We start from the raw sequence: 144,179 nt of genomic DNA on the forward strand, positions 1-144,179 counted from the left end.
ATCTATTTCTCTAGGACTTAGAGCCTTCTATTTCTTGTGTGTGATCATTTTTTCAAAACCCCTTACCTATCTTTACCCGGTCTTCACGTTGTTGGGCTCTCTTCCATAACCCTAGTTCGGGACAGAGCCTCACAACTGGGTCACTCATTTGGGTTAACGCCCCCCTACCACGTACTAAGGGCCACAGTCCGAGGTATATCGGTAGGCGCTCAAGGATGTTGGAAAACGTTACCTTAGAACCGTAGTTAAAATTCTATGTCACGTACTTCGAGTCTCAACTCGAGTATATCAGCATAACTGGATTGGACAAAGATGATCTGAACCTAGACTTAGGGTTAGGGTCCTACAGCTATTTTTCAAAATGATGCATCTAGAGTCAGCCTTTTAGGGGGTGTTGTATGTGCATAAATGTTTGTACAGGATGTGACTATTTGTATTAGCGTTATTCCTCTCATATTTTCCCCAAAATATTTTTCCAAATATCCATATTCTTATCTTTTTCTTTTATTTTCTCAAACCCTGGATGATTTTCTCAAACATCTAATTTCTTTCAAAACTTTAGGTGATTTTCCATTCTCCCGTTCTACTGGATCTCGAATTTCCAGCCTTATTTCGATCCTGCCTGCAAATTTTTGAAATTTCAAATTTTGCTTATATCTTCAAAAACTTTTCCATATCTTCCAGTATATCTTCCAAATTTTATCCAAAATTTTTGTTTGTCATCTCTTTCCAAGATTGCCAATCTGATCTCATCATTTTTTCTCTCAAGATTGTTGCCTTCAAAATTCTTTCTCTATCATGCTAAATATCCCATGTTGTTCTATAGAGGGCATTGGCATGGTTGTGTGATCCAGACGAGATCAAAGACCGCACTACTTCGGCACATTAGTTATAGACAGTGAGTAAAAAATGGATTTCATAAAGTCTGTCAAAGAGAGAGCTCAGACCAGCAAGGATGAGATCGATCCCGCTATATATCGGTTGTTCAAAAAAATGATGATCGAGATATTATCCGAGCAAGCTGAAGCCAATTTCAGAAAAATTCCTGTTAAAGAAGAGGCATCTATCACCATCCCTATGAGCATCATTGCAACCACAGCAGCGCAAAAAGTTTTAAACCCAGCAACAACAAAAATAGAGGCAATCGAAGCAGCAATTTAGAAGAGTCTAAGGGTCGGAAGGGAAAGTATTCCAAAATCCAGGATAGACCTTTTCAATCCAACCCTCAGCAAAAGGAAAAAAATCAAGAAAAACCAAAGCGCAAAAACTGGAGCAAGGATCGAGATTTCACTCCTATAGACGCACCACTCGACAAAGTCCTTGAATACATGTTGATCAAGGGATTAGTCAGGCTCCCAAAAGCCACGGATCCTCCCACCATCATGGGAAGATTCTTGAACCAGTTTTGCAAATTCCATCGGGCAGTAGGGCATGACATTGATCATTGTTTTGTCTTCAAAAATATTGTGCAAGACTGCATTGATAAGAACCTTTTTGTTGAAGACAGAGAAGAAGAACATCCAGTAGCCCTAACCAAGCAAGTTCAGTCCAGTTCCCAGAAAGAAGTCAAAGAAGTCAATACTCAACAGAAATCAAGCAATTTGAAGAAGATAAAAATTGATGGTTGGAGTTATGATCACGAGTTTACTCCTTTAGGTCAGCCAATCGAAGAAATTCTTGGATATCTGCTCACGAAGAATATGATTGAACTTCCAAGGATTGTGGATCCTCCCGTCACCATGGGAAAATGGAAAGATTGTTTCTGCAAATTTCATCGGCAATGGGGCACGATACTGAATGTTGCTTCGTTCTCAAAAATATTATATAGGACTACATCGATAAAGAGCTTTTGGTGCCAGAAGAAAGAGAGGGACAAGTTGCAGTCCTGACCAAGCATTTTCCAGATCACTCAGAAGAATGGCAATGCCAATGCCATTACCCTCTCATTTCTGTCTTTTTTACTTTTTGTCAGGACGATATAGTCCTAGTCGTTTTTCCTTTTTAAAGTTGTCATCTCTTTTAAGGCATCAATAAAATCATCAACTTTTTCTCATTTCGGGGTGTCACTTTCTTTTCATGATTTCTCCAAATTCCCATGTAATATATCTCTTGTAAACACTTTTTTTTCTCTTAAAAACTTTTGTTTACCTTTCTTCTTTCGCAAAACTCTTTTTATACTTTCCCGAATCCACAAGGATGCTTATTACTAACTATGATTTTCCTCTTTGGTCGTTATGTTTCTTCTCAAAAGAGCCTTCTTTAAATTTTATTCACTCTTCCCCATTACACTATGGCATCTTTTGAAAATTTGTTTTCAAACATTCTGTATGCAGGCAGGATCAAATAAAAACTCTCATCTTTCATCTATACTTCATTTGCATTTCAATTGCATTTGCATTTGTATTTCATTTGCATTTGCATTTCATTTGCATTAATTATGCACCCAATTCATTTCTCATTTAGGATAAGGGATAAATCCTAAGACTATGAATGATTTCTCATCTTATTCCCTATCTTCAGTTTACAATCTCTATTGATTTTTTCTCAAAATTCTTCAGATATAATCCTCTTTCCAAAATCCAGTCCCCGCAATGGTGATTTGCAAAATTTTGATCCTCTAATCGGAATCTCCTTTGAAGATCTGAATTCCGATTCAGACTTCTTTTTCTTTCAAACCCAACTCTCAGGTTGGTCCATTTTTCTTTTAGAAATTCGAGTTCTGCCTCGGATTTCTTCCTTTTCAAAATCCAACTCTCAAGTTGGTTTATTTATTTTTTCCTTTGAAGATCCGAGTTCCGACTCGGGTTTTCCTTTAAATTATTTTTCCTTTGAAGATCCGAGTTCCGACTCGGGTTTTCCTTTAAATTATTTTTCCTTTGAAGATCCGAGTTCTGACTCGGGTTCTCCTTTAAATTATTTTTCTTTTGAAGATCCGAGTTCCGACTCGGGTTTTCCTTTAAATTATTTTTCCTTTGAAGATCCGAGTTCCGACTCGGGTTCTCCTTTAAATTATTTTTCCTTTGAAGATCCGAGTTCCAACTCGGGTTCTCCTTTAAATTATTTTTCCTTTGAAGATCCGAGTTCCGACTCGGGTTTTCCTTTAAATTATTTTTCCTTTGAAAAACCGACTTCCGACTCGGGTTTTTTGCCAAGTTATTTTCCTTTGAAGATCCGAGTTCCGACTCGGGTTTTCCTTTAAATCATTTTTCCTTGGAAGATCCGAGTTCCGACTCGGGTTTTCCTTTAAATCATTTTTCTTTCGAAGATCCGAGTTCCGACTCGGGTTTTCCTTTAAATTATTTTTCCTTTGAAGATCCGAGTTCCGACTCAGGTTTTTCTCGAATTATTTTTTCTTTGAAGATCCGAGTTCTGACTCGGGTTTTCCTTTAAATTATTTTCCTTTGAAGATCCGAGTTCTGACTCGGGTTTTTCCTCAAATTATTTTCCCTTTAAAGATCCGAGTTCCGACTCGGGTTTTCCTTTTAATTATTTTTCTTTGAAGATCCAAGTTCTGACTCGGGTTTTTCCTCAAATTATTTTCCCTTTAAAGATCCGAGTTTTGACTTGGGTTTTTCTTTAAATCATTTTTTCTTTGAAGATCCAAGTTCCGACTCGGGTTTTCCTTTAAATTATTTTTCTTTTGAAGATCCGAGTTCCGATTCGGGTTTTCATTTAAATTATTTTTTCTTTGAAGATCTGAATTCCGACTCGGGTTTTTCTTCAAATCATTTTTTCTTTGTTGATCCAAGTTCCGACTTGTGATCTTTTTACCTTATTTAAGCTCTGATTCGAGCTCATCATTTTCTTTTGTTGATCCGAGTTCCCACTCGTGATCTCTTTACCTTATTCGAGCTCTGATTCGAGCTCTTCATTTTCCTTTGTTGATCCGAGTTTCGACTCATAATCTTTTTACCTTATTCGAGCTCTTATTCGATCTCTTCATTTTCCTTTGTTGATCCGAGTTCTGACTCGTGATCTTTTTACCTTATTCGAGCTCTTCATTTTCCTTTGTTGATCCGAGTTTCGACTCATGATCTCTTTACCTTATTCGAGCTCTGATTCGATCTCTTCATTCTCCTTTGTTGATCCGAGTTCCGACTCGTGATCTCTTTACCTTATTCGAGCTCTTCATTTTCCTTTGTTGATCCGAGTTTCGACTCGTGATCTCTTTACCTTATTCGAGCTCTGACTCGAGCTCTTCATTTTCCTTTGTTGTTCTGAGTTCCAACTCGTGAACCTTTTACTTTATTCGATTCTCTAACCCGAGCTCTTTATTCTCCTTTGTTGATCCAAATCACTTCAATTTTCAGGATCAGTCAATTTCTCAAATTTGACCTTTTGTCCACCCATTTCCAATTTAAATCTTCGGATCATTCAATTCTTTAATTTCGACCCTCGGGTCATTCCATTCTTCAATTTCGACCTTCGGGTCACCTAATTTCCACTTTTCAATTCCAATTACCAAATCTCCAATTTTGATCTTTGGGTCGCCCAATTTCCAACTCTCAATTTCCAATTTCCAATTTTGACCTCCAGGTCACACAATTTCGACCTCCGGGTCACACAAGTTCGACCTTTGGGTCAACCAATTCTCAATTTTGACTGTTAGGTCATCCAATTTCAAACCTTCGGGTTACCAATTCTATCTCAATCATTTTCGACCTGCGGGTCACCTTTGCCAATCATAGTCGTATTCATTCTGCCTATTGGCCCAATACCCAATTTCAATCATTTTCTCTTGCGAGAGACCCTTTTTATAGGGAGAGTTCGAGGGAGATCGTTCTTTTCGCATGCTATCAAATTCGTTCACTTACCCCTTTTCAGAGAGAGTTTGAAGGGACTCGTGTCTTTGTGAACTGTTTGCAAAACAATTTCCAATTTCACACAAGGAACCCTTTTTATAGGGAGAGACTCAACGGAGACTTGCTTTCCTTGTGGCCACCCTAATTTTCATACTAGGCCATTTCATCATGGAGGACCCTTTTTTCAGGGAGAGTGTGATGGACTCATTCCTTCATGACCCAATTTACTGACCTCACTACTATCGGCCCCCTTTCCATAAGAGAAGCCTAATGTTAGGGAGCTTTGACGAAAGCTCAATTTCTCTTCGAAAGTTTGTTTTGCAAACACCTCCTCTTCAGGGAAGAGTGGAGTATTTCCTATTTCTCATTCAGGTAAGGGCTAAGCCTGAGTCTCTCTTTTTGGGGAAAAAGAGAGGAGAATTTTCATCATGATGCGTTGAGCCGGACCTCAAATGCTCTCTTTCACCAAGAATTTCAAGAACATGTCAATTTGTCAATCAAATTATTGATTTCAGAATCTTTATTGCATAAATCTTTACCTCAATTTACCTTTAGCATTACTTCCAAAAGGGTGAAGCTTTTGCGAAAGAGATTCAAAATTCAAATTCTTTCTATTGACCAACCAAAAGGATGAAGGATAAATCCTCGATATGGCTAGAAAAGATGATTCAATGTTACTGCAAAGCCACAAATGATTGATATTGATCGCAGTTATGGCACATCTCTAAAGATTATTCTTGTAAAGATGAGGCAGTGGAAATATCCTGAGCGCTATAAAAAGAGAGAATTCACCCAAGCTCTGTCTCCCCCAAATCACATAAGCTGCAATTAAATATCTGCAAAAGGGATCTCTAAATTGTCGTCAAGATGAAGGTGAATTAAGCGAGTAGACCCCCGGGGCCAAAGAAGATTTGAAACATCTCCAAGATGAAGAAGTTTGTGACGGATCCTTCCAGAGAAAGTCCAAAGCACTGTCGAGATGAAGGCAGATCCGATGAACCTCCCGACAATCCCTAAAAGATATTTAATTTCCGCTATAATCCAAAGATCTTCAGCCAATGAGCCAATATCATCAACATGACCCCTGAGGCAAAGAAGGATCGAAACATCTCCAAGTTGAAGGAGTTTGTAACGTACCCTTCCAAAAGAGAGAAAGAGAGGGAAAAGAAAGAGAGAAAAAGTCAAGACATCTCTATAATGAAGGAGGATGTAACCGAAACCCAAGAGAGCCAAAAGAGTGTAAAAAGATTATCATGAGAGAAGCATCCCAGGATATCAAACTGCCAAATCTATCAAGAATCTTCTTTAATTTTGTGAAATTCTATTATCAATTGCTTTCATAATATTAAATTCTCGCTTTCCTGTTCATATCAAGGAAATTGATAGCTTCCTTGAAGAAGGTCAATTGCAAGCAATTGGGATTCCAAATCTTGATTCTATGAAGTCAATCTCGTTTGGAGGTAATACTTCAGGTAGAAAAGAAAGAATATCTTTGCAACAATATGCATCGTTTTCAAATACTTTGAATCAACAACAGAATCCTCAACATTTTGACAATATTTCCTAGCTATCCCGACATGAAGTGAGAGCTTGATGTCCATTCTTGATACATCTTGACACCAATTTTTCAATCCCTCTTTAATGACTTGATTACAGAAGTTTTCAAGATTCCTTCCCTTCTTTTTATAATCTGAGCGCCTGGGCTCTCAGATTCGCACACTTCCCTGTGTCCCCACTGTCCCACCATAAACAGTCCCATTTCGGTTCGAGGTCGAACCACCAATCATTTTCTCGCAAAAGGCAATTTCAAAAGCTATTTAATCTCAGCAATGAGACACCCAAAATCAACCCATTTTTAAGCTTTAGGGACCCCATTTTCCTTCCTTTTGTAAAATCCTTGTCGGATTTATTGTGCAAAATCTGAAGGTTCCATCATGGTCTCTTCCTTCGAGGATTCCATTCATTTTTCGCCCGATCAGGATAAGGGTATAAACCTGATCCTCCTTTGATGAGGTATTTCATTTTCTGCCCGATCAGGATAAGGGTATAAACCTGAGCCTCCTTTGATAAGGTATTTCATTTTCCGCCCGATCAGGATAAGGGTATAAACCTGAGCCTCCTTTGATGAGGTATTTCATTTTCCGCCCGATCAGGATAAGGGTATAAACCTGAGCCTCATTTGATGAGGTATTTCATTTTCCATCCAATCAGGACAAGGGTATAAACCTGAGTCTCATTTGATGAGGTATTCCATTTTTCGCCCGATCAGGTTAAGGGTACAAACTTGAGCCTCATTTTGATGAGGTATTTCATTCTCTGATCAGGTTAAGAATCAAACCTGAGCCTTTTTCCCATGTGGTGCATTTTTTGCCCCATCCAGGTTAAGAGCAAAAACCTGAACTTCACCGCCACAGAGCAAATCTTTCCTTTTCGTTCTCCATTTCATATCTACCACCTTCACCAGGCTAATACCTCAATACCCAGTCAGATCCTTCTAATTGGGGCATATTTTTTAGCCTAAATTTGATGTGTTTTCTTTGCCACTAAGCTCGGCCAGAAGTCGGCTTAATAGCAAAGAGGGGCATTTGTAAACACCCCAAATTTTGACTCACCTTCTTGACATCTCCACCAATCATCACATTTTGGTTCTCTGAGATCACCGGAGGGCAAAATGGTTATTTTCTGATATTGGACCTCGCAGAAAGTCCAAAATTCATTCTCAATTCTCAAAATCTCTCTATTTAGACTCAGAAATATCTTCAAACTGCAAATTTTCAAAATCCTACTCTTAACAAGAAGCTAGAATTTCCAATTCCTGATTCAGAGTGGCATTTCATGAGACATGTCTTTGCATATCATCGCATGAGCATCTCATATCACTGCACAGCATGTCATTTTGAGATCCAGAACTCCTGATTTCCAAAATTATCAATCCAGATGCGAGTTTTAAATGTTTCAAAATTGATTTCAAACCCCTGGGTTTTTTAAAATAGTCAGTTTCCCTCGTCTTAACCCACTACGAATTACAAAAGTTTTCTCAAGAAAACAATCTGGACAGTTTTGATATTGATTTTCAAATTTCGTCAGTTGGAAAGAAGGGGACACAATTTTAAATTTAGAAAATTTTATTTCAAACTTTTGCAAAAGACTCTGAATTTCTTTACAAAATCTCTGCATTTTCTTAAACATTTTGCCCTAAAGGGCTATTTTTTTATTTTCAAAATTAGCCTAGCATAAAAATCCCAAAAAAGAATTTATGTTGCTTTTATTTTCAAATAAATGACGTGGGACCCACCTTGAAGTGGTGTCACACTCAAATTCTAAAGTACTTCTCTTATTTTCAAAACAGTGCCCACCCGGAGGTGGCACCAATTTATGAAACCCTTTCTTTAATTTTCAATTCTATTTATTTTAATAAAATAATCAGTGGGCCCACACATAGGTGGCGCCTCACTAAAATTCCCTGCAAAGAAAATCAAACAAAAAGAATTTTTTTCTTTTAAAAAGAATTTTCTTAAACCGGCTGAGGTGGCACCAGCTTAAAAAAAAATTTGTTTTACTCATTTTCTTTCTTTTTACTTTTTCAACCCCAAACGGAGCCACCGTGAAACCCTCATTCTACCTAAGCTTTGAACTCAAAAATTTCTCCTTCAGAAAAGAATGTTGTCCTCCTCTCAAAGATTGGCGAGTTTCAAAATTTTGTTGAAGATTTTTGAAATCCAGTTTAGAAAATTTCAAAAGGCTCGATTTTTTGTAAAAGCTCCTGATAATCTTTAAAAAGGGAAGGACGATGGGGAAGAAGGGGATCCCGATTTGGAATATCTGGCTTCTCCCATCTCTAAAACCCCTCTTTCCTCTTCCCTAATCTATCTTTCTTCCTCTCTACATTATGATTTTTATCCCTTTGTCTTTTCATTGCCTTTCAAAGAAACAAATTTCCAACGGCTGGCATTCAGGAGCTTCAATCTGCACGATCAGCCTTCAGCGGAACACTCAAAAGGAAGGGATCTTCTCAACCTATGCTGAACCAAGGTACAGACTCTTTACTTTCGCTTTTAGGTGAAATATGCATTATGTTCACACCATACATATCGCAGATCCATTTCATTTAAAGATGTGGTTTGCATGTCTGTTCATTTCCACATATTAATAACCGATAACACCTCGCAATGGTATTGTCGATTCGTGTAAATAATCATATTTTGATCAAATTGTTGTTTTCCCTAAGATTTCATCAGTTCTATTTCAGCATCATAAACATTGGGGAGTAAGTTTTCATATGCAAATTCATGGTTTTTCATGTTCATGTCCAGGTTATCTCATATTGTGTATCATTGATTGCATTCTTGTTTAAGAAAATCACTTTTACAAAAAAAAAGGGGGGGGTCTTGTTTTATGTCAATGTTTCTATCTTCTGCAAAATGCAGTGAATAAAATTTTTTGTATCATTGGTGATAGCCTATCCATTTTCGTATGTCTGTCTTCATTTCCTTAGGTGTTCTGCATAATGTCAATTCCACTTTTTCTGTATATTATGGGTCTCCATATGTTCATATGCATTTGACAATAGTATCTGCATATCATGGGTTAAACGATGGTCCAGTAGGACTCATCGTACAGTAAAGGGTGTCATTAACAAAGACACTACATTTAATTTTATCATCCATTCCCACTCTATTAACATTCCATCTCTTGTTGCATCCTTTTTTTTATTTGTATGATCTCGTATATTTTCTGTGTTTTCAAGTTCTATGTTATGTGCTAATGTGGTTTATACTTCATGTTTAATGAGTAGTCAGACGTAAGAGATCTCAGTGATCTGCTTTGGACATCCGTGATTATTCCTATCTTTAATACCAATTTGAAATATTGGATGTTATCCTGAAACTTCAAATGTCAATGAATCATTATGAAGGACTGGGAGAACACCATTACGCTCAGCTGATTCCAGCACCTTACAGTATCATGTCTTACATTTCTACATTCTGAACTTTATACCATTAAGCTAGTTTATGTGATTATCTTGATTCGTTTTGTGTCTAAGTTCATGTAGTAATCATATCCATATAGAGCATATTGATAACCTCTCTGTAATCCTCCATTTTGTTTTATAATGAAGTGTGATGCTAGACATTCAATGTTCTGTTGTTATAGCCAAATTGTTGCTTTCAACTTTTTTTTTTAGTGAGTATACAGTGATCATTAGAGAGAAAATTAGTATCCCCTCATCAATTGTGAATCCATCAGGTAGGTTTTTGGTAGGTTGTTGATGATGAGACCATTGAAACCATTTGAGGGCAGTGGCAGCGTTATGTTTTTAATCTATTAAGTTGTTGTAAACATTAGCTAGAAACAGATTATGGATTTATTGTGGCGATTCAGGGTGTGTTCAAAGTTGTATGACGAGTTGGGTTTTCAAAACTCATTGGTGTTAAGGGTGGTTTACTTTGCGTTATTAGGTGATGGCACAGTTGATCCGCTTGATATTGTTTTTCTTAGAGTTTATTAGTGCTGAAAGTAGTTGATCTTGAACCGGTAGGTGATGGTACATCTGATAATCCTGCAAAATCTATGCCTAGTCATGAAATTCCTCCTCTCTTTTGTAACACATATTCCATCGTAGGCTAAACTCCTGTGTGTTTTCTGAATAACTCATTCCAGTTGTTGAATCAAGGATGCTCATCTAGTGCCTGGCCGGATACAGGGTGTTTTATGATATTTTCTGCTTCAATATCTTTTGATCCGCAAATTTACATAGCATAATCTCCTTAGCAAGCTTTGTTATTTAGGATGATATCATATTTGCAGCTGATAAAACCCTGCGGCTGATGGTGATAATCATTGTCTGTGTGAAAAATGTCGAATGGTAAAATGATACAGTCACACTGTTGCCACATCTAATCAGTAACATCGATTTTTGGTATTCAGATTTCATTGTTGCTGATTTCTACTGTATGTAAATTATTAGCTAGTTTGCATGTAAATCCTTTTCAGCATCAGTTTGTTATATCTTATCACAGGTATCGATTTTATCCATTATAGGTAATCCCCACATACCATTGTGACCCCATAACAGCCACAACTTTGCTTCTGTACGATTGTACATTGGTAGTCTACCTTAAGGTTTCCCATCGTCCCTTTGTATTCACAATACTGACAATTAACCTCAGCCTCTCCTTTCCTTTGTATATCTTGCATGTAGCTTACCTGCCCAAGGCTGTCAGTGTTTAAATGTCTGCCATTTAGAATCCAATTGAAATGGTATTAGATGTGAGGTTCTAACTAGCTGACATAGAGTTCATTTTTTGTTCGCTCAATTTATTATGACTGGTAACTGTAAATGAGTCAAGTAGTTCATGTCCGAGCATCATTCATTATCATCCATATGATTCCTCAGATTCATCTAGGTTATCTTTGTATATAAGTCGGGTTGTAATCATGTATATACTAACTGTAGCAATACATGCATTCAAGCCACCTATGCATTCTCCATTTCAATAAAGTATGCATATACTTAGATAAATTCATATATAACCTATTAGGCATTCCCTCATAAAGCTTAGGCTTCCATATCTAGTTAATTTTATACCCATTTTCCTTTTTTTTATTATCTATTAGTTTTGTATATGCATATCCACACGCATCTTCTCCTTAAACATAGATAGGGCACTTCCTTATTGAATATCTATATTGCCTTAGATAAATGTATACACATTTAAATAGTCATATTCTCATGCATTTAGAGATAATGCAAATTTTCATTTAATTCAAGTATTACGTCTAGGCATTTCTATAAGCATCCCAATTGTACCTATGACATTATGTTTTCATTAAAGGGTACATTTCCATTGTAGTTCATGTATAGCCATTTGTGCATTGTCATCAACATGAGATTTTCCACCTCTGTTTTGTATGTCGTATTGCTCGTATTAATTCATTTTGCAGGAAAATCTGAAAGATGTGGCTTCTCTTGACATTATCATTTATTTATTTTATTTTATTTTGTCAACAATGTAACAATCAAAATGTAAATTTGGAATAATATTTACTTTTATTGCATAGATTAGGATGCATATCATATAGTTTGAATTCCTGTAATATCCTGATTATGTGATTCATGCATTATATTTCCAAAATCACTATGAATGTACACGAATGGCACGTGCACCAACTCTTAGGGAGTTGATGAACTTGGTAGAGTCCATATTTACGGCCCTAGTTGGAATATGGACGAGACCGAGATTCAACATCTTTCTATTAGTCACATTGAGCCTACACCCTTAGGCTATCTTCCAAAATTTCACTGCATGTCTTCAATGATTACAAAATATTTTAGAATTAGCTAAGTAAATTACAAGCATATTTACGGCCATAGTCAGAATATGTGGTGATATTACTTTAGTTTAATTTTAAAATTGCATATTTTTCTGAAAAGATGTTTTCTCAAAAGGACATTCATCCATTCAAGTCATTTGCATCATGAAATCACCTGCATTTCTCAAACATTTTCTCAAGAAAATTTCCTTCCATGGAAATCGATTCCTCAAGAAACTCTGAAAATTTTCAAAGTTGGATTTCCCAAATCAAGTTCCCCATGATTTTCCCTAGAAAATGTTCTTTTCTTAAGATTCATTTTCAAAAGGAGTTTTTCAAGAATCAATATCGATTTTCAAATATTTCAAAGCTAAGATTCTCAGAACTTCAATTTCCTGAATTTTGATTTTCCTTCTCTAAAGAGTTTTTCTATAAATTTTCAATCCTTTTCCAAAGAAAGTTTTCAAAGTTGGAATTTTCCCTGACAAGCATTTTTCCTTCAAATGTTTGCCCTTTTCTCAAGAATTATTTCTACTTTCCCAGGATTCTCATCCCTCCATGATTTTCCCAAATCTTTAAAAACTTTCTTGAGATTTCAAATCTTTTCATCAGAGTTTCTTGAGAGATTGATTTTCATCTTTTGCCTGAAAAAGACTTTTCCAACTCCCAAATGTTGTCCAAGCATACATCATGTTTTCCAACTTGCATTTTACAAAATTACATAGCACATGCCTGAATTCTCTGTGTATTTAGGATAGAACACTATTTTGACAATTTAGCTAAGTCAAGCACACATTTGGTCCTTAGTTCGATTACCCCTGTTAAAGGCAGCAGGAACGGTCGAATCTCGTACTGACAGGTCGAGCCCCATCCCATGGATTTTCCCGCTATTTTTAAAAACGGAGGTGAGTATTTCAAAACAATTTTCAAAACTCTGGTCAAGTTTGACTCGCGGAAATGTTTTCCTCTCTCTCTCGCAGAGAATGGAAGAAATTTTTGTGACGATAACAATTTGTCCTTCAAAAATTAGTCAATTTGTAGAGTCCTAGTTGATTCAGGACTCTACTTCAGAGTTTCGATTGAATTAGGACCCTAATCCTGACTGAATTTTCTAACTTATTTTTACTGGTTTTGAGAAAATCTTTTTCGTTTGGCTTTTAAAAACCTAAATGTCAGAGTTTTAGTTGGTTTAGGACTCTAGTCTAGAGTTTCAGTTTATTTAGGACTTTATTTTTAAAACCACTGATTTTTATGTGGTAATTTTAACTCTATTTTAAAACCCTTTTTAGTCTTTATTTCAACCTTTTCAAAACCCTAATGTGAGGCCCACTTAGTTGATGCTACATCTGGAGGAGTCTTGATCAAGTCAGAACTCTGATTGATTAAAAACTTTCAATTTCAAAACCAATTCCATTCCTTTTTTGAAAACCTATATTTTCAAGTTTTAAAATCGTTTCTAAAAAATCAAGTGGGGCCCACTCTGGATGGTGCCACATTTAAAAGAGTTAGAGTTAGATTAAGGTTAGTCAGTGTTCTAATTAGGTTAGGAGTTTATAAGAGTCAAAAACTTGATGTTAAAACCCCATTTTCACTTTAGATTTTAACTTAGGTTTTTAAAGTTTTAAAAATTAGGGTGGCGCTACATTTGGAAGTTTCCCTAAACCTCTAGAGTTTCAATTAGGTCAATTAGGTTTAGTAGTTAGAGTCTCACTTAGGCTAGAAGTTCACTAAAAATTGCCCCTCTTTAGTTGGTTTTAGATAGAATTTTGAAAAGTGAAAATTTTCATTAATTAGCCCTAATTTCTCAGTTTTCAAGAGGCTATAAAAGGGGACCCCAAAGGGGGTTGACCCCCATGCTCTCTCTCTCCTATTATTTTCTTGTTTCTTCTCTCTCCTCCAACAGCCTTCCTTCCTCCATTGTAGCAGCAGCCCAAGGTAAGGTCTTCTACTTTATTATTTTATTAATTTCATTAATTTTATATTGCTTTATTTCATTGATTTCACCATTATCGCCCCTTGATTATGAGATTCAAGCCAAGCTTTCATTCAAGAACCGTGAAATCGATTCAACAAAGCGATATAATGTTGTGTAAGGGCATTTTTTATTATTTCAAACTGTTGAAATCGTTTGAACTATCATTTTTTATGTTTAAGCCAAATAAAAGATGAGATTCGCCTGTTCAATGGGTCGAATCTCCCTTTTCAAAGGCTAAATTGAATTTCAACTATGTTTTCCCTAATTTTTTTATTTTATTTCATTATATTAATGCTTATTTTATTTATTAAAATATCAAATCCAAATTTATGATGTTATTTGTAAGTTTTTTTTTTACTTTTCATGCTTAGATTAAGGTTTTTCATGTGTTATCGATAAATATGTGATTCTCGATCCTCGGCACGCGGGAACCATGTTATTTTATGTTCAAGTTTCTGTCCAAAAAAATATATGATTTTTTTAGGGTTAAATTGTGAACATGTCAGTAATTTCTTATAAAAAAATTGGATTATTTTGGGTTATGTAACCCTGTCAAAAAATAGAAAACCGAACCCTGCTTTTTGAACTGTGAAAATGCTATGTGGATTCAAGAATAACTTTCTGAGGCAATATCTCCCTCGTCGAAGATCCGATCGATGATCCGTAAGTTGCAGTATCATAGTTCTTTGTCTAGTATTTCCTGTAAATTTTTTAGATTTTTACATCTCTGTTTGCTATTTTTCCTCTGACAGAAATCGGAATCAGTTTCACAGAGCCTGTTATGCATTGTCTAAACCCTAGATTGACTTGTGTCAGTTGTATCTCCCTCACTGGAGATCCAATCGATGATTTGTAAATAAGAAAATCTTCCTCTGTGTATCTACTATCATTTGTTAAAATTTTATAGTTTTTTAATATTGATTTCTATATTTCCCTACTCCCAAAATTGGATGTGTTTATTTCAACTCATTATTTATTTGTTGGAATCAAGTGTACATTGCTGGAGCGATATCTCCCTAACCGAAGATGATTTCTCTGATCTGTAGAAAGGAAAATTTTTGTTTTTCTATTTAGTATCTCTTTGTAAAATTTTATGATTTTTCATGGTGATTTGATACCATATTCGGGTCTGACACTGTGATAGGTACGTTCCCACAGGCAAAATCGCATATTTTAAAGTTTTATTCAATTTTCATATTAAAATAATGTCAAAAATATATTTTTTTGAATGAAGTTTAATTTTAGGATTATCAGAACTATCCGTATTGATTTTTACAGATTTTGGCATTAATTTGGTATACTATTTGATTAAATCATGAAAACATTGGCAAAAATCACTATTTTTATGATATTTCAAATTTTTTTATAAAACATTTCATGCTTTTAATGTTAGATCATGTTTATAATCATGCTAGGGTGATTCACACCCAATTTGGTATTTATTTGAATCTATTTGATCATTAAATCCAAAGTTTTACAAAAATCTTTTCTGAAAACCCTGATTTTAAGGCCATAGTCTTATTTTCAAGAGTATTTTTGTCATTTTTCTCTAAATTCTGAATTTCAAAGTTGTTTATCTTTATTATTTTTTCAATTTTATATCATATTTTATTATGTTTATCTCAAGAAAATATGGAAAGGGGCTTATATTCAGATAAATCTAGTAATTTTCAGATATTATTGGATAAGTCCAGAAAAGCTGACATATTTTCACTAACAAGTTTTCTAGTTTTACAGGGATATTTAACACTGCATTTCTTTTTATTTTCCTTTATTTAAATTCAATTAGTGATGTAAATTAATTATAAATTTGGAATAAGAGTTTACTTTTTCTGCTTATAATAGGATTGCATTGCATATAGTATATTCTTTTATAATATGATTCGTGTAATGGATGATGATTCATGCATATTTCAAAATCACCATGGTCTACACAAATGGCAAGTGCACTAGCTTCTAAAGAGTTGATAAAGTCGGTGGGTTTCCTATTTGTGGTCATAGTCAGAATACGAACAAAACTCAGATTTATCATCTTTTTCTAAGCCACAAACAGCATACACTCTTTGGCTATCTTCAAAAACCATTGCATATTTCAATCTTTTTCAAATACTTTTCTCCTTTTAAAATCAAATGGATTAGATTCAATCAATATCTATGGCCATAGTCAGGGGTATGAGGCGAATCTATTTCATCTAAATTATATAAGGCACAAAATCATTTCATCAATGATTTTTCCTAAAATTCTTCAGAAAATATTTTCTCAAATTGCATTCATGCATCATCTAGGTTAGATTGCACCATGAAAAGTTTTCACAGGGCTACACTACCATCCTTTTGATCAATTCAAGAGTTTAAAACTCAGAAAAAATGATTTTCTCAAAAATCTCTAAAGTTTCTTCAGAATTTGATATCCTTTTGTTCATAAATCGATTTTCCTTTTCTTTATTTTCTAAATGCAATTCACGATTTTCAAAGTATCTCCTTCTTCCAAATATTTTCCAATTATTCAAAGCAAACCTCATGTTTTTCAATCTGCATTTTCAAAAATTCATAGAACACGCCTGATTCTTTGTGCATTTAGGAAATAGAACATCAATTTAGATAGTTGAGCAAAGCAAAGCATAAGATTGATCCTTGGTTTGATTACCTCTGGTTATGGTGCCAGGAACGGTTGAACCTTGTACCGACAAGCGAGTCCCATTCTTCAAAATTTTCTCGCATTTTAAAACTGAGGTGAGTTATTTTTAAAATCTTTTTCAAAAGGTCAATTTGACTTGCAAAAGTAAAATTTTGCAATGATAACAGCATCTCTCTTGAGGGCTTGGCATCCTCGTCCATGATAATCTGATGCATGCAAAAGGACGGTTCTATCTCCTTCAGATCCACCATAGACCATTCAATCGCCTCTTTATGCTCATGTAAAATCTGTAGAAGTTGACACTCTTGGGTGCCAGTCAGGTCTACTGAAATGATGACGGGGAGCGTCCAATCCTTGCCTAAGAAAGCATACTTGAGCGAAGCCGGCAAGGTCTTTAACTTAAGTTTGGGCAGACTCTTGATGGAAGGTCTGTCAGGCTTCTCTACCAAATCAGGGAGTGGTTCGAACTACCAGGTTGACTGCTTTTCTCTTATCAATCGATCAAGCAGATCATAGCTCTCTCTCACGAGTGATGCATCCTCCTCCTTCTGAGGTGGATCACTCAATGTCCAAATCAACACTTTTTTTAACAGGTCCTTAAAAAAATCAACCTGGAAAGAAGCATCTGCTTCTGTAGGGCCCATTGTTGCATTAAAGATGTTCAACCTCATCTTCCTATTACCAAACGCCACATCTATTACACCTGTGCGGCAATTGATGCATGTGTTGGCAGTAGCCAGGAAGGGGCAACCTAAAATAATGGGTGTCTGCCTCATGTCATCCACTCCCTCCATATCCAAAATAATGAAGTCAATAGGGAAGTAGAAGTCATCTACCTTGACCAGAATATCCTCAAGAATCCCTTGCGGGACTTTGATGGATCGGTCTTTCAGCTGCAGGGTCATCGGTGTTGACTTCATCTCCTTTACCCTTAATGCATCATAAAAGAAACCCGACAAGATGTTTACACTTGCCCCAAGGTCGAGCAAAGCACATTCGACTGTGATGTCTCCTATGACGCAAGAGATAATAGGAGCTCCTGGGTCCTTGAGCTTGGGCGGAGTTTGGTGTTGTAGCACTGCACTCACCTACTCATTAAGATATCTCTTCTTCGACATATTGGACCGCAACTTCTTCTTAGACGTATAAAGCTCTTTCAGGAACTTTGTGTATGCAGGGACTTACTGTATGGCATCAAGCATGGGGGGTTTATCTGAACGTGCTTGAAAATCTCAAGCATCTCCTATATCTTCATCCCTTGCTTGTCGAACGATTTTGTCTTCTCTAATGCCTCAAAAAAGGGGGCTTTGGGTATATAGGATCTGGAAGGCTCAGATGGGGGAGCCCTCTCGCTTTGCTGGGGTGGCTCAGTAGGGACCGACTGCTCAACACTAGATCTCTCACTTTCTTCAACAGCCTCCCTCACTCTATATTGCTTTCCGCTCCTAAGGGTTATAACTGCTTGAGTCTGCTCTTGACGGGCATCTGTCATATGTGAGCCATGCATCGGCTCCTTACTCCTAGGGTTAACCACCGACTGATTAGGCAGTATCCCCTCGCTTCGCCTACTTAGCACCTCAACGAGTTGTCCTATTTATGTCTCTAATTTGGCAATGGACTGTGTATGGGAGATCAGGTTCGCCTTGATATCTGAGAAATTTTGCAGCCACTTGTCCTCAAAAGACTGGCTAGAAGCAGGCTCCTGGAATGGAGGCTGACTAAAGGAGGGTTAGGCTGAAGGGTAGCTAGATCTTTGAAAACCAAGCACATAACCACCTTGCCAGGGTTGGTTCTGGGAAAGGATAAGGGGTTGTTGTTATAAAATCCTCCATGAGAAATTTAAATGGTTTCGCCAACCCGGGTTAAAGGTACTGGAATAAGGATTGGGCATGGGTTTAGTGAAACCTTTCGCCATTTGAGCTTTCTTTGAACAAACTCAGGGTACTGTAGTGTCGTGGGGCAGTAAAAGACATGGTGTGTTGGGCTAGCACACAATGCGCACACCTGCATGGCTGGTGAGGGATTCGATAACAGTTGATCCAATTTCTGGGTCAGCAGGTTGACCTTGTTATAAAACTCAAGGTGTATCCTTATCTCAAAAATCTCAGCCTTCTTCGTTCCATCATAAGTAGGTGCAGCCCTCTCAGAACGTGAGGCCAAAGCATGGTGCATCGAATTCTCACTAAGGGTCTCAAACAGTGCCCACGCTTTGTCCTTACTCTTCAATATGAAAGTGCTCCTACAAGCTACATTAACTATTTGACGATTTTTTTCAGTCAGCCCATCGTAAAAGTACTACACCAGTTGCCAACGGGACACCTGGCGATGAGAACACTTTCAGAGAATATCTTTTATCTTCTCCCACGTCTCATGAAATTGTTCTCCCTTAATCTAAGAAAAACTGGTGATAACTTTTCAAAATTGATTCATCTTACCAATTATCTAGCAGAGGAATTTAAATTACTTTATCAAAGAAAAGTAATATCTGAATATCTACGCAAATCGATAATAGCTTCTTAAAGTAAAATCAGGTAATCTAGGTAAAGCTATTCAAAGAAGTGACAAGGCAATAAACCATCTAATTGGCATGGAACCCATCTAATAGAATGAACAAGTTCAGGCATATGGATTAATAAATGACAAAGCAAATTGTTCTTGAAACATAAGGACTCGTAAAATTGTTTGATCAAGTTTATAAACGATAAAATTCAAACTCACAAAAGTGCCAACTACTGGTAACACATGAAGCTATATGGCAGTTGAACCAGAAAGCACACAGCAAGGATGCTAGAGGAGACTTTTATGGTAGTCATTTAATCCTGAAGGCTTGGAACAATATACGATCGATATTCTTCAATTTAGGAAGCTCAAATACATGAGCCCACCTAATATAGCTTCAAAATGCATTAAATTCTATTGCGTGGATGAAGTTTGAAGAAAATCAAAAGCATTGTGAGAGAATGGGACAGGCTTTACCCTTTTATTCTCACTTTTCTTTCTTCATAATCAAGCTGGGAGTTTAAGGACCCCTACTGTCAATAGAGAACGAAGATTTACATTTACATGACACAAGAGTTACTAAATGTCTATGGTCCTCAAATGTGCATTAAAACTCTCTCTGTGTTCGTTCTTAAGTAGTAATATGAACATTGTCTAAAGCCTTCAGCCAATGCTTGACTTTGTCCTTGAAGAAAAATGGGAACAAGGTCCACCTCAATGCATCATCTCTAAAATTGTTGATCTCCACTGTAGAGCAGATCTCGAGAAACTCATCAAAAATTTGGTATAAGTTTTATGAAATAATATTTTAAAAGGTATTTTTGATAAAAAAAAAGTTTTGTTAAAGTCAGACACAAAATAGTAAAAACCGGCTCGCATGAGTGGTGGAGTCTGGGTCGATCTTAGAGAACGGGAGAAACACTTTGTATTCCACAGAAAACTAATCTACTCTTTATTGCCTTGAAAAATAAAAGAAATAATTAACTAATTAACTAATTAACTAAGAGGGCGGCCCTCTGCGGTGGGCTTAAACAAATAATAATTAGTTAAGTGGCCTTATTACAAACCCAAAATAAATAAATGAATAAATCTTAGGCTAAAAATAAAAGAAAAGGGTCTTCAATTCTTGAGCTTCTAGTCTGTTTTGATGCCTATGCTTTATTTGATATTTCTTTGCTTATTGTTGAGGGCTCCCTGAGGGGTTTGAAGGGCCTTTTAAGGGGACCTTTTGAGGACTTCAGAGGGCTCTTCAGGGGTACTTTTGAGGACTCACCGCACGATCAACCGCTTTTCTGCAAAACAAAAACAAAACCTGAGCAAAACAACGAAAGAAAACAATAACAAAATCTAATAATTCAATCAAGAAAAATCAAGAAACTATAACAAACTAACTATCATGTAAAGAATAAATTAACATGTAACAACCCAAATCACTAAATGGCAAAATAGCAAAACTAACTAACTAACTACTATGGGACAAAAGGAATTATCAAACTAATCAATTAAGAGACAAGCAATAACTAACTAATAATCAAGAGGCTCATCCTAACCATGTAACAAGAATTAAACTAATTAATCTACAGCTGACATGCTAACTAACTACAATAAAGCAAATATGTTGTACGGAAATAACTATTCTAACTAATAACAATTCAGCTGGGCTTAAATAACAAAACTGTATAAACTATCTACTTGATTTAATCAATGAATAACAAAAATTGATAAAGAATTTGGTTGCTACTTATTTAACTAATCTATGCGAGACAAAAGAAATCAAAATATGGGCTAAGTATCATGAATCAAACAAGCTAAATTTAACTCTAACTAATTAAATAAAAATTAGAATATTACAAATTAACTAAATTAAAATATTAATTCTAAGTAATCGATGAAATAAAAACAATAAATTCGACTATTCTCTACTTAACAACTCTAACAAAATTTAATCTACCCTAAATCTAATGACTGTAAAAAATAAAACTCACGGAAAACTAACATGCACTAATTAATTTCCTAAGCAAAAAAAAAAATAGAACGAAATCTACACTACGATATAAAAAATGCATAAAACCCCTAACCGATTATTTTAGATCTTTCTAATTAATCAAATTTAATCTAAATAATGAATATAAACACCTAATCAAAATTAATTTGAACTAATTAACAATTAAAATAAGCCATTTAACATCAATAAACAAAAAGGAAAATTAGATCTAATGATTTTCTATTAAAAAGAACTAAAAAAAAGAACTATAAAACCCTAATCGGCTAACCTATGTTAATTAGAATTATGCAAAAACTGAATATTAAAACTGATTTTTACTTAATCTAAACTCGATCTAAACCTAGATCTAACTTGATCTGAATTAAAACTCACTAAAACATAAAAATACTTTATGCTAAATCTGTCGATTTTAATAAAATACTAATAATCTATACAAAAATCAAGAAAATTGACCAAACTAAATTGAGCTATTTTTTATATTTTTAGATATTAAAAAATAAAACTAATCTAATCTATATGCACTAAATATGCAATGATCAAATAAACTATATGCAATGATACGGTGTATGAACTACGAAGAGACGGGAGAGAAGAAATGTACCTTCCGATCTATTTCCGATGGAGGGTTGAGAAGAAGAAAGTGGTCTTACCTTTGAGCTGTACTTACCTCCGTCGAGAGAGGGTAAGAAGAATCGATGCCAGAGAAACGTTAGAAGCAAGACGAAACTGAGAGAGAAAGGAAGAGATCGAGGAAGAACCGATTGGGAACGAGGAGGAAGAGAAGAGAAGAGAGTGAAGAGGATTGTGATTTCTCAAGAGGCAAAAATGTTCCATATGGATGAAAAGATACTATTTATACTAAAAATTAGATTAGAAAACATATTTTCTAAAAGGCCCAATTAATTTTGGAATTTTCAAAATAGTGCCTCTAGAAAATGTGTTTTCAAGAAAAATACACTTTTAAACAAATTAAAACTAATCAATACACTCCTAATCTAGTTAGACTACACATTAGAAAATTCTTAAGTAACTAAAACTCTAAAAAATGTAGGAAAGAGCTTAAAATATGCGATTTTGCCTTTATTTTTTAATTTAAAGCAGTTTCTCAAAAACACTTATAAGAATGAATTTTTAATATAATTTTTCACTAGATCATGTATAAAATAGTATGAATAAAATGAAAAATATATGCATGATCAATGATAGTAGGGGTCCTCATTACTAAGGTCGTAAAAGGAAGGTAACATCTAGATAATACTGGCCTTGATCTTGAACTGGTTTGTTCCTACAATGGGTCTAGCGATGCAGGAGGTGGGAGTATATTCATTGAGAATGAAATACTAATGGAGGGGACAGGTCAACTGTTGATCCTCTGCCATGGGACCGGATTGACAAGCTCTTCTAACGATAGACTCGGGGTCCTCTACTGGCTTAATAAGCTCAAGGACAAGTGAGTGTCACCCTTGCATACACCTGAGGGTAGAGTGGTGTAGCAACCATCCTAAAGAAGAGCTTTTTATCTACCTAACATGCACACATGATCAAACCATAACAAACTATGACACAGGCAAAATAAAATAAATAAATAAAGCAGAAAACAGTAAACATGCACCACACACTTGCACCCAAGCAGATATTTTGCAGAAAACAAACTATGTGTACGGTACCAATCGTGCACAGTCACCTACTAAGGGGGTAATCTACTAGGTGGGCCGTGTAGAAAAAGTAAATTGGTCTCTAGGGCTTTCAAGCAACGTGGTTTCATAAATCTTAATTATAAAAATAAACTAGCAATCCTAATTAATGAGCAGGAAAATAAACTAACAATCCTAAACAAATAAAAGAAAGGAAACTAACAGTCCTAAATGAAACGAGAACACACGAGAGGCAATAAAGTGAATGCTTATTTTTCTATCATCGTTCCTCGACAATGATGCCAAAAATTTGGTGTAAGTTTTTAAAGAAATATTTTTGATAAAAATTATTTATGAAAGCCAGACACCAAATAATAAAAACCAGATCATACTAGTGGTGAAGTCTAGGTCGAACTCAAGGAACGAAGTGAAAATCTTCGCATTCCACATAAATGCAAGCCTTATTGCTGAAAAAATAAATAAATAAATAAAAGTAACTAACTATTACAATGAGTTACCCTCTTGCAGAAGGCTCAAAAATAATAAATGGCCTTATTACAAACCCAAATTAAAAATGAGTAAACCTAAATCTAAAAGAAAAGAAAAATGGTCTTCAGTTGCTTGAGCTTTAGTCCCTTTGATCTTCACTGCTTCCCTTTTGACCAGCAAGCTTGTAAAAGCTACTAATATTTTATTCTGGGGGGCTTGAAGGGCCTTTTCAAGAAAAAAATTGGGAACCTCAGAGGGCTCTTCAAGGGCACTTTTGAGGGCCTATTGCACACGCAATCGCTTCCTTGCAAAACAAAACAACAAAACACAAAAGCAACCAAAGAAAACTATGCCAAAATTTAAGGTTAGTTTTATAAAAAATCAAGAAAACAAGATTCTAACAACCTAATCTAACAAACTATAACAAACTTTATAACAAATAACTAACTAAGTAACAAACTAAATAACAACTTGTGTAACAACCTAACTAACTTGAAACAATAAAGAAGCTAACTAATCTTGAACAACTAAAACAAACTAACTAAATTAAAACAAGAAAAGCGTAAATCTAAACCAACCAAATTTTAACAATCTAATAACTTGGAATAATCAAATAACTACGTAACAAGCTAATTATAAAACAAAGAAAACATGAAAAACACTAATTTAACTAAGCATAAAATAAACTAACACAAATTAATAATTCTAAGTTTTAAAAAATATGAACTAAAAGAAACTAACTAATTGAGTAACGTAATTGAATCTAACTAAGTTGCAAATCAGACTTGCCAGAATTTAGAACTAACTAATTAAAATTAATTAAAAAAATGATAACTATCTATTCTTAAATCAACTAAATTAAAACTAGTTAACTAAAAAAATGATAATGGAAATAAACAATTATTCCTAATCTAAATACTAAAATTAAATTTCTAAAATTAAATCTAATTGAGATTTAACTAATGAAAAGCGAGAATTCAATTCTACTCGATTCAGTGAATGAAAAAAATCTAATTAAACAACTATCTTATTCTATCGATTTCAAGAAAATAAATTAATTGAATAGAAACTAATTAAAAATGAGCAAAACGTTGACTAATATGATGAAATAACAAGAAGACATGTTTTAAGTAATATATACACTAAACTACTAATAAGAATAAACAAACGAAATAAAATCTATACTATGATATTTAAAAGAATTAAAAACAGGACACGACACTGTAAACACTCCAAAAAAATTTGGTCCATTCCGGACACCTCCTTTTACATATGTCAAACCCCTTGCATGGCAATGTAGAGTCTCACCCCTAGGTTTACCCCAGTGTAGAGGTCAGTCTACCCCCCATTTAAGCAATAAAATTATCATTTTACCCATAAGTCACCCTTAAACCCTTTTGTCAATCAAACTTAGCCAAACTCATCTTAAGTTCAGAGAAGTTAGAATATCAGTCATTTCTAGCTTCACTGAGCTCACGATGAGTTGTGTCAGTTCACTCAGCCTAAATCCAGTCCATTTCAGGCGAAATAAGCTTATTTTTTAGCTCAAAGTTTAGCCAAATTGTCCTTGAGTCAGTTAAACCCAGTAGATCATATCCCCATGAGTCTAATCTGAGTTCATCAGGAGTTTAAATGATTTGGTTCCAGTTCTAAGTCACTTCCCACATTCTTGGACCTTCATTTTAGCTCATTTCAACTCATTTTAGCTCGTTTGAGCTCAATTCAGTCCAAATTGAGCTAACCCCAATCAGTTGAGCTAGTGTTCTAGCTCTGAATTTAGTTCATCTTAGTATAACTGACTTCTAATTAAGTTCATTTCAATCATATCCAGTTCAAACCAGTCCAGTACCATGTTTTGCTACCCCTGCAGGGCAAAAACAAATAATAATAATAATAATAATAATAATAATAATAATAATAATTTCTTCAGAACATTATTTATATCAATTTTTAAATTGGGACAAGTCCCAATTAGTTCTTGAATCGATTCCTTTATCTGATATTTTATTAATATTCGAGATCCAATTCACATTTCAATTTGGATATTGGATCCGATGTCCATTTTTCATCCCGAACTTGGATTCTTTAACCAATTCACTCTATTATCCATATCTAGAGTCTAATTCACTTTTTGGACCTGGAATATCTCATTGGATATCCAGAATCCAATCAATCATTCCAGATCCATTTCCATCTGGATCCACCTTCTGATCCATTCAGAAGGATAACTGAATCAATTTCTGAATTGAAACTCAGATTCATCTGATATCTACGATCCAAGTCCATTTTTGGGCTTGATCCAATATCAAAATCTCAAGATCTAAATCCAAATTTCATTATAAGCTTGAATTTTTCACTTTAATTCATTTTATAAATCCATATTTAAGATTTGATTATCATTTCAAACTAATTTCTTTCATTTTTATCTTTAATCGAGATTCAAGTCCACTTTATTCAAAATTTTGGATATAGATCCAAATTCAAAAACCAAATTTTATTCAATTTTCAAAATCAATCCTTGAATTTCAAATCCAAATTCAGCATTTTTGTAAAACCTTTTGAAAATTAGTCTGGATATAATTCATAGCTCGATTTGGATTTTAAAGAAAAAAAAAATTGAAAGAGATCATAGATCCAATAAAGATCTATTAAATTCAAAAATCAAAATTCTCTTCTTTATTTCTGTCATTTTCACTTTCTCTTTTAAATCATCTCCTTTGTTTAGTTTCAAAATCAAAAGGAAAAAAATATATTTTCTAAAGGGGGCGCCACTTGGCATTTCTCAAGTTTTAAATAAAGTCCATTTTAAAAATCCCCTTTTAGCTCAAAAATCATTGATTTTAAAGCCCACTTTTAAAATCCCCTTTGTTTTTAAAAGCCATGTGTTACCATGTTTTCAAAATTCAAACAGTGCCCCATTTGAAAATTAAAAAAAATACCCACATAGGGGGGGGGAGGGGGGGCTCTTTGTGAGCTCTAAGAATGCCATGTGGCAAGAGCCTTCTAGAGGCCTTGCCACATCAGCCCTTAGCCTAACCAACTCATTTTTTCAATGCCCAAAATACCCCCAATTTCAATTATAAATAGACCCCTTAAGGGGGTCCATTGGGACATCTTAAAAAAATCTCCTCTCCTTGGAATTGATGTCATCCTTGGAGCTTCTCCTCCTCCTTTTCCTTTTCAGCTAAGGTATACTTCTTCTCTTCTTCTAATTTCATTTCTTCTTTGTTTTAATTGATTTATATTTTGTAATTTCCATTTCTATCAAAAGCCATCAAGAAGATGGAATTTGATCTTCTATAGATCAAATTCCTCTTCAATTGGCAATATCAAATAAATCCATGCCTTGTTTCTTTAAATTTTTACTTTGTTAATTTTGTATTTGATGATATTTTATTGTTTTTTTCTTCTAAAATTCAACAATATATCATTTATGTTTCATTTTTTACTTTATGCTTTGATAGATTACATGTATTCACTCTCTTTCTTATTTTACATGCATTTTGATTCTGACCTCATTTTAGCATCATAATTTTAGATGTTTTTTCTAGCATTTTCAATCTGAATTTTTTATGGGTGATTCATGACTATATCTACATGAATTTTTGAATTTTACATAATTTTTGGGGATCTTTGAGCCCACTTTAAAAATCAAGATTCAGACTCTGTCATTCTACACCATCCAGATTTTAGCAGAATCAGGACTGACTTACCGGAGTGATTTCTCCCTAACCGAAGATGATCTCTCTAATCCGTAAAAAGTGGTGTCTCTAGGATTGAATTTAGTTTATTCATGGCAATGTTTAGCAATTTCTATGGTCATTTCATACCTGATTTTGATCGAAAACCATAACCTTATCACTCTATATCATTTTAATTGCCCAGATTTTAGTCCATTTTGTCAGACTTATATCTCCTTAATGGAAGATTATTTTCTAGATCTGTAAAAAAGGTTTTCTTCATCTGCATGCCTAGTTTATCCCAAAAAAAAATCAGTAATTTCTATGGTTGATTTTAATTTTATTTGTATTTAAAACCAAAATCCTATCTGTCTGTAACCTCAGGCGTTGCTCAGACCCAGGATCAACTTGTTGCAGTCATATCTCCCCAATGGGAGATCATTTTCTAAATCTGTAAAAAAAAAAATTACTTGGAATGTTTAGTTTATGCATGTCAATTTTCATTGTCATTTCATATTCATTTAGATCAAAAATCAAAATCCTATCATTTTGTGTTGTCAGGTCTGGCTCAAACTTTGAGCCATCTTGCATGAATCAGATCTCCCTAATGGGAGATCAATTTTAAGATCTGTAAAAAGGGTTTTTATCATTTGCATGTCTAATTTAACTCTGCAAATTTTTAGTAATTTTTATTAATATTTCATATTTGATTCAGATCAAAAATTAGAACTTTGTAACTTTGCATCATTAAGCATTGCTTAGAATGCTTAAATCTTATCTCATCTTGTTTAGATTATCTCTCCTTAATTAGAGATCATTTTCAAGATCTGTAAAAAGGGTTTTCTTTCATTATGTGCCTACTTTATCTCTATCAACTTTTATAAATTTTTATGTTCATGTACTATTTCAATTTTGTTAAAAACCGAAACTGGTTATAGAACATCAAGTTCTGTAATAGGTTTATTCCCTGAGATAGAACAGTGAATTTATGAAGTCACCATTTCCAAATAAAAATTGATTTTCCATTTCTATAAATTGGAGTTGTTTTCTAATTATGTTGAGCAACTTATCCAATAAATTTGGGAGAAATTGAATCAGTTTAGCCTCTAAAACACATAAATTATAGAAACCTATATGCTAAAATTCAATCTCTTATTTCTAAAACTAATTCTTCAATGTTTTAATCATATCTCAAGATTCAGAAATGATTTTGATGATCCATAAAAAGGAAATATTTTTATGATGTGTTTTGAATCCATGAATTTGTTTTGAGCTTGATTTGAGTTGTTTTAGACTTTTATTCACCCAAAATACTCTGACAGGTTCTCTTATAAATCTTGATTCTATAAATTCCTATTTTAATTAGATAAAAAACATAATTCAGGCTTTTTTCCTATTTTTTTCTTGAATTTTTTAATTCTAGAGTGTTCCTAAGGTTGTTAGGTGTCTCCATGTCAATTTTCATAAATTTCTATGGTCATTTGACCCTTTATTCATTACATTTTTCAAAATCAATTTTATAAAAAGCATATTTCTATTAAAATAAAGTTAAATTAAGCATTTTAGCATTTTAAAATTTAAATTTCAAATATAATTAATATATTCCATAAATTAAAAATGCTTTGCATCAACTTAGAATGTCTTATCTTCATTTTAATTAGTTTTGGGGTTTATTTGCTTTTTATTTCAATTATTTTCAATGTCTCTTTTATAAAATCTTCAATTTCAAAGATAAATTCACTTTAAATTCAAATTTTAAAGTGAATTTATATACTTCAAGTCTCAAATTCAAAAATTGAAACTCCAAAACACATTTTCAAATGCTTTTGTAAAGTCAAGCATCATGTGTATTTATTTTATTTAATTGTTCTTCATTTTGGGGAATAAAAGGCTAATTTTGGATATTTTTCTTCAATTTTCTAATATTGAAAGAAAATCCATAAAAGCCTACATTTATTTCTAACTAGTTTTCTAATTTTATAAAAAAAAATTGAGTTTTTTTATTTTATTAATTATTATATTAATTTAAGGGTTGTAATTGAACAATTAATGAGAATTTTACTTTATGCTTAGTTTAGGAATGAATGAGTATATTGTTTAATTTTAATTTTCATGATTAATTTATTTTATTTTTTAATTTTTATTTTAATTATACTATGGTGAAACATGAATGGCACGTGCACCACTTCAATAGAGGATAATAAAACTAAGTAAAATTCACATTTGTGGTCGTAGTCAGAATACGAATAATACTTAGAATTACTATTTTTTATTAAAGAAAATTTCACCTACACTCTTAGGTTATTTTTAAAAATCATCAATTTTCAAAACCAATTTCCTTATTTTCATCCTTTATTAGAATTCAAATAAAAGTTAATTTAAAGTATATTTGTGGCAATAGTCACGGATATATGAAAATTTAACTTTGTTTTAATTTTGTAAAGACACAAAAACTCTCTCTTTCAAAATAAAATTTTAAATCCAAGGAATTTGCAATAAAATTCCTTCAAAACTTTTTATTAAATAATGCATTCATCACTTAGGATAGAATTGCATCATTTTATTATTTTCTATTTTTAAAATATTATCAATCCCAAAGAATTTTCTAAGTGATTTTCAAAATCCATTTCAATCCATTTTCAAAACTAATTTTCAAAGTAAACTTAAAGTTATTTTTTAAAATCAATTTCAATTTCAAAGTTATTTTTTTCAAAATCATCTTCAAATTCAAAATCATTTTGCAAATTCAAAATGTTTTCAAAATCATTTTCAAATTCAAAGCATTTTCAAAATATTTTCCAAGTTATTTCAATATAATTTCAAGTTAATTCTAACTCAAATTCAAAATATTTTTAATAATTATTTCATTCAATTTTCATACAATTTTCAAATTCGTTTCCAATTATTTTCAATCATTTTTCCAAGTTACTTTCAATTCATTTTTATTTTTAAAGTAATTTCAATTTCAAATCCAATTTCAATTTCCAAGCAATTTCAACTTCAAATTCAGTTTCAGTTTCAAAATAATTTCAATTTCAAAATCATTTTCAGTCAATCTCAAGATATTTTCAAATAATTTTCCAAAGTATATTTTCAAATCAATTTCGAAATCACTTGGAAGTTCAATTTTGAATTATTTTCAAAGCATTTTCAAATCAAAACAATTTTTCAAAGCATGCACCATATTTTCAAAATTAAACCTTTTTCAAAGATCATGGCACAAGCATGATTCTCTGTGTATTTTAGGATTTAGAATAATTTTTTAGGCAAATTTGAGCGAAGTAAAGGCATAAATTCGATCTTTGGTTCAATTACCTCTGGTAAAGGCGCCAGAAAGGGTTGAACCTCGTACCGACGAGCGAGCCTCGTCTCCCAAATTTTCTCACATATTTCAAAAACGGAGGCAAGTTATTTCAAAAGCTTTTTCAAAAGATCAAGTGGACTTGCAAAACGTAAAAAAATTTGCAACGATCACAAACACCCTAATTGGCTACTTTAAACTAGTCTATTTTAATTAAATCTAATCAAGAACTGAATATCAAAAACTATTTTAAACTAAACCTAAGTTAAATCTATCCTAAACTGAAATGAACATATCGTGATTAATGGAAAGAATCTAACTACATGCACCAATTCAATTAAAACAAGAAGCTTAGGCACGAAAATCAAGAAAATTGGTTAAAACTAAATTAATTTGTTTTATTTTTATTTTGTTTCAGTTGATAAAAACAAAACTCATCTAAACTATATGCAACAATCAGATTATACTCAATGCAATGGTGAAGTATTATTCATGTATGCTAAGAAATAAACAAAAGTATATATCAAAATGCAAACCATAGAGAGACAGGGGAGAAGAAGCAAACATTGCAGTTTACCTCTATGGAGGGATTGAGAAGAAGAAACAGACTCTCTTCAGGTTCACGTACCTTCGACAATGGAAATAAGAAGTCGACAATAGCAGAGGTTAGAAGTAAGATGAAACAAATGAGGAAAAGAAGAAACAAGGGAGGAACCGGACAAGATCAAAATGGAGGAATAAGCGAAGAGAGGGAGGAAGACAGAGGTTGCATGAAATCCAAGGGGAAAGATACCCCCTTCTGTTGAAACAATACTATTTATACTACAAATTAGGTCAAAATGTGTTTTCTAAAAAAATCAATTAATTTTCAAAATTTCTAAAAGCACCCTCCTCTAAAAACGTATTTTATAAAAAAGACACTTCTAAATAAAATAGAAAATATTAGTTAGAATTCTTAAACTAATTAAGCTACAAACTAAAAAGTCTAAACTAATCAAAATACTACAAAAATGCAGGGAAAGATTTAAGTATGTGATTTTATCTTTATTTCGAATTTCATAACAGTTTCTCAAAAATATTAATAAGAATGAGTTTTTAATGCATTTTTTTGATGGATCATGAATAGAAATATATGTATAAAATGCAGAATTTATGCATGATCAAGCAAAATGTTTAAATCATGGCCCTGAGGAGGCTTTCGCAATATATGCTAAGTCGTGAAGACTTGAGTGTTGTTATTGCGAACTGTGACCCTATATGGTTTGTGTATTTTTCTGAGTTTATACTTGAGTTGATGTGAATATTTTCTTACCATACCAGCAATGGTTCTGACCTCGTTTAATGGAGAATATAGGTATTAAACCTGTTATGCGATATGCAGAGCAAGGCGACATCGAGTTTTAGGGTTTATCCACACAGTGTTGTACCGCTTCTTTTATAAAACCAATTTTATGAAATATTGTTTTTCTAAGGAGTGATGTTTGTAATAAACAACTCATTTTTATAAATGAAACACCTTGGTGGTCAATGAATGCTTGGTCGCATACATGTGACTTGCCCGATGTTTTTTAAAACTTATGACTCATTATCGTTCATATCCGCTACTAAAAACCCTTTTCTAAGTTTCAGTACAAAGAAAAAAATAAAGAGAAATCCATGAATTTTTTACTTAGTATTGTTTTGAAAATCCGGGGCATTACAAAGGTGCTCATTATGTTGGTCCAAAGGCATCATAGCACTGGTGGGTGGGTTATGGAACATGTTAAACCCTTAATTAAAGAGACCTAATAACTCATCAATTCACCTAATCTACCTTGAAAATGAAAGTTGGTACAACCTCGAGTGACCACGATATATACAGAAGTTAGTGGTGTATATGTTTCTTATTATTTATGAGAGCAAGGGCGTCTTATTGGTCCTCTATTCTCGGGAGGTAGGGGATCTGGACTACCAATGTGTCCTAGGTGGGTAGATCTCACGCCTACTGCAGTAGTTAGCAGATGTATCTCAGAAATTATGCCTCTGCGGGGTTTCTTCCCATTTAAGAACCGCCTACTTTGGTTGTCGTGAATAGTTAGGCTTATAAAAAATCTAAAAGACATAGCATAATAAACACTCATAGTGTTCTCTTCTGTGTCAGTTGTGTCCACGTGTACCCATGGGCATAGTAACAAGAGAAACAAAAACCCTACTTAACAAAATTGTGATGAACATATGCCCTAATTATTCAAATACTTAAGTATGGGCATGAGTATATTTTAATTAGCATTATGCAATTGCTTATATGTGAAATGTGGCAGCATGTCTATCATATGAGCTAGATTTATAAAACATGATATTGTGATATGAAGCATAATTTTAGATGATGGTAAGTTTATATGATACAAAGCATAACTCATGTGATTTAATGCAAGATTATATATGTTTGCACGTGTATGCATCATGTTCATTTAATATAATTATGTGTTGATGTATGTTTTAATTCTTTGTTGCTCTTCTACCATACTCGATGAGTCTAACAACTTTGTAAACGTGGAGTAACTACAATAGCGGGATACGAGGATGAGATGTCGTTGAACCAAGCCCTTAACTGGGGCACATTAGTTTAGTTTTAGATTTTGGATTTTTAAAACATTTAACATTTGATAGATGTAAAAACTTACTTGATTTTCTTAATGTTGAATGGTTTGACATATGAAATGTTTCATACATTAGTATTATGTTTCGAACTCAGGTTCTTCATGTTGGAATCAGAGTCCGAGTTATGATATGGATCCAAGTCCGAAGGATTAAGATTCATTCTCATGTGTGTTATATTATCTATGACTTGTCTAAGATTTGCAACCCATTTTCGAAAAAAAAAAGATCTTTTGCTAAGATAGTTTTTTATGTGAACTAGGTTTTATGAGGCTCCTCTTGGTTAGAAGGTGTTGAAAGTGCAGTAGGATCGAGGCAATGAGCACTAGAGGGGGGGTGAATAGTGCTTTTAAAAAAAATTGTCTGCAGAATATTTAAGGATTTTGCAATTTGAAAAGCAAGCACACAAAGAACACAAGATATATCCTGGTTCGGTCTTTCCCGACCTACATCCAGTCCCCAAGCAAAACCAGCTTGAGATTTCCACTATCAACCTTGTGTAACTACAAGATCATACAGACCAAATCCGGTCCCACTTCCAGTAACACACCTACTGAAAGCAAACAACTCCTTTAAACCAAGGAGTCATTCCTTTTACAGAAAAATGAAATAAGTAATAACTTACAATACAACCTATGAGCCCTTCTTTTGAATGCAAATGAGATGCAATTGGATTTTGAGGTTGTTGAAATACTCTACTCACAAATTCACTATCTCTCAAAGGAATTTGAGTGAAAAACTGAAATGAAAAATATCACGTGAGTGAGAAAATGAATGAGTGAAAAGCAAAGAGTAATTGATTCAAATTGATTGAATTGAAGTACTTTTGAGTATAAAATGCACTCATATTTATAGTTGAAAGTTTCCATATGTTGAGGGTATGAAAGGGTGTCAAAACAGTCCATTTTGAACGATCAAAATGTTTGAAAAATGAAAAGACACACCTTTTTAAATTTTCAGGAAAAACGGCAAAATTAGTCGACTGGAACAGTAGTTAGTCGACTAATAGTTAGTTATTAGTAGACTGACAGTTATCGTCGGTCGACTGATCTGTTAATCGAGCCGTTTGAAAATTTAAACTTTTGAAACTTAATCGACTAGAGAAAAAATTAGTCGACTGATAATATCATCAGTAGACTGAAAAACCTTTCAGTCGACTGCTGCTAAAATCTTCTGAAAAACATACATTCTGTTCGGTCGACTGCTGCTAAATTTCCAGAAAACATATGTTTTGTTCAGTCGACTGATAAAGTCATTAGTCGATTGCTGCTAAATTTTCCAGAAAACAGACATTATGTCCAGTTGACTGCTAAAACCTTCGGTCAACTAATTTGACAAAAATGACTATTTTAGAAAACATGGCCCGAAAGGATTAATCGACTGGTGAGTCTATTAGTCGACTAATAAACACGAAAATTTAATAAAAGAGTTTTCTAAAAAGATCTTCAAGAAGGGTTCTTTTAGAAAAGTTTTTTTAAAGACTTTTCAGGTAAAATGCAACCTAAATATGCACTTTAAGTAAGGCTTTTACAAGAATCTAAGACTTTTAATGAATTTAACATTTGCACACTAATCTTCAAAGATTCTTCATCGAATTCTTCAATGTCTTCATTGACTTAGCTGAAATGCAGTTGATTTCACTTGCTCATCATCAAAACCTTGTACTTAAAGTATCATGTACGGCTTCATTGTCGTAAAAGGTGCACTTGCACCAAAGATGACTCCCTGGAACTTAGTTCAGTAGAATAATGTTTTATGAATTTATCTTTGGTGTCTTTTCTCGAATTCCATTTTAAGAGGCTATTAAATGATGGTATTTGCACGGGCTGACTTCTTTCGGTTAAGGCAATGCCTTAGATGAAACCTCACCTTCCATGACGCATTTAAAAAAAAGTTATCTAAACATTTGGCTTAAAATTTTGGGGCCTTCCAGAAATTTTCTTGCTGAACTTATAAATCAGGTTTGTCCATTAAAGTTCATTTGGCTTTTGCACTCGGAAGAGAATTTAGAATACAGAATGTGACAGCTTTCAAAGAGAAATTGAATTCACTCGGTTCTGATTTCTAAGTGAAAAAATATGACTTCGGAAAGGGTAACCTATTATGCAATTTTCTATTATTTTTCTATTGTTAACCCATATGGGTATAGGTTTTTCAGCCATACCCAAACCTGGACCTGAATCAAAATGCGTACGGTCTGAGTTTCAAACCCAGGTTAGTAGCAGGTCTATCGAACCTGTTAACTTACCCGTACCCAAACCTGGACCTGATTATAGCCCACCAAGTACATACCTGGACCTGTTAACTTATATGCTTCTACAATTTTAGCTTGTTGAAAAAAAAAATGGATCTGCATTTTTAAACCGTACCAAGACTGGAACCCAAATTTGGATTAGATTGGATCAGTTTTGGGTCTTTCGATTTAAAATCAGGTCTGATAGCACCCAACCAAGAACCGACCCAGTTACACCCTTATTTGCAGGTCACCTATTGTGCACCTCTCCCGAGCAGCTGGAGTGCTGAACATTCAGTGAGAGAAGTGAATAAAACCCCAAGTTTTAGGGGAACGGAACTCAAATGGTACGAAAAGGGAAGTAAAAAAGCTGCTTGGTTATACATGGAAAAAAAAACGGTAAATTATGAGGAACCCTCGTGGATTTTTACATTTCTCAACTACCTGCTCGACAAAATCTATATTCGCATCGAGTCATTCCGTTCTGAAAAATAAAAAGAAGAATAAAAAAAAGTGAAAAGGGGATTTTTACCCCCAGTCAATATTCACCATGCCTAGTTTTTAGCCTATTTTTCTGGCAACCGCCTAGTTCTTGATTGAGGGCTGGCCCCTAGCGTTACTATGTTGAACACAGCCAAAAAAAAAAAAATTGTTTACTACTTTTATATCTTTTTTCTAAAAGCTAATCCTAACACATTCTAGAACCCAAAAGGCAACATGGTTCAATGTGGCATTGACCGTATGCAAGGAATGTGAGATGTGGTATGTTGTAGTTTGGCTATATATATATAATGTGATGCATACGATGAACTTTGCAATGACCACATTTACCAACCGAGCTCCTTGCGGTTGGTAGGAGCTGTCAGTGCACATTTTATTGTGGTGGAAGGTTGCAGGTTCAAAACCCAGTGATACGTTAAATAATAACTGCTGGGTCTGCCAAACCCCAGTTTGCCTTTAAAAAAGAAAAAAACTTTGCAATGACCACACGTCGTTTCTTCTCTAATGCGAGGACTATGAAACTTCGCGAGTATGGCTGAGTTCCTTTTAATGCCAAGAGGGGTAGATGAAAAAGGACCTCCCATTGTTTTATTTTAAGATTATCCTTGTATCTAACCTTTTCCAATCCAAGCCACCCACTTTTCGAAATGGTCTTGCAGAACAAACCCTCCACAATTTCTTCAACGCTCCCACTTTCTCTAAAATGACAACCATCTCAAACCTCACTCCACACATCTCTGAAGAGATCCTGCCCTATTCAACATCCGCAAAAAGTTGATGATATTGAATCGGCACGGTTCATCTGTCCTCTTCGCCGGGTGGAAACCACTAATAGGCACGCGTGTGGTCCAGATTCAGCATCACCCGAGTTGCGGTGATATGGAATATGACCAGCCCTTCTCGTAGCCCATCGACATCGGGACTCACATAACTTAATTACTAAAGCAAGCATGGGTGCGATCCGTTATTGCACCTCATCTCCCAGGCACACACAAGAGAGACCAACTTATTTGTAGATAAACAGGAATGGCCAGGGCCTCCGCCAGCTTTTCAAGTGCATCCAACCTTTCCCTTCGCCATCTTTTTCTCAGGTTCTCTCTCTCACAAAAAAAGAGGCTGCAACGTCGCAACCGGGCTCGCCTTCCACCACCCCTAACAGCCCTGGGGCTCCCCTTCCTCCTCCCACGCCGAGACTCATTCGTCACATCCCCAACTCATTTTTCTCGCCCTCCTTTATATTTGTAAATTGGAGGAGATCATGAACAACAAGGGCGGTGGCAATGGCAGCCAAGCATGTGCCTCATGCAAGTACCAACGTAGGAAGTGCAATGCTGACTGCCCTCTTGCCCCTTACTTTCCACCCGACCAGCAGAAGCAATTTCTCAATGCCCACCGACTCTTTGGCGTCAGCAACATCCTCAAGATCCTCAAGAATCTCGATCCCACCCAGCGCCCTGAGGCCATGAAGACCATCATTTTTCAGGCCAACATGAGAAACAAGGACCCTGTGAGGGGCTGCCTGGGTGTCATAGATGATCTCAAGAAACAGATCGATTGGATCAAAGCCGAGCTCGACATAACTCTCTGCCATGTCCACAGCATCAAGCAGCAGCTGCAGATCCACAATGGCACCATGACTGACATCGGCATAGGTGGCCCCAGTGGCTCATTCAATATGCAGCAGTTTCATGGGATTCCTTTGTCTCAGCCGCAGCCGCAGCAGCAGCACATCATGGATGCTGCTGCTGCTGTTAGCCATGTCAACCCTTCCATGACAGGGATGGACATTGGATACGGGCCCGGTGTGAATATGGGCTTCTCCGGGAGCTCACCATGGGTGCAACAGCCTCAGATGCACGTTGGCGAGTCATCCAGTTCGAAGCCGACAGGTTTGGCCCATGGTGCTGGCATTCAAGAGTACTGTGACGAATTCAAGCCGTTCGTTGACATGTTTGTTGATCGTCAGTCATTTGTCAATCCAAAAGTGTCATTGGAGTGCAGGTACAAACTTTGATATTTTCTAATCTTTCCAGATTTTTTCATTAATTTCATGGTTTTTGGGTGCAATTGAGCATATATTTTATTGATGATATGGTGGTGCAAAGGACTTTCTTGGAAATGATCAAAGCCTTTGTAGTGGATGAAGAACAATAGTTTAGATTGCAAAAGGAAAAATATTGGATTGTCTTGATTGAACTAAGATCCAAAATGATGGAGAAATGATTGTTACGATTAAGAGGAGAAAATGGAAGCATCGATATATTAATGATTAAAGAACAATAATAATTTTTAAATTGAGTTTACGTTTTCTGCTGAAACAAATCGTGGCTAGAATGAGAGGTGAGCAATCTCTGACTATGGTCTGATTCTATTCAAGATTGGTAAGTCGAAAGTGAACAAGAATCCTATTAGGTTTTTTATGCTAAAATTTTGAGATGCATTGAATCTGTGAAACTTTTACGTGGATTATATTTATGTGAGGGCTATACATAATGCCGTCTCCTACTTCGTACATTTGCTGTAGGATATAAAGATTTATTTATTGTGTTATTCACTAGGCTGTTTTTGCATGATTAATATGTGTAAACCTAGCTTTTTTAATAACTCTTGGAAGGACACTTGTCAAATTAATAACTAATTAGTTTGTTCTTCCTTGGCCTACAATAATGAATAGTTCTTTCTCACTCATTTGATTCCAATGCTAATTAAAGTTTTAAATTTGGATTATGCATTGGATCAAGCACGACCAAGTTGAATCATGGTCATATTGTTTCTGTTTAGGCTCCATTCCTTCCTTCCAGCTATATTTAACTTAAGTTGTAAGTTTAATCACTAGCTTCCTTTATCTTTCATGCTAGTGTGGCTATGCCTTGAATATTTGTTATGGTTGTCCCAAATGTATAACTCTATTTAACCGCTATCTTTTTCGTTTGATACTGTGAATTGGATGGATGAAGTTCCCTTCGAGTTCATTAGTTCCTAACAATAAGGATAGAGTATTTCTAGTTACAGGATTGCATGTTGAAAACATTGGATGCTTCAACAGTTGCATCTATAAGCAATCAATCCAAGTTTGTTAAACCTTTGAAACATACAATCCCAATCATTTTATAGATTTCTTGGAAATGGGTTTACAATTTTCTTAAACATGAATTTTGAATGACGTTTAGTCTTTAAGATTCTCTTAACAATGAATTCATCTTCTTCTAATCTAAAGCCCTCTGTAGGAAGGTGGAAGATATGGCCTCATATTATAAATGCTCTCATATACAACTGGTGGTTTTTTACATAATCAAGTATCATCCATCTTTTCAAGTATTAAATTTGTTTATGCATATTGGCAATTTTGTTTCTTGGTATTTGAGTTTCATGATGTTGTATATGATCATTATCTTTGCGTGCAACTTTATCGAAAGGAAGTAGAGGTTGGAGAAGAGTTCCTTTTCTGGTAGTGCTAATATGTTACAGAAGTTTAACCTCAGATTACACCAGTTTAGGCTTTCCTTTCTCATGTTTTCAACCTGTGGACTTATGGTGTATCTAAATCAAATAAGGGTAAACAGACTAGAACTTCACTACTCTGGAATGAAACATATATAATTAAAAAAACAACTTGATTTTCTAATATACCAATTGATGGCACTTTTACCAGAATTTTCTGATGCATTTTATTCGGTTGTTTTCATTTGTCATGCAGTTGAATCGATCTCATTTATAAGATTGTCTTTTATGACAACATAGGATCATAAACTCCTGTTTTACTTTCACCGTGAGCATGTTTGTTTTTTTATTCAATAATATAACTAATGCAAAGTGCATAACCTAATATAGGTCAATGAAATAGCCTACTATACAGTAGTAGATAGTTATCTTCTTTCCTGTCCTTTTTCATTAACATATGGACATAGTTTGTTAGATGTTATGCCTTGGAAATCCAATAAAATAATATTTTTAATGCATTTAATTTTATTATATTTGGGGATTGTTTTGTTTATGGGTATTAATATATCTTGGCCATGAGATGACAAATATGAAATGGGATATCATGAGGATCCACAGGTTACATTGTAGGGTAATTAGATGTTTGAATCCGGGTCAACATGGAAGAACTAGTTTTTAAGTCTGTTGTACCTGAAATAGTCACAATTATGGTTGAGGATGGGCAATTCATTTGGAAGGATGCCATAGTGTATGATGTTCATATTAGATATGAAATGACTATTTCTCAATGACAGTCATTGAAGTGGGAAATTCACATCAATGGGTGCTTAAATGTACTTTGCGCATGAGAAATTATCTTAAAATCATTTACCAACAGTAAATATTTTTCTCATATACAAAACAGGTTCATAATAACCTTTACCTAAGGCGCTCATTTATTACTAAATATATTATCTAATTATTTTGATTATACCCAAATAAGTTGTAATAAATTTATTGAAGATATATATTGGATAATTAGTAAAATACTTATGAAATGATGAGTATTCAACAAGGGTTCCAAAACCATTTTTTGAGAATATCTAACAATGAGGAAAAGTGCAATTCAGATTAAAAGAAAAACCCAAGCTTGATAATTTAATAAATAAAAATTTTAGGTGTTTTATTAAAATTATATTTTAAAAAATTTTAGCAGATTTTTATGAAAAAGTTTCATAATATCCAATTATTATTTTGGATCTTCAATGGTTAATTACATAGGCTATATAGGTTTGACAGTAATTTTTTATTCTAGGCCTATATAGGATATTGAATTTTGGAAGGATGTTTTTGAAAATATTTTTCTAGAAAAAGAGAACTTATTGATATTATTTCTTTTTTAGGGTTTCAACCGTAATATGTATATCTCACATCATTTACGGTTTTAGTGAATGGTAAAAGTTAAAATTCATTAATTCATTTAACCTAAACTAGATTAGTCTAAGAGAGAACATGTAGTTAACGGACCTCTCCCTAAAATCTAGCTACATATAATAGAAGCCCTATTAATAGGGGTGGTTGAGGGAAGAGGGGTACTTCTTTAGATGATTATATAGTTCTTTAGTATCATTAAGAGGCTAAGATTGCGAGGTATAGCCACATGAAGCTTTAGAAGAAGTCAAAGAAAGCTATTGTTGGGAAAAATCTCTATTTAAGGTACATCTCTATTACTTTTTCTGGATACTATGATAACCCACTTTATAGTTATTATTATTTTATTTGGGTTTTATATTTTAAACCTATATTTCTATCAGTTTGCATGCACGATACGTTGTTTTATAATGAGAAATTAAATGATGCAATTAGGTAAACACAACTCAGTACATAGCTAAACTAACATGTCACTTACAGACTTTAGCATCGCATGACAACCTTTCTATCTACTTGTTTTCATTTTATAGAATCCTTTTACAAATTTTTAATGTTTGAATATATTAAGTTGTTGAATTACATCGAAAAAAAAAGTTTATACAATAAAGATATGTATTGTTCTGAGCATCTTTTTTTAATTCTTTTCATTCATTTTGACTGTAAATTTGTTTTGTTTTTCTTGCAGTGGCGACTCATCATTCAAAGAGGATCAACAAGATCATGAATTAAAACAAGCAGCTCAACTATTTTCTCTCAGAAATAGTATAGAAAGGGATTCACAACACATGTAAGCAGTAAAGATTACTTGGTGTTAACGCCTTTAGTACTACCAACATCGTGTTGATGAATCTGAAGGTACACCCAAGAGAACTCAACAGCCGAGTTTAACCATTCAAGCCTTCATTTTGGGAGTATACGGTAGAGGATTTTTTACTCAATCCCGGAAATTTTTTTTTCTTTTATTCTTTTGAAAATCTCATACAGATCCATCATTGTAAGAATATGTGCAGTCAGGCGGGTGCTTGTGAGATGCGCGCTCTGCAAAATTGAAGGCGTGTGACTGATTTTTTCTTTATGTGAGTCCCATTCACTTCTTTTGTTATAACTTTTTATGAATAGAAAACGTTGGAAATGAAGATGCAAGGATTTAAGTTGTCTTACATTCAATGTTACAAGATGGGACATCTAATACTAGAGATACTAGCATTTTGGTGACACGTACATGCATGTTTTCTCCTTAAAAACTTTTTTTTGTTGGATATTCATTTTTCTCTGAAAAATACATCTTTTTCTACCAAGATTAACATTTTTTACATGTTTGAATGCGAGATGAACGGGTAAGGACAGTGGGACAAATGGCTATGGAATGATTTTAACAATACACAAGAACATAGATGCCAACATGGGCAGACCTTTTCCTAAATGTTCACTCTTGCGTGAGTACTTGATCCACCCAGTTATCCAAAATGTCAGGATAGGTGGTGAAATCTCATAAGAGACGCAATCTCCAAAAAATCACAATTTCCTAGATAAGCATGACCATCTAAACACTCCCGTGGTTCTAGACCTTTATTGCCAAAAGAAACTATTGTTATTTAAGCGGTTTGACTCGATAAAATTACTCCATATTTGACTAAATTAGGGATTTTAAGGGGTGCCATTTTTTTCATTTCAGAAAAGTTATATCCTGCCAGAGGGAAGTGAAACAAGTAGGGGTGGAAGGGGAGGGGGAACAAGTAGGCCAGAGGAATTAGTTGACTCATCAAGCTCATGACTTGAAGATTGCAGGTAGAATCCTAATACTGCCATGGAAACTTTGCTTCCTTTTCATTATATATATATATATATATATATAGAGAGAGAGAGAGAGAGAGACAGAGACGCATTTAAATATCACCACCTTTTATTGTATTAACGGAACGTGAATTATTGTGGGCTTCCAACACCCGCACAAACTATCACACTGCAGCATACTACGAACGAGTATTGCAAAATGGAACTAAACTCATTCCTCAGTCATTCTAACAAAGTGCAGCAACCTGAGTTGTGATGTTAAAGCTACCCGCTTACTACTTGTAGAGAGATAAGTCAATGTTTCTGGACAAGCACCAGCGATAGCTCAAACCTCAAAAGTCATGTCGGAGTTGACAAGACAAAAGCCAAGACATGATTAACAGACTTTGCCACAGCCTGCAAATCAAAGGCAAAGGTATTCCAACTCTCTACTACAACCACTGACAGGAAGAAACAATGAAGCAACACAGCTTAAAATACCGCGCCTGTGTGCTCTAGATCTCCATAGAGAACCCATGGGCATAGAAAAAAAGGAATCATTTTCCTGGGGCAGATCCATAATAAAACCTTCCATGGTGTTCAAGTTTCAGTTGATATAGTTATCAAGCCGCACGTGTTCAGTAAATTTGAAGACGTCTCTCTCTCTCTCTCTCTCTCTCTCTCTCTCTCTCTCTCTCTCTCTCTCTCTCTCTCTCTCTCTCTCTCTCTCCAATTACGTCTATAGTTGCTCTTCATCCGGATTTTATTTAGCCAAACAGATGTTTGGAGCTCCCTCATGCCATACTGAAGAACACCTCTCGCACGGATCATACATAAAATCAAATATGAAAAGCTTAGCTCTAATTATATCTGAATCTGGCAATGACTATAGCCTCCATGTCCGAAGTCAAACACGAGGGTAAGTCTGAAAGGCACGCCATGTATGGTCCATGTCCAAACAGGAATGAGGCCAGGTTAAGCAGGTCTAAGACATCTGAACCAAATCCAGGTAAGAGTGAGGATCAGGTCAGATGCGCACCATGGGTCCCCTAGATGCCGTTCATCTTAAGATGAACAGAATCCAGATCACAATGGGTGGATTGATCATCTTTTGGATGGGCCCCACCCTTTTCCTGATTCCCCCCATGCCCTAGATGGAGGGCATCCGATGGCTTTAAAATGGACAGCTCAAAGAGCGCCATCCCCACCTGTTTCGGGGATGTTCAATTTCATGATGAACGGCATCCAAGGAAACTCTCCTGACCTGATACTCTCTCCAGGTAAGTGCAAGTCTGATCGTGGCATGTCCATGTACGATTTAGTAAAGACTACATCTGAACTAAATCGAAGCCGTTCGCATCCCCACCCTTAATTGATTTTGTTTTTCCACTACTCAAAGCTTTCCAATGCCTTCCATATCTCCCCTCCATACCCCACCTTGGCACCAAAATCTCTCCAAACTTGTGCATAAAACCCGCATGGGTGCCTTCATGCCAAACACAGATTTACCATTCTTCTTATTCTCCCAATCTAAACATGCAAGCATGGCAGTCAATGCGTACACCTACTCGTCATAATTCAAGTATAATCAACAAGAAAACAGTTGAAAATTAAAAAAAGAGCAACAATATGTGCACGTTTAGCACTAATTTCAGCATATGGGTTTGCACAACAAAGGCATGTACTAAAGATTCATATACACGGAAAGGAAAAGCGCCATCTTCTATAAGGAAAAGCAATTTAGTAGGTCAACTTGGATTTCGCAGGACAATGATCACAGAGTCGCCACGCAGGAACATCTTACTGATAAACCTATCCTTGTTCACAGGGTGAGCCTTCTTTTTTCCTTTGCCAGTCTTTGGAATCTGCAAAACTGAAGCACATAAGAGAAAGGGAAAAGGAGAACAGCGTGGAAAGTGAAATGAATCCCCACTGGTTTGGTCATGCAAACCTCTGTCCACATCTCCCTAACATTCTCAAGAACCATATTGCAGTGTCTGTCAAATGCACGAACACGTCCAAGAAGCTTCTTGTTGTTCCGACAGTTGATGAGTACCTAACAGCAGTCATGTCAGATACGATTTTTCATTTCCCTAAAATTAGGTGGCTAACTAGCATTTTTTTGAATAAAAGATCTTTATTCAAAATGTTATTCTATCCAACCAACAAAACATACATTTACCAGAACAGATGAACAAAAACTATGAATAGTACAATGTGCAACTCACCTGGGTGTTGTTCTTAACGCTCATCATCAACACAGAGAGAGGACCAGTGTTAAATTCCTCTTCTTTTTTGGCCTGGTACAGCAAAGATTATGAGAGAGAGAGAACAGAATAAATAAAACAACTTTTCAGAGCAACCCTTGAATAATACAGTTATCACGATATGTGTGCCTTGGATAGTTGAATGTTTACAGAACAAGGACCAAGTTCTAATTTAGCCATTGTAAACTTACTGACAGATTATTGTCTAAATGGATGTTTTATTAATTGCCACAATCAGTTGTAATGTAATACCTCGTAATTTTTCCTATATTTTTAAGTTCAAAAATATATTTTTTAATTAAATAATTATATTTAAGATGTCAAAAATTAAAAATAATAAATATGGGGTCTGGACCTGGTTTAGGGCCCATTGAAGACGATATCTATATATGATATGTAACACTTGCGAATTTTATTAATTTTTAACTTTTAAATTCAGGTGAAATTCAGGAGTTAAATGGATCTAAGACCATAGTTAGATCCTTTATGAAACGTAGATCTCGTAGGAGATCTGATTTGACGATTTTGAATATGCGTTGGTCTAAAAAAATGCATTTTTCTAATTAGATCGGCCTCTATTTTGAGTCTTTTTCTATTTGGATCGGAATTGACCCGGTCTATATACATTTGGGTTGATGCCAATATGGATATGGACCTAGTCCATGATCCATATTGACTAGTGCCATGTATAGGCTGAAATCCAAATGGATATAAATTTGGATCATGGGTTCAACTCGGACCCATAATCCATCCATATCTTTTTAAAACAAAATGAATTTAAAACTTTAAGAAACATATATATATATATATATATATATATATATATAGATATAGATATATATTAAGGGGTTATGATAGTTGGTAGAACTCTACCCCAACCAAATCCATCTAGAAGGGGGCATCACCCCCTACCAGGGAGTCTTTCTAGTTATAAGAAGAGAGGTTAAACCTCTCTCAAAAACATCAAGCTGAAAAAAATTTAGAGAGAGAAGAATATCTTCTACGTTTCCTCCTTCCTCTACGCAATCCGAAGAGCAAAGTACGGGCTTCTCTCTCTATTCCAATGAGTAGAGAGATTTGCGTGGACCGAATCAAGAGAAATCAAATATGTATATGTTCATACAGATTTATCAATTTTATCTAATCTGGAACTATATAGATTGAGTTGATTTTTCTTTTCAGCATATATATATATATATGCTGTTAGCTCTAAACTGACGATTTTTTTCAGTTAGCATAAACACAATTTTCTTTAAGTGTGTGTGTTATTGAATCGAGTTTGAGTTGGAGGTATTATGACTTGTTAACGGATGCTTATAAATCTAACTTTTATTCACCGTTAAAATCGATGTTGATTGAATCTGTGTAGTTGTTCTAAAGTTAGTTTTAGTTTAAGAAAAGGAAAACCTGATATTTGCTGTTGTAATTTTTATAGTTAACGTCCCAGCAAAAATTATGATATTTCTTGGATATGTTAAATCTGATGCCTAGGTTCAGAAATTTTGTTTCTTGTTTCTTTTCATGCCCAGAATTTCTGTGGATTCAAAAGTTAACTGTTATGCCGATAATGGATGCCTTTTCAGATCAGTTCCAATCCTTGTTTCACAGCAAGGTGGGTCGATCAGCATGTATATACATATATCTATCTAACAAGATATATATATATAGAGAGAGAGAGAGAGTAGCATTAACTTGGTCAAGGTATTGCAGAACTCCCGTTAACTTGGTGAAGGTATTGAAGAGGGTTGTCATGCATAATATTCGCATTTTATTCATCTTTATTTATGCATGATCCATGATAAAATTGCATTAAAAACTCATCTTTATCATTGTTTTCGAGAATCCGCTTCGAAATTGAATTTTCGAGAAACATCGCATTTTTCGATTCAGCACTGCGTTTTTCAATGTTTTTATTAGTGTAGAATTTATGTAATTCGTAGTTTGATTAGATTAAAAGTATTTTACTAATTTTTTATTAGTTTAGGAAAAAAGCCTTTTGAAAGACATGTTTTTGAGGAAGACCTGTTTTGAAATTTTTGAAAATATTTCAAACTTCCATAGAAAATGTGTTTTAACCTAATTTTTGTCTATAAATAACTTTGTTCCAGCCATGGAGGTTGTTTTTCCATAGAGATATGTGCCCCCTCTCTCTTCTCTCTTCTCTCTTCTCTCTTCTCTCTTCTCTCTACCTCTTCTTATTCTTCTTTCTCCATTTTCTCTTCTCAAGCTGGTTCTCTTCCCCGCTCTTCTTTCTTCTTTTTCTTCATCTTCCTTTCTTCTAAACCTCGTTGTCACCGGTGCTTCTTACCCCATCATCGGAGAGATTGGAGCTACGTATGATTGCAACGGAAAAGTCACTCTTTTCTCAATCCCTTCATCGAAAAAAAAGTGATTGAACGTGTGGTGAGCCCCTTTTCGTGCCCCTGAAGTGTCTTCTGAGGTCCCTTCAGGCCCTCAGAAGTGCCCTCAGAGACCAAAAAGTGTTCAACCTAGTTACCAAAAGGGGACACAGAGGAAAGGATAAAGGGAAGCAAATCAAGTCTCAAGACTACATAAGCCTCAAGCACTCAAGACCTTTTTCCTTTATTTTAGATTAGGATTTTATTTTTGTTATTTATTCATTTAATTGGGTTGTAATAAGTCGCTTAATTATTGTTTAAAGTCCTCAGCAGAAGGCTACACTCTTCCCTTATTTACTTAATTAAATTAACTTTTTTTTTTGCAATAAAGAGTAGTTTAGATTGTGTGCTTGAATACAAAGTATTTTTTGTTCCCTGGGATCGACCCGGACTCCACCACTCGTGCGAGCCAGTTTTTATTATATGGTGTCTAACTTTCACATTGTTTTTACATAAAAATATTGTTTTAAAAATGTTTTACAAAACTCACACCAAATTTTTGGCGTCATTGTCGGGGAACGGTGAGTAATACGAGTATTCACTTTATTGTCATTTGTTGTTCACGTTTTGTAGGGTGCTAGTTTGCTTTCTGTTTATTGTTTAGGTTGTTTAGTTTAATTCCTGCTTCATATTTAGGATTGTTTAGCTTCATTTCCGTATTTAGGTTTAGAATTACGTGATTGCATACTCTAGATACCAATTTACTTTTCTTGCACGGCCCAACTATTAGGATACCCTTAGAGGTGACTGTGCACGATTGGTATTGTGCTCATAGTTTGTTTTTCGCAAAATATTTGTTGAGTGCAAGTGTATGGTGTTTGTCAATTTACTGTTTTTTAGTATTATTTTTTATTTTACCTACTTTGTGGTTTGATGTGGTTTGGCCGCTTTACACGTTAGGTAAGTAGAAAACCAGTGTCTTAGGACCGTTGTTGCACCGGTCTAGCCACAAGTGCATGCAAGGGCGATGCTTGCTTAACCCTGAACTAATTGAGTTGTTGAGGATCCCGAGTCTCTTATTAGGAGAGCTCATCAATCCGGCCCCATGGCCCAAGATCAACAGTTGACTCGTCCTCTTTGGGAGTACTTCACTCCCAATGAATATACTCTCGCCTCTTACATCGCGAGACTCGTGGTAGGAGCGTCTCAGTTTGAGATAAAAGCCTGCATAATCCAAATGCTTTCATCTTTTTATAGCCTAAGCAACGAAGACCCCTACTGTCATCTCGATGAGTTCCTCAAGATCTGCTCCACTGTGCAGATCAACAATTTTAGGGATGACGCATTGAGGTTGACGTTGTTTTCGTTCTTCCTCAAGGACAAAGCCAAGCATTGGCTGAAGGCCCTCAATACTATTCAGATTACCACTTGGGAACGCATAAAGTGTTTGCTTCTTAAGAAGTATTTCTTAATTGGTAAGACGAACCAGTTTCGTAAAGCCATTAACAGTTTCTTTCAGATTGAGGGTGAACAGTTTCATGAGACCTGGGAGAGGATGAAAGATCTTCTCCGCAAGTACCCCCACCACCAGGTGCCTCGTTGGCAACTGGTGTGGTACTTTTATGATGGCTTGACCGAGAAGGACAAGCAAATGTTTGATTATTCGTGTGGAGCATGTTCATACTCATGAGCAAGAACGAGGCATGGGTCATATTCGATACATTGAGCGAAAATGTCATTTGTCCTAACGTATTGATAGGACCACACATGTTCCTAGTGGGGTCCTAAAAAGAAAGAGATTTATGAATTCGGGTCCGAACATAATCTGCAAATCAAAGTGGACCAATTGACCAGGAAAGTTGATCAATTACTGGCTCACCCCACTTCGATAAATCAAGAAAAGTGTGTGAGTTATGCGCTAACCCTGCACACATTGTTTCTGAGTGTCTGACAGCACCACTCTATCCTGAATTCGTTCAGGAGCAAGTGAATGCTACGCAAGGTTTCGCGAGACCGGTGCATGATCGGGCTAGTGAAATCATCATAACTTTGCATGAAGAAATCCACAAGAACCACCCCACATGTCTCACCAGACACAGCACAGACAAGGTAACTTCTCACAAGGTTACCCGCATCCCACATTTCCACAGGCCCACCACTCGCTTAGCTTGCTTTCTCCTCAGGAGCCCACATCGAGCCCATCTTTTCAGGAGAAGTTGTTAGAGGTCTTCTCTAACATCAAGGCCAATCTCAGCTCTCATATGCAGTCGATAGCGAAGCTACAGACCCAGATGAGACAGTTGGTTGAAGACTTGAGCAGGCGCAGCGAGGGAAGCCTCTCGAGTTAGTTTGTCGTCAACCTGAAGGGTAAGGAACCCATGTCTTACAGCATGCACCTCACAGTGTCCCACAAAGAGCAGGCAAATTCTGTTATGACCATTCGGCATGGGAAGGCATTTCACCCTATACAGGAGTCGACTCGCGAGCCCACTGCCACACTTATTGACCAGTCGATCTCTTCCATCAGGCCCGAGGAAAGCAAGCAAGGCCCACAGCATGTCCCCTCTCCTTCGTATATCCCTAGAGCCCCTTTTCCTCAGGCCCTGACCAAACCGATTGATTTCGGCAAACTGGAGACGTGCATGCACGAAATGCTTGACATGTTCAAGCAGGTTCACATAAACATCCCTCTGCTTGACGACATCCAGCAAGTGCTTGTTTATGCAATGTTCCTCAAAGAACTTTGCTCGCAGAAGAGAAAATCTAGGTCGTTGCCCAAGATGATCTTCTTGACTGAGCAGGTGAGTTCCGTGTTTCGGCACCAAGCCCCACCCAAGCTCAAGGATCCTGGGGCACTGATTATCTCGGAATATGACTATCGAGCATGCATTGCTCGATCTTGGGGCAAGCGTGAACATATTGTCGAGTTCCCTTTATGACACTTTTGGGATTGGAGATTTAAAGCCCATGACTACTGTCTTGCAGTTGGTTGACAGGTCTACAAAGCATTCGCAAGGAATCTTAGAAGATGTGTTAGTTAAGGTCGAGGACTTCTATTTTCCTGACGATTTTTTTGTTCTGGACATGGAAGGCACTGATGTCACTCACCAGATCCCCATTATTCTGGACAGACCATTCTTGGCCATTGCCCATGCTCGTATTGATTGTCGTACTAAGGAGATGGAGGTTTCTTTCGACAACAAGCGGTTACGATTATAAATCTTTGATGTTGTCATGAGAGTGACAGGACATGACGATTGTTTACAAGTGACAGATGCCACAGGGAAGCAATCCGATCCACAGTTGGATGTGTCATGCTAGTCGTTTTGTTTATGACTCACCATCAATTGAGACTAGTCTCCACGTGGAGACTAAGCTCCTTCATCCCAAGTTCGAGAGTCATCGTAGGATAGATAAGGGTAGAGTTGGAGGAAACATAGTGTGTAGTGTCACAGATGACACTATTTTCCTTAGAACCCCTGATTGAGGATGACTTCACTTCCATTGATCTCATGGACAATGAAGGGAAACCAGAGATCTGTCTAGCTGAGGACGTAAAACTTAGCGTTTTATGAGAAGTCGCCCATATTTGTAATGTACCATTAGTAGTTTTCGCAGTTTTTCTGTTTTTAAGTAGTTTTCTTCTGTCATGAGCATGAATGATAGATTATGTATGCATTGCATTTGGTATATTTTTATGGGTTGCATGACAGGTGGAACCTATGCAGAGCCACTCATATGTCGTATTCAGGTAAGGTTCCACAGAGTGGATCAGGTGACTTCGACCACTTTCCTCCTATATTTTCTTGTTTCTCATATGCATTCCCTAAGTTTCATATAAGCATGGAGGAGTGCCACTGAGGGCAGTGTCATTCAAGCATGGGGGAGGGTGTAGTTTGCACACCTAGATTTTTTTGTCTTCGTACTTGCACTTTTGATGACAACTCATAAAAATTGGGCTTTTAAGGAATGACTTTGATATTATAAGAATGCTTTACAAAATCTAATGCTTTTAGAAATTTTCAAGTCTCACGAAAAAAAATTAACACTGATCTACAAAAACATGGTTGTTTATGTGGATTTTAAACAAATGGCGAAAGATGCATGTTAAAGTTTGTTTTGAATCATAAGTATGAATATGCACAGTTTTATTTTTGAAAAACTAAACAAATGAACAACATTGCATTCATGAGCTCAAAAAATGAAAAGAGCATACGTTTAGTTATTTGATGTCTTTGTATTCCCCAGTAGTTGGGCTCAGACACAAGTTGAAATGTTTGAATCCCATGTTGAAAAGGATAACGAAGGAAATCACTTTTGTGTCTAAGTTAATATTTGTGGCATATTTTGTTCAAGCATGTAGAGCCTAAGAGGTGTTTACACCTGGTACCCTAAAGTCATCTTTGCTTGGGAGCCACCGGCCCGAAAGCCCGTTACATGGACTTTATAGAGAGCCTAATAAATGTTGACATTGCACATGACAGAGAAGTAGACTATACGTAAACTATGAAAATGGAAGGTCCAGTGACTTGAGCAATTAAGTCTGGGGGATACTTTGTATCTAGTACCCTAAGGTCGTCTGGCCTGGGAGTCACTGACCTAAAGCTCGTTACACGAGTCACGAAAAGTAAAAATTTGATATAGTGCTCAACAAAAGAAATAAAGAAAAAGGGTGAAAATTGAAAATCAAAGAAAAAAAGTGTAAAATAAAAAAAAATCACTGCTTAGAAGCAAATTTTGAGAAAACTTGTGCAAAAAACATAAGTGAGGATAAGTAAATAATGACATGTATATATTTGATTTTCTGAGAATAAAGCATAAATGATTATGATATTTAGAAAAGTGAATGAAAAGGTTTTATTCTGTGGTGATGTAAAAGACTTTAATTATGTTTTGACAATGTAATGGCATGAAATACTTGTGAAAACAAACTCTTCAATTGCCTAATGGTTTTGAAGTTGAATTTTTATACATACATGACATAGATGTTTATGGGTAGCATCACTGCAAACCCTCACGAGACCTTACTCGTCCACTGGGGTAGCCCAGGGGTTGAAAGGGCATGTTGCATACGCTAAATGCAACCGTGATTCCTACAAAAGTGAGTTAAGTTTTGGTTTTAGTTAGTTGTTATTTTTGCTTCAGTTTTCTCGAGGACTAGCAAACGATAAACATGGGGGTATTTTATCATGCATAATATTCACATTTTATTCAACTTTATTTACGCATGATCCATGATAAAATTGCATTAAAAACCCATCTTTATCATTATTTTCGAGAATCCGCTTCGAAATTGAATTTTCGGAAAAAATCGCATTTTTCGATTCAGTCGTGCATTTTTTGATGTTTTTATTAGTTTAGAATTTTTCTAATTCATAGTTTAATTAGATTAGAAGTATTTTACTAATTGTTAATTAGTTTAGGAAAAACCCCTTTTGAAAAACATGTTTAAGAGGAATACCTGTTTTGAAAATTTTGAAAATATTTCAGACTTCCATAGAAAATGTGTTTTAACCTAATTTTTGTCTATAAATAGCTTTGTTCCAGCCATGGAGGTTGTTTTTCCCTCTTGAGATATGCGCCCCCCCCCCCCCTCCCCCTCACTTCTCACTACCTCTTCTTCTTATTTCTTCATTTTCTCTTCTCAAGTTGGTTCTCTTCCTTGCTCTTCTTTCTTCTTTTTCTTCATCTTTCTTTCTTCTAAACCTCGTCGTCGTCGATTCTTCTTACCCCCATCATCAAAGAGATTGGAGCTACGCATGATTGAAACGAAAAATCCATTCTTTTTATCAACCCCTCCATCGAAAGGAAGTGATCGAACGTACGGTGAGTCCCTTTTCGTGCCCCTGAAGTGCCCTATGAGGTCCCTTCTGGCCTTCAAAAGTGCCTTCAGAGACCAAAAAGTGTTCAACCTAGTTACCCAAAAAGAACACAGAGGAAAGCATAAAGGGAAGCAAATCAAGTCTCAAGACTACAAAAGCCTAAAGCACTCTAGACCTTTTTCCTTTATTTTTAGATTAGAATTTTATTTCTGCTATTTATTCATTTAATTGGGTTGTAATAAGGTCGCTTAATTATTGTTTAAAGTCTTCAGCAGAGGGCTACACTCTTCCCTTATTTACTTAATTAAATGAATTTTCTTTTTTGGCAATAAAGAGTAGTTTAGATTGTGTGCTTGAATACGAAGTATCTTCCGTTCCCTGGGATCGATCCGGACTCCACTACTCGTGCGAGCCGGTTTTTATTATTTGGTGTCTAACTTTCACACAAAACTCACACCAGTTGCAGTGATGCATTTATTCTGATTCACAGGGCTTTCTTGGGTGATCAGCAGCAAACCTTTATAGGTGTTTGTTGTTGCAAAAGAGTAGACGTAAGCCATTACAAATCAATAGGGAAGTTAATCTAGATGGGCACACATAATGCATGGAATCAACCTGCTCCTAAAGCTTCCTATTTTCCAACTTTCACATCTCTATTTTCAATAACCTTATTAATAACCATATCATAAAGCTTAGATGCCTTCTTATGCTAACTACACCTAATAAGAATTATTTTTTTAAAATCTCTTCTTTTTCTCCTCAAGGATTTCAAGTGCTTTAGACAAATGTTATAGCCACTCCATAGTTACTGAGGAGTTGTATATGGAAATGAATTTGTAACACTTTGTTCAACTGATATATATATATATATATATATATATATATATATATATATATATTCACAAGACAGAAATATATATACCAGTCAGCCTGTATGTATACTGATCTGGGTATATATATTTTCATACATTATGCAGCACATATATATATATATATAGACTGAGATACAAATATATACATATATTCACAAGAAGTCAAAAATATATATACCAGTTACCATGTATGTATGCTGATCTGGATATATATATTTCCATATAGTATGCAGTACATATGTATATATATTGGCTGAGATATATATATACATTCATAACAAGTCATATATATATGTATGTGTGTATTCAACAGTCAAGTACCTATGTATTTAATAGGGTATGCACATGTATGCATTCAGCCGCAATCCGTGTCTTCTGAAATTTTCTAATTCTGAATTTCCATAACTTAATGTCTGATTCTTCTTCAAATGATTTAGTCATGCATATCATGTTTAACTTCCTGTTTTAATTTTAGCATGCATAAATTCAATTAAGTGAATTATTATGTTGCAAAGCTGATTTCAGTACTTTTGTCTGTCATGCCTTTAGAAATGACTATAGTAAACGTGGCATTGCATACATGATGATTTGTTGGCTTCCTTAAATATGAGTATTGTTTTGCATAATAAATTAGAAATTAAATTTGAAAGGGGTTTTTGAAAAACAGAAATTTTTAATTATGTTAGCCCTAAAATTTGAATTATTTTGGAAACATGAAATCGGGTTGGTCACGGATATTTTATCAAATCTGAACCTAATGAGTGCCGAAACTCATCAATCCCAAAATGTTTGGATTCTAGACCAACATGATAGATCTAATTGTGCTCTATAAAGTTTGTATTCACTCACAGGTCATGAATATGTTTTGATATCATGTCATGTGAACTGTGAACATCAAATTGTTCTCGAATATGGATGATGATTATTGTTAACGTGAGATGTCTAATGCTATTTAATTCACGTAGTGGTTACGTGTGAACCACCGATAGGCCTTTCGAGGCTAGGAGCATGTGTTGCTCGTGATATTGTAAACTTTGAATGCATTGCAAAATAATTTTGTTTGAAATTGTTTCTGAATTAATTACAATGTTGAATTGATAGGGCAAAGGCTCGAATTTTCTATTGCATGTTGATTTACATAATTGTTCTTGTATAAAAAAACTTTTAATTAATTAATATGGTAAATGAGATCAAACTGCATAATAATTTTCTTTCATATTGTCCCTCTGAAAGGGTGAGAACCTTGGATGGCAGTCACATGAGACCGTGAGGATGCTAAACATCGTGTGCTTTTGTTGTCCCTAAGAACCCGATGTGTGGTTCATGTTTTCGACCACGGTTGTAAGAAACTTTCAATCACTTTGCCTGGGAGTGGTGTTGTTGACTCAAGTGTAGTTATTGATATACCAAGAAAGTGACATCAATTGATGATGATTTTCTTGATGTCCTAGCACTAAGTGATGATTTATAATATTCCGATTGATGGTGATGATTCCTGATATCGGTTGGGGAACAAGTATGGAACCCAGTAATTAAAATACAAACAGTGTGTTAAGCTACGATTGAGAATTGCCTTGAACCTTGTAAATTTTGCTCGTTTGGAGTATCTGTGGGTTAGTAAGAAAGTGAAAATTAAATTTGTGTGCATTAGGTAGGGACATGCATACAAAAGCAATTCTGATAAATTAACTTAAAAAGTTATTGTTGCATGTTGCATTGATTTATGCATACCTAAATGTTTAGCATTAATTTCATGTTATCCCTAAATGTTTGGTTTAGCATGAAATTGTGATTTGCTTGCTTAAACCGCTTAGATGGTAAGTTGTTCTAGTAATATGTTACTTGTGATTCCTCTTAAGTTTATGCTTGATTGGAAATTTAGAGGATCTCGTAATATGACTTCGGTTCTTACTCATTTTCAAAAAAATATTTTTCAGGCAATGCAGCTCCGTGATGATAGGATTGGAGGACTCGAAGTTTATGGTCTAGTGGCTCGGGTTCTAACGTGCATGGGATTGGATAGAGTTGATTTTGGAATTTATTTAAAACTTATTGACATTATTTGATTTAGTAAATAAAATTTCAGTTCATGGTTTAAGTTGATTCTGACTGAAATTATTGATGGTTCGTGAATATTAAAATTGTAATGTACCTCTGGTCCTTGGGAGGTTTTCCACAATTGTTTAAAAAAAATCTGCATTTTTTGAAGGTCAGTTTTAGGTCATTAAAGAGTTTGTATTAGAGCCTATGGATAAGATCGAAGCTAATCAAAACCACCAACACATAGATCATAAACTCGTACTCCAGAAGCAGTCTCTATATCACTAGTAAGGGCAAACTAGTGAAATTTTTTTCCTTACTGTCTTGAAATTATGAAAATTTTTATTTCTAACTGCATGGATAGTTATATTTAAATAAATGTGATGATTTAAATTGTGTACTTGATATGATGGTATTGTTGTAACAGGATCACTCCTAAAGGAGTAAGCATGATCTAGGGGTATAAATTTACTTTCTGGTTGAATTTTCTTTATAGATGTATACTCGTGATCATTCTAGCATTCACGCGAACTGCAGGAGCAGAGGGATTTTCTGATAAAATGCCCTCAACAGTCTGGTTTAGACTGTTACGACACATGTTGAGGCGCAGACTGCCCAACCTCCAATGTGTGTACACCCAGTATCAATTGTAACCATGAACATCAGTGCAATAACTTACAAGAAATTTCTGAAATTGTATTTGTCAACTTTCTCTAGGAAGGTCAACCCTGAAGCCACTGAGAGCTAGGTCGAGGAGATCAAAAGTGTCTTCCGTGTCCTGTCGGTACCGAAGGACAAACTAACTAATTTTGGCACGTACCGTCTGAAGGGTGATGTCAAGAAATGGTAGGATACAGTATGGAGGATAAAGTACGCCACTAAGGAGACCATTCCCTGTGAGATCTTTTGAGAGGAGTTTTTGGAGGCCTATTTCCCTCATTCGCCAGGAAAACGATGCAGCAATAGTTTCTCGAGCCATCGCATCTGCACCACAATATTTAGGAGCCTAGAGTGATATTGCCCCAACATGTTTGCGGACTATAAGAAGAAGGCAACGAAGTATGTGAGAGGGCTCAAGGACGAGCTACGTGTTCGGTGATGACTAGTCGTCCTACGACGTTTAACGACACCATTGAATCGGCTTTCATCCTGAATGAGGAGTGGGAGTGATTCAAGGGAGGGCAGTCGAAGAAGGGTGGTAACGACAATGGTAGAGCTCGAAAGAACCCACCAGATGGTGGCCAGACGCAGAGGGCACAAAGCAAGAAACAGAAGACCCAGCAGGGGAACCACCAGAACCGTCCTCAACAAAGACAGCAGTAGGGGAAGACACAGCCAAAATGCAAGAGATATAACAAAAATCATCCTTTTCATTCTTGTCTTCTCTTCAAGGGGCTCCGCTACCAGTGCAAGCAGCCCGATCATATCGCCCAGTACTACTCGAACAAGTCAAGGAGCCCATTCAGTCAGCAACAAAAGTCATAACAAGAACAAGCGCAGAGGACCTTATCTGTCAGCTCTGGTTGTTTCAGGCGACTAGACCAGTGGGTGAGGCAAGGATTGTGTTCGCAATGAAGATCACTAAGTACTGCAAACAGGGTTGTGAAGTGTTCTTGGCCAGTATGTTCGCTGCCAAAAGACACCTTTGGAGCAGTTGGACGTGGTCCATGACTTTCCCGATGTCTTTTCAAAAGACTTACCAGGTTTACCACCTCACCAAGAGACCGAGTTTTCGATTAAGTTAGTGTCAGGTACAACATCGGTGTCTTGAGCACCATATCGTATGGCAACTGTTGAACTCATTGAGTTGAAGAAGCAGCTACAGAAGCTTCTTGACAAGGGATTTATCAGGCCGAGTGTGTCACCTTAGGGTCCGCCAGTATTATTTGTCAAGAAGAAAGATAGATCTATGAGACTTTGCATTGATTACCGCATGTTGAATTAGGTCACTCTGAATAATAAGTATTCTTTACCCAGGATTGACGACCTGTTTGATCAGTTGCGCACGACAGATGTATTTTCGAAGATTGATCTTTGTTCGAGATATCATCAGTTGTGAATCAAGGCAGAAGACATTCTGAAGACAGCTTTCAGGTCCAGATACAGGCATTATGAGTTTTTAGTGATGTTTTTTGGACTCACAAATGACTCAACAACATTCATGGATTTGATGAATCAAGTCTTCTGGTTATAGTTGGATACATTGTTATTAAAAACGCGCCTCAAGGCGCAAAAAATGTGCCTCGCTTGCTTTATGCGTTGAGGCGCATGTACAAAACGCAACAGCCCCGAGGCGTGCGCCTCATATGCCTTGAGGCACACGCCTCAAGGCAAGGCGCGCCTCAAGCCGAGGCATACACGCCTTGAATTTTTTTTAGTCAAATGAGTGTCAAAGCCCTCATTTGATCAAAAATTAGGATTTTTTTACGCAGTTTTAACTAAGCTGCTAGTAAAAAGGGCATTTACTACCCTGTTCAAGCTCGTTGACCGTAAGTACGTCCGACAAAGCCAACACGGCCAGGTCTGATCCAAGGGGGGGTTTCTATGTGTAAATATAAAAAAATCAAACATAAGCCTAAAAAAAATCTTTCGAGGGGCGCTGCCCCCCTGGACCACCACGCAGCAGGACCCACACCGAAGGGAGCCCCCGAACCCCCCTTACTGCAAGAGAAAAAACTCTGAATCAGGCTCCACAACTCATCAGTTGGACCTATGTTAAAATGAGTGGCTTCAAACCTAAATCTGACTAAGTAATGTAGGTATCAAATCAAGATTCCGGTTTAACTGGATTTTTATAAGAAAAACTAAATCCAGATCCTATAAAAATTACATAAACTAGACCCAATCCATACCTAGCAAAATAATATTTTAAATTATTTTACATTGAAAATTTGAGAATTTTAATCGAAACTCCAGTCAGACCTGATTTAATATAAAATTTTATAAACCATACCCAACCCATATAATAATCGGACCTTTTGTTAATGCTAAAATGCATTTTCTAATTATGACATGATATTGTTAATGCTAATATACATTTCGTTGTTAATGTTAATTTTTTATTTAATGAATTCTCATGTTTTATTTCTTAGATACTTCAATAGATCAAGTTGTTGCATTAATGTTATTTTTACATGTTAATCTCATATTTTTTCAGTATTTATTTGAGATTTTTTATTTTTTGTTGATTGTTGCTTCATCAATAAAGAAATTTTTTTTATTTATAATTTTAGATATTTTTTATAGTTTTTTTAAGTTTTAAAAAACTTTGACGCTTACGCTTTACGCCTCGCCTCAAATTTTGGTGGGGCGCCTCGCTACGCCTTGACGCTTTTCACAACACTGGCTGGATCAGCTTGTCATTGTTTTCATTGATGACATCCTGATATATTCAAAGAGTGTGGAAGAGCACAGAGGATCATCTTCCAAACATTCAGGGAACATAAGCTTTATGCTATGTTCTCTAAGTATAAGTTCTGGCTCGCTAGGGTGATAATCCTTAGACATGTTATATATCAAAGGGGTATTGAGGTAAATCCAGCAAAGGTGAAGGCAGTGTTGTCTTGGGAACAGCCAAAGATGGTTACAGAGATCAGAAGCTTCTTGGGGTTAGCAGGGTATTATCGCTGATTCATGCAGGACTTCTCTCGTATACCCGATGACGAAGCTACTACAGAAAGGGGTGAAGTTTTGTTTGTCACCTCGTTGCGAGGAGAGCTTCCATGAGCTGAAGAAGAGGTTGACCTCAGCTCGAGTCTTGACCTTACCTTCAGGATTAGGAGGATTCGTGGTGTATAGTGATGCCTCGAGAACCGGCCTGTGTTGTGTCTTGATGCAGCAAGAGAAGGTTATCGCCTTTGTTTCTCTATAACTGAAGGTGCACGAGAAGAACTACCTTACGCACGACTTGGAGTTCGCAGTCGTCGTCTTTGCATTGAAGATTTGGTACCACTATCTTATATAGGGAGCAATTTGAGGTTCTCTCTAACCACAAGAGTCTCAAGTATATCTTCAGGCAGAAGGACTTGAACTTAAAGCAGCGAAATGGTTAGAGTTCCTTAAAAACTATGACTTTACTAGCACCTACCACCCAAGTAAAGTGAATGTAAGTCACAGATGCGCTGAGTAGGAAGACATAGGTTTCGAAGGCCAACTTGATTGGTCGGAGATGGGACTTGCTTAAAGAGTTTTTCAAATGGCAGTCGTTTGAAGACAAAACCGAACGCATCCATTCTGCACGGATGAGAGCACAATCTGACATCATCAATCACATAAAGGAGCCTCAGTTAGCTGATCCGGACTTCGAGAAGTTGTGCGAGAGTGCCCAAAAGCCAAATGCACAGTTTCATCGTGAGAAAGCAGTGTTGTGAAAAGCGTTGAGGCGCAGCGAGGCGCTCCACCAAAATCTGAGGCGAGGCGCAAAGCGTAAGCCTAAAAAACTATAAAAATGATCTAAAATTATAAATAAATAAGAAATGTTTTATTGATGAAGCGCCAACCAACACGAAATAAAAAATCTCAAATAAATACGAAAAAATATGAGATTAACATGTAAAAGTAACATTAATGCAACAACTTGATCTATATAAGTATCTAATTGCATAAATATGAGCATTCATTCAATAAAAAACTAACATTAACAACAAAATGCATATTAGCACTAACAACATCATGTCATAATTAAAAAATGCATGTTAACATTAACAACCAAATGTTAATGTATTTGTCTAGAATTCTTCAAAATGAAAGTGTTAACATTCACAATTACAACTGAAAGTCCCAAAAAACATATAAATGACCAATAGCTCTATGATATGAATTAGGGCCTAGGCTCTTGTTGTGTCTCGTCATCATCAATATTTAAGTCTTCAATATCATCATCTGAAGAATCCATATAAATAGGTTCTTCATCTTCATTCTCTGACTCTTCATCATCTACACTTTCTTCGTCCACGTCTTCAATTACTTCTTTTGCTTTTCTTTTTCCTTCAATAAAAAATCATGTATTAAATATTGATGTTATGTAATTAAAAAAATACATTTATATTCATAGCTAGGTAAAAGGAATATAACTTTACCTCGATCTCTTGAAGACATGTCTTGCCTAGAACCACTTTGTGAAACATGAGGTGAAGTGACTTTTTCAATAGGCACATGCTCAATGGCATTTATGTCGAAGTTCGGATCCAACCATGAATCATCCAACCAATTGGGATCACTTGGCAACACAGGATCTTCCTTCTCCACAATCCACTCATCGTCTGAGTCTATATGATCTAGACATATAGGGTCTTTGGTAGCCCTCCTCTTCATATTTCTCTCTATTAATTTCATATTGTACATTACAAAAACCAATGCATTCATCTTCTCTTGTTCAAGTCTATTCCTTCGTTTTGTATGCACCTATAATTTCAAATCATTGATAATCAAGTATAAGATAATTAAACATATAAAAATATATTTCAAAAATAAAATACAAAGTCACAAACCAATAAGAAAGTACTCCAATTCCTCTCACAGCCCGATGCACTGCATGTCAAACTTAAAATTCGAATTGCAAAATTCATCAACTCAGGATTTCCGTGCCCAAATGAACTCCACAAATCAGCTGCATTCAAATAAAATAATAAAAAATTGATAAAAACATTAAGAATGTCATAATTAACAAAAACATAAAAAAATATTAACAAATAACAACATTATTGCAAACTTACCAGGACTTTTTAATTTTCTTGCTGTAACAGCTGCCTCTCTGCCAAACAAGCCCTTTGCCTTTTTAAATGCATTGATTTGTGTTGTAATTTTCAACCGAATATTTGCATCAGAAATTAATTTTTCAACACAATCATAAAAGCCACCCATAACTTCTCCATCAGGGTTGAAGTTGTCAGCATAATGAAAATGTGGATTTAAATAATAGGCAGTTGCATGCAAAGGCTTATGAAGTTGCAAGTCTCATCGTCTATCAATGATATCCCAAATAGGTTTATATTTTCTTTGGACATTGTCAAGGTTTAAAGCAATTTCCTCCTTCGCTCTATCCATTGCCTCATACAAAAATCCCATAGCAGGTTCGTCTGCATCAACGAGTCACAACACTTTCACGAGAGGTAGTGTAGCTTTAATTGCATGTGATATGGCAGCCCAAAACTTATGATCATTAAGAACAATATAAGAAATGTTCTTAACATCAGATTTCTTATAATAATTAGATGTTCTAAAATTTGAAGATAAGAACATCTACTTTAACTCTTTCTTATAACATCCAATACTATAAAGTGTAAGATATGTTGTGGCAAAACGAGTGACGGTTGGACGCAGAAGTTCTTTCTTCTTTGTGAATTTTCTCATTAAATTTAATACCCATGCATGACTATAAATGTATCTTGCAATTTTTTTTGCCTTTTCCACTGTATCTTTAAAAATTGATATCTTTCCAATATCTTCTAACATAAGATCCAAGCAGTGGGCTGCACATGGTGTCCAAAAACATGTTTTTCCTGCTGTTAACATATTTTCAGCTGCCACATAATTTGGTGCATTATCTGTAATGAATTGCACCACATTACTTTCACCAACTTCTTTAACAACTTCTTCAAACAACTTACACAAATTTGCACCAGTTTTTTTCATGTCGTTGATGTCAACGGACTTCAAAAATATTGTCCCAGATGAGTTGTTCACAAGAAAATTAATTAAGTTTTTTCCTTTCCCATTTGTCCAACCATCTGCCATAATACTGCAACCAACCTTTGGCCACTCTTTTTTGAACTCTTTCAAAATTTCATGAGTACAATCTACCTCGTCCTTCAAAATCCACATTCTGATCTCATGATAAGAAGGTGGTTTGAACCCTCGCCCATAATTTGCAATAGCTTCTACCATTGCACCAAAATATGGACTGTTGCAAAGAGTAAATGATAAGGCATTTGCATAAAAAAATCTACCAATGGCACGACATACATTTTTTCTTTCATCCCTTTTGAAAGCAGTGTTTATTGTGGTTTGTCGTGCTTCTTTGTTCACAAAAAGGTCCATAGGACCAGCTGCACTTGTTTTTGCATCACTACCTGATCCACTAGCTTTTTTATTCACATTATCACCGGTTGATGATCCAAAATAAACACTTCTACTGATATCCAACTTGTTTTGTTCTAACTCTTCTTTCTTTAACCTCTGATCCTTTAGATGATTCTGAAAAAATCTTTTCACGTCAGGTGGAACCGCTTCGCACGTGCTTACACCATGCTTTGTGCCAGCTAAGTGATGTTTTAGCCTATAGATGCCTCATGTAGTTTGTTTATGACAGTAATTGCAAATTACATGTCCTACGAGTTTGAGATATTTAGTAGGATTTGGAGCTTTAACTCCATGATCTCATTCTACATCTTTTGCCATTGTACAATTGCAAAAATACATAACACAAAATATATATTAACATCATGCATTCTGCTGACCACATTACATGAAAACAAATGCAAAATAGACAATCTTGGTGTATAAGCTATGTCACATGGGTGCGGGCGCGGGTGCGGGTGCGGGTGCGGGGATTCGGCACTTCCAAAAAACCCGGGTGCGGGGGTGCGGCAGGGGCAAAAATGTAATAAGTAATATATATATATATATATATATATATATATATATATATATATATATATATATATATAAAGGGGGTTGGGGAATAGGTGGGGTTTTTTTTTAAAAAGGGGGTTGCGGAATAGGCGGGGTTTTTTTTTTAAACTTTGCAGCTGTCAGGCAGCTGCTGTCAGCAGCTGACAGGCAGCTGCTGACAGCAGCTGACAGACAGCTGCTGCAGCTGTGCTGACAGCACAGCTGACAGCTGCTGTCAGCACAACTGACAGCTGCTGTCAGCACAACTGACAGCTGCTGTCAGCAGCTGTGCGTGAAAACTGAAAAACTTACTTTATGCTAGGCAGCTGACAGACTAGCATAAAGTTTTTTAAAAAAAAATTCGAAGCCCATTTGGGCAATTTTTTTTTTTTTTAAATGGACATTAATGATCCTGGGTGCGGTCAACGCACCCAGGATCGAGTTGACCGCACCCGGTGCGGCACCCGCACCCGCGTCGAGTCGCGTCGACGCGGGTGCGGCACCCTCCTAGCCGAATCCCTGTGACATAGTGTATAAGCTATATACGAATCCTAGAAAAAAACATAATTGACAAGAAAAAAATAATAAATATAATTAGGTCAGTTTTTTAATTGGGTCTCAAAGTTCATTTAATAATGCACACACACACATAGTAGAGATAGAGTGGAGGTGGTTTGGATCCCAAATTTCTTCTCAAAAACAAAAAGAAAACACCAACCAACTCCAAGGCACTCCAAACAAATTTTGCATCGATTGAAATGAATACCATCACAAAAAAGCACCAACAAAAGACAAAAAATATCCTTAAAAACACAAATAAAACACCAACGAAATTTGTCTTCCTTTTTTTCGAAGAAAGAAGAGCATGTTAAACCAACAAAATAACCATCCCTAGAATTCAACAAAAAGGTATATCAAGAACTTCTCCGGAGATCAACCCAAGAAATTGTGAAAATGCCGAAAAAAAACATATATTGAATATGCTAAACAGAGCTCTATTACCTCCAATAATCATACGTACAAATGAAGTTGAAGATGATACAAATCAATCCAACAGAGCTAATAGAACTGCAGATATACAAGAGCGACATCAGTTCCTCATGGTCGGATTGATTGTTTCTTTAGCAGGAGACATAGGCAAGGTATGTTGATATTGTGTTTTTTATATTTTAAATTATGATTTTTGAATATTTTAATTTTTTAACGTATTCATTATAGGAAATGAAGGGAGCAGAAGAAATGGTCATGGAGGACAAGACACACGTGATGATGCAGAAAGTTCGCGATCTATTGTTGACTTGAAGAGAAAGAGAAAGATGATAGATTAATGAACTTTTGAATTATTAATTATTTTTTTGATGATGTAGTTGGAGTAATCCAACTTAAAAACTTTTATGTTACTTTTTTGTCATGGTCTTGTAATATTTTGTTGGTTTGATATGTACTTTTATTTTGAATCTTGCATGATAAAGTGAAGTAGTGGATTATGTTAATTTTAATTTTAGAGTTTAGAACTTTGTAGCTTATAATTTACAGTTTAGAAATTTATAGATTAAAATTTTAACCATATCTCTATGTAATCTTTGAGTTTATTGATTTCTCATTTTCTATGTTGCAGAATTTACAACAATCACAACATCAAATAACAAGTCATTTGATTCTTTCGTTGAAAAAAGTACATTTTTTTATCAAATTTAATTATTTTCTTAATGCATTATTTAGTGCTTGCATGCATTTGTTAAATGGTTGCAACAAGAATGCGAATTATGATCTTCTTTTGACGTATGATTTTTTAAATGTTTGACAGTTGCAATATGATGCATTTGTTAGATAATTACAACTTATATTATTTATTTTCTTAGATACATGTTTTATTTTGTTAATGATGACATAAATCTTATTTTTGATAAAAATAAAAATATATAATATCATAATTATATTTCTGATTCTCTTTCGATTCTTATTCGCTTCCCTTTCGCTTCTCACTCGAATCCTATGTCGCTTTCTTCTTCAGTTCCTATGTCGCTTCCTAGGTCGCTTCTGAGATGCTTCCGAGACGCTTCCTGATTCACTCCTAAGTCGTCCCGCACTTCCCGCTTCCTAGAATTTTAGAAGTGCCTCGCTTCCCGCTTCCGCTTCCCGTATCGCTTCCCGCTCTTGCTTCCTCGACTGGCAACTCTGGTAAGGTGCAATACAAGAATTTCTAAAATTATGGGAGTGGGTGAGTGTGAAACACCACACAAGAATGGATGTAAACAGCGCTTTATGTGCCCTACTGTCTCCCTCTCTCTCTTAATTGCCGATAAAATCGGCTCTCTCTCTCTCTCTTCTCTAAAATATCTCCATAAATCACTCCTCTCCTATCTCATTGGCCACAAAGAAAAAGAAAAAAACTTGTGCATGGGTTGGGCGACCTCGTGCATAACATAGTAAACAAAATGTGTTCAAAAGGCATACATATTTCTATGTTTATTCATGTTATTTGTGATAAAAAATAGTATAATCTAGGCCCATCCATATATGATTAAAATCACCCACATAACAGATAACAGGTCGGATCTCAAACTCCCAAACTGGTCTGCCTGTATTCACATATATTCATGAAGCAGGTTACATATGTATTCATGAAGTACCAGTACACTTCTGGAATTACCCATGTTACATGCTTTGATTTGAGTGTGCACCTTCCACATTTTCTACTGCAATTTATCGTTACTTGTGCACAACAGCTTAGCAACTGGGCATTCTTTGACTTGGAATCAGAACAGAAAGCTAAGAGATCTTGATGAAAGGCAGGTCAAAGGCTTCTCATTCTCTCTATACAAGTGAAGCTACTGGAGGGCATGGCAATGAGCACTCAAAGCGGAAATGCACCCTCGACAAGTTATGGTGAAAGTATTTCTTCTAGAGACCTCTCTTGTCCACCAATTTATGAAGGGGAAAAAAGGAAATTAAATAGTTCCATATCTAATATGAAAAGAAATTCGGTTAAGAGTATGGATATCCTAGATGATGGCAATAGATTCAACTGATCGCAGGAAACATATACCCAGCTGCAAGCAAACAGGTTTTCTGGGTGTTTTGTGGAAATTTTGACCATGTAGATGTGTTCATGGATCACATTTTTCAATTAAAAAAAGAAGTGATTTTTTATGCGTTTAATTATTATGAAAATTTTAGGCTGTTGATTTTCAAACCTTATAAAAACTTACCTACCCAAGAGTCTATTCATATAAAATCAAGCATGTATAACACATTAGTATGGTGAGATTTGATAAAAATATGAAAAAATAAACAAAACCTTGAAAAGCCCCGTAGATGCCGGTAGGCATGGATCACAGTAGGCTGCTACACCCTACTATATATATATATATATATATATATATATATATATATATATAAAAAAACTGTGGACAGTTCTGATTTTCAATGTTCTAAGCTGCATTTGATAAATCAGAATCCACAGATGTATTCAGCATGATCCACTGGATAGAAACTAACTCTTGGATTATGCTTTTTCAACAAAAAAGTATGATCTTATGATTCTTAAAACTTATAAAGGTTTTGAGCTATGTCAAATGGGTGCGAGTGCGGGTGCGGGGTGCGGCACTTTCAAAAACCTTGGGTGCGGGGGTGCCGTAGGGCAAAAATGTAAAATATATAATTTTGAAGTTTTAACCGTTAACATTGTCATAATATCATTCATCATGCATGCAATATATCAACCTAAATATCAATCAAATAAGTAAATCAATTACATAAATCAACCTAAATAACAATCAAATAAGTAAAGCAGAAAAGAACTAAATTACATACCAAAAGTATATCCTAAAATGTATGACGGTGAAGTAATGGATCTTAATAATTTTCTTCTTCATCATTAAATGCATCATTAGAAGGAATATTGGGCTCAACTAAATCCATGTTTGTCATGTTGAAATCATGCTCTCCCTCGAAGTCACAGTCTTCTGGGTTTACATCCCAAAATTTGGGTGTTCCTTGTCTGCGTTACAAACCCAATTTGAAAATGTTAAATACAATACAAGTATATTTAAATGAAAAACTAAGAAATAATCAAATAACTAAGAGAGCAAATTAGTACCTGTATTCATCATTGGTTCGCGAAAGTAATCGAAGATTTGAATGAACATATACTAAATTCTTTGCACGCTTGCTGGTGAGTTTGTTTCTCTTCATGTTGTGGATTTGAGAATGTGCTCCAATTTCTTTCCCAACAAGATGAACTAGCAGGCTGCGATAGCAATCTTAATGCAAGACGTTAGAGAAGAGGTGTTTCTGATCCAAATGTTGATCACCATGTGATAGGATCTATATTATCCTCCTCTCTCGCGAATAATGTCGGTCAATATAATCACGAAGATGAAAATTTTCCAAACTCTTGTGTGACTTGATGTAGAAGATATGCTTCTGAAAAAATTCTTGTCATACACATATTTTTATGTCTTGATAGCTCTGGGTCTAAATTTGGAGGGACACGACCAATACCACCTGCCCGCCACTTATTTGCATAATATTTTGGATCAAGAGAATGTGTCACGCAATGCAAAGAAGTGTTGCTCTTATCACATCTTCTGACCAAAATTGAATGAATATGGTTAAAAAATTCTGAATCATCCAATGCAAGATTTTTTTATTCATGCTTGAAAACTATAGCTTTTATTTTTTCAATCATATTATCCTACATTTCATAAACTTTGTGAAGCATGGGCTCATCCTTATCAACTCCTCTTAACATTTCCCAAATAGTTTGCGTAAATTGAAGAAAGTATACCACTAGAAATTTCTTGAGCCTTGATATCATCATCAGCACGACAGAATGTCCAATTTTCATCAGTCACCATGTTAACCAAAGCATTCTTCACCTTTTTAATCTTTTTCATCATCACAATGATGGACGCAAAACGTGTTTCAGCGACCTTCAACAATTTCATGTCAGAATGCCTATTAAATATAGCATTAGCACGATGGTGGTTAACAACACAATTCCTAATGCTTTTGACATTTCTTTCTAAATCTTCAATCTATCAACATAAAGCATATATTTGTGAATTTTCTTCTTCTTTGAGGTTGCATATGCTCTTTAGGGCCAGATTTAAGTTGTGTGCTTCACAGGGAGACCAAAAAATATGAGGGTACTCACTCTCCAAACTCAACACTGCACTTTTACAAACTGGTGCGTTGTCTGTAATGATTTGTATCACTTTCTGATCACCCACTTCTTTTATAACTTCTATAAACAACTCTTTCAAATACTTATTTATATTCTCCAGATGCATCAACTACTTTCAAGAATATTGGGCCACTAAGCGAACAAGCAATGAAATTGATCAGTGGACGCCTTTGAATATTTGTCCATCGATCAGAAACTATAGAAACTCTATTTTGCTCCTATGAATATTTTTTAATCTCCAGCAACCTCTCCACATTTACCCTCTCTTATGCAAGAAGTGTGGTTCGTATTTTTTCTGAGCTTGGAGGCACATAGCCACTCAAATTAAAATTTGCCAAAGATGTTACTAAATCCTTCCAATAAAGATTTCTAGCCGCATTAATTGAGAGTGAACTAGAATAAAAATACCTCCCTACTTTTCTATCCATATTCTCCCTTCCATATGTATTGAATGATGCTTGTATCGTTCCTCTACCTTCTACATTGACTTTTTTTTTTCAGCATCTTCTTGGTGGCTTTCAAATGGCACATTAATTGCACAAGAATCACTAATTGTCTTTCTCTTCTCATATTCTTCTTGTATTGTCTTCGCATTGCCTCATCAACTTTTTTGCATCCTGAAATGTCATGGCCGGGTATCTTCAACAAATATGCTTTCACTCTGGTGTAAGACCCAATAAAATCTCTTTCACAGAGCTTGGATCGAAATCTCTTGTTTCCACCACTTCCTTCTCAAGTTTTTGCAGGCTTATCTACATGTACCCATAGTGGGCTTACATCATCACTCCCACTACAACTATCAAGCAGAACTCACATATGGGGATGAAGATGACGTAAGTCATTTCCCTTTATCCGTCATTTTTGTCCTGAAATCAGAGGGAGCAGGGAGGGGGCTTGGCCCCTCCCCTGCCGGCCCAACAAGAGAGCGAGAGGGAGCGGGGGGCTCGGCCCCTCCCCTGCCGACCCAACAAGAGAGCGAGAGGGAGCAGGGGGGGTCAGCCCCTCCCCTGCCGACCTAACAAGAGCGCAGGGGGAGCAGGGAGGGGGGCTCGGCCCCTCCCCTGCCGATCCAACAAGAGAGCGAGAGAGAGCACGTGGGGCTCGGCCCCTCCCCTACCGACCCAACAAGAGAGCGAGGGGGGGCAGGGAGGGGGGCTCGGCCCCTCCCCTGCCGATCCAACAAGAGAGCGAGAGAGAGCACGTGGGGCTCGGCCCCTCCCCTGCCGACCCAACAAGAGAGCGAGGGGGAGCAGGGAGGGGGGCTCGACCCCTCCCCTGCCGACCCAACAAGAGAGCGAGAGGGTACCTGCGATGAGGGAGAGGAGGAGGTGGCGTCGGGCTCCCCTACGAAACGTCGAGAGGAGAGAAGGCGAGCGAGAGAGCGGAGCTACGCGGGAGAGGAGGAGAGGAGAGGATTAGGGCAAAAAAAAATTGCCCCAATTCTCTTTCGCAGCCCCTTTTGATCGGCCTCAGGAAAAAAAATTAACATTAAAAAATTGGACAAAAACGACCTTGGGTGCGTTGACCGCACCCAGGGTCGTGTTGACAGCACCAGCTGCCGCACACGCATCGCGTCGACGCAGGTGCAACACCTGCTTTGCCAAGTCTATGTGACTTAGGTTTTGAGCCATTCATTTTTGAATCCTTATAAAAACTTGCTCACATGTCATAATCTGATTGATTCAAAAGCCAATTCCCAGTAAACAAACCATGTAGATCACACTTGTAAGGTCAGATACTAAAAACTGTATTAAAAAATTGAAAATTTGACTGTCCACACCCTCCTACCTTTAAGAGGAACTAATACCAATCAATCAATCAATAAATATATATATATATATGCAGAGAGAGAGAGAGAGAGATTTCCTGTAAGTTTTAACAATGCACATAATTTAGACCCTCTTTGCATGTGTTTTTACTTATTGTTAAAAATACACTATAAATAAGAATTTTGTCTTTATATATAATTAGCCTAGGATAAATAAGAAAGAGGGATTGGGGACATGGTGGAGAAGGGGAGCTGGTGATGCTAGCAGTAGTGAGGACACTGAAGAGGGATGGTGTGGTAGTGATGGTGGTGATGGTGGTGATGAAGGCGATGATGGTGGTAAATAGTAGTGGGTAACGGGCCAGCCTGACCTGCTAATGGACTGGTCCAGCCCATCAATGATGGGCCAAGCCAAAGGCCTGATTCGGGCTATCAACAAAAGTGACTATATTTCTCTTACTATGCAAAAGCATGCCTAGCCTGTGTATAGAGAGAGAAGGGGGATGGTCCTACCCTTTTTCCCATTAGGTCCTGTTAGGACCCTCTAAAAATGATACTTTCATGTACTTTTTGCTTTATCTGAACTGTTAGATGTGTTTATCATTGCTTATTTACTAAGAAACAAGCTTTCTTTCAAATTGATTTAAGTTTAAAATATATATATTTTATCATGAAATTTTAGCATAATATCAACCATTGATTTTTGTACCTCTTTAAAATACACATCTTAGCATAAGTCTTAATCAAATACACGTTCTCTATTGAGTAAACAATGATAAACACATCTAACAGTACAGATCAAGCAAAAAATACTCGAACATACGATTTTTGGAAGGTCCTAACAAGACCTAATGAAAAAAGGGGTATGACCATTCCTCGTCTCATATGTATATATATATAGAAAGGGGGGCCATCCAACCAAAGGAAGGTTCAAAATCCACAACCGATGTCGATCAGATGGCTTTCCTTCTCCAATGTTTAAGTTTTCCATAAGTAGGACCTTATATATTTGTTATTTATAATTTATTTAGCAAGAAATATGCTTTAAGAGAAGACTTTATGACATCTAGACATGTTTCACAATGCATCTAAAACTTTACAATACAAAGTATTGTGGGCCATTGTTTTTTAGTGCTTTCAAAAATGCATCTAAATATTGAAAATTCTTAATCTAAAACATATTGCTTACTAAATAAATGATAAAATCTAATATGTAAAGTTTGATCAATGAAATCTTGATCTTTTCTTCCATGGTTTTCTTCTTGTTCTTTGCCATAACGCCCATTCCAGGAGGAGTTGGAAGAGGAATTCCCAATTCTTACACGGATTTGACTGATCGGACCTGATCAGTGAGATGATGAACCTTTGAGTGAAGAAAAAAAGCCTCGCACATAGCTTGTTTTAGCTTGGCAGAGAAGGAACGTCGTCGATCATCATCGGTTGTAGATTTTGGACCTTCCTTTGGTTGGACGATATTTATTTATTTATTTATTTATTTATTGGTTCCTCCATCTTACATTTTTATTTTTTAGTTCTCTTTTTTCAGAATCTGACATGACAAACTTGATCTATATAGCACGAATAGGCTTTTGGATTATCCAAGTATGACATGCGAGCAGGTTTTCACAAGGCTTCAAAAATCAAGGTCTCATAATTTTTATAAATTTAAAGACTCAAAAAATCATATTTTCCATACAAAAAACATGATTCAACAGTTGATTCCTAGCAAATGGATCATGTTGAACACATCTGTGGGTGAAATTTACTAAACATGGCTTAAAACATCAAAAATCAGCAATGCCCACACCATCAAGACAGTTAGGAGGAACCAAGTATCCTATATATGTATATGTATTTTTTTTTCTAGAGAAAAAAGCAAAGAGAAGGGGTCTCTCTCTCTCTCTCTCTCTCTCTCTCTCTCTCTCTCTCTCTCTCTCTCTCTCTCTCTCTCTCTCAACCATCCGAAGAGAAGAAGAAAAAGAAACAGCTGGAATGCCTAAGCAAGCTTAGCACTTTTGACTACACAGACTTTCCCAACAAACTAGTGATGGAAATCGGCAAAAGTCACTATTTATAAAACAACTATAAAACTAATATTGGTAGTCTCCAACTACCTCAAGCAACTCATGATGACTAATAAAATCCTAATATGTCATCCACCTGTCTTTTTTGTGAGATCAAGAAAAAAAAGATTTGCATTTGAGAACTAGCAAGAAACGAGTAGATAACAATTATGCACAAAACCAGGCTTTGCAAATATAATCAGAACAATGCTAATACATAGCAAGGTTGAACAAACAAACTAGAGATACTGAAGCACTTAGGGAACTTACAGTCGCATCATCATCCATGGCTACACTGCAATAACTAAAAAGGAAAAAAATTAATTAGACTCCTCCAACTACTTGAAGAATACAGTGCATTCTGGTAACCATAAAAGTACATCCACATAAGTGAAATGAAACAGATATATTAACTACAATCATATCAAATGCCATGTGCTAACAATCCAAGCTATTATAAATCTAGAAATGCAGCAAGAGTTCAATACCAAGTGAAAATTCTATACCCAACCAATTGTCTATACTAACATTTGCAACCGACCTAAGCGTACATCTAAACTGGAAGAACACTCCATTCATCCTTATAGACTGATTCACATAAGCACCAAAATATAAAATGGAATGTGGTGGTCAATTGTCAAAAAGCCACTTGTTAATTCTGATGCATTGCAATACTGCACCGTTAACCATTGGAGCTATCGAAATTACAACAATTTCCCAATACTAAGATACGAGTTTGTAATATTAAAATGCCAGACTGTTAACAATTGGGGCTGCATAATATTGAACAAGTGCCTAATGTTAACCATAGTCACCTATATCATTCAAGACAATTTCTCGCTGAGGGTTTTCCTCAGAGTTTTTTTTCATGTGGTTTTTGTCTGAAATTTTTTGAGTTTTATAAAAATGAATAAATATACAAATAATAAATATAAGAAAATAATAGGTTTTCTTACATTTTTCTTGCAAAAATGTAAAAACACAAGTTTGAAAAGTTTTTAAAATACAAAAAATTAAGCTTAAAATCATAGTCAAAGATATCGCCGATATTTTGAAAATATTGCAATATTAAAGCTGTAAAATGGAAAACGATATTTAAGGTAAAATATCGCAATATTTACAAAATATCGGCAATTTATATATATCAGTATATTATCACAATAATATCGTTGTCACAACCCAGCAGCAGATACTTTTTTAAAACTGTTCGTGTAGGGGTATTTGGGGACTTTTGAAAAAAAAAGGAATACATATGTTGTTATTGATTTTTTAAAAGGTTACTTTTGGTATAAAATTTATAACTTTTTCCTTTATGGTTTAACTTTAAGTCTTTCAAGTAAAGGGGGTCTTTTGACCTAGAACCCCGATAATCCACAATCAGGGCTGCAACAAGGAAAGAAAGAAGGAAGAGAAAGGGAAGGAAGAAAAGAAGAAAGGAAGAGGGAGGAAGGAAAAGAAGAAAGGAAAGGGAGGTTGTCCGTGGCAGACCTGCGAGAGGGGAAGAAAGAAGTAAGAAAAGAAAGAAGAAAAAAAAGGGGAAGGGAAAGAAGAAAAGATAGAGGAAGGGAATATCCTGCATATTTAGGTTGCTTATGTCATATTATGGCTCCTTTGTTTTACAACTATTTTTTTCAATCTTTTTGTTTTATTTTTTATTTTTCGAGAATTTTTTGAGATTTATTGAAAAACCTATAATATCCCGATATTATACCTCAATGAGATATAGCCGATATTGATATTTGTGACTATGCTTAATGTAGAAGAGAAAAAGAGGTAAAGAGAGAAGTCTAAAATCATGTATTAGGTCTAATCTCTACTTGTTTAAATAGAGATCAGCCATAAGAAAGAAATTACATATGGGTCCCTCATTATTTAGAGAATACCAAAAACAGACTTAAGTAAAACTTTAAGAGCTCGACTTATTCAGAGGTCGACTTTTTTTAACACCCCCTAGTGCTGGAGCATAAATATCAATCATGCTCAGCTTGCCGCAACATTTTGAGAAACTGAACCTCGCAAGAGGCTTTGTAAAAATATCTGCAACTTGATCCTCAAGGATTACATGCTTGGTAGATATATGTCCAGCTTGAACCATATCTCTTATGTAATGGCAGTCAACTTCAATATGTTTTATCCTCTCATGAAATACTGGATTATTTGCTATATATGTAGCCGCCTTGTTATCACACATCATCACCATAGGAGATGAAACCTTCACTTGAAGATCAGTCAACATAGTTCGAATCCACATCAATTCAGCTGCAGTTTGGGCCATAGCCCTATAATCAGATTCGGCACTCGACCTAGCGACCACGGTTTGCTTCTTGCTTCTCCAAGAAATTAAGTTTCCTCCAACAAATACATAGAATCATGTGGTAGATTTTCTATCCTCTACAGCCCCAACATAATCAGCATCAGACTAAGCAACTACCTCTAGAGTACCCCCCTTTTTGAATAATAATCCTTTTCCAGAGGGAAGATTTTAAATACCTGAGTATCATCATTGTGGCATTCCAGTGTATCTTTGTCGGTTTGTCCATGAATTGGCTAACCTTGCTTAGAGCCACAGCAATATCAGGTCTAGTCAATGTCATATACAGTAACTTCCCTACCAACGAGCGATAACTCCTGCTATCGAAGGATTTTGACCCCTCATCCAATAAATGAACTTTGTGATCCATGGGAATATTTGTTGGTTTAGCTCTCAACATTTTTGTCTCTTTTAATAGATCAAGCACATACTTTCGTTGAGACAAAACCACTCCCTCACTGCTCCTGACCACTTCTATGCCAGGAAAGTATCTAAGTGGACCAAGGTCTTTGGTAACAAAATGTTTTTGAATATGAGCCTTTGTAGCTGCAATTTCTTTCATGTTATCTCATGTAAGGATGATGTCATCCACATATACTACCATAACGACTAGGCCTGAGTTAGTTTTCTTAATAAATAATGAGTGGTCTGACGCTGACTTATCAAAACCAAACTTTGACATCACATCAAACAACTTTTGAAACCATGCACGAGGACTTTGCTTCAGCCCATATATCGTCTTTCTTAATCTGCACACCTTCTGACACTCCCCCTCAACCTCGAACGCAGGAGGTTGTTGCATGTATACTGTCTCAGACAGATCCCTATATAGGAAGACATTTTTCACATCTAGTTGACACAAACTCAATCCATGATGAACAGCTACCGAGAGAACAAGACGGATGGGCCCATCCGCGCGACAGGAGAAAATGTCTCAAAGAAATCAACACCATATGTCTGAGTATAACCTTTTGCTACTAACTTGTCCTTATATCTTTCAATTGAACCATCTGAATTGTACTTAATGGTATATACCCATTTGCATCCAACGATGTCCACATCCACTAAGGGATCAACAAGGTCCCATGTCTGTTGAGATAGTAAAGCGTCCATTTCATCTTGCATAGCCTACTTCCACCTGCTATCGAGAACGGCCGTTTGATAACTCTGAGAAATAGTTTCAGCAGATAAAGCTGAGATAAATGCTTTCATCTGATTACCAATTCTAGCGTCTGACACAAACTGAGACATAGGATATAAGGTACATTGTTGTGTCCCCTTTCGTAGAACTATTGGCATGTTATCATCAATGTGAATGTCATTGCTATCAGGAACACTTACCTCAGGAAAAGAAGAGGATGGAGGCTCTGGAGGAGGTGGAGTTTTATGCGCATACACCAATGGAGGATTGTAAAACTGTGAGGTAGGTGGAGATGAAGATGGAGTTGGATTCGGTAATGGGGACACCGATTCCAAAAGAAAAGGAGGAACAGGAAGAGGAAAGGAGTCATCTTGATCGGTTTGCAACTGAGCATCAGTACTGGAATAATATGGAATAGTCTCCAAGAAAGATACATCCGCACATACTCCCGACGAGAAATCGAATCATAACATCGATACCCCTTTTGATTCTTTGGATAGCCTATAAACATACACTTAGTAGCTTGAGTGGCTAATTTATCACGGTCAGGTCCAAGTCTATGCACAAAACAAACGCACCCAAATACCTTGGGCGAAAGAGAGAAGAGAGGTCCATTAGGATACAGGATTTGCAAAGGAATTTGGTCTTCCACGGATGATGAAGGCATGCGGTTGATCAAATAACAAGTTGTGATAAGCACATCACCCCAATATGAAGCAGGAACATTGGATTAAATCATAAGGGTGCGGGCTACATCAAGGAGATGTTTGTGTTTTCGCTCAGCCACCCCCATTTTCTTGGGAAGTATAGGCACAAGTGGTTTGGGGTTGAATGCCATGGTCTTAATAAAATTGCAATAGAGCTTTGGTTTTAAACTCAAGAGCATTATCAGTGCGAATAATCTTGACAACAGATTCAAACTGAGTTTTTATTTCAATAACTAATGATTTAAGGATACTAAGAACTTCGGATCTTTCTTTTATTAAGAATACCCAAGACAACTTAGAAAAATCATCGACAATAACAAAGTAATAACGACGGTAGGAATCTTACTGGGACCTCATACATCCGCATGAAGAAGTTCAAAGACCTTATGACTGAACTGACTCTGACCAAAAGGAAACAAACTTCGATGATGCTTGCCCAACTGACATGCTTCACATTGGAACGATGTAGTAGACAAAATTTGAGGAATGACACGACGAAGCTTCGACAATGAAGGATGTCCGAGACGACGATGCCACTAAACCGGACTCGAGGAAGAATCGAGTGCAGCATAAATGTTTCCCACAGGATGATGTAGATAGTAGACTTCATTTTCTTCGTAGCCTCCACCAATCTTCTTCCCCGTCAGCAAATCCTGAAAATGACAGCACACAGGATCAATTATCACTCTACAATTTAGCTCTTTTGTAAGGCAACTCACCGATAATAAACTTTGAGGAAATGAAGGAGCATGAAGAACATTTTTCAACTGCAAGAGGATATAGAGATATTTCCCTGACCAAGAACCAGGGAGGAACTCCCATCAGCTAATGAGACTTCCCGATGTGCAGTAATAACCTTTAGATCTGAAAAAATTTGAGAGTTTCCACATAGATGCATGGTTTTAAAACCCGTGACTCGGAACTCGATTCGTTCTTTATGGACTCGTGACTCGGCGGGTCAACTCGGTGACTCGGACCGGATTTTGTTAACTTTTGATTTTAAAAGAAAAACAATATATAAATTATCATTTAAACATATAAAAGTTTGTAGAATGACTTAATTACTAGTGTAATTGATTAATAAGTAAAATAGCATCAAGTAAAACTATATCTAACTTATAATTACTCATCTAATAGCAAGAAATCGAACAACCAAGAAAAACAATAATTCAATATTTCAATAGAAATAAGCCCTAAAGTAAAGTTAAGTTACAAAGTTCATAAATATAAAGTTAATGATCATAACACAATGACAAAATCAAATTTCAAACATCCAAAATTCATTCACTTTTACAAAATGTGATATCTCAATTCTCAAGTCAAGAGTCAATGACTCAAATCTCAAATAGAGGCGAAGTGCTATTATTTGGAACTTCATTTGAATCAATTCTTGAGTTAATTGGAGTACTAGTGGTTGCATTTTCCCTTGCATCTTCATCTTCAACTCCATCACCACCTTCATCATCAATAAGATTAGCTTCTTCAATGTTTTCAACTTCCATCTCCAAGTCTCTTAAGAAATCCTTCATTCAATACAATATGACACACTTGAGTTAACATGCAATAGAGAAAGACAAAAAACTAAATTAAAAAAAAATTAATCAAGTTAAAATATCAAACAAACTTTTACCTCATCTCCATCTAAAACTCCTTCTTGCATGACCCATTCATCCATTGGTGTTTGCAAATATATATTGTCCAAAGAAATTGGGTCAAGACGTGTTTTCTTTAATTGCTTTTCTTTCAGACGTAAATTATAATGGACAAACACTAAGTCATTAAGTTTCTTTTGAGCTAATCTATTTCTTCTCTTAGTGTGAATTTGATCAAAGGTACTCCAATTTCGTTCACATCCAGATGAAGAACATGTTTGACTAAGTATACGAATAGCAATTTTTTGAAAATCGGGGGCACATATTCCATGCATTTTCCACCACATTGCTGCATAAAGCCAAAACACACAAAAATGAAAAGTTGATTAAAGAAATATTCTTTTGCACAACACAACAATAATGTTAAAGATAAATCACCTGGCTTATGCTCATCTCTAGTCATAACAGCTATATAAGTACCAAAATCTGCACTTGCGTCTTCAAATAACTCAAGTTGCTTGCGTGCTCTTACTCTAGCTGAAATATTTGGCTCCAACTTCTCAATACATTTAATTAAACCACGCCTTACTTCAGGATGCTTTGTGAATTACATGAAATAGTGCAAATAGTCAAATACATTAAATTGATAATTGATAAAAGAAAGTTCATATTCAAAATTTAAAATAATTAATAAAAAGATATAAACAAATACATACCTTAGAAAATTGTGGACTATAGTGGTATTTGGGATTGAGATAGTATGTTGCTGCATGAAGAGGGTGATGAAGTTGATTTTCCCAACGATTGTCAATTATTTTCCAATAAGGTTTATATTTTTTCTCCTCGTTGTCATGAATTTATTTTATAGCCTCTTTGGCTCTATCCATAGCTTCATAAAGATAACCCATTGTAGGATTTTCTTCTCCATCAACCATTCTCAAAACTTTGACCAGAGGTTCTATAGTTTTAACAGTTGATTCTACGACTCTCCAAAAATTACTATTCAATATAATATCATCCATCTCTTTTCCCTCAGCAAATGATGAATATTTAGAATTGTTTCATTCATCTGCTGCCATCATTTTTCTAAGACCACTTCGATGTTCGAGCAAAGATTGAAGCATGATAAAATTAGTGGCAAATCTTGTAGTAACTGGTCTTAGAATTTCTTTCTTATTAGAAAATTGAGTCCTCATTACGTTCAAAACAAAAGTATGATTGTAGATGAACTTCGTGATCCTTTTTCCTTTTTCAACACATCCAGCTATGCTTTTTATCTTAGACAAATCTTCAAGCATGAGATCTATGCAATGAGCTGCACAAGGAGTCCAAAATATGGTTTTCCTCCTATCCTCCAACATCTTTCCAGCTGCTTGATAGTTGGCTGCATTATCTGTGATTACCTGCCATTTTTTAATTTCAAAACATTATTAACATACTAGACAAATTATAAATAGCAATGTTCAATAGAAAATTACAAAAGAACAAAATGATATACCTGAACAGCATTCTCTGCACCTACTGTTTCCACCACTTCATCAAATAATTTTAATAATTTTTCTCGATTCTTCACGATACTTGTTGCATCAACTGATTTCAAGAAGTAAATACCCCTTGGACAATGAACCAAAAAATTTATCAATGTCCTTTGTGTTGCATCTTTCCAACCATCAGCCATAATAGAACAACCCATTTCAGCCCAAGACTCCTTATATTCTTTGAAATAATCATCAATTTTTTTAATTTCTTCTTGTAATAATCTTCCAGAAATCTCAGATGAAGAAGGCGGCTTCAATCTCATTCCTACTGAGGAACAAACTTCAATCATCTTTGTAAAATAAGGAGAATTGGCTGCGTTGAAAGGAATGGCTGAATGATAAAAAAATCTCGCAATAGCTGAACATAACCTATCTCTAGCTTTTCTATCCAAAGCTGCTTTTATTCCAAGTTGTTTCATTGATGGAGACCCTGCCTTCACTTGAACAAAAGCATCAAGATTATGCTTTTGGGCATCATTCATCAATTTTTTCCCTTTTATATATCTTTTCTCAGTAGACTCATCACTTTCATATCACAAGTCCATATCATTATCATTTACTTCAACAAAGGAATCAATCTCATTTACAATATTTCTCTTATATAATTTGTGTTCCTTAAATGACTCCAAATCCTTACGAATTTTTTTTCTTACAGATTCTTCGACTTTGTCGCATGGTTCCACCTCTCCTTTAATACCAGCAAGATGATACTTAAGTCTATTAATGCCACCACTCATTTGTTTTGTACACCAAGTACATTGTACCCTCTTCTTTTTCTTATCAAATGGTAAACCAAAATCCCACACAGGGTCCTTTCCTTTGGTGAATGTTGTTGGAGTCCTTGAAGATCCTTCTTCTGACATTTCTTTGATGATTTGATAAATCTAAACTGTTAAATTTGAAAAGTTAAAAACAATGATACGGTTAGTAGATTATGTACAAAGTTATGATTCCATCATTCCACACAGGGTCCTTGACTCCTTGTCATGCCATGTTTCCCCTAACACGTTGCAAAAATCATGTACTTTTAAGATAGACAAGAAGAACTGCTAGAAGAACAAAGGGTTACACATAGGACATTTAGATGATATTCCGGCGAGATCAGAGAAAAAAACAAAACAGTAAATTATGGAGGAAGAATACAGGAAATTCAAGAAATTAACACATAGGAAATTAAAAAGAATCTAAAAACAGTAAAATCAGTAAAAACAAAACAAAGAATTAACAAAACAGAAATTGAAATGTATTGAAAAACAGACAATGCATGTAATGAAAGACAGGAAGTTCAGTAAAATAAAAAAAATGATACTTAGCAAAACGAAGAGCAAAACTCAGTAAAATAACAAAACAAAAAAATAAACTTAGTAAAATGAAAACTAACAGAAATTCTGGAAAACAAACTGCAAATAAAAAAAACAAAAATATGAAATTACCGAAACTAAAACAACAAATGCAATGAGATTGAGACTAATGATACACAGAAATGAACATACGACAAATAATGAACTGAAATAAAAAAAAAACCACCAAATTTGAAATGCAGGTAAAAAAATTTGCAGATATGAGAAACTGCTCTAATACAGGATGAACAAATGATTCAACAATGAGATTAAACAGAAAGCAATTAATGCAGGGAAAATGCGGATAAAAATGAAAATACAAAGCAATAGAAATGACATGCGAAAATGAAAACTTAGAGGAATGTTGTGCAACTCACCGTATAATGCATGGTACTGAGGCGTACGCCTCAGGTACAGAGGCGTACGCCTCAGGTACTGTCTCATAACATAAGACTCAACGCCTCGCTTCGCCTCAGTGTGCATACAACATACATACCTTCGCAAATCTCTCCGAAAAAACTCGCCGGAAAATCTGCACTCGTCGGAATATCGCGCGGCACACTGTTTTTGCTGGAGAAGATTCGTCGGATTTGCAACGACGCCTTACTGTTCACACTTCATTGTCGATGTGTTTGCTTCGTTCCCAAAAAAATAACGATACATACCTTCACAAATCTCGTCGGAAAATCGTGCCGAAAAATCTCGCCGGAATATCGCGCAGCGACACACTGTTTTGGCTGGAGAAGATGCGTCGGATTAGCAACGACGCCTTAATGTATTTAATCGATGTGCTTGCTTCGTTCCCAAAAAAAATAACGATACATACCTTCACAAATCTCGTCGGAAAATCGTGCCGAAAAAACGCACGGCGTCGCTGTTACTGTTCACGCCAGAAAATCCTTGTCGGCGTCGTTGTTCATGCCAAAGCTATCGTCGGATGGCTGGAAACTGAAGAGTCGAAGACCTTCTCGGCTTCTCCTCTCTTCAGTCGAGACTGTGCTTGAAAACTGAAGAGTCGAAAACCCTAAAGTCCTTTAAGTTTTTTCGTTAAAAGGTAAAGTTTTTTTAATTTCAAATTTGACATTTTCACTAAACCAGCGGGTCTTCAGTGACTCGTGACTCGGTCCGAGTCGCCCGAGTCAGAGCGATCCTTCCAGCGAGTTTTGTCAAGGCAAAGGTGGCAGAACTCGCCCGAGTACGCCATGACTCGTGACTCTGCCGAGTCAGCCCGAGTCATCCCGAGTCCGGCCCAAGTCAAGCCCGAGTCTTGGCAATCCGAGTATGCCTAGCCGGGTTGACTCGCTGGAGGGCCGAGCCGAGCCGAGTCAACGAGTTAACTCGGCGAGTTTTTAAACGTTGCATAGATGTCTAGATGCAACAGAGTCAATAATCCACTTACTATCATGGGTAGAGTAGGCCACACCAGCAACAGGAGAAGAGGAACTTGAAGGACGATGAGAAACCAGCTCTTCATATTCTGCACAGTTAAGAGTGATAGATTCACTAGGAGAATTGGTTTCATGCTCCACCTCTAGTTTTGTAGCATTAGCTTTTGGAACATTTGGCTTCAATGGAGAAAAAACTGGTCGTCCATGTTTAACCCAGCAGCGGTCTTCTAAATGTCGAGATTTTCACAATAGGTACATTGGAGTTTGCCTCTACCTCCCATACCTCTTCCACGGCCTCTGCCTCTAACATGCATAGTATTTCCTCGTCCATAACTAGGTGGTACAACTAAAGCAGATGACTGAGATGCAGGTTGAGATTGTGGAAGAGAGATGGCAAGTCTACTCAATCGATTGTATGCATCAACGAGAGTAGGAACATCTAACCCGGTCAACATTTGAACTTTTGCAACTGAAAACTCTGATGATAGATCTGTGAGGAACCGAGCAACCATAGTCTATTCTTGATGATCCTTCTGTTTGGAGCAACACAAAGGCCTATGAGCATTCAGTCTTTCCAAGGCTGCCTTAACAGAGGCATAGTACTGGGCCAATGATTGATCACCTTGTTGTAAATTATATATTTTCTGTTCAACTTGCAGAATACGACTCATATTGGTCTCTTGAGAGTACGTATCTCGAAGAGTGTCCCACATTTGTTTAGCCGTATTGTAATAAATTAAGCCATCTGCAATATGAGATTCAATGTTATTCATGATCCATGACATAACAATGTCATTATCTTCATCCCAAGTATTATATTTTCCTGTTTTATCATCAGGTTCAGATTCCAATAGAATATGTTTTCTACGATGTTCCGACACGGACATCATAAAGATTCTGGACCACCTTGGATAGTTAGTTTTATTTAATTTCAGAGAAGAACCATAGGAGAAGGGATTGGCAAAGGCTTTATATTCCCCAATAGCTTCATTCTTATAATCAGATTTTTGAGCATCACCCATAATGAATAACACGAACTAAGAAGCCACAACCACTGACTCTGTTGCAGTAGATATCCACGTGCACACACAAAAAAAACTGTCACAGCTCGTAAACGAACAGCTACACCATGAACCGATCCACTATACAGATCGGCCTTCACCACAACACCCAAATCTGTGATCAGATCTGAATCAAACAGGACATAAGGTAGAAAACCATATGTCGATCCAAAACAAAACGATGATATACGCTCCACAACCACCTGAACATACGATCAGATCCAAAGAAATATGCAGATCTACGACTATAAAAGTTCCTGGGTTATTTTTTTACATAACTCTGCCTGTTTATAACTGTTTAGTTATATACTGTCGGTCCCAAGCCCGGATAAAGGAGGAGGGTTGTGGTAGGCCTCTCAGCATAAAAACTTAGTCATACCTATGAATATGAACCAATATGAGAATTTTGTTGGGGCATTCTCTACTGAGCGACGTGTTGTACTCTATAGGCCCAGAGGCAATGATAAATGGGCAAGGGTTGTTAGGTCGTCGCCCGGAAGCGACGCGTCACACCGGCGCCAGGGTGTGGTGTCAAATAGGCAAGGGTTTCCTCACTTTGTTGGACGGGTGGGGGTAAAGAAGTTAGTTCAAGACCATAAAATTAGGTTAGCAACTTGGAACATAGGGTCTTTAACTGGTAAGTTGGTAGAGTTAGTAGATGTTATGTGTAGGAGAAAGATTGATATTTTATGTCTACAAGAGACCAAATGGGTAGGTGAGAAAGCAAAAGTGATAGAACCTTGGGGATATAAGATTTGGTATACAGGAATAAATAGGAATAGGAATGGAGTAGGGATTGTTATGAGTCATGAGTTTATAGATAATGTAGTTGAGGTCCGTAGGAAGGGTGATAGGATTTTACTTATTAAATTAGTATTAGGTACGGATATTATTAATATTATTAGTGTTTATGCACCTCAAGTAGGTTTAGATGATTCAATTAAGCGTCAATTTGGGAAAGATTTAGATGGAGTAGTACAAGGGATATCTTATGGAGAAAGGATTTTCATCGGCGGTGACCTTAATGGGCATATAGGCATTAGTAGGGATGGATTTGAGAGTATCTATGAAGGTTATGGTATAGAAGAAAGAAACGAAAGTGGAGAAAGGATTTTAGATTTTGATTTGTCCTATGATATGATCTTAGCAAACACTTGGTTTAGGAAGAGGGAGTCTCACCTAATAACATTTAAAAGTGGGGTTAATACGAGTCAGATAGATTTTTTTCTACTTAGAAAGAGAGATGGGGGTTGTTGCATCGATTGTAAGGTTATACCGGGAGAAAGTGTAGCTACACAACATAGAGTCTTAATTTTAGATCTTAGAATTAGACAATGTCGCAAAAGGGATAGACAGGATAGATCCTAGAATTAAGTGGTGGGCACTGAAAGGAGCTAAACAAGGAATGTTTGTAGAGCAGGTAGTTAAGGAAGTTGATTGGTGTGTCGAAGAGGATTCAAAATCAACGTGGAATAAGATAGCGGGTGGCATGAGAAAGGTACCTAAGGAGGTATTGAGTGAGTCTAAAGGCGGTGCACCGCTAGGTAAGGATACATCGTGGTGGAATGAGGATGTCAAATTAGCTATTAAGGTTAAAAGAGAGTGTTATAGAAATCTAAGTAAGAGTCGTGATAATGAGAATTTGGAGAAGTATATGATAGCAAAGAAGGAAGCTAAAAAAGTAGTTCGGACCGCGAGGGATAAGGTATATAAGGAGGTTTATGACAAGTTGGATACCAATGAGGGTGAGAAGGATATTTATAGGCTTGCAAAGATGAGAGATAGGAAATCGAGGGATCTGGGTATGGTTAGATGTATCAAAGGTGAAATGCAAAGGGCTTTAGTCAAAAATGAGGAAATTAAGGAGAGATAGAAAGATTATTTTGATATGCTCAGGATCGTAGAGACTTCTTCATTCCTTTTCATGAGATGAATCGTGACTTCATGCGCAAGATTCAAAAGAAAGAAATTGCAGAGGCTTTGAAGAAAATGAAATGAAGAAGGGCAGTTGGCCCAGATGGTATACCTATCGAGGCTTGGAAATGCTTAGGAGAGAAAGGTTTAGAATGGTTGACAAATCTTTTTAACAAGATTTGACGGACAAATAAGATGCCTAATTAGTGCAAGAAGAATACTTTGGTGCCTCTATATAAGAATAAGGGTGATATCAGTGTTGTGAAAAGCGTTGAGGCGTAGCGAGGCGCACCACCAAAATCTGAGGCGAGGCGTAAGCCTCAAGGCGCAAAGCGTAAGCCTCAAAAAAAAAATTTTAACTTAAAAAAATTATAAAAATTATCTAAAATTATAAATAAATAAGAAATGCTTTATTGAAGAAGCACCAACCAACACGAAATAAAAAATCTCAAATAAATACGGAAAAAATATGAGATTAGCATGTAAAAGTAACATTAATGTAACTAATGCAAATGTATTTAATTCTAATATCTTTCATGTAGAAAAGTGTCACTGACGGGCCTGAAGTAAGGTCATTCAAAATGTGGCCACTGAACCACCAACTCAATAAGGGTGTACTCACAAACGAAAGAGTTTGAGATGGGAGTTTGTAAAAATTTTGAAACATAGCACATGAGAACACCAATTTTTTTGACTTTTTAATCAATACACAAGAATAATTTTGTGATATTTTACTGCATCTTTTATACATTTCTATTGAAATAATTCAAAATATATATTAAAAGCTACTTTTTGTATTCTTACGCAGAGAAACCGTCCCCAAACTTTTGCTCCCCAACATTTCCTATGAAAAAAAAGATTAGTGCAGCTTTACCATCCAACTATCTCATTCACCCCACTGTTAGGGATTGTAAGCGAACAGAGCAGCTCACTGCTCGGCTCAGTTGGCTCGCACAAAGCTCATTCAGACTTGAGCTCAGTGAGATGAGCAATAAGCAAAAAGCAGTTCGTGCAATATAAGTGAAACGAGCACGATTAGGTTTATTATATGCCAACAAACATAAGAGTAAATGAACTGGTTATGCAGATATGATAAAAACAATGAGGTCACTGGTTCATTTTTTGTTGTGGCTTCTTGTAAAAAAAAACCTATTTCTGCTTAACGAGCCAACTCAGTTTTGGCTAACTCGAGCTTGTGCAAGCTCATGTTCAGCTAGGCTGTAATCGAACCGAGCCCGAACAAGGCTTTCAGTTTGGTTCGTTTACCCACTGCTCTTCTCTATAAACATTGGTACAGCCAACTTCCCAACCTTGGGCTCAAGGTCTACGAAGGGGGTCGAGCCTGCCGGAATAAGTCGCACGACAGGGGTCGTGCCCCTGCCTGCTACAAAGATTCAAGAGAGGGAGGCAGACACGAAGGAAAAATAATGAAGGGGGTCGGGTTACCTGGGGTATGGCTGCTTCCGGCATCGCAACTGATTTCAGTGTCGCAGCAGCTTCCGGCGTCGCAGTTGCTTCCGGCGAGAAGGAGGAGGCCGATAAGGGAGAGACGCTAGAGAGGGACTGTGAGAGACTGTGAGAGAGAAGGAGAGGGGCTGTGAGAAAGAGAGAGAGGGAGAGGGGCTGCAAGAGAGGGAGAGATTGTGAGAGACGAGAAAGAGAGGGGCTACGAGACATTAGGGCCCCCGACCCTCGTTAGGGTCGGGGGCAAGAATTTAATTATGGTCAAATGAGGGCTTTGACCCTCATTTGACCATAATCACGAGGCGTGCGCGCCTCACCGTGAGGCGCGCCTCGCCTCGAGGCGTACGCCTCAAGACCTATGAGGCGTACGCCTCTATGCATTTACGCTTCAAGCATGCGCCTCAAGGCACAAAGGCCCTCGCCTTGAGGCGAGGCGCGCTTTTTGCGCCTTGAGGCGCGCTTTTTGCGCCTTGAGGCACGCTTTTTGCGCCTTGAGGCGCGCTTTTTGCGCCTTGAGGCGCGTTTTTAATAACACTGGGTGATATACAAGATTGCACAAACTATCGTGGTATAAAACTCATGAGTCATACTATGAAACTTTGGGAGAGGGTGATTGAGTCTAGGTTGAGGAAGGTTGTCATGATATCGGAGAATCAATTTGGTTTTATGCTTGGAAGATCAACTATGGAAGTTATTCATCTTCTTAGACAACTCATCGAGAGAAATAGAGAGAGGAACAAAGATTTGCATATGGTTTTTATTGATTTGGAGAAGGCATACGATAGAGTACCTAGGGACGTTCTCTGGTGGACAATAATGAAGAAAGGTGTTTCTCTCAAGTACATTAGTATAATTAAAGATATGTATGAAGGAGTAGTAACCAATGTTCGCACTTGTGGAGGGGTGACAACCAATTTTCCTATAACGGTTGGGTTACATCAAGGATCTGCTTTAAGCCCTCCTATTTGCTATAGTGATGGATGAGCTTACGAGCTCAATTCAAGAAAATGTGCCGTGGTGTATGCTGTTTGTTGATGATATTGTTTTGATTGATGAGTCTAGAGCTGGGGTTAATGCTAAGTTAGAATTATGGAGACAAACATTGGAAGCAAGAGGTTTTAAGTTGAGTAAGAGTAAGATATAATACATGGAATGTCGGTTTAGTAAGCAACGAAGTAGTGATGGGAGTGTAGTGAAGCTTGGTGAGCAAGAAATACCGGTGGATGATTGTTTCAAATATTTGGGATCTATCATTCAAAAGTATCGAGAAATTGATGGAGATGTAAATCATAGGATAAAGGTTGGGTGGATGAAATGGAAGAGTGCAACTGGAGTGTTGTGCGATCGTAGAATGCCATTGCGGTTGAAGGGAAAGTTTTATAGGACGACTATTAGGCCCGCATTACTATATGGTACGGAATGTTGGGCTGCCAAGAGACATCATATTCAAAAAATGAGTGTAGTTGAGATGCGTATGCTGAGATGGATGTGTGGAAATACAATAAAAGATAAGATTTGGAACGAGGAGATACGTAAAAAGGTAGGTGTTGCACCCATTGAAAATAAGATGAGAGAGAATCGTTTACGGTGGTTTGGACATATTCGGCGAAGGCCTAATGATGCTCCAATTAGAAGGATGGAGAAATGGGAAAATATATTAGTTAAAAGAGGTCGGGGTAGGCCTAGGAAGATATGGATGGAGGTGATAGGAAAGGATATAAATGCTTTGAACCTCACCGAGGACATGGCATTGGATAGAAATGATTGGAGGAGAAGGATTCATGTGGAAGACCCAGAATGATTTTCTTTTTTGGTTCATATCGCCGACCCCAATTGTTTTGGGATGAAGGCGTAGTTGTTGTTGTTGTTGTTGTTGTTGTTGTTGTTGTTCAACAGCCATAACATAAAAGAAGATCCAAAACAAACGACGATATAAGCTTCACAGCCAGCTGAACATACGATCAGATCCAAAGAAATAAGCAGATCTATGACTATAAAAGTTAATGTTTTTTTTCAACGGCCAGAACATAAAAATTAATGGTGATATAAGAATTTTAATCTTCACAGCAACCTGAACATACGATCAAATCCAAAAGAATATGCAGGTCCACGACGTACGACCAGATTTTTCTTCACGACAAAAAAAAATTACCCACGACAAGTCTGGTCGTCACCCACACCCACGACAAAAAAAAAACTGGTCACCACCCACTTTACTACACCATTACTGCACCGTACCTGTACCGAAACCCATACTTCCACCTCGACTTTTAGATCTGTTATCAAATCTATACCACTCGATTCCAAAAAAAAAATTGAACACACCTTAGGTTTGATCCCCTTCACGCAATCTGGTACCCTTCACGCAAGCTTTGGCGCAGACCCTGAAGTCACACCCCTTCACGCGATCTGGTTCCCTTCACGCACAATTTGGCGCAGACCCCAAAGTCACGCCCCCCAAGGTCGATGGCTTTGATACCATGTAGAAGAGAAAAAGAGGTAAAGGGAGGTCTAAAATCATGTATTAGGTCTAATCTCTACTTGTTTAAATAGAGATCAGCCATAAGAAAGAAATTACATATGGGTCCCTCATTATTTAGAGAATACCAAAAACAGACTTAAGTAAAACTTTAAGAGCTCGACTTATTTAGAGGTTGACTTATTTTAACACTTAAAATACATAAAATAAGATTTTTTTTAAAACATCACAAAAATATTATAATAATATTGCAATATTATTATGATATCTTGAATTATAGCGATATTTTGAAAATATCATGATATTTTGCCGATATTACCTTCTTACCTATGTCACAAAGATTCATGGACACGAGGACACGTGACGCGAGTTCGACTCGCAAGTTTGAAAATTTTTCAGAAAATAGGACACCAAAACATGGATTTTTTTAATTTTTAATGAATGAAAAAACTATTTTTTGATAATTTAATAGGCAAAAATGCATGTTCTATGGAAAATATCAAAAAGTATTAAAATTTATGAAAATAATGTCGTACATGTGAGTGTCATCTGCTTGTCCGCTCATGTCATCAGAGGGACATACCCCCAAATTGGTGTGTCTCTATAAGATAGCAGCTCACCTTAATTTATTGATAATAAAGTCATATTTTCCAAATATTGGCAATATCAGTGACTATGATATTAATCAATATAGTAGGGATGGTTTATTAGAAATTTAAGTTTCACTTGCTTGGATTTGATAGGTAAAACAAGTTAATGCTACAATCCTTTGCACCATTGAATAAGCCTAATTGCATACTAGCAATTTCATAAATTACACCACTATGGATAGCATCCAAATAATGAAGCCTGAATTTTGTTATGTATCTACTATTCACAAGTTATGTAACATGGACACTTCTAAGAGGGGCAACGTACAAGTGTCACACCTGCACTAATGCAAATGTGACACTTGGACAAGGCTCCTTTTCTGTCAAGTGAAGTCAACCACACTAATGTCCATTTATGTCTTATAGTGGATTTGGTTTACCTTAACCAACTCTAATATCTATATTATATATATATATATATATCACATCTGCACCCACAGTTTTTGAAATTGTCGTGTTGCACCCTACGCACATGCACCTGTATCCACACCTGCACCTATGTGACATAGGTTAGAGAAGTGTTATTCATTATTTAATAATCATGTGGATCATTAAACTTTATCAAGTACTTAAGCTACACATTTAGGCTATGCTTGAGAGACAATGTTGGAGAGGAGATAATAGCGATGATGGGAGTGGAGAAGAAAATGAGAGATGAGGCTTAAGTTATCAACTACATCCTTGTGGCCCATCTCCGCCTTCTCCACTCTCAACACCATCCTAATCTCCCAAAATAGTGTTCCTAAACACCAACAAGGGTAGGTGGTATTAATTAAACCTCATTAAATTCCATCTCCATCTCCCAAATAGAGATGGTTGTGGACCAGGGCGGGTGCAGGGACAAGCTCTCCACTCCAGACCCGTCCCAAAATTTTGCCCTCCAATGGCGGGGGAAACTTTGGACCTCCACCCCCGCTCCACATGTAAAGTCTCTGTCCCCGCCCTAGAAGTCCATCACTCAATATATTCCTAAACACTGAAAAGCCATTCATGTGAGCGAGCCCCCAGGTAGGCACTTGCATTCTTGTCTTCACAACTACTATTGGTTAGGAACTTAAGATTAGAAAACGAATATATATAAGGGTTTTAAATGTCATTTTATAAGATATTAAGGGTATATTAGTAATTTTAATAAGGAGGATCGGGGCGGGGTGGGAGAAAAAGTAAGTCCACTCCCGCCTCTATCCCCGTACGGCTTTTGATTTTCACCTCCATCCTCGTTCCACGCCACACACACCCGCCCTCATTCCACTGCCATCCCTAAAATAGAGCCTTAGTTTGTTGAACGAATCAATACCTATTTTACCTGGACATTCCTAGAGGTCCAGCTCAATGCCTAATTGTGTCTAACAATGACATTCTTCACACATATTTTCAAATTTCAATTTCAACGTGAGATTGACAATGTTGGACACATGTCAAGTGTTAGTTGCTTAATATGTGTGATGAATGGAAAGTTCAAAAACCAGCAAGTATTTGACACTTTATATACGACCAATGTTGTGAAAAGCGTTGAGACATAGCACCAAAAACTGAGGCAAGGCTTAAGCCTCAAGGCATAAAGCGTAAGCATAAAAAAAAATTAAAAACTCAAAAAAACTTTAAAAAATACCTAAAAATACAAATAAATAAAAGAAATACGATAAAAATAAATGCCAAAATTTTAACACTTGAAAACCTCTAATTTAAAGCCCTAAAATCTATTTATCTTCACCAAATACTATATCAAAAGGGTCAGCCAACACATTTTTGCATGTATACATGCAGTAGAATGCCAAAAAATTAACACACAAAAGAATGACAGAATATTAACAAACACACAAAAGCCCTTAATTTAAAGACCAAAAATCCATTTATCTTGACCAAATACTACATCAAAAGGATCGAAATACACATTTTTGCATGCACACACATAATATAATGTTAAAAAATTAACACACACACACAAAAGCCCCTAATTTGAAGCCTTAAAATCCATTTATCTTCACTAAACACTACATCAAAAGGGTCGGGCAACACATTTTTGCATGTATATATGCAATAGAATGCCAAAAAATTAACATACACACAAAAGAATACCAAAATATTAACAAACACACAAAAGCCCCTAATTTTCACCAAACACTGCATCAAAAGGATTGGTACATACATTTTTGCATGCACACAAGTAATAGAATGCTAAAAAATTAGCAAACACACAAAAGCTCCTAATTTGAAGAACTAGAATCCATTTATCTTCACTAAACACTACATCAAAAGGGTCGGCCAACACATATTTGCATGCATATATGCATCTACTTAAAATAAAGCAAAAGAATGCAAAAATGCCAAAAATGAAACCCTCAAAATCCACACATTTTGCCTATACCTTAACTCAAAGGGTTGGTTAACAGAAAAGAAAGAGGAAGACGGAATGTGATAGAAAGAGACAAAGCAACATCGAGAGAGAGACAAGAGACCGTCGTAGCCATCGTCTTCTTCTTTTCGGCAGAGAGAGACAAAGAAAGAGGCAAGAGAGACGAGAGGCGGAGAAAGAGAGAGAGGCGAGAGGCAAGAGAGAAGAGGGAGAGGTGAGTGGCAATAGAGAAGGAGAGGCAAGAGAGAAACGACCCTAATTAGGGTCTGGCAGCCCCAAATTTTTTGTCAAATGGGGGCTTCAATCCCCATTTGATTAAGGCGCGTGTCTCACGCTGAGGAGTGCCTCGCCCTGAGGCGCCTGAGGGCTTTTACGCTTTTTATTTGCATCTCAAGACACAAAGGGCGCCTTGAAGCACGTTTTTAACATCAATGTATAGATCCTTCTATTTTCTCAAGTTGACTATATAGGTGATAAGTGATGGACTCTAGCACCAAATAGCCTTTTGAATTTTATTTTTCAAATAAGCCTAACAATTTTCAATCTAAAATTCAAGGATTTTAAAATGTTTACATATTTCTCTTTTTTATCATGGAATGATCTCTCTCTCTCTCTCTCTCTCTCTCTCTCTCTCTCTCTCTCTCTCTCTCTCTCTCTCTCTCTCTCTCTCTCTCTCCTTTTTGCCATTAGAAGAAGGTTTTGTTATGGATCTACCCGAATCTCGTTCTTTTTGTTTGGATCGATCGGATCCACTTCCTCGTGTTTGGATCCTTGTGTATCTGGGTTGAGTATTTAGTTGTGTTTTAGACTTTTTTGGTTTGGTTTGGTTGTGTGAGATCAAATTCATCTTGGACTGCAGGATCACTGACGACCACCCCACTAGATCCCTTTCTTCATCTCTCCACTACCCACGCCCTCTCTTCACCATGGCAGATCTCGGCTGACATGCAGAAGTCGCTCTCTCTCTCTCTGCACACATCCGACCCTTGGAGGATGGGGATCAGACGTCGGAGGACACCACCACCACCTTGGCGTGCACCGACAAAGCCCAACCTTGTCGGGCCACACCCGGCTTTTCCACCATAGCCCACATATCCATTTGAACATTGTCGGAGATCCTGCACCCCCACTCATCTCACGCCTCTTCTATGCACGTCAGAGATGGATCAAACGAGTCCAGGAGCCACCAATTCTTGGATTTCTTTGTTTTGAATTATAAGGGTCATTTAGTTGCATATATAAATATATTTTTTGTAATTTCAGATGTGTCATCATTGTTGGCACGTGACCCGAGGAGTTAGAGAATATGGGTATATCAGAGTGCCCTTGGCAAAAAGAATTCACGTGAACTCCAGGTAAGTTTCGCGCATGTCAGTGCGGTCAGCGGTTGTGCATGTTGAAATGAAATACAAGTGCCAAAAAACAATGTTGCAAAGTGGCTACAAGAAGACACAATCACATAAGCACAATGTCTCTAATGGACAAGATACAATATGCCACAAAGGGCAAACATCAAACACACACAAGAGAGAAGAGAGAACTTGAAATAATAATGAATCTACTATTTAAATTATTGAAAAAGCATTAAGGAGAATAGGGGAAAAGTCTCTTTTATATACACTACAAGAGGAGCTCCCCAACGGTCACATTTGTGACTGTTGGTGAGAGTCCCAACGACTCTTATGGGAATCCCCTTTTACCCCTTTAATTAACAAAAATAAAAAGAGAAAAATATAAAATATAAAAATACAAAAATGTGCCTAATAGGCATGTCTATTTACAAATAGATTAAAAGCCCAAATTGCCCTTAGTGGGCATTACAAAAGATATACATATAAATCTATATGAAATATATATATATGATATCCATATATTTTAACACCCTCCCTCAAACTGATGGTGAGATCACCGAGAGTTTTCTTAAGAAAAAGTAAAAATAGGGTGATAGCAAGGCTTTGGTAAAAAAAATTATGAGCGGAGACTCTGAAGTGACATATGGTAGTTGAATGGTGCCCCGTAAAAATTCATCTCGAACATAATGTCAGTCCATCTCGATGTGCTTTGTCCATTCATGGAAGGTATGATTGTTAATAATGTAGATGCCCCTCTTATCGTCGCAACACAACTTCGAATAAATAGATATAATGACTCGCATATCTTTGAGCAGACTTCTCAACCAAACAAGTTCAATTGCAATTGTGGCCATCGCCCTATAGGCACCTTCCGTGAAAGATAAAGACACCTTTTGTTATTTCTTACATCTCCAAGAGATTAATGATTCTCTAAGAAAAAACGCAATAACCTGTGGTAGAAATATGATTATTGGGGTTACCACCCCAATCAAAGTCAACATAAGCAATTAAATTAAAAGATGAAAAAGAAGATAAAAATAGTCATTTTTGTTATAGATTCTATCAAATATCTGATAATTCGCACAACAGTAGCCATATGAATAGTGGTAGGAGCATTTTGGAATTGACTTGCACTGTGAACAACATGAGCAATATTTGGCTTGATAATAGACAAATATGTTAATGGTCCAATCAATTGACTATAAGGAGTGAGATCTTCTAAAAAGTTTCATCATCGGCTCTCATTTTGAAGTTCATTACTTCTGGGGTCTCAACTTTATTTTCGTCATTTAAGCCAGACTTAACAATAGTATTTGATGCAAGCTTCATTTAAGACAAAATATATCCCCGAGGAGAATATGCAACTTCAATCCCTAAAAAATACCATAGAAATCCATGGTCAGACATATCAAAATTGCTTTTAAGAACATTTTTAATAAGCTTAATGACCCTTCTTATCATTCTCTTTGACGATCATGTCAGCAACATATCACCTGCATTCTTAACAAAAAGAGTAGTATCAATATAACAAAAAATAAAATCATTATCAAGAACAACTTTACTAAAGTGATCATACAAAGCTTTTGGAGCCTTTTTAAGACCATAAAGAGCTTTATTGAGTTTAAGAATTTTTTCTTTCTGACCCGACAGAGGATTCATGTAGACTTCTTCACAAAGGTTCCCATTTAAAAAAAAAAAATTGACATCTAATTGATAGGTAGGTCATTGTTTAATAGATGCTAAGGCTATTAAAGTTCTTACACTAGTCATCTTAACAGCAGGAGTAAAGGTTTCAGCATAATCAATTTCATATTATTGTGTATACTCTTTAGCAACTAACCTAGCTTTATATCTTTCTAACGACCCATCACTCTTAGTTTTGACTTTATAAACCCATCTACATCAAATAGCCTTTTTTCCTAAAGGGAGACCTACAATTTTTTGAGTGTTAGCTTTGTTGAGCATTTCTAATTCAGGTCTCATAACATTAATCCAATGTGGATGTTGCTTGACTTCTTTAAAGTTGGAAGGCTCATGATAGGAATGGATCACGAGCCTTCCAACTTTAGACAAGTTTTATAATTTGGGAAAAAATCATATAACGCAAATTTTTGAGGTCTACTACTCCTAAAAAATCGCCTAGGTAAGGATTCTTCTACTTGGTCTTCTAAAAAAATGTTTTGTGAATATATGTCAAAAGCATTTTGATGTTCATTTCCCTCTCGCTGAGCATACACATGGATATCCTTGGGATTCTCATAGTGAGAATCATCATTTTGATTAAGCAAATAATCATTTTGATGAGAATTGTCGTCACAAACATTATCATAAATAAAATAATTAAAATCTTTAGACTCATTTCTAGGTAATAAGTCAAAGAGAAAAGAGTAATCAACCTCTTCCTTGGGTTTTTGATATTCAAATCCATTTTGTTCTTCAAGAAAAGTCGCATTTCTTGAAATATAAAGTTTGCTCTTTTTTATATCATAACACCTATATCCCTTTTGATTTTCACCATAGCCAATAAAAGTGCATTCAAGAGCTTTTGGTGAAAGATTATCTTGTTCTTGAAAAATATTAAAGCATTTACAACAAAAAATTCTTGATCTTTTAAAATCCAGAGATATTTTGAACAATTTTTCAAAGGGCAAAACATTTTTTAAAAATGAGGATGGCATCCTATTTATAAGATAAATTGCAGAAAGAGCGGTTTCGGCCCAAAAGTTCTTTGGAACATTTTAAAAATAAGAAGAGTTTTTGTTGTTTCAATAAGATGCCTATGTTTTCTTTCAGCAAAGTCATTTTGTTGAGGAGTTTTATGATAAGATCTTTGATCAATAATGTCATTTTGTTTAAGGTAGTTTTGAAATTCATTTGACATGTATTCACCTCTGGAATCGGATCTAAAAATGGCTACATTGTTTTGAAATTGATTTTGAATAAGGATATGAAATTCTTTAAAAATAAAAAAATGATCGATTTGTTTTTAATAAAGTAAACCCAAGTGTAACTAGTGAAATCATCAATAAATACAACATAACATGAATATCCTCATTTAGATATAACGGGTGTTGGTCCTCACATATCTAAATACACTAATTTAAATGGTCTCTTGGAAATAAAGTTGCTACGTGGATAATGAAGAGAATACATTTATTGCATGTAAATTCTTTTTCATTACAAAATTTTTCCAAAAAAAGAAAAAGAAACTTAGAGACACTAGGATGACCAAGCCTTTTGTACCAAGTAACAATATCTTTAGATTACAAAATGATTTCGATGGCAAAGACAAAAAAAATCATGTAATATAGGTCTCCACTTATATGACCTTGCCCAATCCGCTTGACAGACCGGAGATCCTGCACATAGCAATTGGTTGGTGAAAAAAAGACACTACATCCAAAATCGATTATTTGAGAAAAGGAGAAAAAATTTAAGTTAAGTTTTAGAATAATCCTAATTTTGAAACATAAATTGTTTTGCCTTTGCTTAAAAAAATTTCAAGGTTTTTCATCTCTTTAACATTTAATGATGTTTCATCGACCGTAGAAACAAATGATTTAAAAGAGTTAAGACTTGGTTTGGATAAAAGAGATGCATTTGGAGTCATATGAAAAGAGACACCCGAATCAAAGATCCAAGACGACATACCGAGAGTTGATGAGACTACGGCAACAGAGGTGGAAGGTGTGGAAGAGTTGGTTCTCATGAATTGTTGGAGAGTTTCCGTAAGTTGAGCAATGAAGTCCTTTATGTCTCCATCTCTTATTGATTCTTCACTTGAATTACTTGGACTATCTCCAATGGAAGCCACTTCTTTTTAAACTTAGAACGTTCATTAAAATGGTGACAAATAATTTTTCTTCCTCCACCATTGTTATTTTTTCAAAAGTAAGGAGGTTTATATATCCTCATGTTATTTTCTGGTTTAGATACTACATGGACCTCATCAAAGTCTTTTTTAAGAGCCACGCGAGTTTCTTGGCAAACTTGATAGCAGATACGAATCACATGATGGGGGCCATCGATACACGATTGGTTACAGCTGATGAGCGAGTAGAGGGGTTGAATGTCAAGATTGACAAGAGGCATCAGCAGTTCCTGCGAGGGATGGACCAGTTGCAGAGGGCACCACACCAAGACAAAACTACACTAGAGATGACAGGGTATAAATCAGGACCAATTGGTCATACCAGATTTGTCCCCCGAGGTTGGCTTTCCAAAAAAATTTGGGGAACAACCCGATGAGCTGGTTGTTTAGTGCAAAACAATACTTCCGAGTGGCCTAAACACCAGAAGAAGACAGAGTACAGGTGGCCTACATTCACATCGAAGAGGAAGCAATATGTTGGTACCAATGGTTTGAGAGGACGTACAGGACACCAAACCAAAGGATATTCTCGAGGGCATTGATGGTGCGCTTTGGATTGTCCACCTTCATGAACCATGACCCTCTCGAAGTTGACACAGACAGAGATAGTAGTACAACGGAGTTTGAGAGACTCAGTTCGTTGGTGATGGACTGGCCGAAAACCACACTTATAGGTACTTTTATAGCCGGCTTGAAATGGGAGATTTAGACCGAGGTGCAGGCAGGACAACCGGTTAGCCTCCAGCAAGTACTCGAGTTGGCCTGTTTGGCAAAGGAGAAGATGTAGAGGACAGCGAGCAGATGGTCACGACCAACACCAAAGATAGGAGGCAGCCGAACATAGGAAAGCAGTATAGGATAGATAGGCCACACAGGTCTGTAGGACTCTCAAGTACAACTGAGTCAGTGAAGGCTCCCGCAAAGCCCAAGTAGAAGAAGCGATGGGAGACTTGTACTTTCTCCTGCAAGCAGATGGCCGAGGGGCGAAAGAAGGACCTCTACTATAATTCCGATCAGGTGTGGTGCCAGGGGCACAAGTGTAAGCTATTTTATTTGTATGTGTGTGGCTCGGACAATGAGGATGAGGAGGAAGAGGATGCAGAGGCCGAGCCAAAAATAGAGGATCACGCTAACGGGATTGCAGAGATTTGGGAGTAAGGGTGCCCGAGACTATGCGGGTACAGGGTGATTGGGAAGTTGGGCATATTTGGGATTATAGATACAAGGTCGATACACAACTTTATTTATGCAAAAATGGCATGTAAGGCAAAGTGTGTTACTGTTATGTAGACACCTTACAACATGGTAGTGGTTGACAAAAGCAAGCTGAGGTGCGATGCTCGCTGCCCGAAGGCCCCGTTACAAATATAGGACCACCACTTTGCAGTCAACTTGTTTATGCTGCCCATAAAGGGGCATATGTGGTTTTGGGAATGCAGTGGCTACAGTCATTAGGCAACATAGAGTGGAATTTCATGGACATGGAGATGGAGTTCCAATACACGAGGGAGAGGATCACTCTAGCCGCAGCACTTTATGCCAAGACTAAGACATGCCAGATGACCCGAGTACTCAAGAAAGGAGATGTGTAGTTTATATTTGATGGTGGCCATGTAATGAAATGGTGGTCTTCAACAAATGCACAAATAACTCACAAACAAGTGTCTATTGGAGACACTACAAGCATGACCCTTGAAAGGGTATAAAAGGAAGAACACTTGAAAAATAAATAATACTTTATTCATGAACAAAATGCTTAAGAAGCATGGATGGTGCACATTGAAGGGGTTCACCCCTTATATATACAAAAAAGTGGAAGAGAGAGGAGAGCTCATTTTGAGCTCTCCAAAAGAGACGTTGGATTCCAACGTCTCTTAATATAGCTTAATATAGCTGTTGGACTACAGTCCAACAGCATTTATTATTATAGCTGTTGGACTATAGTCCAACAGCATTTGTTATAGCTGTTGGACTACAGTCCAAGAGCTATTTGCACAGTCAAGTTCACAGGAACTTGACTGGATCAAATATCTAGTTTCTATTGAACTAGATGCTAAAAAAGAAAATAAAGAAAAATAGAAAAAGAAAATAATAAAAGAAAATATAATAATATTAAATAATATATATATATTATAGTTTACATTTTAACACTCCCCCTCAAACTTACGGTACAATGAGCGAAAGTTTGTCTAAGAGGAACTGAAATCTGGGAGCAGCGAGAGGCTTGGTGAAGATGTCTGCTAATTGATATTCTGATGTAACATATGGCAGATCAATGGTTTCATGTAAGTATTCCTCTCTGACATAGTGACAGTCCATCTCAATGTGTTTAGTGCGCTCATGGAATGTCCGGTTGCTTGCAATGTAGATCGCACTTTTGTTGTCACAGCACATCTTTGAAGCTTGCGTTGCTTTAGCTCCCATATCCGCTAGCAATCGTCTGAGCCAAACAACCTCCATAGTGGTGGTTGCCATGGCTCTATATTCAGCTTCGGTGGAGGAAAGAGAGACTTTCTGCTGCTTCTTGCACCTCCACGAAATTAAGGTTTCACCTAGGAACACACAAAAACCAGTAGTTGAGTGACTATTATTGGGATCACCTCTCAGTCAGCATCAGTATATGCAATTAAATTTAATGAAGATGAAGCAGACAAGAAGAGTCCTCGTGAAAGAGAGGATTTTAAGTATCTAATAATACGCAAAATCGCTCCCATGTGCACGGAGGTGGGAGCATGCTGAAACTGACTGACTGTATGAACCGCATGAGTTATATCTGGCCTAGTAATGGAAAGATAAGAAAGAGCTCCAACAAGCTGTCTATAAGGAGTAGGATCATCAATAAATTCTCCATCATCAATTTTCATTTTAACATTGACAACTTCTAGAGTGTCTACTTTCTTATCATCTGTAATTCCAGACCTGGAAACGATATCAAGAGCAAATTTAGATTGAGATATCAAATACCCCCGAAGGGAATAAGCAACTTCAATGCCTAAAAAATATTTTAATAAACCTAAGTCAGTCATTTCAAAGTGAGTTTTAAGAAGAGATTTGATATTTGCAACTCCCTGTTTGTCGCCTCTGGTGATGATCATATCGTCCACATAGAGAAGAAGAAGAATGATGCCTGCATCAGATTTCTTAACAAACAAAGCAGTGTCAGTTAAACAAGGTTGAAAACCAATATCAAGCATAACATGACTAAATCGGTCATACCAGGCTTTTGGAGCCTGTTTAAGACCATAAAGAGCTTTTTCTAGACGAAGAGCTTTACCCTTAGGGATACTAATACCAGGTGGGGCTTCCATGTATACTTCTTCAACGAGATTCCCATTCAGGAAAGCATTTTTGACATCTAATTGAAAGATAGGTCATGTTCTAATGGAGGCCAAGGCTATTAAAGTTCTAACAGTGGTCATACGGGCCACAGGAGCAAATGTTTCTTCATAATCGATGCCATACTCTTGGGCATATCATTTTGCTACTAAACGGGCCTTATATCTTTCCAGGGTCCCATCACTTTTGGTTTTGACTTTGTATACCCACCTACAACCTATAGGTTTCTTACCCGAAAGAATATCTTGTATCGTCCAAGTATTGGCCTTTTCTAGTGCATCCAATTCTATTTTCATGGCTTATATCCATTCTATATGATTTTTTGCTTGAGAATAGGATGATGGTTCAACATATGATTGTATTAATGTAATGGCAGCCCTATACGTGGGTGAAAAAGATTCATAAGACACAAATTTTTCTGGAGGTTTAGAGATTCTAGACGTTCTTCTAGGTGAGACTTCAGAGTATTTTTGTAATGCACATGGAAGATTTTGCTCTCTACGTCTTGAATATTGTAGACTAACATCCCTATGGATTTGCTCTTCATTATCATCATTTTCAACAACAATAGGACTTTGATCATTGTCAAGGTCACATCCAACATCACATTCATTGGATTTTGAAGTTGGATCAATTAAAAACGAGTATTCAGTGGCATCCTTAGATTTTTCAAATTCAAAGAAGCTTTCTTTTTCCAAAAAAGATATATTTCTTGACACATATGATTTGTCATTTTGAAAATCGAAACACCTGTAGCCTTTTTTATTATCAGCATATCCTAAAAAGGCACATGGGATTGCACGAGGAGAGAGTTTGTCATTTCTGTTGGTGAAAACAAAACATTGGCATCCAAAGACTCTTAATCTAGAATAATCTGGAGTTAAATTAACAAGCTTTTCTATTGGAGTTGTATTCTTTAATGAGGAAGATGGCATCCTATTAATGAGGTAGGTGGTAGTTAGGACCGCTTCAGCCCAAAAACTTTTTGGAACTTGATTTGCAATTAGCAATGTCCTAGTAGTTTTCACAATGTGCCGATGTTTGCGTTCGGCTAGGTCATTCTGTTGTGGAATGTGTGGACATGATCTTTGATGTGTAATACCATGTAAATTGAAATAGTCTTTGAATTCGTTGGACATAAATTCTCCCCCTGAATCAGTGCGAAAAACAGAAATATCATTTTGAAACTTATTTTTAACCATTTTATGAAATATTTGGAAGTTAGCAAAGACATCAGATTTATGTTTAAGAAAATCAATCCAAGTATGTCTAGAAAAGTCATCAACAAAAATGACATAATATGTATAACCACCTTTGGAAATAACTGGTGCGGGGCCCCAAACATCTGAATGTATTAACTCAAGTGGTCGTGAGGAAACAAAAGTTCTACTAAGAAATGGTAACCTTTTCATTTTGCCAAGAATGCAGTCTTTACAAGAAAAATTTTCAGAATTACAAAATTTTTCCAAACTTGGAAAATATTGAATTTTAGACATATGAGGATGACCAAGCCTTTTGTGCCATAAATCCAATTCTAATTTCTGAATATTATAACAAAATGCATTCTTGGGTAATTCCAAAAAGTCCATGTAATAAAGTCTTCCTTCTCTATGGCCTTCCCCAATCAGCTTCACTGACTGGCGATCCTGTACCCAACAACCATGAGAAGAGAAGGAGATATTACATCCATAATCAGATATTTGCGAGACAGATAAGAGATTTAAATTAAGTTTAGAGATATATCTAACTTCTGGGATAAAAAATCTTTTGGATTTTTGAAGATTTTCAAAACATCCCATTCCTTTTACTTCAAGAGATGTGCCATCGGCTGTAAAAACCTTTGACACACTTGAGTTATTTTTAAGACATTCGGATAGACTATTAACATTTGGGGTCATATGAAAAGAAGCACCAGAATCTAAAAGCCAAGGAAAGTTACCTGGACAGGAGAAAGATGCAACTGCCGCTCCAGTTGAGGCTTCGGTTGAGGAGGATACCCCTTTGAGAAGAGGTTGAAGGATTTTCATCAGTTGAGCCATAGACACAGGTGCATCTTGATCTTTTGACTCATATTCAACAGATGCAACTCTTTTTTCTTCTCTTCTTTTTAACTTGACATTGAGGCCTATAGTGCCTCGGTTCATGACAATGATGACAAATAACTTTTCTTTTATCAAAGTCATCGTTTTGCCTTACAAAATGAGGCGGCTTGTAAGTACGAGTATGATTCTCCGGTCTAGATACAGCTAAAACGGAGTCATCATCAACTTTTGGAGTACTTTTTCTAAGTCTATTTTCCTCCATAGTGATCTCTTCTATAGTATCAACAATAGAAGGAATTTTTCCACGATGTAAAAGGGTCGATTTGGTGGATTCAAACTCCGGTCTTAGACCATTCACAAATTGATAGAAATGTTCCATATCGAGTTGCTTTTGGCGAAGCTCGATGTCTTCGGCACAATGTCATTTGGGCTCAAGAAGAGCCAATTCTTCCCAAAGTTCGGACAACTCATTATAATATTCTCGAATAGTTTTATCTTTTTTAGTCATTGTCCGAACTTTATCTTGTAAATTGCATACATGTGCAATATCTTTAAGGGAATACATGTTTTTGAGGTATTCCCAAGCCTTATCAGCATGCTCAAACTTAGCTAGACTAGAGCATTTTTTAATGTCTATGCTATTGATGAGCCATGACATAATTTTTGCATGCCCTATCCTCCATTCTTTCCATTTCTTTTCATAAGTGGCTAACGCTTTACTCTTCTCTTCTTCCGTTAGAGGAACCTCTTTATCATCCTCTTTCTTGGTAAGAGATAGTTTAGGTTCTAAATCGGAACCATCCACCATACCCCATAAACCTTTTCCCCAAATGTGGTGCTTCATAATCGAAGCCCACATTACATAGTTAGTATCATTTAGCTTCATAGGAATGATGGTGATCTTATCATTGTCATCCATCTTTTACAAGGGTAAGAGAGGAATAAATAGGAGGAGAGAGAGAGAAAAATAAAAAGAAAAGAAAAAGAGTAGACAAAGGAATAAGAGAGGATACAAAACCAAAATTTTTTGTAGCACAAGTTCGCCTTTCTTCAAACAAATCTTCTTGAGCCAAGAACAAGGTGATGAAACACCTTTTGTAAATGTGGCACAGAAATCGAGGCGGAAGCACTTCAAGATCTAAGGATTTCGTAGCTCTGATACCATGTAATGAAATGGTGGTCTTCAACAAATGCACAAATAACTCACAAACAAGTGTCTATTGGAGACACTACAAGCATGACCCTTGAAAGGGTATAAAAGGAAGAACACTTGAAAAATAAATAATACTTTATTCATGAACAAAATGCTTAAGAAGCATGGATGGTTTACATTGAAGGGGTTCACCCCTATATATACAAAAAAGTGGAAGAGAGAGGAGAGCTCATTTTGAGTTCTCCAAAAGAAACGTTAGATTCCAACGTCTCTTAATATAGTTGTTGGACTACAGTCCAACAGCATTTATTATTATAGTTGTTGGACAGCATTTATTATAGCTGTTGGACTACAGTCCAACAGCTATTTGCACAGTCTGGATCAAATATCTAGTTTCTATTAAACTAGATGCTAAAAAAGAAAATAAAGAAAAATAGAAAAAGAAAATAATAAAAGAAAATATAATAATATTAAATAATATATATATATATATATTACAGTTTACATTTTAACAGGCCAACGATACGACAATAGAGGGTTGTGTAACATGGACTCTTCTAACAAGGCACCGCACCCGCGTCGCACCAGCACCCAAGCGGGTGCGACACTTGGAGACAAATTCCTTTGTGTTAGGTGAAGTCAACCACACTGAGGTCCATTTCTATCCAAAAGTAGATTCAGTTAACCCTAAATCAAGTCCATTTTTATCTATATTATATATATATAAATACATAAATGCATACACATACACGTAATGTTAACTTAAAACAATTAAAAATTATATATATATACCCTCCCCGCACCCCCGCACCCAAGTTTTTTTAAAGTGTCGTATCATCGCATCCGCACCTATACCCGCACCTATGTGACATAGATAGAGGGTCAGACAAAGATGCACCCACAGTTGGATCATCAACCAAAATGCATCCTTACACAGTCAGCATCTCTGAATTATATCTACACCCATTGGAGATTGTGTCCCCTTCATGGTTCTTAAAAGTCAAATGGAAGTGGAAGAAACGAATGCATACAAGACTTAAGGTCAAGCTACGCGTAGGGTCTGAAGGGGAGCAACAATGTCCAGCCATTGCACACACTTGGGAGGAGATGCAGACGAGTAGATGGACGACTGGTGACGGAGGTATTGTTCCAGTGGACCAAGAGCGGAGTAGACAAGATGACCTGGGAGGTTGAGAACAACTTATTGCAACGTTACCTAGACTTCATGCCTTGAGGACAATAAGAATTGTTACGGATCGATCCGAATCTCATTTCTTTTTTGTTTGGATCGATCAATCCATTTAGTTGGGTATTTAGTTGTGTTTTGGACTTATTTGCTTTGGTTTGGTTTGTTTGTGTGAGATCGGATCCATCTTGGATTGATCTTAATTTGCTTTGGTTTGGATCTATTTGTACTGGATTGAATCCACACTAGACTGAATCCTCCCCAGGACTATATATTGGGGACTTAGCCCCATAATGAAGCATCTTGGATGTTTTGGGGGGGAAATCCTTTCTCAAAGATCACCCTTCCCTTTTCTGCATCTTTTTCATTTTTCGATGTTACAATCATCGGGATTGAGGATCTCTCTTTGGTTGAACCCACAACCTCTGATCGTCGGGAACAAGTTCCTCCCTTAGATTGTGGCATCCACGATTTCTCGGGCATCACAAACGCATCAACGAGGGCCCATGCCCTTCATGATTTTTGAGAAATTCGATAGGGCACCAATCCCAAGATCGACACCCTATCGGGTTTGTAACCCTCTTTATTACATTAAAACAGACATATCTATGTATACTTGTGTACACATGTCTAATTTTTCTAAGCTCGACGTGTCTAACACTTTGTTCCCATGTCCATCACCGACACACATCAAAGACCGGGTGATATAGCAAATCACTCTTGAGCTTCACTATCCTAGCTCAAGGAGAGTTTAGGCTTATACACCACCAACTATGTCAAGCCCAAACTTGTGTCATATGCACTTGACTCAATACACCATGTACTAGGTCAAGACAAGCTATTTGATAGAAAAATAGTTTTTCCCCTCTTACAATATCAAATGAAGAGGGCAAAGGAATCTAACCCATTACTTGTTGTTTGGAAGGAGGCGCAATCACCACTACAACAAGAGTGTTTTCTTTGTATTAAAACTGTGACACTGTATGTGTGCATATAAGATATCATTCTAATAAAGTTTGTTGAGCTTAGCATAAACTCAAGCTCATCTAGCTTCAGCTTGGCTCATTTGTTTAAAACAAGTAAACTCAAGCCAAACTTGAGCTTCTTGAGAGAAGATAAGCATGTTGTTCACCCATCAAAGAGTTTTGGATTGAGCCCAAAATAGATATTCAAGAAAAGAAAAAAGAAAAGAAAAAGACAACTTATTACTACCTGCAAAAAGCAGCATGCAGTACAAACCAGAATTACAGGAAGCTTCTTAGGTAGGTGGGAAGCTCGTTTCCCATAAACTTGCTTCAGAAGCGTGATACTCCTCGCTTCCGAAACTTCATGGGAATCTTGATTCCCCCACGCTTCTTCTATCCTTCTCATACACATCTATGCTTCCTATATGCTTTTCCCACATTTCTTTTCCCGTTTTTCATGTATTTTCTATCACGCTTTTACTCACTTTCCATCTTCTTTCTTTAAATCAGTAACCATCATTGTTAGATTTTAACAAAACTTTAGCTCTTTTACTGAAAAATCACGAAATACAATAATGATCAATTTTATTTTAGTTTTTATTTGTTTCTTGTTTGATTCCTATTCAATTACCATATTGCTTCATTTTATTAATATTTCGCTTTTAAATTGATACTTCGCTTCCTGCTTCCTATAAATTTTAAAATGGCTTGCTTTTCGCTTTCGCTTCCCGTATTGTTTCTTGCTTCTGCTTCCTTGTTTGGCAACCTTGGTTCAAACACAAGTTGTTGTGAGTAATCTAGATGGTAAGCTTCTATGGATGTTAGAGACAAGACGTAGCCTACTCATTTTTTATGAATCAGATCTAGCGAGTTGGTTGGAATCATTATAACCAAGCATGGATCCAAATAGCAGACTATGCCTAATAGGATCTCATCCCATCCCACCACATCTTTGGGTATATTTGTAAGGACATCAAACCTGAAGTTGATAAGCACTTGCCTTGAACTTAAACCCAATTGTCAAATACACATTGAGAGAATCACTAATATAGAAGAAAACTAACCTTATCTTGGAAGATTGTTATATAGGATAGCTCAAGATTCATGATGTGTCACTAAAAAGCAAGTGATCTTATCCATAAATCAAAGGACTGGCACTTCCGGAAATGTTGTTTCAGTGTGAATCAGTAACAAAGAAGAAAACTAACCTGATCTTGGAAGATTGTTAGATACAATCACTCAACATCAATGATATGTTGCTGAAGGCAACTGATCTTATCTATAAACTGAAGGACTCACACTTTCCAAAATGGTGTCTCCTTGTGAATGAGTCATTCGAGGACTCATAAACAACAGTGAAGATTACTCTCCACCAGTGTTATTAAAAACGCGCCTCAAGGCGCAAAAAGCGCGCCTCGCCTCAAGACGAGGGGCTTTGTGCCTTGAGGCGCAGGCATAAGGCACAAAAGCCCTGAGGCGCACGCCTCATACGCCTTGAGGCGTACGCCTCAGAGCGAGGCGCGCCTCAAGGTGAGGCGTACGCGCCTCAAGGTGAGGCTTTTAATAACACTGGTTTTGTCCTATTGAATTTTCTCTCCAACTTTTTCTAACTTTTATGCAGTGGGAGTCTAACTCAAACACCAATCTTTTGCAAGTTGTATGAAAACAGTAAACCCCCTTATGAAATTAAGAACTAAGTGTTAATTAACTTTATCCTATGTCATTAGCAAATTATACTCTCCAACAGCTAGCATATGCCATCTGAATCTCTCTATATATAATCCATAGATACATGCCTATCGAAGAAGGAAATTATATAATTGATTTTCATGCCCACTTTTCCCCTTCAATAAAGTGATCACTTATATGTTCATCATATCCACATTCACCTTTTTACACAGAATTAATACCAGGATTCTCTTATCGATCTATTATTATCTCCACTCCAAAGGGCTCCCTGTGGTGTGTCTGTTCATATGTGCTTTGTGAGAATCTTTGTATAGGTTTAATCGTTCAACTTTAATTAGTTTGTCCTGGAATTTACTATTCAAGTCATAAGCAATAAGTTAGATTCACTTTTAGTAAGATTAGAAGTGTAGTAGACTATTATACAAGAATTTAAAGATGGGCCAACAATAGGCCAATTTTCTGCTCAGACTTAAATCTTATTCTACAAAAATAATGGATATATAGGTATATATATAGAAACATCATCCCTAGGATTAGTTAAATAACTAGATCTTAGAAAAGGGTGTCACGTTAATGAAAGTGTCACGGTTGTTTCACTGCAGTTTATACAACTGTAACAGTTGAACTGTTCTTGCTTTCTCAATAGCATCCACACTGGGAGTGTTGTATTTTGCACGCTGTCTCATAAAAAGATGCAAATCACAGTTGGATCAGTAAAGAGAACCATAGTTTCACTGGTTACTTAGCTTATAGAAACGTAGTTTTCAACACATAATTTGACAAGTATAACTAATTCAGGAATCAAATCCAATAGTCTAACTTCAAGCACATGGTATAGGTTTGGGAATATATAGGATTCTGGCTAATTGTATTGGTTCACTTCTTATGTCATAAAAAAATATCAGATCTCTTTTCATGTTGGGGATCCCTCTCATGTCTTCTTTACCCTTTTACTTTACTTTATTTAGAGTTTCCATTCATTGGCCAGAACACTGTGTGCACATGCAAACAAACTTATTTTATGGTATAATAATGTAAATGCTCTTGATACTAAGTATTTAATCAATTTTATCAATCTTTAATTATTCCACAATACAATAACTAAGTTGTTTGTGGCTAAATTTACTTCTACTGCCATGGTTTGATGTTAGGTGTATGATATACTGTCATGGTTTGATGTTAGGTTTTATACGTTAATCTCATATTTTTAGAATAATCTCATATATTTTAATTTCTTTTAGTTAATCTCATATATTTTCCAGTTATGTAATCAATTTTTTAGTTACTTTTATATGTTAATCTCATATTTTTTAGAATAATCTCATATATTTTAACTTTTATAGGTTAATCCCATATATTTTAACTTTTGTAGGCTAATCTCATATATTTTTTAGTTATGTAATCAGGTTTTAGTTACTTTTATATGTTAATCTTATATTTTTTAGTACTTATTTGACATTTTCTATTTCTTATTGGTTGTCAATTTCATCAATAACGCATTTCTTTATTTATTTGTATTTTTAGATATTTTTTTATAATTTTTTAAAAGTTTTCAAAATTTTTTTTTGAGGCTTACGCTTTACGCCTCAAGGCTTACGCCTCGCCTCGGTTTTTGGTTGAGCGCCTCGCTACGCCTCAACGCTTTTCACAACACTGCTCTCCACAAAAGAACTACAAATCTAGTATCTGAGCCTAAGATGTTTGGATGCACCACTTTTCTAGAAAATCAAGAGCGCAATACAATGTCCCAGATAGTGCCAGTTTTACAGATAACTTGGTGCCTTTAAGAATCCCCAAAAAAGGGAGTGTTTCAACCATAGTTACCGGAAGTGCCGCTATATGGGGAGAAGCATGGCACTTCCCACTTGCGGGAATCGTACTTCCCACTTGCGAGAATCGTACTTCCCACACGCTTATCAAATCGCTTCCCTTTCGTTTCCTACTCACTCCCCCATTGTTTCCACCTCAGTTCCCACTCATTTCCCCTTCATTTCCTTCATGTTTCTTTTTTAGCTTCTCACACTTCCAAAAAAGAAACATGTTTCCAACTTTACACTACTTTTAAACACTTTGCTTCCCGGCTTCTGCTTCTACTTCACGCATCACTTCCCATATCCATTTCGCTTCCTGGTAACTATGGTTTCAACTATGCTTATTCAGAATAGCGAGATAGGTTCCGACATTGCATTGCACTTGGCACACCCACATCCAGAAAAGCTGAATAAATCCGGGATATTGCATTGTGGAGGGAAATAAGATAACCACATTCACCTTGCTTTTCTGGACAAGTGGGTATATTCAAATAGCCCCTAAAAAATTTAGAAGATGAAGAACACATTAGTACTGAGAACGTCCATGCTAAAGGAAAATTTATTGGATTAACACCAAAGCAACATCGGAATAACAGTCAAGCTATCCTCTTGTCATAGAATCGACATTACCAATTTAGCACAAACATTCTCATCTTCTACTGCCCTAATGACAGAATGAACGATCTCCTCTTTTTATCAGGCCTTTATTTAATGCATTGGTGCAGTGTGGAAGGAACAACCTTCTTTCTATGAATCCATGGGCGGTCCAAGAACATCCAATAAGAAGTATTATCGTCTATGGCATGTACCAGGAACGAGAGAAGAAGGTCGCCAACTGGCACTATCAACATGAAAGATCCTACCGCAGCCTGCCAGACACTGTGAACCCAGATATAAGCATGTGACTCGGCTGTAAATTCTAGGGTTTTCATTTTCCGCTGCTCCTAATTTTAGTGGCCAAAAACAGTTGGAAAAATCTCGTTTTGGAAAAACACATAACTTATAGACCACTTAAAATGAGCAAAAGTTAGCGAAAATCACAAAATTAACGCAAGGAAGAAGCTTTCCAATGGATTCCAAAAGTGCTTCTTCCTCTCGTTTCGCTGAACAAAATAAGAAAAAGGACACCCACCCACACGCACACAGCTTCTAATGCAAACTCTAGCAAAACAATGGCGGAATCCAAACCCCAATAGAAAACCATAGAGGAGAGAGAGAGATACCGGGAAGTCACTCGCAGCGACCCTTCTGCCGGAAAACACCTCGCTGCTCCAAGACGCGATCGCAGAGAGAGAGGTGAGAGAGTTTGGGGGTTTAAAGGTTTAGGGTTTGTGCTTCGGGACCGGTGTCAACTGGTCAGACCTTTACCAGACCCGGATCCGATTTATTCATACGACCAACACTTTGTGGCAAAAGCCAGACCAACAAACCTTTTTTTATTCTTTTTTACGTTAAAAATGGCATAATGAATTCGATCACTATTGCCAAGGACCCTAAGCTGCTCAAGATGCACCAAAGTATATAGATGCAATCCTTTCACCCAAGGGGTTTGGCGTAGTGGGATGGGCCTAGACCGTACGGGTGGTCTAGGCTCAAATCCCATGGGCGTCACATGCGTAAGCCAAAGCTTGTTAACTCCCTGGAGTGGAGTCGAGGGGTAAGCCCTCGAAGTTTTACGGCGACATGGGCAGAGACCCTAAGTTCGGCAGGCTGAGCCAACATGGCTCGGTCTCTGCGCCTGGGGCGGTTTCTCCAACTAAAATAAAAGTAAAAAAAAATTAGATGCACTCCTTTGCGGCGCATTTGACTCTCTCAAGCTTCAAGACTAAGTTTACTACATTAAGCTCCATCAAATGACTATTGATTCCCCCTCCAAAGCTTTTTTTATCATGTGCACTACATCTTTTCCGGGGCTCTCCGCTGTTGTATTTTGGAGTTTATCATCTTCCAGGATTTCCTTATGCTAATTGGGAATTAAAAGAGTCAAATGTGCAAAGTTTTGTATGTGTAATTATTTGAAGAATAATAGAAATAATTTATGGAACTGAAATTATAATGGATGAGCATGAAAATTGCATATAATTAATTATGAAAGGACTACCATTAAAAAAATCTAAGATGAAAAACATCATTAAAAGTTTGTTGATTAAAAAAACATTGGCTCAAGAAGCTTGCTTGCATTATTTAAAAAATATTAAATGGCAAAGGTAGAATCAAGGATTGTGCCATTTTTACCTGCATGTGAAATGTTATTTGATGTGTTGTGGTTTTCTTAATGGGCTGATTGAAATAACTAATAATGCTCCACAAGGCTTCAAGAACCCACCGTACGGTAGTGCATGAGCTACTTTGTTTAATGTTGAAAAACAAAAAACTAGATGTTAAATTGAATAGAATATGAAAAAAGTGGTGATTTTTTAGTTTTTTATCACATGAGATCGTTGAACAAATGTGAAAGTTTCAAGATTTAATTAATGCTATTATTTCAATTTACTTCAATTTATGCACTTCGAGGTACAAGACTTTTTGAGTTTTGACAAAGCTAAAAATGTATTATTGATTACTTTTTTAAGACTATAGAACCAGTTGGTGTATTCTATTGTGACAAATATATCGACATTTATGAAAAAGTCGTGAACATATTACTAAAATGATAAAATTTTGTGATAATTTTTTTTCAAAATCTTGCAATATTACCATTTTTTAGAAAATACTACAATAATATCATGGTATTTTGAAAATACCATGATTTTGAATTATTGCACTGTACAAAAAAAATGATGTATTTCTTGAAATGCACTACAATTTATACAATTTGCTCGATGTCCAAATTTGCAAATATCTAGCTTTGAAAGGACCATTTTAACCTTCACACGAGAGAATTTCCTAAAGTTTGTGTGATATATCGGTACGCTCTTGGGTACCTCACTCTCACTAAAAAGGTAGATTCACAATTTTTTTTCGAACATCAAGAAGTTTACTTAACTATATCTTCAAACTTCATGTAACGCAAACCTAGAAACTTCACAAACATTCCTCTAAAATTGCATATATAATACGATGTTAGCATAACCATATTGACGAACTTCTTGGTCGAAAGATCGCAAATTAACTTCGTATATATAGTATGAAGTTTGCATAAAAATGTGTAGATCTCAATTAAGCGACTCAAGGAGATCTCAAATAAGGGTTGATCTGCACAAATTTTTGGCATGCGGTTTTTTTTAAATTTGCATGCGTGTTGAATCATATATAAAGTCATTTTTGTTTGTTTTATTTCTTTTTCTTATTTGTTTTCAAAAAGAATTGTAAAGTCCTTGAAAAATTCAACCTTTTTGAAATTGTCCCAAAACAAGAAAATTTTGAGAAAATTTAAAACTTTTTATTTGTTATAAAGTTTTATATGATTCTCGAGAGTAATATGTCAATGAGTTCTTATATGGTCGCATTTTAGCCATTATAAATACTTGACGGCCAGCCTAAGCGCAAACACAAGCGTATATTAGCCTCCGAGTATCAGATCCAGTGCAGAATCAACCTTAGATACAACTCTATTGGGGTTATTACTCTAAAGATCATCACAAGAAAGAAAATGTGAAAGATGAAATTTGTTTAAGGTTTAAGACAATCTAGGAGTTACGTAAAGATTTGATATTTTGAAATTATATGTGCAAACATTATATAAAAGGAAAGATAACATTCATAAGGATTCTCGTTCCAAAATATTACAAGTCCTCAAATGTAAAGATCCAGAATAACAAAGTTTAATTATTTACGAGTTTATAAAAAAGTCAAAATGTTCAGATCCCTAAGGGATTGTAATAAGTAAGAGTGAAATCTTCAGTTGCGCAATCTGTCCCTCGAGTCAGTCCTCTAGAAGGGTATATGTAATGTTGTAGGGCATCAACCACAGGCCCGTAGAAAAATCAGAACTAAACTTGAAGAATATATATCAAGTTTATAATGGTACAACTAAAGTATGTTTCCCATAATTTATAAAATGAAAGTCAAGGGAATCCACAACAAAGTACTCACATGGCATTTATAGGTTTATTCCGGACACCTTTTTTTCACATATGCCAACCCTATAGTACAGTGTAAGAGTCTTACCCCTGGGTTTATCCCAGTTTATGTGACATTTTCCCAAATTTTGTTAGTAAAAATACCATTTTACCCCTAAGTCACCCCAAACCCATGTCAGATAGACCCAACCAAGCTCATTTTAAGTTTAGAAGAGTTAGAATGTTAGTTATTTCTAGTTCCTTTGAGCCTACAATGAGTAATGTTGTTTTATTTCAGCTAAATTTGGTTCATTTCACACGAAATGAGCTTATTTCCAGCTCAAATCCCATCCAATTATATTTGAGTTAGTCAATTATAGTAGATCATATTCCCATGTGTCTAACTTGAGTTCATCAGGAGTTCGAGTGGTCTAGTTCAAGTTTAAAGTCACTTCCCATATTCTTGGAATGCATTTTAGCTCATATTAGCTAAAATTGAGCTAACCCTAGTCAGCCCAACTGATGTTTAAGCTCTAGATTTAGTTTACCTCAGTATAACTGACCTTCATTTTAGCACAAGCCTAGCACATTCTCGACACTCACTTCACTCTATAGTGAAATTCAAATAATTTTGCTAAGAATTGTGTCAATTATCGATCACCTGGTACAGGGAGATAGTTGAGTGAGTGTCGTTTTAGTTCATTTGAGTTTAGAAACCCTAGAACCCAATTTAATTTAGCTCAATTCAGTTTTATTCAGTTTAAACTAGTTCAATCCAAGTGTGGCTCTGCACCCTGTAGGACAAACAAAATAAAAATAATTTATTGGTCATTTTATTCAGAACATCAATTCTGTCAATTTCTAGGCTGGGACAATTCTCAATCTGGTCTCGAATCAATTCATTTATCTGATATTTTATCTATATTCGAGATCCAGTCCATATGTCAAGTTGAATATTAGATCCAATACTGGATCTGATATCTAATACCCATTTTCTATTCTGGATCTGGATCTGGATCTTTTATTCAATTTATTTTATTATCTATATCCAGAGTCCGATTTACTTTTTGAACCTGGATTGTCTCATTAGATATCTAGGATCTAATCAATCATTTCAGGATATGTTCTTCAATTTTAATATCCAGCGATCCAATTTTATCTTTGATCCAAGATCCAGCTTATTCTTTTCATCATTTGGGATCCATTTTAAGTGTTTTTATCCTCGATCCAGGATTCTTTCATTATTTTCAAATATGTACCAAGCTCATGGTTCGAGATCAAGATTCATTTGTCACATTAAAACTTTGGATCCATATCTGAATTCAAACTTTCTTCTGATTTCAAACTTGGGTTCAAAATAAATCTTTTAAATCCAAAATGAGTACTTTACATTGGATATTTTGAAATGCTTTTCACAAAAATATCTTTTTTAATGTGTCAGATCTGGATCCAGATCAGATTTTTATCAAACTCGAATTCCAAAATGGATTTTAGATCAAATCCAAATCCAAAAGACCCATCTAAGTGGCGTTACTTTTGAATCATCCCTTTCATGTTATTCTTGTTTTAGAATTTTGTTTTTCACCTTGTATTCCTTTGTTTTTTAAAACCGTCTTTTAAACCTTTTAGTTGTTTTTAAAGAACAATGTGGGGCCCACTTAGGTGGCGCCACATTAGGGGTTTTAATTAGAGTTTTAATTAGTTTAAAATAAAAAAAATAAAAAAAAATATTAATTAGGTTAGAAAGTCAAATAAAACCAAATTAGAGAAATTGCCCCCCCCCCCTCTAATGCTCCCTAATTAGGTGTTAATTCGGCCAATTAGTTAGAAATTCTCTAAAAACCCTAACTTCAGTCCTAATTTTTTTTTTTTTAATAGATGTCTAGGGGAAGGCGCCAATCCCATCTCCCATCCAGCCTCCTCTTGCTCTCTCTCCTTTCCCCCTTCTTCTTTCCTCTCCTTCTTCCTCTAGTAGTCGTCCCATTGATCTTCTTCTTCATTTTTATTGCAGCAAGGCCATCTCCATCAAAGGTAACCTCTTTTCTTCTCTTTCATTTCATTTTATTTCAGTGCTTTTGTTATTATTATATTGTTGTATTTTCATTTTAATTTCAGCCATATGAAAGAGGAACTTGGTTTCTCATAAACCAAGATTCCTCTTCAATCGGCTATAGCAAAGTTGTTTTCATGCCTTTCATTATTTTGTTTTTCTTTTGTTATTTCTTTAGTATATGCATTTTAGATTTAGATTACTATTTTCATCCATGAAAAAATAAAAAAGCATTGCATCTGTATTTTCTTTTTCATCTTATGCATAATTAGATTAAGTTCTTTCATTTTCTTTTACAATTCTTCATGAATTTTGATTTTGGCCACATATTATCATTGTTATTTTGGGGGTTTATTTTCATCTTTTTTTATCTGATTTTTTTATGAGAGATTCATGCATATGTCTCCATGAACCTTTAAAATTTTCATGATTTTTGGGCATCTGATGACCTATTTTAAAAATCAAGAATCGAAACCTATTTTTTGTATTGTTTTAATGATGTGCAGAATCAGGAGCAACTTGTCAGAGTGATATCTCTCTAACCAGAGATGATCTTTTCAATCCGTAAAAAGCGTCATCTTTATGATCAAGTCTAGTTTATCCATGCCAATTTTTAAAAAATTTCATGGTCATTTCATATTTTATTTTAGACAAATGTCGAAACTTTGTATCCTGCACCCTTAAGATGATGGTCAGGCCATGAGTCATCTTGCCAGAATCATATCTCCCTAACCAAAGATTATTTTTAATATCTCTAAAATGGGTTTTTTTCATTGGCATGTCTAGTTTATCCTTGTCAAATTTGGTGATTTTTCATAGTCCTTTACTATTTTACTTTTACAAAAAACGAGAACCCTATCTTTCTACATCATCAGGCATTGCTCAAATCCTGGGACATCTTGCTAGAATCATATCTCCCTAACAGGAGATTATTTTTAAGATCTGTAAATAAGGTTTCCTTCATTTTTATGTCTAGTTTATCCTTGCCAATTTTTTGAAATTTCCATGATAATTTGCTATTTCATTTCTGTTGAAAATTGTGGCTAGTTACATAACACCATGTTCTATAACAAACTTATTTTCTAAGATAAGACCACAACTTTGCAAAGTCATTGTGTCTAAACCAAAATTGATTTTTAATTTCTATAAATTGAAATGGTTTCCTGATCTTTTCAAGCAACGTTTCCCACAAATTTGAGAATTTTTTAGTTCTTTTAGTCTTTGAAACAACCAAATTATAGAAACATGTATGTTTATCTCAGACTCCTATTTCTAAAATTTAATTTCCCAATGTTTCATTAATATCTCAAGATTCAGAAATGATTTTCATATTTTGTAAAATGGAGATATTTTTTTGACTTGTCTTGAGTCTACAGACTCAATTTGGGCTTAAATTGAGTTGATTTAGACCTTCTTTCACTTGAAAAACACTGACAATTTTTTTTTGCAAATTTTATTTCTTTAAATTCTTGTTTCAATTTTCCAAAGTCTGATGGAAAACCCTAATTCTGGTTTTCCTTTAATGTTTTCTCAAATTTTCTAATTCTAGGTTGTTTTTAAGGTTGTTAGGAGTCTCCATATCAATTTTTAGAAATTTTCATGGTCATTTAGAACCTCATTCATTAGATTTTTCAAAATCGGCTTTTTAAAAGTCACAATTTTGCTAAAGTATGGGCAAATTAGGCATTTTCTCATTTAATTTCTCAATTTAGGCATTGTTTTCATGATTTAAAAAACTTGATTATATTTTGATCATATGAACATGCTTTCCAATCAATTTTATAAATTTTTGGGCCTCCATATGAGGCATATTTTAAAATTTCTTTCAGAAAACTCTAATTTTAAGGCCATAGTCTTAATTTTAGGAGCATTTTGATCATTTTCTCCATAATTTCGAAATTTATTTTCCAAAATAGATTTATTTTGATAGTTTATCAGATCATGCTTTCATCCTTTATTTTATTTAAGATTTTGTTTTTATAAAAAGCATGAAAAAGGCTTATTTTAGGAAAATATCCTTCAATTTCTAGATATTGTTGGATAAATCCTGAAAAGCCGACATTTTTTTCACTAACATGTTTGCTAATTTTGCAAGAAAGCCCAAGATGTTATTTTCCTTTATTTTCTCTTTTATTTCTTTATTTTATTAATCAATTATTCAATATAAATTATAATCAAATATCAGAAATAGTGAAAATTTCTCTTTCTGCATTAGATAGATTGCATTTGCATATAGTTTAATTTCTCAATATTAACTGCAATGGTTTGTCATATGCATTTTTCAAATCTCAATTATGATGAAACACGAATGGCACATGCACCTTTTTCTAAGAAGTTGATAAACTTGGTGGAGATCGTATTTGTGGCCATAGTCAGAATACGAATGAAACTCAGATTTATTAACTTTTTTTAAGTTACAAAAGCTTACATTCTTAGGCTATTTTCAAAAAATATTACATATTCAAAAGGTTTTTCAAGACATTTTGAGTTTAATGAGATGCATTTAAGACATATTTGTGGCCATAGTAATGGATATGTGGCAAATTCATCTTTATTAAATTTTTATAAAAGCCCAAAAATAAATTTCAAAACAAAGAAAATTTACAAATGTTTTTCTTTTCTTAAAAATAAATAAATTTCAAAACAAAGGAAATTTACAAGAGTTTTTCTTTTCTCAAATCTTTCAAAACAATCATCTGGATTTTCCCTCTTAAAAAAAAACTATTTTCTTAAAATTATCTCCTTTTTCAAAGCATTTTTAATGTGATTCCAAGCAGGCATCTCAATTTTCCAAAGTATCTATTTTCAAAATAATTTCAAAGCAATTCTAATGCAATTTCAAATCATTCTCAAAGCATTTTCAAAACAATTTCAAAGCAATTCCAAATCATTTTCAAAATTTTAAATTTTTTAAAAGATATCCATTCTCAAAACAATCATGTGGATCGATTTTCTCAAAATCACTTGGATTATCCCTCTTAAAAATCAATTTTCTCAAAATATCTCATTTTTTAAAGCATTTTCAAGGTGATTCCAAGCAGGCATCACGATTTTCTAAAGTATCTCTTTTCAAAACAATTTCCAAAGACGATTTCAAATCAATTCTAATGCAATTTCAAATCAATGTCAAAGCAATTTCAAAACAATTTTGAAGCAATTCAAAAGCATTTTCAAAATTTTTAATTTTCCAAAAGATATCCATTCTCAAAACAATCATCTGGATCAATTTTCTCAAAATCAAATGGATTTTTCCTCTTCAAAATCAAATTTCTCAAATATCTCCTTTTTTAAAGCATTTTCATAGTGATTACAAGCTAGCATCACGATTTTCCAAAGTATCTATTTTCAAAACAATTTTTGAAAACAATTTCAAAGCAATTCCAATGCAATGCAATTTCAAATCAATCTCAAAGCAATTTCAAAGCATTTTCAAAACAATTTCAAAGCAATTTCAAAATTTTGAATTTTTCAAAAGATATCCATTCTCAAAATAATCATCTGGATCAATTTTCTCAAAATCACCAAGATTTTCTCTCTTCAAAAATCGATTTTCTCAAACTATCTCCTTTTTCAAAATAATTTCAAAGCAATTTCAAGTTCAAAACAATTTCAAAGCAATTTCAAGTTCAAAACAATTTCAAAGCAATTTCAATTTCAAAACAATTTCAAAGCAATTTCAATTTCAAGACAATTTCAAAGAAATTTCAATTTCAAGACAATTTTAAAGCAATTTCAATTTCAAAACAATTTCAAAGCAATTTCAATTTCAAAGCAATTTCAATTTCAAGACAATTTCAAAGCAATATAAATTTCAAAACACTTCCAATTTCAAAGCAATTCCAATGCAATTTCAAATCAATTTCAAAATAATTTCAAAGCAATCCTAATGCCATTTCAAATCGATCTTAAAATAATTTCAAAGCAAATTCAAAGCAGCTTCAAAGCAATTTTAAAGCAACTCCAAGCATGCATCATGATTTTTCTAAAAAAAATTCAAAGTCACATGATTAATTTCCTTTCTGCATTTTAGGACTTAGAATAATTACTTAGACATTTAAACAAAGCCAGACATACAGTTCAATCCTTTGTTCGATTATCGCTGGTAAAGGCGCCAGGAATGGTTGAACCTTGTACCGACAGACGAATCTCATTTCCCGATTTTCCCGTATTTTTCAAAGCGGAGGCGAGTTTTCAAAAATCTTTTTTTTTAAAAGGTCAGTGGACTTGCAAAAGTAAAATTTTGCAATGATCACAACTTTGACGATAGTGATGGGACCTGTCTTTAAATCAATTGAACTTTTGCCTTGTCTTGCTTAATTGTCTAAGTTATTATTCCATAATGTCAGTATTTGTTTGTGAACCTGAGAGCCTAGACTCTGATGCAGTTGACATTTGATGCATATAGGCTTAGGCATGGCTTGGTAGGACTGATTGAGGATGTCTTTTCATGCTCACTTAGACCTAGGTCAAATACAACCCTCCTCAATCTAGGCTTGAATGCAAACCTTGTATGCAAGTTTAGGCTCTCTTATTTTAAATCTCTATCTTAGGTAACATTGTATTAGAGTCCTCTGATTTCTTGCATGCTTGAATCATATTTTTAAAAACATCTCTACCTATGTTGTCTCGGTCACCACGTTACTGGGCTTTCTCCCTGAACCATAGTTTGGGACAAAGCCTCACAACTGAGCCACTTATTTAGGCTAATAACCCCCCTACCACGTACCAAGGTCCATAGTCCAAAGTATATCGGCAGATGCTCAAGGATGTTGGAAAACCATACCCTTAGAACCCTAGAGATATTTTATGCCACGTACATTGAGCTTCGACTCGAGTATATCATCATATCTTGATTGGACACAGATGATCTAAACCCTTAGAGTTAAGGTAGAGTCATACAAGCCTTTTCAAAATTTGCATGATAGAGTCAGCCTTTAGGGAGTATGCACATATTTGTTTGTGCAACTTTATTGTGAATTTGATTATGCAATCTTTATTATTTGCTTCCTACATTTTCTTGTATTTTTCAGCATAATTTTCTCAAAACCCTAGGTGTCTTTTCCAAAATTCCTCCTTATTTTCAAAAACCCAGGTGATGATGCATGAAATGCACATCATGTTAACAAGTTATTCATGTATTTTGCAGTGAGATTAAGGTTTTAAACACATGTTTAGATGCATTTTGATAGTAAGGGGTTGTGATTCAAATTTCAGAGAAATCAGAGTTAAAATGAGAGAGTTATGGCTATTTCAGTGTTTGGGCACAAATTTCGAGGTGGATCGGATCCATATCCGACCCAATTAGTCTATTTGGACCTTGGATCAACCTTTAGAAATCCCAAATCCAACCCACACACATATCCATACTCATTTAGAAAAAGTTTTACAGAAACCCCCCCAAAAAGTGGCGCAGGGTAAAAATTTTCATTATAACCTTGTTTTTTAAAATACCAAAAAGTATAAACATACTTTTTAGAAGAGCCCTAGATGTCTTTGGCATTGGAATTGACGCCTCTTGCTGTGATTCTAACTCCAGCCCTTTCCTATCTCTCATTCCATCACATTTTGCCTTGAAGATTGGTTTATGCTTGGAAATCAAGCATTATTCGATCTCTCTTTTCATTTCTATACATTTCTTTATCTTTCTTGCTGTGTTTAATCACCATTTGCTTTGTTTTTGCAGGTGTAGCAGAGGTGGAGACCATTAATCTTGCTTGAAAATGCGAAACACCCCAACAAGATGAGTCGACCCTACCTCCATCCGGTTTTCTGAGCCCTCCGATCGCGAATCGGCACCCGTTCCATCTTCGGTGGATCTCCAACGTGTTGCAGCTGTAGATACCCTACTCGTGGTGATATTCTAGCATTCTCGAACAGTTCAGGACGTCAAGCCAAGGCCATTGTCCGCTCTATTCTCCCCCGCGATCGTCGGATCGCCCTTGAGGTAGATCTTCTTCTATCTTTTCTTCTAGTTAAAGCCTAAAACGTGTGTGCTTGTTTTTCATGTTTTATTTTCTGTGTGTTTACTGTATTTTTCTTATTTCAACCCTAGTATAGAACTCGTGCACAGACCAGCACGATAGATCTAGGTTTGATCTCCTTGTTTTTGTGTTCGAGTCTTGTTTTTCCCTCGTTTTCATCCAAAACGTGTAAATCGGCTAGATGTTATTCTAGCCGATTTTTCATTTCTGTCCAGCGTGTTTTATGGTGTTCTTTTTACAGAAAAACCAGTTAAAAAGTTCATTTTGATTTCATTTGGTCGTTGGGTTGATTGAGTATTGTTTCAATTAAAAAGAAAAAAAATCGGCTAGATTAATTCTAGCCGATCTTTGTGTGTTAATAAGTGTAAGTTCTGAAAATTTTCTCGGTGGTTCTACTGCATGATTTGATTTGTTATATCTGTGTCCTGTATGTTCTAGATCAGTTTTAGTTGAAGGGATATGTTGGTTTGATTCTATACCTATTGTGTGATTTGTTTTGAAATAGTCGTTGGATTAGGATTGAACTTGGGTAAGTTCGTGTGCTTCCATTGTGTAAGTCGTGTGGTATGCCTGCGTCCTGTTAGTTTCATAGTTTCGTGAAGGTTGTGTTGATTAAGGTCTTCGTTTTAGGATTGTTCTAAATATTGTTTTAATGTTTTAGTGTTTTGTGTGTTTTAGTTATATTGAGAAAAATAAAAGAAAATCGAGTTTTAATGTTCTCTTGATTGTAGTATTGTCCAGCCGGATGTAGGACTTTTCCATTAGTTTCAATTTATTACATTAGCCTAATTTGTTGATTAATGTTTTAGTTAAGGTAGGCGTTTATTTTATGGTAAATTTAGTGTTACTTATTTTCAAGGTTTTGTGCTTAGGGTAGGCGTGTAGCTAGATTGCAATTACAGTTTTTTTTTAGATTGTCTTAATTCCCAGCATATTAGATAACTTGTTTAGATTTTAGTTAGTTTAGATTGTTAGTTGTAGCTGTATGCCAATTTAATTTAGTTATTTTCATGGTTGTATTAGCATAATTGCCACATTTTGATTTTAGTATTTTAGTTAGTTGTCTTCCCCAAGGTGGGGCGTCAACCATTAGAGCTCCACTTGAGCTCTAGGCTGTTTTTGTTAAGTGTTTTGTGTATTTAGAAAGCCTTTAGTGTGTCTAGGTGCATTGTATTAGTTATTGGCTACTTTGGACGTTTTTAGTGAAAGATTAGGTAAGTTTGAATTATGAGCTATTTTCTTTATTGTTAACATATGATCTTTTCCAATTTTTTCTAGTTGATATTCATTAGATATTAACCATTGATTTAGTAATAGATTGATTTCATACTCTAGGGTAAATCGAATTCTAGATAAGGGTCATTAATTGATGAAATTCGAATTTGGCAATCTTGAATCTTTTCAAATTCGTGGAATATATCTAAAGCAAGGTTGAAAGTTGGTGTCCAGCCTAGGAATTTGTCTTTTACCTTTTTAGAAACCAAGTTTGAAAATTCCATTTACTTTCCAAAAGAGTATCCACGGTTTTAAGAAAGGATTGGGTTTATCTTTGTTTTTAGAAAGTCCAAATCGTGTGGTCTAAGGGTTGGGCGGTTTCTCCTTTCACAATTTCCTAAAGTGATTTGCAACCCCATTAAGGAGAGATCCTTCCCTCCTCTAGACATTGTTGGAAACTAATCTTGAATTTCAAATTCCTTTCTTAAAAAGTTTTCAAGGATTTGGGGTAGATATTTAAGATTATTTGGTTGCTTTTAAGGCAAGGTCAATTAGTGTAGACTATTTTGGGCTGGACGATTTAAACTAGTCAAGGTTTCCAATTTGGTTTTGAAGAATTCTTTGAGTTGGACGAATTGGGAGGCTCTCCACTTGCCAATTTCAGATTTGATTAATTAGTAATTTCATTGTCTATTTTGTGTTATTGACTTAGATAAATATTAACATTAAGTCTTTTTAGTAAGTCTACATTGACATTTGGTTTAATTACTTTAGTTAAGTATATTAACCATAGGTTAATAATTAGGTTATTAATTAGGATATTTTAATTTGGTTTTAATTTTTCTTTAGTTCTTAAATTAGGCAGTGTCGAGGTGGGTCGACCCAGTTGAACCATCTGTGTGGTGCGTGAAATTAACCCATTCCAAACTTTAAACCCACACCCCCTTTGGTCTTTAGTTGTGTAGTTAATTTTAGTTTAGTTAATATTAAATAGAAAGTTAGTTAGTTGAGTTGTTCTGTGTTCAAATTTATCATATTTTAGAAATAGATGTCTTTTTGCCTTATAATTAGTTAGTGAGTGTTTGTTTTTTGTTATTCTTATTTAGCTAATTTGTATTTAGTCTTAGTAACTTCAGCTGCTCATTCATCTAGTTAGGTGTGTACATTTAAATATATTAGTTGCATTTGCATTGGTATTTAACTTAGCCTTAGTCATAATTTGCATACTGTATTTCATTTTCATTTCATTTAGCATAACTGCATTTAGTAGCTACATATACATTGTTATTCAGTATCATTTAGGTTTGCATTAGGGTTAGATTGCATCCTTATTGTTTAAAATAGACTTACAAAGTGAATAGTGCATTGAATTCAAAACTCGATTTTTGCCCTGTCGCACTGTCGTCATTTCATGTGCAAAAATTTTGAGTTTTCCAGATATTATTTTTCTATGCACTTTATTGGCGTGTTAACTGACTGCATACCAAATTTCAGCTCGATCCAAGTTGGTTTGGTCTGATTTTTAAGCGTTTTGTGAAAACTGCTTTTTCAGATTCTAAAATTTCGGGACCTGCGATATCCTGATTTTTTCCAGTTTTGAAACACTTATATCTGGAGTTCCAGATATCATTTTTTAATTCTGTAAAATTTGTCAGATTCTTGAATCTGTCAGTTATAGAATAGAATAAGTTTTGAGAAAATCAGACCTTGTTTGCTTTGTCAAACAGTCAGTTTCCGAAGAACTGTCAGAAGTCTATTTTGCACTATTTAGGGGTAGATTGGTAATTTCATTCTTTTAGGCATTTTCAGTTTGTTTTCATCCGTTTCTGCATTTTAAGTGTTGCATCTGCATCATCCAGCATTGTTAGGCTTAGATTAGGTAATTTTAGAATTAGTTTAATATTTTATTTGATTATTGTCTTGTAGTTAGGATTTATTTTGTGAAATTCTTGAAAATTAGGTTTAGTTTCATTTCTATTTTGATTTATTCGAATTAGTTACTAACTTTGTATTTTCCTGTGTTTTTAGGTTGAAAAGCATAATACTTTTTTAGGGATTCTTGTTCAAGTGCGAAAATTGAGAAGCAGTGAAAAGACATAAATACCCTTGGCGTGCAACAAAAGACTGAATTGCTTTTCTATTTTAGTTTTAGTGTTAATTTGTAATTGTTATTCGTTTTGTGATTGTAAACTGATTTTTGTGATTAATAAATTGAATTTCTTAGAAATATTTGAGTAACTCCTATTCCCTGTGGATTCGACCCGTACTTACCACTTTGTGGAAAGTCGATTATTTACTCTTGGTTGACGATTTTCCAAAGATTTTAGTGAAAAATATTGTTTTAAAAATACCACTTCCAAAATATCAACCACCAGGCATATGTCTTTTTTTTCTCCTCCTTGTTATCATGGATCTCGATTCTTCAATCAGATCTCGATCCTGCTACATTTCATCTTCAATGAATAGACCCTTTTGTCATTCATTCTATTTTCCTGGACTCAATATGTCTTGTGACTATCTAGAGTGGTGGGAAGTTGTGCCTTCTTTTTGTCCATAATCTTGCATTTCTAAAATAAAAATCTTTTGTCTTCTTATATAGAGCTTTTTTGTCAAAAGATATCATTTTTTAAAAACTTTGGCATTTTCATCATCGTTGATGACCTCGCCTAGGTAACAAAGCATCCTTTAGTTGTTTATTTCCTCTCACAGAATAACAACACAATTGTCACAATTTCAGCGATGACCCAGTTTCTGGTAATGGAACAATCTTGCTTAATTGTCAGCCTCATTACTGTCAATGTCTTCATTTTATTCATATGCCATTTTTTACTTTATTTTATGGTTGATGACCTTACCTGGGTAACAAGGTACATTTTAGTTATTTATTTTCTCTCACGTAATAACAACACAATTATCACAATTTTAGTGATGACCCAATTCCTGGTAATGGAACATCCTTTCTAATTGTCAACCTGACTCTCATTTTCTTATTCATTGTTTTTCCTTAAAAATCTTTTCAAAACTTTCATTTGTTTTACCATCTCTTTTTGTTATAATCCAGAGAATAATGACATCTTCATCATGGTTGATGACCCTGCCTAGGTAACAAGACACATTTTAGTTGTTTATTTCCTCTCACGGAATAACAACACAATTATCATAATTTCAGTGACGACCCAGTTCCTGGTAATGAAACATCCTTTCTCATTATCAACCTAACTTTTGTTATTTGTTCCTCTACTTTGTCTATGTGAACATTGTCCAAACCCTTATTCATTGTTTTTCCTTCAAAAAATTTCAAAATTTTTCTAGGCAATGATCATCTATCCTTCTTTTCTTTGGTCCAACATTCCTTTCATTTGTTATACTGGAGCATCTTTTATTATGAAACTTCATTTTCGCCTCGAACACCTTGTGTATGTGGCAGGATCAAGAGATCTTTTATCATCAAATTTTAAGATATCATGATTAGTTTCCCTTCTACCCATTCAGGATAAGGGACAATCTTGAAATCACTCATAGGAGCGATAGGATTACCTATAGGGGTCTGTCCAAAATTGTGAACCTTTTGAAAATTTTTGCAAAATGTCCATTATGATCACCAAGAGCTTTTAAAGTACTGGTCTTTCTAAAATCAACCTTCGGGTTGACTCTTTTTCGAAACTAATTTTCACCAGTCTTTTTCAAATTCAACCTTCAGGTTGAGTCTTTTTCAAAAAATAGCTTTCACCGGTCATTTTCAAAATTTGACCTTTGGGTTGAATTCTCTTTACCGGTCATTTTCAAAATTTGACCTTTGGGTCAAACTTTTTCTTACCAGTCATTTTCAAAATTCGACCTTTGGGTTGAATTCTTTTTTACCGATCATTTTCAAAATTCGACCTTTGGGTTGAACCGCTTTTCACTGATCGTTCTCAAAATTCGACCTTTGAGTTGAACTTCTTTTTATCGACTATTTTCAAAATTTGACCTTTGGGTTGAGCTTTTCTTATCACAATTAGTTTTACCGGTCTTTTCAAAATCAACCCTTGGGTTGATCCTCTTTTTCAAAAATTCATTTTCATCGGCCTCTTTTTTAACCTACGTGTTGATCCTCTCTTATCAAAACTGGTTCTCACCAGTCATTTTCAAAATTTGACCTTTAGGTTGAACTTCTTTTGCCAGTCACTTTCACAAATTCGACCTTTGGGTTGAACTTCCTTTTCATCAATCATTTTAAAAAATCCACCCTCGGGTTGATAACCTTCTATCAAAACTGGTCCTTTTCAAATCAAACCTCAGGTTGATCATCTTTTTATCGAAACCATTTTTTTGCAAATTCAACCCCCGTGTTGATAATCTTTTATCGAAACCAATATTTTGCAAATTCAACCATTATGTTGATCATCTCTTTATTAAAACCAATCTTTTGCAAATTCAACCCTCGTGTTGATCATCTTTTTATCAAAACCAAACCCTCATGTTGATCATCTTTTTAACAAAACCAATCTTTTCAAATGCAGCCCTCGGGTTGAGTCTTTTTATCAAAACTGATTTTCCCACCGGTCTTCCCAAAATCGACCTTCAGATTGAATCTCTTTTATCAAATCTAGCTCTCTCATGTTGGTCTTTTCATCAAATCCAGCTTTCGGGTTGGTCTTTTCATAAAATCCAGCTCTCATGTTGGTCTTTTCATCAAATCCAACTCTCATATTGGTCTTTTTATCAAATCCAGCTCTCATGTTGATCTTTTCATCAAATCCAACTCTCATATTGGTCTTTTCATCAATTTCAGCTTTTGGGTTGGCCTTTCATCAAATCCAGCTTTCGGGTTGGTCTTTTCACCAAATCTAGTGCTCGTACTAGTCTTCTTTCAAAATCCAGTGCTCGTACTAGACTTCTTTCAAAATCCAGTGCTCATACTGGTCTTCTTGCAAAATCCAGTGCTCGTACTGGTCTTCTTGCAAAATCCAATGCTCATACTGGTCTTCTTTCAAAATCCAGTGCTTGTACATGCCTTTTTTCAAAATCAAGTGCTCATATTGGTCTTCTTTCAAAATCCAATGCTCGTACTGGTCTTCTTTCAAAATCTAGTGCTCATACTGGTCTTCTTTTAAAATCCAATGCTCGTACTGGTCTTCTTTCAAAGTCTAGTGCTCGTATTGGTCTTCTTTCAAAATCTAGTGCTCGTATTGGTCTTCTTTCAAAATCGAGTGCCCCTGCTGGTCTTTCAAAATCCAGTGCTTGTAGTGGTCTTTCAAATCCAGTTTTTATGCTGGTCTTTTACAATCCAATTTCCAGGCCGATGTTTTATCAAATCCATTCAACCTTCAGGTTGATCTCTTTTTATCAATGCCAATCTTTTACAATCAAACCTTCGGGTTGCAATTTTTTCCAATGACAGTCTTTTTCAAGATTCGACCTTCGGGTTGAACTCATTTTCAGATTGGCCCAACATTTCAAACATCAATTTTTTTTTGCAAAAGACCCTTTTTTCTAGGGAGAGTTTGAGGGGGCTCGTTCCTTCTGCAACTAACCAATTTTCGTTTGCAAGAACCCTTTTTCTAGGAAGAGTTTGAAGGGACTCATTTCTTCATGAACTGTTTGCAAAACAATAACCAATTTTACACAAAGAACCCTTTTTCTAGGGAAAGTTTCGACGTAAGCTCATTTTCCTTGTGGCTCCCAATTACTCATTTTGGCCTCTTTTGTTATGAAGGACCATTTTTCTAAGGAGAGTGTGATGGACTCGCTCCTCTATAATATTTTTATCGACCTTTACTATTGGCCGCCTTTCCATAAGAGAAGCCTAAGATTAGGGAGTTTTGACAAAAAATGAATTTCTCTTCGAAAGTTTTGTTTTACAAACACCTCCTCCTTAGGGAAGAGAGGTGTATTTTCTACCCATTTTGGTCAAGGTTTAAGTCTCAGTCTCGCTTTTGGGGAAAAGAGAGGAGAATCTAGTCACAGATTTTATCAATTTATTATCAAACAATTCTTTCATAAATGATTACATGTGTAACACCCCATTTCTTTAATGTAAATTTAACTAGGATTTTTTTAAGACTCTCAACTAAACAAATGGGAAGTTACGTAGAACTTCAATCTTATTCCATCATAACAAAATTTATTACATCAAATTTAAATGCCCAGAAACATCAAATAGAGAAGTAGTAGTGCCATGATCGCCTCGACGAAGCCGTCACCCTCACTCTGATAGTTCATTTATAGCTTCACCTGAAAACAGTAAACCACAAAAGGAATCAGACTACCACTATCTGAGTAAGTGATACAGTCCTGAATACATATGTACAGTGTCATGTGAACAAGTATGTGTAAGCTATGATACGACAGAAATTCGATACCTATGCAAACAAACATTTCTTTATAGTTCTATCATATCTAGTATGATTTTTGAGTAAGTGATCCTATGATTTCAATTTCTAAGTTTTGTTCAGCTTGGGCTTCTACTTTTTCCATTATTCATAGCCATGTTTATTATTATTGTTCTTTATTCCATAATTAACCCTGTGGGTACGCACAGGCATTCGACATCGTAGCAGACCGAGATTATACGGGGGTCTATTATATCATAACAAGTATAACTAGCCGTACAAATACCCAAAAGGGGCACGGTGCTCGACCGAGAGAGATCCCCAAATGGGCAAGAACTAACATTGGATGCACCCATAACTCTTCTGCATAAGACTTGGACCCACCACCTAGGACTCACTGGTGGTCCTGGTCCCCTAACTCTGAGGACTGGGGACTGGGTGAGACGCCTCGCTCTCACAACACAAGAATGTCCCACGGAGTGTATACCACCCACTCTCTTCAAAGTGGACCATGGGTCTAGTAACATACATTGTGATCCAGTGTACCCAGAACCCAAGAATCCAGTAACATACACCGTCGTGGTGTACTTAGAGACCCGATGAAAAACCGGTAACATACACCCTTTTCGGTATACCCAGTTCTCATCATAAATATTCATTATCTCATTTATGTTCAAGTGTTATCTTTGGAAGGACCCGACATCCATTTTCATGTCATAGTGTTCTCAATGACCACAGAATGCCTGTATAATGTTATGACCTCACAACGTGGTTCCACACATAACTACGTGCTTTGAAATCAACCAATGTGGTGCCTAGTTACTTAATACCAAGATGCGAGCCGATAGGTCCAACCAAGGGCATGGCACCAAGGCTAACCAAGATCAATAGGTTCAACCCTAAGATTGACCAACATCATTACCTTTCACATGAATTGATAGTAGGACAGTCAGTTGTGAGTCTTACGGTGGGGTTGCATAGCACCCCAACAACTCCATTTCCTCTAACAAAATTTGCAGTCACAAAGACCCGTCTGTCGGCGCACCATCCAGTAGATCATCAACCACCAAGTGACTACCACTATGGTCGTGGACTCGGTTCTGCAGGCATGCATGCAACAGTGTCACAACCCCCACGACACCTGCTGGATCTTTATTCCAGGTTTGACCCCCAGTCGGCTAGTTCCAACTGCCACCATTTCAGTCCTCTAGCTACTGGTTCAATGTCATGGTGGTGGGCTCAATCCACCAAGCTTAGACCCAGCAAAGGGCTGGCCAACGAGTAAGGTCTGCAGTGGAACACCGTTGTACCCACGAAGTGGAATGAGACCCAATTGTTGTAGGCCAGACTGCAATGATAAGCCACAGTCTGATCAGCGCCACGATTTAGGCTGGAACATGGTGTTTTAAATCTTAATCCGCTTTATATATATATATATATATATATATATATATATATATATATATATATATATATATATATATATATATATATATATATATAACTGAGTGTACAGGGTCACACCAAAAAGACTAACCTGCTGAATCCGGCCACAACTTTCACATAAGTATGCTGCATATTCATGATTAATTTGTTCATGGAACCAAATTTCAATATTTCATTTAAGTGCTCCTCGGTCATCTTGTTACACTACGAATCTGGTCTTATCCATCTTATTCTCTCTATGTTTATTTTATTATGTATATCAGATGAGCCTAGCTACTTTACTATATATACCATGCTGCCAAACGTGTCATCTCTGGATCGTTCAACCCCTTTGCTTCATAGATCAATTGTTTATTTTCTAAACTACCTCTGCATCTAATCGAACTGGTATAGGTTCGATCTATGCATTCACAATCTATCAGCGCTTCAACATGAGTGAGTACGCACCCCCAGCGGAAATGTCGACTGGGTCAGACTTGAGGCTTATGGTGTTATGAGAGATACCCCACCTCTAAGCATCCACAATAGGGGTTCAATATAAAACCCCATCAGACCTCTGTCATAGGTGTGCAAGCTGGGTTGTATACCAACACAACCCGATGCTTAGAAATATACATGTATCTAAAAGGCTTTTTTTTTGTTTTTCTGTTATTGTAGCAAAATCATGGAACTAGATACTATTAAAATCTAAATGCAAACTGGTTCACATATCATTCATCCTTTACCAGGCTGAATATTGCTGAGGTGTTTGTGTACAAAGAAAGAAAGCAAATTGGACTTAGGTTGATGGGGATGCTACCCTGTTCATACACATTCTATTCAATGAAACTACACAAATATAATAGGTCTGGTATCCCCTACCTCATGAGAGCGTGAACCCGACGGTGAGACCTTCTTCTCCCAGGTGGACGTCCGACCTTTCCGCACTAACACCTCGCCATAATCAATGGTGGCAAAGCAACGAAGATGAGGGGTCACACTGCTGGTTGAGAGGGAAGATTTGAGAGATAGAGAGATAGAAGGAGGGGCGAGTTTCCAAAAAACTCAGTTTTATAACCCTCCTTAGTTTTCCATTTTTTTTTCACCTTCCTAAAAATGAGCCTTCAATATCATTATTACTCTATTGAAACCCTTCCCTTCCACTTCGACATTTGTGGAAGGGAGGCTCCTTTCCTTACTGGACGGTTGGGCTCCAAATGAGGCTGTGATCATCGCAAAAATTTTCCTCTCTTGTGTATTTCTCTCTCTTCCTTCTCTTTTCCTTTTCTAACCTCTATTTTCCTCCTTTTTGAAGGGAGAAAAAATAAAAGAAAGAAAAGAAAGAGAGAAGAGAAAAAAAAGAAAGAAAGAAGAGGAACTCTTTTGCGCGGTCTCACTTGACATTGATTTGAAAAGATTTAAAAGATTTACTCGCCTCCGTTTTTGAAATATTTGCAGGAAAACTGGGAGACGGGATCCGCTCGTCGGTACGAGGTTCGACTGTTCCTGGCGCCTTTACCAAGGGTAATCGAACCAAGGGTCGAATCTATGCCTTTTTCTTTGCCTAAATATAATCTAAGAATTTATTCTGACTCTAGATGCACAAAGAATCATGCTTGTGCCATGCAAAAATGTATGCTTCTTTTAAAAAGATGTTTTTTGAAAATTTCCAAGTGTTCTGAGATGAACTTGGTAAGGGAGTGAAGAAATGTTTGAATCTAACTTAGAACTTGAGATAGATCAGAGGAATTCTAAGTCTTTGAAGTAAATCAGAGTTGGAAGGATAGATCTTGATTTTGAGAAAGAATGATTTGAAGCTTTGAAAATGAAGTTTCAAAGTCGGCAATGGACTTTGAATTTTAAACTTGAATTTAGGAAAGGAAATGAATACTTGAGATGAAATTGAATTTAGATTTTGAAGTTTGAAATTTAGAATGGATCTGAGAAATCAAATGGTATTTAAGAATAGAAATGGATTTAAGAGATTCAGATTAGATTCGAAAATGAAATTAAAATCTAGAATTGGAATTGGATTCCGAATCCTAGACAGAATGGGATCCGGGATTATAAATCAAGATGGACTTGGGTTCTGGATCCTAAAATGGAGTGGATCTGAAGTCTGGGATCCAAATGTAGAATTGGACTCTGAATCCTAAGATGGATTTGGATCTGAAATCTGAGATCCAATGTAGAGCTGGACTCTGGACCCTAAGATGGAATTGGATCTGAAGTCTAAGATCCGAAGTAGAATTGGATTCTAGATCCTAAAGATGAGATTGGATTCTGAAGTCTGAGATCCAATGTAGAGTTGGATTCTGGATCCTAAAGGGGAATTAGATCTGAAGTCTAAGATCCGAAGTAGAATTGGATTCTAGATCCTAAAGATGAGATTGGATCTGAAGTCTGAGATCCAATGTAGAGTTGGATTCTGGATCCTAAAGGGGAATTGGATCTGAAGTCTAAGATCTGAAGTAGAATGTTGAATCCTGGATCCTAGAATGGGTTTTGGATATGGATTCGAGATCCAAAAATTGGGGATTTGTATTTGGAAATCTAGATCCAAGTTGGATTTAGGATCTAACTTTGGATTTGGAATTTTCAAAATTTGATTTGAGAATTTTGAACTTGGAATATGAATTTCAAAGTCAAATTGGACTTTGAATTTGAAGTTCGAATCTGTGTTTTAGAAGATGGAGAGAATCTCAAAGTTAAATTGAACTTTGGATTTGATTTGGAGTTTTGAATATAAATTGAATTTGGAATTTCAAAGTCAAATTTGAACTCTGAAATCTAATTTGAATTGGAAATTTTGAATATAAAATACATTTGAAATCTCAAAGTTAAATTGAACTTTTGAGATTGAAAATGAAATAGAATTGAAAATAAAGAGATGAAATTTTTTTTACAAGAATCGAAGATAGATTGAGGAAGATATTTTCATCACTTGGAGTTTTGAAAAAGGAATTTTTGAAAACATGATGCAGTTTTATCCTAATTGATGAATGAATTTGAAATTAAATTTTGAAAAGTTATTCCATTCTTTAGATGAATTAAAATAAGATTGAAAATATAATACATCCTTGACTATGGTCATTGAATGTATTATATAAAAATCTATATTTAAATTCAGGTGAAGAATAAAACATATTTTAGTGCTTTTATAGAGTTTAAAATGAAATTAACTCTCAATATACCCTGACTATGGCCATTGGTATATATATTGAATTAATTTTAAGTTAAACTCTGATAAAAGATGAAATATTTGAAAATATGATGATTTTTGAAAAGGATCCAGTGTGAATCCAGTGTTATTTTATAAAAGATAAAAATACTAAATCTTGTTTACATCCCGACTATGGCCGTTGATGTAAATCATCAACTTAGGATTAATTCATCTCTTACGAAATGGTGCACGTGCCATTCGTGTTTCACCATTGTGAGAACTTGAGAAATAAAGGCCAAAAATGCATGAAAAACAAGCAATTCATGATATTTATAATGCTCATTCCTTCTACCTAAAGCAGGAATTGTAAATTTTCATTCAAATCTAGCTATTACAACATGTAAAATCAAATTTACAACCCCAAGTAATGATATCTTCCACATATTTCCTGCAAAACAACCAGGTTAGTAATGAAAAGAGAAGAAAAATCACATATATCATATGGAATCAAATAGTGAAAAGATATGTATGATGAAAAGGATGGAAAATGGCACATATACATACATACATATATGTATACATATGGGTGTATATATATATATAGGTAGATGTATATATATCAATAACTTGGGAAAATATAGGGGTATACATAGATATATATGTATATATATGCACACACACACACACACACACACACATATATATATATATATATATATATATATATATATATATATATATATATATATATATATATATTTATACAGAACATCAAATGAGAAACTACGTATGAAAAGGACATTCAAAATTTTGCTTTGGAGAAAATGAGAGAATGTCTTTTTACACAGTTTGTTTACTGTGTAGTGAGTGGCATACCATGCACACACACAGTAATTCAACAAATGTAAAAAATTAGCAGGTGTGCAAGCATTAGAGAAGAGGCCTGGGCCTCGGTGGTGGATGTATGAATCATAGCAGTGCATGGGCACCGCTATGGATATGCAAATGGTTACAGCAGTGCTAGGCGCTGCTGTAAATATGTGACAGGTTATCACAAGTGGAGGGGTTGATGAGGCTGCAGGGCACTGGAGTTAGATTGTAATAAGGTACAAAGGGGGCTTTTCATAATAACAAATGCCATGATACAAAACCTGTTTCCTGTCAGTAAGCTGTGAAGATGGAGAAATCGGGTGCTGGAGAGATTGTGGGTAATGGGTAGCAGTGCTACTGAGACAGTTGTGTAGACATGGCTGAAGGTAAGTGAAGTCATAATAGTATGCAGCTAAGTGTATTGCTCAGTGAGCTGGGAGGTAAGGAGTATGTAAAAGGAAATGGAATAATGCAAGTTACGGCAGAGGATATTATAAATAATGTTGTGCCAATGGTATGGTAGCAGGTGAGTCTGTTGCATATGATGGAAATGGGCGTGACAATGAAGTGCTGCATAAGGATGATATTAATATACCAATGCAGGCACATGACATTATGTGGGGGTATATAAAGCTACCACGATTCATGGAATATATATGAGGCCACAGTGGTTCATGGAATCATTAAGGATGCTTAATGAATGTTATGGTAATTGTTTATGAATATATATATGTAATCTCTATACTAAAGTGAAACTATATGTGTGTAGGGGATTATAAGGAGATACAGTCCTTATATTATAAAGATGCATGTACCAAATGTGATTTGAGGAAAAAAAAAAAAAGAGACACACAGCCGTAGGCTAATGCAAAGGCAGATAATAATGAATCAAGGCAAAGATATATACAGGCCTGATCATGTACCACTGTGAACTATAATCTTATTTGAGAGATTACCTGCCTTTGAGATAATATGGATGATATTATATAATAAATGGCATAAGGAAGACTGACACCTAGTTAATTTTGACCATATAGTGTAGTGGAATAGTGGAAATGTTCTGGAATATGATAGTGATGGCAGTGATAAGAATGCTAGAGACCACAGGGGGAGACGATGACATGGATGTTGTGGGTGAGTGTGTTTGTAAAGAGGGGTAATGAAATGGTGAAAATCTAAGTATTGGGAAACAACTCTTATATATATATACATTGCTATTCAGATTAAAGTGGTGTGGATGGTGATGCACACTGTATTTAGCATGCAAGATAGGGGCACGAGTAGTGAAGCTGCAGATGGTGTAAATGCTGCAAATGTTAGGCAGTGAACAGAGAAATTGTAGTAGGATGCCCGAGTGTAGCTGGGGTCGGATCGTGTAAGGGAGCTGGTAGGAAATTTACACAGGAAATGGGTTCTAACTGCTATGGACTGCAACACAGGTGAAATTATATGTGGTTATATAAGTAAGGTGTAACTAATGGTGCAATAGTGATAAAGAAAATATAATCAACGAAGAATTCAGCAAATGGTGGATATATGCAAAGGCGATGTTGCTGTAAGGGGTGACATGTGGTGATGCAAGGTGCACAGTGAGTGTCGTGAACATGACTTATGAGGGCTACTGCTATAACTGTAGTAGGTAAGGAGAATGTTCTAAGTGAAGGGAGGGCTACAAATGGAAGGGGAGTCTATGTCAAGAATAATGATGGTGTCATGTTGGTGGTTAGTATGATATAGCAGGAAAAGTAATATGCTGGGGATGAAACACAAGATATAAAGGTAGAGTTATACATCAAAACATGCATCCGACATATTCAACAAAGGATCTATACAGAATTTCAAATCCAAACAATCCATCAGACATTTGATACCCAAAATGTAACAGCCCAGACTCATAACCAGTGGGTTTACTTTATATTTCGTACCTTTAGAACACGATGTGCTTGGCACCCAACACTTCTAGCAGGCTGCTAACATGAACACAACCAGAGTTAGTCAACATAAATCTATCAAAAATACTGACAACATTAGCACAAACAAGTCTTTAATGACTGAACAAAGACAGGTATTTTCCAGCAAATGTTTGCGAATTTGCCCACTAATCTAACCCTTAGCCATCACGACTCCAGGATCTTTCCTGTATGGATTTCTTTTAAAGACAACTGATATGTCTCGTTATGCCAAAACATACCAGTCTGACTTCTCCATCAGGATTAACTAGTATACCTGCTCTATTGATATTCCTGTACACAATGTTGCTGTTAGGCAAATAAGCAAACATGGGAAGAATTTGTGTAGAGAGAGAAAAAAAAATTTCTTTTTTTTTTTTAGAATTGAATCATAATGCCATTGAGGCAGGTGAAGCTCAATAAGCCTAGTACACTGTTATGATATATGGTGAAACATTATGAAAGTCATGCAACTAAAATCAGATACAAATGAAGTGAACAAAATACTAAGATAAAAAAAATTGAATGAATACGTGGCTGAGATAAAACACAATATCCACAACAAGGAGGAATGTATTTATGCTACTAATCATAGCACATTGGAAGACGACGATTGTAAAGGAACATTTGGCGATTTTAATATCACCTTTGGAGAGAATTTATCCCCAACAAAATCATTTTGAAACTGGAACATCAGATATTCCTATTAATTGTTATCATCCTCAGTTTTTTTTTTAGCGTGCACACACAGCAGTGAGGAGTGTAATGGTGATCGATAACAGGTGAGGATGCAGAATGTAACAAACTTAAGGGTCAGAAACGAGGGTTGAATCCGTAGTGAAACCGAATACAGATCAGATGGGTTTCATGGTAGGTTAGACCCAGATGAGGACAAGGCTTATGCTAACAGCTAAGGGAGGCCGATTGGATCGATGAAAGAAAGTTCGAAATGCAAAAAGTGATAAAGAAGAAAGAGAAAAGAAGAAAGAAAGAGAAAAAAAATCATCAAGATCAGTAATGAACCGAGAAGAGCTCGTAGGAATGATCAACCACTTAATAATGCAAAGAAATGAAACACACATACTTATGTTATAACAAGACATAGTCACGTATGATAATGAGGATTCAAGGGGAAATTACAATGTTAACAGAATCCAAACGCAATGACCATATAAAAGCAGAAAATCGACTACCCAGCATAAAGATCATAAACATAAAATTTCATAGAAGGATCAAGACGAAAATAAAGTCGAGAATCAACAGGAAAATCAAATTTGGGGTTCAGACGAACCATATCAGAGGAGCAGAACAAGAGTAGAATTCGTGGATAAAATAAAATAAATAAAATAAATAAAATAAATAAAATAAATAAAATAAATAAAACAAAGAAACAGAAAGAAATATTGGAACATGATTGTTCCTTTGATGTTGCTTGTCTGCAACTCGATTTACTATATGCAAATCGAAGTTGCAGAGGGTGCGTCGATGGGGCTTACAACAAGCAAACAAGAGGGAAAATCAGAAAACGAAGTAAGGAAGAATACTTACCGTAGTTCGCTTGAGGGAGGGGATCCAATTTTATGGCCCGAAGCCCCACTGCTGTTGATAACCCCCTCTCTCTAGTTAATTTCGAACAAAAAAGGGGCTGGAGCTCTGTTGATTCGCTGGGCTTCGATTTAGGATGGAGCAACACCTCCTGAAGGTTGTTGGCGTATGAGGTTGGTCACCTCCTTCAACCGAATCGGGGGAAAGGAAGGAGATACAGAAGGGGAAGAAGGAAAGCCGAGAAAAGGGGAGGGAAGAGAAGAAAGAGATCATAAGAGAATCGTCAAGTGGTGGGGTGATAATGGGGTTGTGAATGAGAAGAATGTGGAGAGGTAGAAGCTGGATGGGTAGGGTTTTCTTCTTTGCCGATTTTAAAGAAGATGGAGAAGATTCGGGAAGAGGAGGTTATGGATTGACGGTTGATGGAGAGGAAGAGGATCGACGATGGAGGGTTTGGAGGAGAAGAGGGTTTCGGTGAGGGTGAACGAAAGAGAGGTGGAGAGAGTGAGGGAAAGAAGGAGGGTTTGGAAGGTTTGTGAAGGGTTTGTTTGCAAAATTCTTGGTTTTTCCAAAAAGAGGCTCCCTCAACAAGATTTTTTATAAAAATGGTTTTAAAATGTGGTTTTTTAAAAAAGAAAAGTTTTTAAAAGGTTTTGAGCTTCATTTTTTTTTCTGATTTTCTTGGTATTTTTAGAATAAAATCCTAAGATAGGAAATAAGATTTAAAACTGATTTTTGCAAAAATATTTACAAAAGAGAGTTTTCTGAGAATTCGGGTTTTTATTTTTTGAAATTTCTCTCAAAGAGGGGTTCAGATCCTATTCGGATCAAAACTGGGTCAGAGATAAGATTTTGGGTCCGAATTCTAACGAATCCAAGGAATGAATGGAGTTTTTGGTTAAAAATTGACCCGATCACTCAGATGACAGAGCTCTGGGTCAAAGAAGGAATTTTTGGATTTTTTGGAAAATTTGGGGTGTTCACAGAGGCCCAACCATTCAGCCTCCTATTTTAGAAAATCGCTCTTCCCTCATTTATGTCTACATTGATTTTTTTTTTATTTCAAAAATTAAATCCAAAAATGTTTTTTGTAAAAAGGTATCTCTGGCACACAAAGGGATTTGAACCATGGTTCTTCAACCTAAGGGGTAACGAGCCCCACCAGTGCCCCACTTCTTGTTTCGTTGTATATTCATGCAACAATAATCATTTTATCCTCTTTTGATGCATTTTACAAAAATAACATTTTCTAAAAAAAAATTCTGGCATACAAGGGGATTCAAACCACGTTCTCTTCTCACTGAGGCAGCCAACCTCACTAATGCGCCAACTCTTACTTGGTTGCACTTCTTTGTGACTAAAACTACTTCAATGATGAGCGAGGTTCGAAATCACGTAAGTAAGACGTATGAAGTGGCGTGAGTACTATTTATGAGGAATCAATTCCCGAGAATCATAATCAAATTCATAATATATATGACTAGTAAATTGTCAAATTTGGAACCCAAATAAGGAAAAAACCTTGTTATTTCATGTGAATTACTGGAAAACGTATATCGATATGATATGGGTCGTAACGAGGGTGCTTTTCACAAGAGAGGAAAATTTAAAATTGGATTTTTAATTGGGTTTCGGATCCATCCAAAATCTGAATCCATACCTCGCATCTGAATCCAAATATTGGGTTCATTTGATCCAGTTTGGATACAAGATCCATTTGAATCGACTCTAGATCACTTTACTGTATCTATTTCCAAGAATGGTAATATTTACTTATTTTGATAATTATCAAAATTTTGTAGATTTTACATCCTTTCCCCCTAAAAGGAATTTCTTCCTCAAAATTCGTTATAAGTCAGATACAAATAAATCATGATACTTTTCTTTCATTGCTTCTTCGGGCTCCCAAGTACATTCTTTGAGCCCATGGTGTTGCCATCAAACCTTTAACAGTGTGATGGTCTTGTTTCTCATCACTCTTTCGCGATGATCTACGATCTTCACGGGTCGCTCCTCTATCATCAAGTCCTCTTGTACTTGCAGATTCTTGAATTGGATCACATGGGAGGGATCTCGTACATACTTTCGCAACATCGATATGTGGAATACATTATGAATGTTCGTGAATTGAGGAGGTAATTCCACTTGGTATGTCATTTCGTCGATCCTCTCTAATATGTTGAATGACCCTATATATCGAGGACTGAACTTTCCCTTCTTGCCAAACCGGAAAACACTCTTGGTTGGCGATACTTTCATAAATACCAGGTTTCCCACTTCGAACGCTAGCTCTCTACGTCGCTGATCCGCGTAACTCTTTTATCAGCTTTGAGCGACACACAGTCTATTCTGGATCTTTTGGATTTGTTCTGTATAATGTTAGAGTATTATTAGGGATTCAATTGTTCCTTCCTCCACTTCATTTCAATGTACTGGCAATCTACAGGGTCGTCCATACAGAGCTTCAAACAGTGCCATTCTGATGCTTGCATGGTAACTATTGTTGTACACGAATTCTACTAGTTTCACGTGAGTATCCCACTCACCTTTCCAGTCCAACATGCAAGCTCTCAACATATCTTCCAATGTCTGTATGGTCCTTTCTGATTGTCCATCAGTCTGGGGGTGAAAAGCTATACTGAACTTTAATTTGGTACCCAACGTAGATTGAAGTTGTCGCTACAATCGAGAAGTGAATCGGGGATCTCGATCGAAGATAATGGAGATTGGCACTCCATGTAACCTGACTATCTCCTGAATATACAACTCCATCAAGCTTTCCAATGATTGTCCTTTCCTCATCGGTAGAAAATGCACCGATTTGGTTAGTCTATCAACGATGACCCAAATGGCATCATGGTTTCTCCGTGTGTGGGGTAATCCCATTACGAAATCCATGGTATGTTCTCTCACTTCTATTGAGGAATTTCCATCAGTTGCATCGTACCTCCTGGTCTTTGATGTTCAATCTTGACTTGTTGGCATGTCAAGCATTTGGTGACATACCTAGCGATATCGTGTTTCATTCCATTCCACCAATATTTGCGTTGTAGATCCTTGAACATCCCGAATGAATGGTGTACTTGCTTTTGTGGGCTTCCTCTAATAATTCATCTCTTAGTTTTGGTTCACTGGGAATCCAGAGTCTCTCCCGCAACCATATGCTTCAATCCTCCTTTTGTTGAAATTTGTTGTTGTCTTGCTGAGCTAATGTTTCCATCTTTCCATACTCAGGATCTTCCTTCTGCTTCGCTATCACCTTCTTTTTAAATTTTGGTTGTATAGTGAGATTATTGACTTTTATGATGCTGGAGCTTATTGTGAATGGACTCCATTCTGCAAGGTCTTCTATCAACTTCCATTCCGTGCTTATTAAGCTGGCCAATCTACTATCTGTCTTTTGACTCAGGGCATCAGCTACCACATTTGCCTTCCATGGATGGTAAGAGAGAGTGAACTCATAATCCTTTATAAACTCAAGCCATCTCATTTGTCTCATATTCAATTCTTTATGGGAGAACAAATATTTGAAGCTCTTGTGATCTGTAAATATCTTGAACTACTCACCATACAGTTACTGCCTCCAGACCTTTAGCGTGAATACCATTGCGGCCAACTCAAGATCATGAGTGAGATAGTTCCTCTCATGTGTCTTTAACTATCTTAATGCATAGGCTATGACCTTCCCATGTTGCATTAATACACAGCCCAATCCGGTACCTGAAGCGTCAATGTATACCACAAATCCACCGCTTCCCAAGCGTAACGCCAACACAGGGGCTGTAGTCAGTTTTGTCTTGAGAGTCTGGAAACTCTCCTCACACTTTTCATTCCAATCGAACTTCACACCTTTTCGTAAGAGCTTCATCATTGGCATCGTGATTTGAGAAAAGTCTTGAATGAACCGTCTATAATATCCCGCCAATCCGAGAAAGCTTCTGATCTCGCTAACATTCTTTGGTGGAGCCCAATTAGTTACAACCTCCACTTTTGTTGGGTCCACCAAAACACCATCCTTGGAGATAACATGTCCAAGGAACATAACTTGATCGAGCCAGAACTCGCACTTTGAAAATTTTGCATACAACTGATGTTCTCGTAGAGTTTCTAGTACGATCTTCAGATGATCTTGATGTTCATCTTCACTCTTTGAGTATATCAATATATCATCAATGAAGACAATGATGAAAGTGTCTATGTATGGCCTAAAGACTCGGTTCATCAAGTCCATGAAGGCGGCAGGGGCATTCGTGAGTCCAAAAGGCATCACGACAAATTCATAGTGGTCGTACTTAGTGCGAAAGGCCGATTTCAGAATGTCTTCATCTTTAATTCTCAACTGATGATAACCAGACCTTAGGTCAATCATTAAGAAGACTTTAGCATTGCTTAGTTGATCAAATAGATCCTCAATACGAGGTAATGGATATTTTTTTTTCACCGTCGCCTGATTGAGCATCTTGTAGTTGATACAGAGTCTCATGGATCCATCCTTCTTTTTCTCGAACAACACTCGTGCTCCCCATGGTGATATGCTTGGTCTTACGAACCCATGATTCATCAGTTCTTGAAGTTGTTTCTTTAATTCTTCCACTTCTGCTGGCGCCATTCTGTAAGGTGCTCTGGAGATTGGCTTAGTACCTGGTACCAAGTCAGTTCCGAATTTCACCTCTCGAGGTGGAGGTATCCCTGGTAACTCATCCAAAAATACATCGGGAAAGTCTTTGACAATATCTAGATCGTGGATCTGGACCTTGACTTCACCCTCAATCACATTCACTAGGAAAGCAATATTTCCCCTCTGGACATACTTATTTGCTTTTAAGGCCGATATCATCCTCTGCTTTATAACGGTCTCGAAAGGCAAAACCCAACTTCTGGTTCGTTAGGTCGGGATATGATCACCCTACCTTCTCTACACAGGATTCTAGCATAGTGTTCATACAACCAATCCATACCTAATATGACATCATATTCGGTCATATCAAGTAGGATTAGGTTTGCAAGCAGTATTTGTTCTCCTAACATGACTTGTATGTTTGGCATGTAATTTACACATGGTTCATTGAATCCGATAGGATTATAGACTACTAATTCATACTTCAATGATTCGGTGGGTTCTCTAAGTTGTTTAGCAAAATGGACAGATATGAAAGAATGCGTTGCTCCATAATCAGAGAGTACTAAGGCAGCTTGTCCAGATATGAGAACTGTACCTTGAACCAAATCACCCTTCTCAAGTTCTTCTGTCGAGGTCGCATAAACTCTCCCAACCATCTTCTTCTGATTTGCTTGCTGAGGTGGCGGTGCTTGCTGTTGTGGTTGTGGTTGTTGGCCAACACTTGCCTTTTTCGCATCATCTGCCTGTTTCTTGCGGCACTCTCTGATATAGTGCCCCAATTTTCTGCAGTAAAGGCAATCACCCGTCTCTCGAGGGTACTGTTGTCTTGGATAAAACAATTTGCATTTCTGGCACCGCTGGCCTTAGGCCTGAACCATCTTGTTTTCTCCAGCATGCCTCGATTTCTTGGCATGTGGGTTGAACTTTTTTCCACCGAACCCCTTCTTGAATTTTGACTTTTGCACTCCAGGGCGATTCTTCTGGAACTTCTGCCCTTCCTTCGAGTCATCCTCAAGCAAGGTAACAATTTGAGTTGGTGACATTCACCAATACAGGTTAGAGAATTACCTTTTTTTAAAATAAAAATAAAAATTTAATTAGGTAATAGTTGTTTTTACCTGAATAGCATTTCATCGCTCAGTCTTCGTCCGTCATGTATACATTAGGACAATAACGCTCCAGGCTATGAAACCTTGTGATATACTTTGCCAACGACCTTTCTCCTTGTTGCAGGTCGAGGAATTCCTGCATCTTCTTGGTTCTCTCGTGTTTCAGAAAGTAGGTGTTGTTAAACACTTCCACGAACTGTGGCCATGTCATGAGTCCATTCTGAAACTTCACCGCATGGGTGGTTTCCCACCACTTCTCTGCATGCTCCTTCAGGCGATATGTGC

General features: G+C 36.1%; 3 protein-coding genes across 4 annotated transcripts; 1 reads left to right on the forward strand and 2 right to left on the reverse strand.

Moving 5' to 3' along the window:
• Positions 1-17,196: 17,196 nt before the first annotated feature.
• On the reverse strand, positions 17,197-17,634 carry LOC149829989 (uncharacterized). Its single transcript, XM_090015352.1, has one exon. It carries the CDS (start codon positions 17,632-17,634, stop codon positions 17,197-17,199), a length of 438 nt encoding a protein of 145 aa, XP_089871478.1.
• A 19,332-nt stretch (positions 17,635-36,966) lies between these two features.
• Positions 36,967-37,722, forward strand: LOC149829990 (LOB domain-containing protein 22-like). Its single transcript, XM_090015353.1, has one exon. The coding sequence runs from the start codon at positions 36,967-36,969 to the stop codon at positions 37,720-37,722; it is 756 nt and encodes a 251-aa protein (XP_089871479.1).
• A 6,155-nt stretch (positions 37,723-43,877) lies between these two features.
• On the reverse strand, positions 43,878-110,947 carry LOC149829991 (uncharacterized). 2 transcript variants are annotated; one of them, XM_090016224.1, is made up of 6 exons: positions 110,875-110,919; positions 110,461-110,530; positions 72,576-72,609; positions 44,561-44,632; positions 44,284-44,388; positions 43,878-44,197 (listed from the first exon to the last, which is right to left on the reverse strand). In XM_090016224.1, exons 3-6 carry the CDS (start codon positions 72,591-72,593, stop codon positions 44,081-44,083), a joined length of 312 nt encoding a protein of 103 aa, XP_089872350.1. In that variant the 5' UTR covers positions 72,594-72,609; positions 110,461-110,530; positions 110,875-110,919; the 3' UTR covers positions 43,878-44,080. The 2 variants fall into 2 exon arrangements, with proteins under 2 accessions (XP_089872350.1, XP_089872349.1); XM_090016223.1 differs by lacking the exon at positions 110,461-110,530 and having other exon boundaries at positions 110,875-110,947.
• Positions 110,948-144,179: the final 33,232 nt, after the last annotated feature.

The sequence above is a fragment of the Nuphar pumila genome, chromosome 8, assembly GCF_984573655.1.
Source record: "Nuphar pumila chromosome 8, dmNupPumi1.hap1.1, whole genome shotgun sequence".
NCBI classification, from domain to species: Eukaryota; Viridiplantae; Streptophyta; class Magnoliopsida; order Nymphaeales; family Nymphaeaceae; genus Nuphar; species Nuphar pumila.

Bases quoted from the DNA above. Each gene is read 5' to 3' on its own strand.
- LOC149829990 (XM_090015353.1), top strand. From the start codon at position 36,967: ATGAACAACAAGGGCGGTGGCAATGGCAGCCAAGCATGTGCCTCATGC.
- LOC149829991 (XM_090016223.1), bottom strand. The intron at 44,389-44,560 runs GTGAGTTGCACA...GACTGCTGTTAG, and splicing joins GCGTTAAGAACAACACCCAG to GTACTCATCAACTGTCGGAA. The intron at 44,198-44,283 runs GTTTGCATGACC...TCAGTTTTGCAG, and splicing joins TTAGGGAGATGTGGACAGAG to ATTCCAAAGACTGGCAAAGG.
- LOC149829989 (XM_090015352.1), bottom strand. From the start codon at position 17,634: ATGACCCTGCAGCTGAAAGACCGATCCATCAAAGTCCCGCAAGGGATT.